Raw genomic sequence first — 141,514 nt, 5'->3', positions numbered from 1 at the left:
TAACCCCCCCATCAAATCAGGTCTCAGTAGGTTTTTATATCCCTCTGGTGACCATCACATCTTAGCAACTTCCAGTAGCCCTGCCCAGTAGCCTGGAGAAAAGAAGGCTCTGGAAGATCTCATTGCAGCTTTCCAGTGCCTTAAGGGGTTTATGAAAAGGAGGAAGAGAGATTTTTGATAGTGATAGAGACAGGACAAGGGGTAATGATTTCAAACTGAAAAAGGAGTAGGTTAAGATTGGATATTAGGAATAAATTCTTCACTGTGAGAGGTGTCCTCAGCACTAGCACATGTCTGCAAGGACATGACCAACTGGAGCTTTCTGCCTTCCTCACTGGAGTGTCCACTGGTGGTAGGCACAGCCCATTCTTTTGGAATTAAAGTTGCCCAGACTTAATGGAAAAGATCACAAATCAAAGGCTTTTCATGGTATTTTAAAGGCAATGAAAATTTTACTAGACAAACATTTTTCTAGAACAACAAGTCTTCAACTCCTCTGTGGAGACCTAAAGATAGTGGCTCTCCCATTTCCCTGTGTGTTTCCATAGCAGCTTTCAGAAAAGACTGGTGTGTCTTCCCTGGAGAGGAGTCACCTCTCACCCCGTGTGCCTGTAAGTGACAGACTCACATGCAGCAACACGAGGGATTTAGGTTTCTTTGGGATCAAGCTGTCCATATCATGCTGAATCTTCAGCAGGGACTGCAGCACATGCACCAATGGGGGCTTTACTCTAGGGACTGGAGAAGTGTGGGTAACCTGGATAATTCCAGTTCGATTCCCTGATTACAAGAAGGCTGATGAATAAAATGATCTGACTTCTCCAAAATTCCTCCAGAACTCCTCCTAAGATGCCCTGCAGCAAAGATTCATAAAAAGTAAGATGCAGTTTTATTTTTAAATTATTTTATATTATTCATATTTATATACCCTGAAGTTTACCAGTCCTGAATTTACTCTTTTCCTCACAGGTCTTTCGGGGAAGAAGCCTTCAATACCCAGCACAGAAAATAAGGGATGGATCATGTCATTGCCCGTGTGAAGTCTGAACGTGGCCTTTTTCAGTTCACCTTGGGTGATCAAAGGCTCAGTTATGCAGTCTGTATTTAGACAGTGTTGCTTTCTAGCTGCCAATTCTTCTGAAGAAGACATAAAAATTAAATCTTGTAAGGCACAAGAGCTACAATTCTCCTCAAGGTGTATGTAAAGGAAAATGTACTTTACCCTAGCAGTTCAAAGGAGATACAGAAGTGATTGCGAAAGTAGAAGTACTCCTTCATGTGGATGATATTGTGAGTATCATCTTTGTCTTTCTTCAGCAGAGCATCAAGGATCTTCACTTCTACCAAAGCCTGGCTGTGAAATCTGAAATATCACATGACATGGGAATGGTGACATCAGCTCAGGGTAGCATTTGTATTTCTGCAAATGCTACAAACACCATGAGCTCAGCAGGTGGGACAATTATTAAAATGTTTCGTTCAACCCTGTTAACCACTGTAATTTTGATTTCTTACTCTTGATTCCTAGTCTAAATACACTGGCCTTACATAACATTTCAGGGTACCTATTTTTACTTGTCTGAAAAAACCTTTAAATGAAAAGGTTTCCAGTGAGCATCCAGACTAAAATCCTGGTGCTCTCAAGTCTATAGGAATGCTTCACTTTCCTTGAACATGTTTCACACCTACCACAGTCAGACAGGGGATTTTGAAAAGCATCTTTACACTTAGTGTTCAGTGAGGGGGAAAACGGAACAGCTGAACATCTGTTTCACTGACTTTGCTTCAAGCTCACAAATTTGTAACCAGCCACTTAACAGGAACAGGTTGCTTAGGACCACAGTGTAGAATTTTTCATGTTCAAGCAAGTGATGGGCGCCTTCCAGCATATTCCTGTGGTTTTGGAACTTTGTGGGGATGCTCCCTGCTCTCAGTTCCGCACAGCTGGTTACCTGGGTTGTGTATTCACTGTGTAACAATAAGAGAGACCTTGTGAGCCTGGAGAAACTGTGCTTGCTTTCCTAGGCTGTCTCTCCTCCAGGTCCAGGCCAGTTCCTGACATCCTCTTTCCTCACTCTGCCCTCACTGTGTTTAATGAATGTACAGGAGGTTTGATTTTGATTTGTTCACATTGTCACAGTTTGCCTGCATATAAGAGGGGTGATTTTACTGGTTTAAAGTCAGCAGGTATCTCACCTTTTCTTATTCCTTATTATTTTCAATGCCACTAACTCATTGGTTTTGTGATCCAGGCATTTGGCCACCTGCCCAAATGACCCTTTCCCAATGACCTCCAAGACTTCATAGCGGTAGGCAATGTGGTCATGTAAAACCTTCAAAAGAACACAAAGGGTTCAGATTCAAGGAGTACAGCAAAGACCAGGCATCCCAGTAGCTCCTGTGTGTTTGAGTCTGCTCTCCATGACAGATGGTGGGCTAGCTGCAGGTGAAGTCTACATCAAATAAGGTAACACGGAAAATCCCAAATGATACTTCCATAGCCCAGCTACCCTGCATCCACCCTGCATGACATGCAAAGTGAATTCTCCCCTGAGCTTTAAAAGGCATTTTTTCACTATGTGAACATTTATCTTCTAGAAACAATATTTATCTCACAGACAACACTTAAGAGTTGGCATAAAATCACTACAAACTTACTGAGCTCAAAATGAACACCGTAATTTTTCCACTTACCTTTAAGTAGGAACCATGCTCATCATCATAACAATTATTATTCTGGGTTTCAGGCAAACCTTCAATCTTTTTAGCTTCCAGGCCAAGAAACCAGAGCTCTGTATAATTGAAAATTTCTTTTTGCTCATAGACTGTTAACTGGTTTCTAAAATTTTTCAAGGCTTCTAAATCAGAAAACAAGAACGTAAAACCAAAAATCAATAAAATGTCAGAAACCTGATGGCAAAGTGCTTTTACAATGGAACATTTCACAGTAGAGCCCACCACTTTGAGCAGGATGCTGAGAAAAGCTGTTAGAGTTCCCTTCCAACTGAAATTTCTCTTTTTCTACAAATTTCTATTTATTTTTTTTTATTTTTTCTGGCTTGCAGTATTAAGTTCAATAAAGCACTCATCATCTGTCGGCAAGACTTTTAAGAGAGTTTAGGTAAAAATTATTTAATTGTGAGGGATGTATATAGATTTTATGAAAATCCCATCTGGTGTCTATCTGCTCCCTCAGGCTCCATAACTTACATGAAAAGTTACATTTTTATTGGTTTGATTGCTATATTTATAAAATGTCAGTAATGTCTAGTTAACCAAAGCTTTCAAGTACTTGTTTTTCTGATAAATATCATCAGTCAGATGCTTGAGGTTAGGAATTAAATGGAGTCCAAATCTGCTTTTCTCCTAGTTCTGATTCTTCCTGCATAGAATTTCAGCTGCCCTAACACCTCCACTCCCATCATTTAAATGTGGATATATATTCAGACAGGAGCATTATAAATCTATGTGTTGCATGCATGTGTGGGTGTTTTGTTAAACAGTGGCAGATCTTCATCCAGCAATGCAGGGATGCTAAATCATTTCAAAGCAAAAGGCCACTACTTTTTTTTCCTAGACTCCTTCTAGAAATAGATTAACTCTGTCAGAAACTTTCTAGATCCGAGAACTCCCAAAATGCAATTTAGCCCACATCAATAAAATAGGACACAGCCACAAGGAATTGAGAAACGGTTTTATCCCTGTAATGGAATATTACTCTCACCTATCCCACCTAAGATAGATAAATACATCTTAGATAAATACACATTCTTTTTGATACTGCATGTTTCTTTTCTGTATTTGTGTTAGTCAAATCATTCCCCTACTGGGTACTTCCCCAAGCTGGATAATCAGAAATCACTTAGTCCCATCCATATTGCTGCGCTCTAAATTGTTACATATTTCAGCAGCCATTTAACATGGCACCTCTGGTCCCCGATTGTCCTGACTGTATACACTCCTCATCTGTGCAGGCAGCCTATCACTCCAGTCCTTTCAGTTTATCCAGGGATATTCTACCTGAAGCTGTCATAGGCAGTTTGACCCTGATGCTGGTGCTCTCCAGTTCGGATGGTTTTGTATGGACTCTGGTATCACTCTCAGGAAGACTGTCTGGAAGGTTAAATTGAAGAAAATTGCCTTGAGTTCCATTTTCCTGCCAAGCAGAAAAAAAAATTAAAAATTAAGAACTGCTATATTCACAAAGCTGCAATATATTTATTTTGGATTAGTTGAGTAATCTCTGTGTCAATTTTGTGCTGAGTTAGAACAAGCAAGCTTGAGCACTAGAACACCCTACTTATTCAGACTGCAAATTCTGCCAAAAGCACTAAAGGCTGTTGGACCATGGAAAGATAAATCTCTATAAATGAGAGATTTCTTCATCTTCCAGATTCATCCAGTATATGGACACTCTAGAATTGCTATCTGTACCACAGCCTTGGAAGGCTGTGGAACAATCCCTCTTGGAAACCAAGCCAAACCAAGTCAAAGACAGGAAGTTGATTTGGAATAACCAGTATGGATATGCCAACAAATGGTGTCTGAATGACTTTGTTGTCTTCTCTGATGGAGTGATTGGCTTGGCCAGTGGGAGAAAAGCAGTGAGCATCATGGACTTTGCCTTGAGCAGGGCCTGTGACACTGGAGCTCAGTGAGTGGGAGATGAACTGGATAGATGGATCATAATGTGAGCAGCCTGCTCCAAGTCTGCTCTGCTTGTAGTGAGAGGTTGGGCCAGAAGTCCTTCAGAGGACTTTTCCAAGCTAAATGATTCCTTTATTTATTCCTCATCCTTTGAGAAAGTCCTCATAGAAGTGGGGCTGGATGGAGACAAAAAACAGCTTAGTGTGTGTCCGTGTCAGAAGGGTACCAAAGCCATATTCCAAAACCAGCACATGGTTGCCAAGACAAGGAGAACCCAGGGGATGGGATATGGACTAACAAGTGGGCAAGCTTGGTCCACCACATCCTTGCAAGAAGTCCTGACTGGTACCACTTCAATAAATGCATCTTGGTGCTTGTGGGGTTTGAGTTAAGGATGTGTGCAAGTAAAAATGGGTTCTTTTCAAAATGAAGCATTTTTCCATACTTGTCTCTAATTCTGACCCTTCTTCTCTCTTCCCCCACACTTATACACTTGTGACACTTTGCCACTGACACTCTCTCAGTGGTACTTGGAGAGAGGCTGGTTCATCAGGCATGCGAGATTCCCAGGAGCTTTATAACTCACCTGAAAAGAGGGGAGGACACTCTGCAAGCTCTTATTTGCTATTTGAGGCAGGCTGCTCTCAAAGGCGAGAGGGTTTGCAGCATCTGCAGCCAGACTATGCTTGACTTGACCTTCCAGATGTGGGAGGGAAAGGACACCACGACTGACTCTCTAAATAGAAAGCACAAGGAAATGTCACTTAACGACCTAGCAAGCAGTTCTGTGCCACGCCTATGAACAGCAGAGGGATGCAACTCCTTGGAAAATGTGTCTGGTTCACTTCTGACACCTAAAGGCAAAGGGGAAATGACCAGATGCTAAGGCAGCTTCAGCTGTACTAACAGGCAGCATGAGGTTGTCCAGGCAATCCAGCACAATTTAGGGAATGAGACTCCTCACAAGAACACTTCCATCCAGCATCAGAGCAGTGACTGCTTCAGCTGCAAAGGGTGGCTGGGTTTGGAAGCCAGCAGCCATTCCAGGCAGCAGGACTCCCGTGAGTGGGGAAAATAAAACCCACACAGGGTAATAAGTAGGCATGAAGTGTCAATGGCAGAAAATACCATTAACTATTCCCAGTGGCAGAAGAGAAACTGGGACTGGACTGCTGCCAAACACCAGGGGTGCACACAGTGGGAAGTCTTCCCTGCACTGGATTCTCCATATTTCCTTCCCCCTCATTTCCTATGGAGATCCATTTGACTGGGCCCCTTTGTTGCACTCCTTACTGGTGAGGAAAAGACAAGCTCTCAGCAAACTTTGCTGAAAAATAAATGCTAATGGTCATTTAAATAATCCAGAATTACTAGTCCTTCCTGACTTCCTCCATTTATTATTTGCAAAGCACGGCTATATTATTTTTAATTGCAGTCAGTCATTAAAGGGCACAGTTTTATGAATGTCTTGTATGTCTTACCAATGTCTTGAGTATCTCAAGTCAGAGAGTCAAACTCTTAGCAGCAAAGAAAACTCTTTCAGGTAGACTATTTCTTTGGTAAATAATAAAACAATTATTTGAAATAGATCTGAAATAGATCAACTATGCACGGTGAAATGCAGAATAAGGTCTAGAGAGCTAAAGCTACAGCCCACATAAACCTGTGAAATTTTTATCCTCAGAGAAGCATAGAAACATATTTGGCAAGCTTTTGACAACAAAGGTGAGGTTTGATATTTTCTTAAAAAGCAAAGGAGCAATGCTCTCAGCCAATCAACTTTAATGAGTAAATTTTTTATTCCAATAAATAATGGAATAGCCTTTAAAAACTTAGAACTGGCATTCCAGTGGACTTTTCCCAAAAGCTTCAAACAAAGGTGATGTGGTAGAAGAAATTCCTCAAATGCTACTGAACACAGCAAAACCAAAGTACTTGCAGGCATCTGGGACAGTCATACAGCCACAGAGAAAATGGAAGAGGACAAGGAATAGAAGACTTGCCTCTGCCCATATTCATTTATTATAAGAGATCACTTAAAAAACAAGCATTCAGGTATTTTTGAAGTCAGCTGAACAGTCACATACCTGATGGAAGACTCTGTTAGAACCCAGATGATCCCTCTCTTGAACAGTCAGCTGAGACTGAGAAAAAGCATCCACATGGGAAGACTGCAAACATAAAGTGAGGCTTTAATAAAAAATATTCTGGAGGAAAAAATTATGAAACCTCTGCCTGATTTCTGTATTTCCCTCCTTTGTGGCAATGCCTGTGCCAACACAAAGTGTGAGAGAGGGCCACAAAAGCTGCTGAAAACATGTTACACTCTGGCAATGCCTTTCTCAATTGAGCAGCTGTTTTGCGGGCTGGGGCAGAGACAGTTTATTTTGTTATTATGCCTCTCAGATGCTTGGTGTGCCCCTGTGCTCAGCCAAGGGAAAGGGGCCTCTGCAATCCATAATTATGTACTTGGAAGCTGGTGGTGAGTCTGCTTGGAAGAACAACTTTAAATTGCCTTATGAGGTAGATTGTGAGCCCATACATTGCTAAAAGCAGCATTAAACTGATTCAGCTTCTGGTACAGATTTTGTAAAAATAAAATCAGGGTTTAAGTTTACTGAAATATAGAAAAGCCCCATTGGCTCCAATGGGCAGACAGCATTAGCAATAAATACAAAAAAATACCCATGGGGAAAGTGCTAAGCAGCTCACCATTTTAGAGTTTGCTGGTGCTTTCAGCAGTTTTTCAATAAACATGCTAAGTAGCATTGTACACTTCTGCCCAATAACAAACTGCATTGAAATGAAGAAATCTTTAGGATAATTTAGACCGAGAAAACTTCAAGGCAAAAGCAGATTGGAGCTCTGCTCTATAGGCTGGAGTGAAACCCACTGGGTTTGGTCAAAAGGGCTCCTGAAGGAGTCTGTCTGAGCCTGGAAGAGGCAGGGATAACTCAGATTAGATGCTGCACCTGTGCCAATACACTGCAGATATCCATATATAGACATAGATAAACATAAGTATATATATATTTATATATAAAATCTGTAGTGGGTGAGGGATGCTTGCATGCAAATTGATCCACACACACACACTGTGACCTTGATATATGCAGGGCACATTAGCATTGCTGCAAACAGGGAGATCAAACTGAACACACCTTGATAATGGCTCTGGCACATCCTGCCCTGAACAGAATCACAGACTGGTTTGGGCTGGAAGGGACATTAAAAACCAAGCAGTTCTAACCCCTGCCATGGGCAGGGACACCTTCCACCAGACCAGGCTGCTCAGAGCCCCAGGCTCCAGGAATCCACAGCTTCTCTTGGACAACCTGTGCCAGGGTCTCACCACCCTCACAGGGAACAATTTCTTCCTCCATTTTCTTTCTCCTTTCCCATGGGAAGATATCCCATCTAAACATGCTCTCTGTCACTGTGAAGCCACTGCCCCTTGTCCTGTCACTCCAGGCCCTTGTCAAGAGTCTCTGCCATCTTTCCTCTGGGTTCCCTTCAGGCACTGCAAGGCCCCAGTGAGGTCACTCCAAAGCCTTCTCTTGTTCAGGCTGATCAATCCCAATTCCCTCAGCCTTTCCTCCCAGCAGAGCTGCTCCACCCTTCTGATGATCTCGATGGCTTCCTCTTGACTGACTCCAGAGCCTGTAGCATATCCACCCTTGCATATGCACTTAGATTAGAGACTCTAAAAGACTTTTCCAAACTAAATATGGAGCTAAATCTCTGTGTACAGATCTACATGACCACATGGAGGAAATGCTGCCTTTTGACAGGTTCAGCTGTCTCACCATCAGCCAGGAAGACACCACTCAAACTGAGCAGACCAGCTGGAAACTGCCCCTGAGATAACTGCTCTGTGTGTGTCTTCCTGTTCACAAATGAATAAACAAACCCTTTAGCAAGGGCAAACCTCAGATCTAGAACAAACTGAGAACAGCTCTGGCATGAGATGAAGGGTGGCTGTGAAACACAGGAGAATGGCAGGACTAAAACCTGGACACAGTAATTCCCATCTTTGGAACTGGAGATCACTCAGACAGGAATAAGGGATGACATGCTGTAAATCCAAAATATTACCAGTGCCAACACAGCAAATGCCACAGAAGAGGGTCACCAGACTACTGCATCCTCAACAGGAGTGTCCTAGAGCATGACACAGTTTGCCAGAGCACCAAAAATCCTTGTATGAATTTCTTTAGATGATGATTCCATGGAAAACTCAGTGCCAGAGTATTTTCCCAATCTACAGACAATCTTATGCAATCTACATATCTTGCATTTCAAGGGACAATCACATTTGTTATGAAGGTGAGTCTGGGATACACACTCAAAACAAACTCTACTAATTAAATCAGCCCAGCTCTTAGTAAGACTATTAATTTTAGTGCATGTTATGCTTTTTCCTCTCACTTCATCCATACTTCATTCCCAGCAAGCTATGATTTTCAGTTTCTGGAGCTGATGAAAAGATTACATTTCATTTCAAGGTAGTTTCTTAACTGCTTCATGCCTTTCTAGTTACAAGTCAATACAAAGCCAGGATTTTATAGAGAAAAAGCTATCACTGAAAACCAAAGAAACAATGACTTCACATACCTGTGCAGACTGCAGAATCTTCACTACAAAATGGCATTTTATTTCTTACCAATTCTTTTAAAAAGCTAGGCAGCTATGTCTATATTCCTAAATTTTTTAAAGTAGATTTACTAACAACAGAGCATGAAAAATTTAAAAAACATATTTAAAACTAAGCTAAGGAAGAATGTGAGTGGGCTCCAAGATGGGCTGCCAGAATTTGGATTTGGAATCCTTTTAATTTCCATTCAGTGGGGAAAGATTACCAAGATTTTGAGGTGGACATTTCTCTTTTTACAGTGTAAAAGCAAAATCAGTCCAAGCCTTTTTTTAAACCATGGAAATCTGTGATCCTCTTTGTCCCCCTTTCTCAAAACCTACTTACTAAGGCTTTATTGCTCTTTAGGCAATTTATTCAATAAAATGAGTAAGTGACCAACCTTCATACAATTCCCCCAAGTGGGTAAATAACAAACTTCTATTTGTAGAAAACCTGATCTGTGCCTACACCAGTCCTGCTGGTGGCTGAATGGGGAGCAGGTGGATTTATTGGACAGTCCACACAGTGGTTTTATTTGATGGTCTTGATCCAAGTGACCCAGTAGAACTGCTCCAGCAAAACCCTGGAGTTGCCCTATGGGCTCCGCAGCTGAGCTGTTGTGGCTGTGTTCATTCTGGCAGAAGCACTCCAAAGAAAAACTGCAGCACCTGTTACTATTCCACTCCATTTCACTCCTGTTTTCCCTGCTCCTGTGGCACTCAGCCTTGTCCTACAGCTCCAATGCTGCAATCCCAGACTATCATCTCCTGCTATTCCAGTCTTGCAAATCCTGGACCACCTTGCTCATTCCAGTTACCACCAAAGAAACAGAACAAGGTCCTCATCCACCACCGAGCCCACAGTCACAAAGTTTCAGCTTTACAGCATTCTGTAAAATCAGGCATCATGACACACTTCCATAATTCTCAAAATATCAGAGTATTTTTTTCAGTACATGTTAACCATAGAAATCAGAAATGCATTAAAATTTTGGAATTTTTTTAATACACAACTGCATGAAATAAAGACCCCCCTCATTCACATAGGCTCATAAAGACCCCCTCATTCACTCTTCCCCCTGTTCTCAAAACTGAAGGAAGCCTGTGGAATACATGGAGAGAATACAACACAGGTGCTAAATCATGCAATACATTTAAAAGCCGTAGCAAATACACTCTCACTCAAAACACAGTAGGAACACAAACATTTTCCCCACCTTGTCAACTATTTCTGTCAGCATTACTGCGAGAGCTGTTAAGTGCAGGACAGGAGATGTTTATTCCATGCAGGGAAGGCATTTCAGGAAGCCCACCTTCATCTAGTCAGAGCATAGCAGGAGCAGTTCCATGCACAGTGCCCTGAGCAGAAAAAAATGGATAATGCTTCTGCTTGGCTTCAGATTTAAATTTTTCTCCCGGAAATATGCCAGTGACTATTAGCTGCTCTAGTATTCTTTTGGTGGCCATCTGTTCCCTTTCTCAGCCTCCTTCTAGCCAAATATAATTTTCCATATTTATCATGGCAAGTCAGTAATAAGAAAGACAAATATAACAGGATTGGCTGTTCTCCTTGTCATCTCAGTCTGTTCTTTCTCACTGAGCTCATGTGCTTGCGAAACCAAAAAACACTTGAACTTGGATTTTGTCAGAATTTGTCACAGCGACCTTGCTATACACTGAGCAAAATCTCTTCAACAAGACTGACAGACTGGAAAATGAAAATTAATTAATTCCTTAAGGGTTGGTTTCTCATTGGGCATTATGTGTCAAAGTGTGGCACCTTGGTCTGAGGTTCTTGAAGGCATTGGTGCAGAGCTGCTCTGCCCTGTGGGATAATGAGTGTGTGGATTATTTTGGTGTGGATAATGAGACAGAACTTAGCTGCCCTCCTGTCCTTCCTCTTTCTCCTTTGGATGCTGTGCATGTGTGATGGGGCACTGATGGAGGCGTCCCTATTCCCCAGCTGTCTCAAGGGAATATCTAAAGCAAAAATACAGTGTGGTCTCCTCCTTCATACAGCCAAAGAATGAATGTTCCCTGATGGTCTGAAATCTGTCAACAACCCAGAATAGTTCTACTTTCACTCAGAAACCAGGGTTTTCAAGGAGGAAATACATGCTCACCCACTGAAGGCTGCTGCTTTTACAGATGCTGCTGAAATGGCCAAAGGACAAACAGTTATTCCCCTGCACCCATGGTTGTCTCTGCAAAGCCTCTCCTGATGTAATTGCTGGGCTGCGCCTTCCTAAAAGGCACATTGCTCCCACTTCCATCACTCCCACTTTTCCATTCATCCAAACCTGGCAACCCTCTAAGCAACAAATCCTCCCCAGTATTATAAACCTCATGTGCAAGAGAAACTTCTTATTCTCCCACCAAATAACCACTCAGGCTGTCATGCCAGGAGGGGAGGCATGCAGATGTCCTAGAATGGCTGGGGTTGGAAGGGATCTTAAAGATCATCCAGTTCCACCCTCCTGTCATGGGCAGGGACACCTGCCACTATCCCAGGTTGCTAAGAGTCCCATCCGGCCTGGCCTTGGACACTGCCAGGGATGGGGCAGCCACAGCTGCTCTGGGCAACCTGTGCCAGGGCCTCAGCACCCTCACAGCAAAGAATTGCTTCCCAAAATCCCAACTAAACTCTCAGTGGGAATCCATTTCCCCTGTCCTTTCACTCCAGGCCCTTGTCAATAGTCTCTCTCCATTAGCAGTCCCAGGATAGCCTCCATAGAAAGGAGTGAAATACAGATCTGCCCGTGTTTTAGCCATCCCTCATTTAGAAGAACATCCTCTATTTTATTTTCCTTATTTCCTTTCTTTGCAATGTTTTCTCTCCTCTTCATTTTATTACATTCTTGTAACCATATTCAAATTTGCTGTGATAAGTCATGCAGGAATAAAAACAACCTTCAGGATCATTCTTTTATATTATGTGAAGAGGACCAACTAAATTTTGATGACATAAGGCATTGAATACAGTTTTCCCCTCCATTTCTCAACAATAGTCTCAAAACAAGAGAAACTCGCCAGGATTCTTACTAATTTTCAGTCATGCTACAATGAAGTAAAAAGCAGTACATAAAATGTTTCAGCTATAAATTTAAAGCAGATTTTTTTTTAAGTTTGAAGGAAAGATTTATCTTTGTAACTAATTTTTTTTTAATTACCCACTTCACAAAGACTTTTAATTAAAGGAGCTATGTGCAATAGTACATAAATTCCTTATGGATGTGATCAGTGCCCATGATCATCACACAGACAATATCTCTACCAAATTTCTAAATTTGGCAACATCTCTGTGAAGTAGAATAGTATTAGTGGTAAAGGAAATTAAAGAGCTTTCCCTGCAAAGAAAATCCCCTGCATCATGGAGTAGAAAGAGGATTCATTCCATCTTAGCTAAACATTCAAGGTTAACAAATTTCCCTGTGGAAGTACCCCTGTCTTTTTTTGGCTTTTCTTGAGAAGGAGCCTGTTCCAATAATGTAGACTAGATATCCCAAACTTTTACATCCCTAGAATTAGATTAGATTAATTTACTCTTTATAGCATTTACTCTACTACTCCTGCACTTCACTCTTCCTGATCTGAGTGAGGGCAAAAAGCACAGAGGAGCAATGAACTGAGCTGCCTCAGTGCTGTGCTGTGGCACCAATCCAGGCTTGAGCAGTGCCACAGGGAACATCCAATGCTGCCACTGCAGGCTGAATCAGGGAAGATAAATACCAAATTCCCAAAGTGAGTGGTGTTGACAGAAAACTTCTTAAACCACTCCTGCTCTATTTGCCCTAATAAAGCATAGGAAGAATGCTTTTTGCCTTTTGCAAAATCATTGCAAAGGGAACGGGTGATTTAAGGTTTTGCATACATTTACTTGGGCAAAGATGAACCAATCAGTCCAAGGCTGATAGAAATAGAAAAGTCAGTCATGGGGTCTGGCTGCTTTAGAATGTTTCTTCCGCAGAAGAGTGCAAAAGCATGAGATATGATAACATCAAGATTCTAACATTTAAGTTAGTTGCTAGTAAAATGGCTCTTTAAAGTTTATTAACAATTCCTATCACACTTAAGATCTGCTCTTTCTCCTAGCAAACAAGAAAAAAAAGTTACAACACTGTTTGTTCTAAATGTGCTCAAAAGCTGGGTAAGAATCATGAATGCAATTTTACATAGGAGGGAATTAAGGCACTGTGTTGCTAAGGATGTAATTGCCAGAACCTTTTGAGATAATTCCTAACATCTGAGTAAGTGTCCTTGACTGAATTCAAATAGAATTTGGGGACATGGGGATTTTCCAAACAGCTCTCTGACTGTATAAAGCCAAAAGGACCCCAGCGACATCATCATTTCTAGAAAACAGACTGGGCAAAGAAATGACAGTCCAGAAATCAGTGCTCCAACTGATTTTCCTAATGCATCAATCTGTTCTCAGGACTATTCCAAGAACAGAAAATATGGTTATTCCTGGACTCACAAACTGAAGAGGAATCACATGAGAAGCAGGAATTGGAGATGAACCAGATAAACTGATTTAAATTGAGTGGGGTGCACAGATGAAATGTAGGTCTAGATATGTTGAAAAGTCATAGGCAGGGAAAAAAACCCCCAAATTTGTTAGGCCAACATATAATAGAATCATAGAATATCCTGAGTTGGAAGGGACCCACAAGGATCATCCAGTCCAACTCCTGGCCCTGCACAGACCCCCCAACAATCCCACCCTGTGCCTGAGAGCATTGTCCAAACCCTCCTGGAGCTCTGGCAGCCTTGGGACCATGACCATTCCTGGGGAGCCTGTTCAGTGCCCCAGCACCCTCTGGGGGAAGAACCTTTCCCTGATACCCACCCTGACCCTGCCCTGACACAGCTCCAGCCATTCCCCAGGTCCTGTCCCTGGTCACAGATCAGGGCCTGCCCCTCCTCTTCCCCTCGTGAGGAAGCTGCAGAACTGCTGTGAGCTCTGACCTCAGCCTGCTCTTCTCCAGCTGAACAGACCTAGTGCCCTCAGCTGCTCCTTGTGTGGCTTTATCTTCAAGCCCTTTACCATCTTCCTGTCCCTCCTTTGGACACTCTCCAACAGCTTTAGATCTTTCTTATATTGTGGCACCCAAAACCACACACAATATTCAAGGCGAGGCCAACCCAGCCCAGAGAAGAGTGGGACAATCCCCTCACTGGCTCTGCCAGCGATTCTGGGCCTGGTAAGATCATGATCATGATGGAAAAAGATTTTTGGCTTGCTTGTCAAGCTCTGAAAGCTTTGCAAGAACTTTCCTTCAAGAAAGAGCTCCATCTGTTTCTACCCATTTGCAGGTGAAATGTGGGGAGCACCTGTGTTATCCCTGTGCTGCCTCAAGTGGAAGCTGGAGGCCAATCCAGGAGAACCAAGGCCTCTCAGAACCTGTGTAGTTCATAATTACAGTTACTAAATACCTCCCCAAATCCTACTGATATCACACATTCACCTGTGTACTCAGATATGTTTCCTAAATAATGCCCTCTGAGGAGGAAAACCAGGGAAATCATTCCCAACCTCATCACTTCAGAGGGGTTACACTGTATGAAATCAGAACCTCAGCAATGAGTGACCTCTCACAGTAATTTTTCTCCAGAAAGTCACTTTAAACAAAAGCATAATGTGTCAGTTTTAAGCTAGAAACTTATTTTTTAAAATAAAATTAAAATATTATTTTAAAAAATAATGTAGGACTTTTGATTTCAGAGTAATGCACCTCACTGTATTTCTATAGAGCATTTTTTCCCTCTAAAATAAAAAATAGACCAGCTGTCTACAATAGACATATACTTTTAAGATACCACAGAGCCTTTTACTTAAACCTAAAGGTCAATCTGAAGTCTTTTGCAGAACCCTAGGTACTCTGAGATTCTATAAATTAATTATTTGCTTATTATTTATGCAGAAACCTGTAAGATCCCCCTGTAATTTAAAAATGTTAATTTCTTATCTTTGCACCAATACTAATGATACTGCTTTCATTAAAAATTGCCATCAAAAAATCATAGATTTATAGAGTATCCTGAGCTGGAAGGGACCCACAAGGATCACTGAAGCTCTGCACAGGACAGTCTCAAGAATCACACATCTTAATTCTGCTTCTCCAAAGAAATTTAAATAATGGTTAATGCAATAAAAATATCTTATGGAATTGATGGCAGATGGTACAACGGACTGAACTATCTTCTTTCTGTTTATTTTCAGTTCCTCACAACAGGCATGTCACAACCTAATACAAACATTTGTACATCAAACAATAAAAAAATGCCAACCATGATTACCTTAGGCTGGACTCTTTTATTTCTTCTCACTTGTAAACAAGAGTTACTGAAGAAGCTGAAATCACAGCAGCTCTCACTGCTCCTTTCTTGCTTTTCCCATAATGACAAAGCTCCGTGTTTTAAATCAGTCTCCATTAAATTGTTCTCTTTGTGATTTAAACCTGACACTGAAGATAATCTGATCCAACCTGTGCCCCTCTGTGAATAAAAGCTTGGGCTGACTGATGATTTTTAGGGTGAGCTGGCTGGACTTGAGTCCCAGGTTGTTTTACCATGTTCCCCAGCAATGACACAAACCAAACTGAGCTGAACTGGGAAGCTGATGCTCTATGAAATCTTTGAGGACTTTACAACAGCACAACATGTTTGTCAATTAGGCTCAGCAGCATTGCAAACCCATCCCTTGGGGTGCCTCATTTGCTTTGCTTTCCTTCCTTCTGTTTTTTTAATTCTTTTTCAAAGACAGAGCTGCAGCTTTAGCTCACCTGCTCTAAACATGAACTATCTCATGAGGGTAAATCCAAGGTAATTCCCAGTGTTATTGAGAATCCCAGCAGTGCCCCTGGGCACCACACTCACAGCTCCCCCTTAGCATTCAGAACTCTGGACAATCTTGGAATGAGAGTTTCTATGTAGTCTTGTCTCTGTTTACACCCCAATCCTCTATGGACCCCTTAGATATTCCATCAGCAAAATGCCTGCAGCTGGAGCAGCCTCAGCTTGGAATATTAAAGGAACGGACCTCAGTGGTCTTTTATTCAAGTATTCCTGACAGACTCCATGGGGAAATATCTATTGCTTAGTCTCAATTCCTTATTTTCTTTATTTTTCTTGTGAAAATAATAAGCCAATTCATATTTTTTAAAAATGTAGAAAAAATGCAGACACAAATTTTATTAAAGTGAAAGAAAAATGTTTTAAAAGCAGAGGAGCAATGCCAGCCTTAAAACAATAAAGCCACAGTGGGTTTGGAATTTAAAAAATATAAAAGATATATTTAAATCAGCTTTTCTTTTTAATTATGGCATCACAGATTGGCCTGGGTTGGGAGGGATCTAAAAGATCATCTTGTTCCACCCCCCTGCCATGGGCAGGGACACCTTCCACTATCCCAGGTTGCTCAGAACCCCATCTAACCTGGCCTTGGATACTTCCAGGGATGGGGCAGTCACAACTGCTCTGGGTAACCTCAGCACTCTCACAGGGAACAATTTTTTCCCAATATCCAATCTAAACGTGCTCTCTGTCAGTGTGAAGCCATTCCCCCCTGTCCTATCACTCCAGGCCCTTGTCAAGAGTCTCTCTCCATCTTTCCTGTCGAAAAGCACTTGAAGGCCACAATGAGGTCACTCCAAAACCTTCTCTTGTGCAGGCTGAACAATCCCAATTCCCTCAGCCTTTCCCCACAGGAGGAAAACCAGAGGAAAACTTTCTATTGACATGAAAGTGCCAGTGAACCATTTAATAGAAAAGGCATATGACAAATGCAATCAGAACGAGTGGATAAATACAGGAATGAACTTTGGCTCTCTAAGTGAACTGCCTAATTGTTATCAGAAAAAGGAAAAAAATCAACCAAACAGCACAAACAATAACAACAACTAAAAAAAAAAGAAGTAAGTCTGTGGCTTCCCAACATTTTGAATTTGGCTTATGAAAGAAATCACTTCTCTCTCCAAACCTCATTTCACTTATAACCTCAATCATCATAACTGCAATTACATGGCTCCTACCAAAAAAAAAAAAAAAAAAAAAAAGTAAGGACCATACTATCCATAGGTTTTTAAACAAAATTAAAAACAGATCTATTGATTGCATGGAAATATGTAAAAGCAGGATGCAACTTCCCAGGACATCCCTGTGCCTACATTTTCGTCTAGACCAGCTCTGAGTGTTTTGGATGGCTCTGTCTTCTTGCAAGGGCTGAATGTGAAGCCCAGGGTTCTTGTTTAGGGAGGCTGGACAGCCTTCTGCTGTAATCTACTTTTAGCTCTTGCAAGATGTCTACATTTAGCTGCACAGACCAAAAACTAGTTTTCAGGAGTGCTGCAGGCACTTGGGCATATCAGGAATGCAGGTGCATGCCTGGTGCAGTGGCTCACTGCTGTTCACTTCTTCCCACCCCCCAGGCAGTGGAGAGCACTGGAAACCCCTGGGATTCAGGCTGCTGTCTGCATTTCACATGCTGTGTACTCAGATATGTCTTGAACAATATGCTTGGCCTCCTTTCCTCCAGGCTGAACATCCCCAGTCACTCCTCACAGGATTCACTCTTTAGGTATCTATCTCAGTATCTACATGCACTGAATTTTAGTACAGTAATCTCAATATATTGACAAAAATGGGCCAAAAAGTCCATGTCTGGCACATGTGTATTGCTGTCCTTAATTAAACAGTAGATTTCAAGTATATCTTTTGCCTCACTTTCTCTTTGGGGAGGAGGAATTTGTCAGAAATCATCCCCCAGTGGTGTTTCAGGAGAAATATGTATTTATTAAAAGAGCTTTCCTATTATTTGTAGAAAATATTTTAATAGTGCTCTGCTAATGTGCATTATAAATTCGCAGCATATTAGGGAGATTTGAAAGGAGAACTGTTTCGTACACATTACTGTACAAAGAATAATTAGAATTAAAGTAGAGGATCTCAAGCAGTGCCTTCAAATCTAAACAATTCTGTGACAGTGATATTGCAGTGTCACTCTCACCACACCAGCCATGTTTTGAGGAGTGCTACCCCAGCCTTGTCTCACTCTTTGCACAACACTCACTTTACACCCTTTGTAAGACCTCCCTGCATGTTCAGCTACAGAGTGCAAATAATGTCATCATCAGGACAGTAATAAATCATATCACATGTTAACAAATGCAGAATTTGCTCATAAATCCATTTTTTCCTTTGCACAGAAGAAATGAAGAGTGTACAGAGGAGCTACTGGCAGTATGTGCTGGGTAACATGTTTCAGGAATGATATGGATAAAAATTTGGGAGTTAGGCAGTGTTCCCACTTAGGAACAGGCTGTGATGTGTGGAGGACAGAATGCTTCCCATCAACTTCAATAACACGCTTTCCCACTCTTTTGGGAGCAGCTGGAAAAATCTGCCTCCAAATTTCTTTGGCAAGAAAGATGAATCAAAGCAAATGAGGAAAGGGGAAGGAGGAGCTGATCTCAGACAAGCTCCAAAGGGGATATAGCTCAGCAGGGAATGTGTTCTCCATTATCACTTATTATTGCAACCTCACTGGGGCTAGTGAAGGTACAGAGCACAAAGGTGATGGATGAGGAGAATCAGACTTTATTCCATACACAACCCCCCACCTAAATCAGAGGTGGGACATAAATCTCCTACCATTATTCTTCTTAAAATGATCACTTCCAAACTATTCAGTGCTACATATCTCTCTTGCTGATTTGAATGTTCCCAGGATCTTTGGCAGCTCTCCACATTTGCAGTTCCTCTGCAGGTAGCCTAACTGCAGCCAATTCTGGGTAAATATATATCATCTGTCTTTGATTTATGGGCAAGATTCAGCCTTCCTAGAACAGGCTCTGTGCAGGTGGAAGTGCAGGTGGAATGGGTGGGAGCACCAGAACCCATCCCATCCACGTGGCAGGAAAATGAGCTTAAAAGAGTTTCAGTTAATGATCTTTCTCTCCAGCAAAACAGCTGGGCTGCCTTCCCAAAAACCTGGCAGTAACTTCATTGTTACATCTCCACAGCCACGTGAATACAGCCAAAGGGAACATTTTTTACAAGGGAATTGAGTTCTACCTAAAATCACTGCAGGACTTCTAGATGTTATCAGAGATTATTTGCAAGGGTATGGAGTGACAGGACATGGGGGAAAGGCTTAAAATTGAAATAGAGCAGGTATAGATTGCATATTATGAAGAAATTCTTCCCTGTGAGGATGGTGATGTGTATTAAAACCCTGTATCCCTGTGTGTGAGGATACAGCAGGTTCATCATAATACTCACAGAATCATAGAATCTGATTGATGGCTGGGGTTGGAAGGGTCCTTAAAGCCCATCCAGTTCCACTCCCCAGCCATGGGCAGGGACACCTGCCACTGTCCCAGGTTGCTCAGAGCCCCATCCAACCTGGCCTTGGACACTGCCAGGGATCCAGGGGCAGCCACAGCTTCTCTGGGCACCCTGTGCCTCACCACCCTCACAGGGATAGTGACTCCATCACCTTCCTGTGCAGCCCATTCCAATGTCCAATCACCCTTTCTGTGAAGAAATTCTTCCTGAAAACTGGCCAGCTGCTGCCTATTTTCAACACAGGGAAGCATCTTAACATTCTAAGTTCCTGGAGAGTTCCATTTCTGCCTCTATCTCCTGGGGTCTTTGGAGCTCTCCTAACTTTTTTGTCCTGAATGCTTCCCTTTGCCTGACTTAGATATGCTGGGGAAGATCAAGGAATCCCAGAAAAAAGCATAAGGCTGGAAGGGACTAGTGAGTCATCTAGTCTGACCTCCCTGCTCCAGCAGGGCCATCCCAGAGCACAGGGCACAGGATTGTGTCCAGATGGTTCTGGAATATCCCCAGTGAGGAGACTCCACGCCCTCTCTGTTCAATCTGTTCAGTGCTCAGTCGCTGCCCAGGACAGAAGTTCTGCCTCCTGCCCAGGGGGAACCTCCTGGGCTCAGTCCCTGCCTGTTCCTCTGGTGCCATTGCTGGGCCCCTGGAGCAGAGCCTGGGCCCTGCTCGGAGCCCTCCCTGCAGGCAGGGACACCCAGGGCTGAGGGCCCCTCTCAGCTGGGGCTCCTCTCCAGGCTGGACAGCCCCAGCTCCCTCAGCCTTTCCCTGCCAGAGATGCTCCAGGCCCTAAATCATCTCTGCAGCCTCTGCTGGCCCCAATCCAGGAGCTCCCTGTCCCTCCTGTGCTGAGGAGCCCAGAGCTGGACACAGCACTGCAGATGTGCCTCCCAGGGCTGAGTAAGATTTGCCCATTCTTACACTTTTGACTTACAGGCAACTCTGTTCCTTATGAAATCATGACAGAGACTCAGAAGCAGCTGTGAACCCCACGCACAAATTGCATCAACACGACTTTTACCCAGGGAGGGGCTAACTTATGCTCAAGAAAAATTATAGCAAATACCTGAAGAACTTTATGTTAAAGCTTATAACTGAATTAAATAATGCAAGAAATACCTACTAACATTATAAGTCATTGATCTGTGAAAATGTATTAGAGTGAGGCTGTGTTGTTGATAATACTTGACAAAAGTTAAGATGGTTAAGGCTTATTAAACTCCTACATTTGTTTTTCTGTTCTTGGTATTTTGCTCTCACTTGTCATCTGACCCTCTGACATGCAAACACTGCAAATACAAGTGATAGCCAGATAGCTCCACTGCACTGCAATGATAACTTGATGTTATTATGCCCTCTAATGTTGACTTCCTACATAGTTACAGACTTTTAACATTCTAAAAAATATGCACCTATCTACTAACCTTTATGCAAGGATGGGGTTCACAAGGTATTTCTGAAAGAACTGCCTGATTATAACTCTTTAGAATCTTCAGCTTTATGAATCCTGCAAAGATAATAAAATGAAAGCAAGACTTACACAGATTTACTGGAAGTAAAAAAAATGTGTAACAAATCTCTCATCTGTTCAAGGAGGCAAACAGAAAGAGAATCTGTCATCTTTGGCTCTACAAGATTGTCTATCACCAAGCAGATAAATATCATCTGGGTTTCAATCAGTTCTGTTTCTCATGATTTCTCTGTACATTGGAGTATTGTAAATGTCCCCAAAGGTTGTCAGTATGAAAAAGAATTTGGTGAGGGAATTGAGATGCCTAAGCATTAAACACAGCTTTAATACACTAAGGACCATGTAGATTCTTTTACACTCGAGGCCAGTTAAGTACTTCCATGCTCTTATTCAGCTGAGGCTAGAAAAAATTAACCTTTAAATTCTGAGTTACATTCAAAAACAATTTTAAAAAACCAAACAATGGGGAAAAATACAAAAGGCAAGAAAAAGAAATTTCAGGTTTTTTATATCCCAATGTACAGGAAAAACTCATGGTCCAAGTGTTCATTTAAATGTATACAAGTGTAATAAATATTGGGGGTGTGAAGACAGATTCAGCAGAGCAGAAACAGCCTTGACCCAAAAAAGTTATTTTTTTTCATCACAGCTTTTTGGCTTCTCCTCAAGAGAACAATGTCACACCTGAGTGGAGACAGAACAGAAATTCTTTGCAAGCAGCAGGATAAAGTGTTTTAAATGCAAAGAGCAGGGTTTTGTTCAGAGGGTCACCAGAAGTGGTAACATCCTGTTTTCATCTTTGTGGTTTGCACTGATACGCTTCGAGTCTGTTTGGTTAACGAAAGTTGGAACAACAAAAGTGATCTGACATGAAAGGCAGAATAAATTTATCTGCTCAGAGCAAATTACACCCAACCCCTCTGCTAAAAATTAAAGAGCAGTTTATGGAATCCCTGATGCACTTGATCTCAGGAAATAGCATTTGGGCAATTTTGTTTCAATAAGGAAAATAATGGGAAAAGATTTGTTTCCGTTATTAAATCCCATGTCTCTAAATAAGCATTAAGATACATCTCTATTATTTAACCACTTTAAAGATACAGATTTTCATATTAACAGTTAATATTTCATATTATCTGAGAATAACCAATATAGACCTGGGAAATTAAGGTTTTGGATCTTTTGAATTACAGAAGGTAATAGTCACACACTTAAGAGGTTCTGAATCAAAACGAAATTCTGTTTTCTTCAGAAATAATGAAAGCTGGAACAGTGATCTTTGCCTTATAATAACCTGATTGATAATGCATCAGGAGCAAACAGACAACCAATCTGCAAGGAATCAGTGAAACCATTAACAGAAGGCTTTGCAAAGGCATGGATTACACCTGAAGGATGAGACGTCATCCAGAGGTACCTGGACACTGCAGAAGTGGCCATGGGAATCTGATGGGGCTAAACAGGACCAAGTGCTGGTGCTGTACTGGGGATTAATGCAGGCTGGGGATGAGCAGAGGCAACAGCCCTGGCAGGACTTGGGGATGCTGTGGGTAAGAGCTGGCCCTGCCCTGGCTTTGTGTGCTGGGACCCAGAGCCCCCCTGTGCTGGGCTGCACCCAGAGCCCCAGGGCAGCAGGGCAGGGGGGATTCTGCCCCTCTGCCCCTCTCTGCTGAGCCCCCCCTGCAGGGCTGCATCCAGCCCTGGGCCCAACACAGGAAGGACAGGGAGCACAAGGAGCCAGGCCAGAGCAGGGACACCAAGGGGATCAGAGGGATGGAGCAGCTCTGCTGGGAGGAAAGGCTGAGGGAATTGGGGTTGTGCAGCCTGGAGAAGAGAAGGCTTTGGGGTGACCTCACTGTGGCCTTCCAGTGCCTGAAGGGAGCCCACAGGAAAGATGGAGAGAGACTCTTGGCAAGGGCCTGGAGTGACAGGACAAGGGGCAATGGCTTCACACTGACAGAGAGGAGATTTAGATTAGGTATTGCGAAAAAATTGTTCCCTGTGAGGGTGGTGAGGCTCTGGCACATGTTGCCCAGAGAACCTGTGGCTGCCCATCTCTGGAAGTGTCCAAGGCCAGGCTGGATGAGGCTTGGAGCAACCTGGGATAGTGGAAGATGCCCCTGTCCATGGTGGGGTTTGGAACTGGATGATCTTTAAGGTCCCTTCCAACCCCAGCCATTCCATGATTCTATTATATTCCTTTGTTAATGCAATTCCCTGAGTCACGAGTAATATATGGAGAAATGGATCTGCTGCCATCCACTGTAATCAATAGGCTTAGATAAGAAATTACTGACACTGTGGAATAGTAAAAACTCAGTTTCATTTATCAGTAGCAATCACTTTACTGCTTTACAAAACCCCTACCTTAGCATGGTATCATGATCCTCAATGAAACCCTAGGAGCTCCAAGGAAATTCCTCATTGTCTGAGCCTGACTAATGCTGCTGACTTCCAGTAAGAGCATACACAGGCAAAAATATCTGCCAGACTGCAACCAACATTTAAAGTGACCTTCAAAATTAATACATTCAAGGAATACAGTTAGACATTATAAAATATTTTATTTTAGTTTTTTTTAAAAATACAACACCCTAAAAAACATTTCCCTATCATCATACTGCTGTAGTGCTGTCTAGACTACATTAATGCCAAGACTTTAGGTACTAAAGAATTAAAATTATCACAAACCAAAATCTCTGAATATAATATAGCAAAAAGCTGGTGGCCAGATGTCACTCTGATTAAACAACATTAGTATTCAGTAGCACTTAAAAGATGCCTAGCAATCTGCAGAATAAAAACTCATCCTAACATCAGACAGATTTGATAATAAGAGTCCTCCAAAATGGATGATTCCAGGATGCTGCCCACCCTCTGTTTATCAGCAAAACCCTTTCCACAGTCTTTTCCTCTGTGTGGCACTTTGTCACTGACCATTAACTGCTGGTAGCACTGGGATGGAGAGGTTTGACTCTTGCCAGTCTGGAGAGCCCAAGCCTTAGGCAGTGAGTAGGTGACTTAACAGGAACACATTTCACAGAGGCATTACTGCTTCCTGAGGGAGCTGGAGATGATTTTGAAACAAAAAGAAGGTATTAGAGGTTTAAAGGGGGAAAAAAGTATCATATGATTGCTGTCTTCTAATCGTTTTCCTAGCAGGACAAAAGAAGCATTCTGAAGAGAGTGCAAAAAGGTCCAAACTACAGAGGCACATGGAAATCACTCACCAGGGATTCCTCCCTCTGGGAGCCAGTGCAGCAGGAATGGTGCACGGGTTAATTACCTAGCCACACACTGCAGCAACACTGGGCAACTGTTCCCTGTGTCCTGGGCATTTTCAGGCACTCCACAGAGAAATACTGAACACAGCTCCAATGGGGAAATGAGGACTTGAGAGAAAGGAGCCAAACAGAAAGAACCATGTACAGAAAAGAAGAGCAAATATCAAAGAAAAATCAAAGAATCAGGACTCAGCAGCAGCATTCTCAAATACCTTGAGAAAAAAAAAGCTGTTAAGCATTTGCTTTATTAGTGCAGCTAAAATATTCCAGCATTTTTTAAATATTTTTTGTTTAGAACAGATAATAATTTAGCACATGCCAGAAATAAAGAAAGCTCTAAATAAGAGAGAAATGGACATGAAAGGATCTTTTGATTAAGGTCTGATCCACAGTTTGGAAAACATTTTGTAAGCCCCATGCAGATAAAGCAGTTAAGGATAATGCTGTCAATGAAACATAGATATAGCTTTTCTTCCTTTCTCTCTTTTTTGTTTTAAAGAAAATCTCAATAAAATGTATACAGAGGGCAGGCATTTTCCTGGAATAGCTTTTTTTGGTTTATTTTTTTTAGGAGAGATTGCTAAACGCTGAAGTCAACTCATGTATGTGTCTAGAGCTGCAGCCTCACCCATACCTGGCGGTGTCCATTTAGGCTTTTTGTCTGTGACAGGACTTGATGCATGTAGAGGCCTTCCAGCTCCTTCCAAGGGACTGGACATCACCTTCTGCCTTGGCTCAGAGTTGTGCTCCATTATCCAGGAAGGAGAAACTATAGGTGATGCTGGCATGGAAAAAAATTACTTTAGAAAGATGCTTTTTAGCAGAGAAATCATCATTTAAGATGACAGACCACTGCACAGCAGAAATAATGAGGATGGTACTAGACTGTCCCATCCTGAAGCAGTAAATATTTACAGACACCTTGCCTGTTAGGGAATGACACAGACATGGATGCAGCTTGCTCTTCCAAATGATGAGAGTCACAGGAAGGAAAGAAGGGAGGCTACCTGCTTTTTAAAATAAGCTTAAACAAAGCCAAAAGTGAAAGCTCCAACACCTGATACTACTCCAGAGTCACTGTTTTGACACAAATCCCAGAAAACAACTGCAAAAATGATCGGAGGATCTTTAAAGAGATAAAACTTTCCTGGACAAGGAGGGCAGAAGGAATTTCTCCTGACATACAAATGCAGAGAAGCAGTGACATTTTGCTGGTTTGGGAGAGAATAAGCTCCAGTGAGTAAATTAAGTGTCAAAGTGCAAATGAGATGTCATGAGTATGAGGGGATAATGCTTCAGTAAGGGGGGAGGTAAGGGAAAATGCAGTCAAAGCAGCACGAATTTCACTAAAAATCCAAACTAAACACACATCACATCCAAAGCACATCTAAGGAGAGGGTTTTGGTGGAGAAGAACTTACTGGGTACAGACTCTGGGTCAGAATCAGGACTATGGGCTCTGTCATCACTGTCAACCACCAGTGACCTGTGATGTGCTGCAACTTCGGTTGCTGCTGTCCTTTGCCTCCCATCACCCTCAGGTGCATCATCATCCATAACCTGATTGAGACCTACAAAACAGAAAGTGATTCAATCCGCTCAAATTCACAGTAAATCTATTTTCTTCCTCTAAAATAATTTGGTATTTGAGTGCCCAGAATTCATTTTAGTGATATGAAGTTATACTGTTCAGAAACATATCATTGACACCTGTTTTCATGTGCTTCTCATTTTGTTTTCTCATTGTCAAATTTATCAACATTTACCTGTAATCAGGCAAACAAAACAAAGACCAAAAATTCACCAATCCACAGCTTTCCTCATTTTAAGACCGGGGCCAAATTCTTAACGAAAGAATTGACACATCCTTCAACCTTTATTTAAGATAAAGACCCTTTTTTCCACATCAACAACAACAACAAAAAAAAAGAAACCAATGGAAACAAAGAAGAGATAAGGTACTTAAATGTTTTTTGTAAAAAGAGTGTGAGAAGAACTTACCTAAAAGTTCACTGTCTACACTGCAGTTGGAAAAAGGGGGTCTCCTCTGTGTATTTTCTGATTCAATATTCTTACCTGTTTTAAGATCCAGGGAAAAAAATTAAAAATACTATACAAAAACATATTATAAAAAGTAAAAATAGCAAGAAATTAAAATAGCTGAAGTTTTTATCTGTCTCTAATCCAAGTATATATTTGGAAAATCTTATAGAAGAGTTACTTCTCTCACAGAAAAAAAAACTCAAGAACATAAGAAAATAGGCAATACCTAGAAACTCTCTCTTGCCATGACATCTTGAAATAAAGTATAGTTTTCAATCTATTTCAGTGTAAAATAAATTCCCATGTTCAAATTCACTGCATATAAATAAAGAGTGTTGCATGGAACTGTAAAGTAACCTTGTTCTTCTGAATTTTGCACTTCTTGGGGATCTGCAGATTTTTCTTTGACAGATAAGGCTAAGGCAACTTCCAAATCTCTTTTATAAAGTTTCTCATCCAAGGATAACCTAGGGAAAAAATGACAACATGTTAAATAATAAAACAATTACATGAGTGTTATAGAACTATTTCTTGCTCAGTGAACTCTTTAAATTCAGGTACTTGTGAAGAGATTAATATTTCAATACATATTTATAGCATATTTTGTTACAAATATTACATTTTGAAATTATTTAGACAAAGCACACACTAACTTTTAAAGCACTTTATACTTTAAAGCATTTTGATTGTAAAACAGTGTATGTGTGCATATATATACATATATATATACATATATATATATATACATATCTATATATATATATATAGATTTATAAATATATGAAACTATTAACTGGCATTACTTCAGGGAAAAAAAGAGATTGCATTTGCTTGAAATGCCACACCAAAATGTAATATTTAAACACAACTCTACTCATAAAAATTAGATTTCTCTTTTTCATTGACATTGATTTTATATCTTCCTTTAAATACATTCTTTTAGAAGAAATCAAATTTGTCTTTATATTTCTCTGGTTTAGGAGTTGCTAGTAAACTCAGAATTTTTAGAGTTATCTGAAGGTGCATTAATACAGCTCAAAATCTTTATTACACTCATGTATTACTTGTATGTTCTCAGCTGCTTAAAACTCCTGGGGAAAAGAAACCAAACCCAAGTATTCTTATTGAAATCCAGTTTTACACAGTTTACAACATTTCTTACCTCTTATTAAGTGTCTGTGTCTGTGATGGAGTCACTTCTTTGGCCTTTTTTGACTTCTCTTTTTTCTCCTTCTTTGATTCCTTGAGCTGTGTTCTGGATTTTTTGCTTGAAGGTGCAAAGTCTTCATCTGTTGGAAAACAGCAACAAGCTCTCATGAGTTTTCCTATATTCTTAAATTTCATCATTTTCATTGCACACTGAAAATATATCAAGGTAACTTTTTCTGGAAATTAATCCTATTTTAAAAGAACACAACAACTATAACTGCACTATCCTTACATGCATTTAAAATGAAAATTCAACAGACCCTCTCTTACATGTTTTTTATGTAAGAGGCAATGACTTCAAATTCATGATGTACAAGAACATCCCACTTACCATCATCTTCCAAATCCCCAAACTGAGAATAATCAACAACTTTCTTGTTCCTGTGGCAAAAAAAAAAAAAATGTTATCAATCCTTTCGGACTGAGCATCTTGATTGGGTAACACTTTTGGGTAGATCATGTTTTACAAGGAGAAAAAGCAATACATGTTCAGGCGGATGGAATCACAGAATCATGGATTATCCATGAGTTGGAAGGGACTCACAAGGATCATCCAGTCCAGCTCCTGGCCCTGCTCAGCTCAGAACTCCCCAACAGTTCTACCCTGTACATCCCTGAGAGTGCTGTCCCAGCACTCCTGGAGCTCTGGCAGCCTTGGGGCCGTGACCATTCCCTGTTCCAGTGCTCCACCACCACCCTCTGGGGGAAGAAACTTTTCCTGATATCCACCCAAACCCACCCCTGGCAAAGCTCCAGCTGTTCCCTGGGCACAGAGAGCAGAGATAAATCTACAACCAATGGAACTGTACACAATTGCTCATTAGGAATAGCTTGTAGATTTTTTTAAAAGACTCCACACCTTTTCTGGACAATCTGTTCAGTGCTCCGTCACTGCCCAGGACAGTTCTGCCTCCTGCCCAGGTGGAACCTCCTGGGCTCAGTCCCTGCCCGTTCCTCTGGTGCCATTGCTGGGCCCCTGGAGCAGAGCCTGGGCCCTGCTCAGAGCCCTCCCTGCAGGCAGGGACACCCAGGGCTGAGGGCCCCTCTCAGCTGGGGCTCCTCTCCAGGCTGGACAGCCCCAGCTCCCTCAGCCTTTCCCTGCCAGAGATGCTCCAGGCCCTAAATCATCTCTGCAGCCTCTGCTGGCCCCAATCCAGGAGCTCCCTGTCCCTCCTGTGCTGAGGAGCCCAGAGCTGCACACAGCACTGCAGATGTGCCTCCCAGGGCTGGGCAGAAGGGCAGGATCACTCCCTGACCTGCTGGCACTGCTCTTCCCAGTGCACCCCAGGATTCCATTGGCCTTCTTGTCCCCCAGGGCACTGCTGGCTCATGGACAGCCTGTTGTCCACCAGGACCCCCAGGTCCTTCTCAGCAGAGCTGCTGGCCAGCAGGTCACCCCCAGCCTGTGCTGGGGCATGGAGCTATTCCTTCCCATGTGCAGAAAACTGCACTTGCCTTTGTTGAATTTTAGACACTTCTCTACCTATCTCTGCAACCTGACCAGGTCCCTCTGAAGGGCTGCAGAGCACTCTGGGGTATCAGCCACTCCTGCCAGCTTTGTGTCATCTGTGAATTGCTGAGGGGACATCAAACCCTTCTTCCAAATCATGGATGAGTAATTTAAACAATAATGAGCCCAGTATTACCCCACCTACAGAGTTGCATCCAGCCCTGGGCCCAACACAGGAGGCACAGGGAGCTGCTGGAGCCAGGCCAGAGCAGGGACACCAAGGGGATCAGAGGGATGGAGCAGCTCTGCTGGGAGGAAAGGCTGAGGGAATTGGGATTGTTCAGCCTGGAGAAGAGAAGGCTTTGGGGTGACCTCACTGTGGCCTTCCAGTGCCTGAAGGGAGCCCACAGGAAAGATGGAGACTCTTGACAAGGGCCTGGAGTGACAGGACAAGGGGCAATGGCTTCACACTGACAGAGAGGAGATTTAGATTGACTATATGGAAAAATTTTTTCCTGTGAGGGCTGGTGAGGCCCTGGCACAGGTTGCCCAGAGAAGCTGTGGCTGCCCCATCCCTGGCAGTGTCCAAGGCCATGCTGGATGAGGTTTGGAGGAATCTGGGATAGTGGAGGCTGTCCCTGCCATGGCAGGGGGTTAGAACTGGATGGTTAAGGTCCCTTCCAACCCAAACCATTTACGACAGAACCCCGGCGGACACCACTTATTGTTGGCCAGGCCTCCAACACGGCCCTGTGCCACTGATCCTGACCGCTCCGCTGGAAGGGAAAGGGGCCACCCTGGAATCCCGCATTGGCCCCGAGGGGATCGGGCGAGCCCCCGGTCCCTCAGCCCGGCACACGCACCTCCTGACCGGCCGCGCCATCCCCGCCGCCGCCGGCGCCGCTTGGCGCGCTCGCCACAGGCGCAGCGCCGAAAGTGCAGCTGCGGACGCGCAGCTGCGATGACGGGAGCGGGGAGGCGGAACATCCCGGCTCCCCCTTCCCTGCGGCCCGGTTAACCCGCGGCTGCCCGCCCGGAGCCAGGTGAGCCGGGACGGAGCGGGCCGGGCACGGCCGGGAGGCTCCCGGTGCCCGCGGGCGCTGCCGCTTCCAGCGGAGGGAATGCGGGCACCGGGAGCCGCCCGCGGCGGGGAGGGGGCGGATGGGCTCCCGCAGGCCATGTCCTGCCGGCTTTGAGCCTGCCATTCCAGGTCCTCTTTGGAACACGGGGCTTGTCCCCAGCTCCCTCTCTATCAGCTTCCTCCCCACCTCCTCGCTGCATCGGGGAGCAGCAGAAAGAGCGTGGTCGGGTTTGTGTTTCCCAGGATTTCCCTTTGCATCCCACTCACAGACAGGCCGGGACACCGCCTCGCGTCAATATTGGTTGTCCTGTGATGTTTTTGAAACTGACTTGTTTCGTCTGTGTCTAACACATAGGTTTGTTCGCTGAAAAACCCACGCCCCAAAAAAAACCAAAACCAAAACAAACCCACCGAACCCTAAACCCGTGAATTCTGCTGTAGAATTTTTTATTTTTATTGTTTTTTCTTTTCCTCGGGGTGTGGTTTTTAGCACTGGGGAGGGTTCAGCTGAATCAATGTGTCCAGCTTTGTAGGGGATGTTAAAAACAGAGGCATGTTAATGAGCAGAAGAACCCTGTGGAGGGTAAAAAATACCAGCAGAGTTATCTCAGCCTGTATTTTCACTCTACACAGTCCCCTTGCATCTCCTTTGGCTTATTTTTACTGCAGGTTACAAAAAGACAAAATCAGCTCTTTCTAAAAATGGTTGCAAACATCTGCTCCCCCACTCCCCAGGCCTTGCACCTGCAGAAAGGAGGAAATAAAATTTCTGTGCACTCTGCACGATTTCAGCTTTTGAGGCATCCATGACAGAAGTCAAGGTGTTTTGTTTAATTTTCTATTTATCAGGATTCCCATCTGCCTTGCTTCTTCTTTTAAGTCAGGAGATTTTGCACTGTAATTTTTAAGAGCAATTACCCAAGTTTATACATTGACACACTCAAATACATTTTAGAAGCATTTGATATTTTGTAAGCTGGTATTTATGCTTCAGTTCCAGATGCATGTATTTGGAAGTCAAAACTGAGTATCTATGAAAATTTGGGGGGTTAAGTATTTTTGACTGTTAATTATTAACAAAGCCATGGCTTTTCATTACCATTTTTTACTTATGAGTTTACAAAAATGTAATTCTTGTTACTTTCATTTCTGTTGCAGGAAACAAACTAAAAAGGATGAAGCCTAATAAAGGAAAGACTTTAACTAGAGAGAGAGACTATGTGTACAAATTCAGTGCTGGGAATGAACATTTTGTGCTTACAGTGCCTCTCAAATTCCCTGTGCAAGAGAATATCAGTCATTTACATGGACGTCTGATGGTTCTGCACAACCTGCCATGCTTTATAGAAAATGGTATGATTTGGTTTCTTAAATTAATCTCATGTGTCCTTGTCCATAAGTATCTTAGAGCTTGCTCTAAGAAGCCAAAAGAACAGTATTTTACTTGAACAGTATTTACAAAATTGGTTTTTAAACAGCAAAACATCAGAGAAAATTATTGTCAGTGCTAGCAAGGAAAAGGTTTTCAGGTGAAAAACTGTACTTACAGGTTTCCTGGGTTATTGTTCATGTGTTCTGTTGATGGATCATTTCTTCTTGTTGTAATAGACCTGAAGCAATCTCTTAGTAAATTTGTAGAAGAGGAAACTATAAAAGATTATGACAGAGAAGCTGAAGTGGCTCTGGAAGCAGTGAAATCAGGAAAAGTAGACATCAACCAGCTGGCAGATACTTGGGCTAAAGCTTATAAAGAGGTAAGATTAAGGCTGAAGAGTAAATATTCAAGGCTTGCTTTGTGAGAATATGTGTATGTGTGCAATCACAACTGTGAGGATGAAATATTACACTAAAATTCACTGCCATTCTTGCAGGTTTTTCTTTTTATCTGAAAGTGAGCATCAAGTCTTCATTCTACAAGTTCTTAGTCAAGTTTTTCTTAAATTTAATAGAGCTGAAAGATAGAAAATGGAGAGGCAAAACATGGTGGTTTGTTCATTCAACAGTTGAAACTCAAACAAAACATAGGCATAAGGCTCATAGTGGCTTAGAAATAAAGCAAGAGGTAATGAAGTGACACTCCTATCCTAAAACTCAGTAACAGTAATTAAGGCTAGAAGGAGAAAGCATATAGTTGAGAGAGACTTTTCAGTTCATTTTTTGGGTTCATATTATTTAGGAAGGATTATTTAGGAGGCTTTAGTTGGAATAATGTCTCCAGTTTCACATGGGATCTTAAAAATAGTGGAGTACAGAAGAACTGGAGGACTCCTAGTGAAAAGAAAAAATTAATGACAAACCTGCAGTATTTGAAGAAAAGTTTATAGGAATTGAATTTGCTTCTCATGAAATATAGAAAAATGTGAAAAATTCTATTAAAAGTTTGCAAAACTGGCATTCTTGGGCTGTTCTCTGTTCAATAAAAATAGCCTTTCTTAGATCAGTTTTGTTGATGGAATTCTTAGTGACATCAGCAGTTAGTCATCCTCACTAGCAAAGCATTTTTGTTTGCACAGCTGGTGTTCTGGGCTTATCTAAAATTCATCAGGTGCAAGTATTATTGTGGATATTGCTGTTCTTTCCCAGCTGGTGTTGTGTGAAAATTGGTAATTCCTTACTGTAGTCCAAGCCTTAATGATTCTGACTTTAGTTGCTTTGAAAGAGAAAGAATGGGAGAGGAGAAAATTAAAAGCTAAAGTAGAATGACAGGAAGCTAAAATTAGGGAAGATAAGTTATGTATGGTACAGGCTGTGTGTGGGCCCCCATGGTTTTACCCACCATTTATTAGGGATCTTTATATGTCCTAAGAGGAATCTTATCCTTTAAAATCTCCTACCTTTTCTTTAGACAACATTAGAACATGCCAAACCTGAAGAAACCAGCTGGGATGAAGATTTTGCAGATGTTTATCATGATCTGATCCATTCTCCAGCTTCTGAAATGCTGTTAAACCTGGAACACAATTATTTTGTTAGCATTTCAGAATTAATAAGTGAAAGGGACGTGGAGCTGAAAAAGCTACGTGAAAGGTATTACTTTTTTTATTATCTAGGTTCTCCTTTCTTTTATTAGATAGGGTTACATGCCACTGGGTGTGTAAACTCATAGGACAACGTGTGTCGCTTGTATTTGTCTGTGTAAACCCCAAGTCAGACAACACTTGGCTGGCACAAGAGTATTTAGAGCAAGGGGGAATGGCTTCAAACTGAAAGAGTGAAAATTTAGATTGGATATTAGGAAAAAATTCTTTACTCAGGGTGTGATGAGGCCCTGGTACAGGTTGCCCAGAGAAGCTGTGGCTGCCTCATCCCTAGAGGTGTCCAAGGCCAGGTTGGATGGGGCTCTAAGCAACCTGGTCAGGTGGAAGGTGTCCCTGCCTATGGCAGGGGTTGGAATGAAATGGACATTCATGTCCTTTCCAGCCCAAACCATTCCATGATTCTATGATGTCATTAGGGTCAGCTACCTTATATTACCTTGGTAGCCTTCTATTATTTTCATTGACTGAGGAGAATGTAAGTTTTGATTTCCAGAAAGCATTGAGTTTGTGTAGGCACAGTTTGTGGTAGTTGGGAGTGGAGCTGTGGAGCCTCATCCCCAGTGGCTACAGCTGTGAAAAGCAGGTGAACAGCATTGAAGGCAATGAGCCATGGAGTGCCCAGGTGTGCTGATCACCAAAGGGAACAGAGGGCACACATGTGCAATTCATGTAAGGTGAGGGGTGTCAAAGGTTGGGCTGAAGGACAAGATGAGCAGATGTTTGTAATTTTCTGAAATGATGTTACTCTGTATGGGTTGAAGCTTTCTGAAATGGTATGGTGGCACTCTGTGTATCATGGTCGTCTTGACTGCGACATATGCTGTGACAAGTTTGAGTCCAGAGTTCTGGAATAAGCTTGCATAGCTGCAGGTGACTCCTTTATCCACAAGAGGGAACACGTTGAGTGTGGATTTTTCTTTTTGTGTCAATGTAATTCCAGTAGGTCTGGTTTAGCATTCTGAGTAGCAATATTCCTCTTGAGCTGTGTGTGTTTAAGCTTGTATTAGACAGTGCATTATCTCTTCATGCTATGGTTTCTAATGGACTAAATTGTATGTATTTCTGGTTTGAGGGTCAATGTTGCCAGTAAGGTGTTAGCAAATCTTTTTGCTGCTATTGCCTCTTCTCAAGAGTGCATACAGAAGAAAGAGCAGTATTGTTGTAGAGCACAGGTGTAATGGAGCTGTGTATCGATTTGCTTGGAATTTATCACATCCCTATGTTGGTGGCAGCTGAGCCTGTCCCAGATGAGGGCAAATGATGTTCTGTTTACAGAGGGGCTGACTGACCTGGCCCTTAAGGCCAGTTTGTTTTGTGGATTTTCATTGCTAAATCTGTGATTGTTCATTCTGTCAGTAACAAACAACCAAGTTTGTTGTTGTATCACAGCAAAGGGTGTTCTGCTGCCAGTCTTCTGAAATCTGTTTGCTTCTCTTTCAGGCAAGGAGCTGAAATGGATAAGGTGATGCAGGAGCTTGGGAAGTCACTGACTGACCAGGATGTGAATTCCTTAGCAGCTCAGCATTTTGAGTCACAGCAGGTAACTAGAATATGCCATGCACATAATCACCTTAAAAAGAACACCCACACCACTCAAATTATCACTGCTCTCCTGTCAGGATTTGGAGAACAAATGGACCAATGAATTAAAACAGACCACTGCTATCCAGAAGCAGGAATATCAGGAGTGGGTGATAAAGCTTCATCAGGACCTAAAGAATCCCAACAACAGCTCAGTCAGGTATTTAATTCCTCTGTGATGCTGAATTTCAGCTGAAATAGTTCAAAGTATTTGCATTTACATAATCTCCTAAATAGGGTACTATAGTCCTATTTATTATGATATGATAATATCTATAAATAATTTGCTTAGGATAATCAAAGGCAAATAGACCATCATAAAGAAATATGTATAATTTCAGGAATTTCTTCATTGTGTGATGTTACAACATCTCTGTACCAGGAAGTGTTGTAATGCACTAAAGTACAGCTTGACATGAGTGGAATTCCCTCCTGTTTTGCCTTCCTCTCCTATATCTGTCTTTAACACTGTTTCACAAACCTTTCTGTTACCACCCAAGCATGTTCTGGAGAATAATGGTACTTTAAAAAAATGGTAACAGTGGTTTGAATAAACAAGCCTCTTTTTCTCTTTCTGTATGTATGTCACTGGACAGCTAAAAAATGGAATTTTTTAGCATGAGTGCTTGTGGAGAGAATTGAATGAGAAGCTTTCCCCTGTTTGAGGGAATGGCAGGGAAATTAGAATTTGTAAATTGGGTGGGATCCTTATTCTCTATCACTAGGACATTGCTGCTTGGCAGTTGAAATCAGTAGAATTGCTTGCAAGTTTATAAGAGATTTTTGGAGGTGAGGCACTTTGAAAACAGAAACTTCTCACTAGTGCCAAAACAAATTGGATGCTGTTCTTTCATGTATTAGGAACAGTATTTGTTGTATCACTACCAGACAGTTGAATTTAGGGAAAATATTAAAACTGATATCTGAAATGTTTCCTGGGAGTTTGAACACTGTGGAACATTTGATAAGGTGGTTTTTAATCTCCCATTTTGTGTGGGAAGAAGAAAAGAAATGCTTTCGTTAATAACTTCCTTAATAAGATTTTGGCTGCTGTAAATAGGTTGAAGAGAATTCTTTTTGTTTTCCTTTTATTCCTACATTCTTACTATGTTATAACTAGGTATTGTGACTTATTTTTAATTCTCAGTCTTGGAATGCTTTACTAATGGGCCGAGTAATGTAAATCTAACAGTGAAGTTTCCTCTTCCTGCTTCCAAGAAGGCAAAGGTGAAACCTCATGAATGGAGCTCATGCTCATAGGTTTGGTCTCCTGGTTTCCACAGACCAGCTGAGAAAACTTGGGATAACTTTCCCAAAGTTGTTGGTCTTGAATAAAAATTAGGATTAACTTTTTGGTACTTTTCTTATTATTTTAGTGATGAAATTAAAGTTCAGCCCAGCCAGCTGAGGGAATCTGTGGAAGGAAATGGGAGAATCTATGAAGAACAAAGGCTTTTAGAAGAAAGCTTTACTATTCATTTAGGTAAGTGGAGTAAACCAAATAACAGCTGGTAATAAATAATGTACCCAAGGCACATATTATTTACACTACTTAACTCTCAATGTGTATAATCCATAGTTTGGAGTTGTTTTGTGTTTGTTCTTTACATGTGTAAGAGAACAGCATAAACTGTATTAAGCAATGTCTGAAATAGGTGGAAACCTTAATGGAAAACATTCTAGAAGTAAATTTTTATCCATTTTCTTTGGGTGACTCATGTGAAAAAGCACAGCAACAACAAAGTATATTGCCCAAAAATGATGCTTTGACTTTTCTTACATTTGGTAGAAAAATGTGTTTATGAAATTCACTTCCTGTGATCAGTTGACAGCAGAATAGATACTTGCAATTTGTATTTTTGTTTGTGCAGTAGAGTCTTCTTGTGCTGTTTTCACCATGTTATGTTGTGCAGGAGTACTTTAGGTCACTTAAAAAATCGTCAGCAAAGGTGTCAGCCAGAGGAGGTTTGATACAAATTTGCAAAAGAGCAGAAAAGTTCAAAGGCAAGGTTCACTCTATTACTATATAGATAAAACACAGAGAGGAAAATTGGATTATAACGAAATATAAAATGATTTAGCCAGAGATGGGCACCAACAATCCTTCCCAGTATCACAAACTTGGGAATTTGCAAGCTCTGAGGGGCATCTCTGTCAGAGGGAGATGCTGGTGCAGCCTGCTGTGGTGCAGGAAAGCTCCAAGGACATCCCTTAGGACCCATGTTCCATAGGGTCATGAGATGATTGCCTTGAGTCATTTGGAAAATGTTCATCCTCAGGTTGAATTGCTGGAGTTTCCAAAACTCCAGCAGCAATGGTGCTGTTTCCCTTGAACCATGGGTTGGGTAGGGGATGTTTCCAGGCTGTCAGGGGCTGACTGATGATCTCTTCCTCTCCATGCAGCTCCCGCTTCAGCCATGCAGCAGTTCCTGGGATGGCCCAGGGAAGCCTCAGTGCCCAGCTGATTGCACAAATGCTAAGGCCTAGCAGGAGTTCCTGAGCTTGTGCACTGGTTCTGGGGAGGGTGGGGAAGGATACACCAGCACACATCAGTAGTTCATCCCTAGCCCTGCAGTATTCCTTCAGGAAGAATTGCTTCACAGAAAGGGTTGGAAGGGTCTGCCCAGGGAGGTTTGGTGTCCAAGGAATGCCTGGACATGGTACTCAGTGGGCTGGTGACAGGGTGGGGATTGGGCACAGGTTGGTCTTGTTTTTGAAAGGCGGTTCCAAGCTTAATAATTCTGTGATTCTGCAGTGGGAACAAGGCTCATTTCAGGCACGGGCAAGCCTCACTTAGTGAAAACACTGTGTTTTTATTGCTACTTTGTGAATTGCTGATGTGTCTGTAAAACTGAATGAGTGGCTGAGAACATCCTCTGGGTCTTACTGGTTACAGCTCCCTTCCAGATCTTTAGGGAAGCAGTTTTGTGCCCTTGCATTTCAATCTGAGTCTTGAGCTTAGACTTCCACTGGGATTGAGCCATGTGTGCTCTGTGCAGGGGCTCAGCTGAAGACCATGCACAACCTGAGGCTGCTGAGAGCTGATATGTTGGATTTCTGCAAACACAAGCGCAATCAGCGCAGTGGGGTGAAGCTGCACAGGCTTCAGACTGCCATGTCCCTCTACTCAACTTCCCTCTGTGGCCTGGTGTTACTGGTGGATAACAGGATCAGCTCATATAGCGGAATCAAAAGAGGTGAGCCTTCTAATGGGAGGTATCATGTCAGGGAAAATGAATAAAATAATAAATTAGAATAAAATTTGGCTGTTTTCTCTCATGGAAAAATATTCTTTGTAAAATTAAAATTCAGTGGAGGCACTCATGTTTTGCACGTGTATTGCAAAAGGGTTACAAATGAAAAAAGAGATATGGATGAGGATGGGGGATAGTGTTGTGCTGTTCTCTCTCATCTCTTCCCTACATTTTGTGTCAAAGTAACAAACAATATTGAAGAGGACCCTTCAATATTGATTTAGACAAATTTATTATAGGAGTTTCTAACTCTTTAATACCAGATTATCACACTGAAACATATTTGCAAAAATGAAAAAGAAATATGCCCAGATTTTAAAGGCATAGGTAAATATATAAAAATGCCATGTCCTTTTGATACTGTGAATTCTGTTAAAAGTAAACAATAGGAATATGACTTCCCTACTCCTGGAAAGTTTGATTAATAGCCATTTTAAGTGCATGTCTTTTGAGTAAGTGAGCATTATGATGGTGTTTTCTATCAAGGTTAACCAAAGAAACTTCTCTTTATTCCTGGTTGACTCTCCCACTTCTGTCTTGAAGTTTAATACCAAAAGATTTGCAGACACACTGGTTTTGGTAATTGGGAGTGGGGCTGTGGCTGAGCCTCATCCCCGGTGGCTACAGCTGTGCAGGACAGGGGACCAGCACAGAAGGTGATGAACCATGGAGTGCCCAGGTGTGCTGATCAATCACCAGAGGGAACAGAGGGCACACAGGTGCAGTGCATGGGCATGAGTGGTATAGAAGGTTGGGCTAAAGAACAAGAAGGGTGGATGCTTGCACCCTTCTGAAGGGATCAGGTGTTACTCTGTTATGGGCTGATGCTTAAAGCCTTTGGAAATTCTAGGGTGGTATTCTGTGTATCCTGGCTGCCTCGACTGTGACATATGCTGCTACAAATACACTTGGAATGTCTTTTTTTTACTATTACTTGCCATTATTCTTGCATGCCATTAAAAAAAATGCACAGTGGTGCTTGATATTTCCTGGAAACTGTTGGAGTTGCTAGGAAGAAGGAGAGGGAAGTGAACCAGGAAAAACTGCAATTGCATTTGTTGATTGCTGTTCATGGTTTCCAAGTAGTTTAATTGTAACAGTATTTTGTACTTGTACTTATTTTGCAGGTACTTTTTAAACTGTTTAAGTATTTAAATGAATAACAAAAGGAGAGTATCTGGTTTACGCTAAATTTTAGGCAATGAGAGAAGACAGAAATTTAAATAATGCCATTAAACACAAAATTGCATCTTGTAGCCACCAACTTTATCCTGTAGCCACAGTAGAGGGGAAAGTACTGGGACCATGTCGCAATCTGTCAAATATAATCCTCAATGAATTTTGGAAGAGGAGTTCAGTAGGGCTTTATTTGGAGAGTTTGCCTTTATAGCTGGATTTACTTGATCAGTAGAGTAGAATTACATAAGGTTACTGAGCACAACCTCAGGACATGCATTTCAATCTTATTTTTTTCCTAGATTTCGCAACTGTTTGCCAAGAATGCACGGATTTCCATTTTCCTGGAATCCAAGAACAACTTGAAATTGTCCAGAAGGTTGTACTTAAGGCCAGAGCACAGCATAGCAGCAAGACAAAAAGATACCACGGTCAGTGACAACCAAAATTACCCTCCTTGAAATAGAACAGTGGTCAGAGGGATGTTTGTGGGCAGGGCAGAGTCGATGCCACTCTTCTGCAGTTATTTCATCTGTAAAATGGAATGTTTGGGCTCATCAAGAAACTGTGTGAAATTCACAGAGAATGTGATGTTCAGGTGGCGTCTTTGCTGCTCCTTTAAAATGAATCAACATATAAAAGTCACATTTTAACAGCATGGGAAGTATATCAGGCCATTCTGCTTTCCTGAACTGCCGGTAGCAGCACAAACTTTATCTGTCTTTACCTTTTTATTGCCATTTACATTTAAATCTTTAAAAATTGCAGAAAAAGGAGTTTACTACTTTTTCCCCCTTCCTTTAAAGTGAATGCTGAAAACCAGATAAGAAATTGACTAAATGTGTATTTAGCTTTCTTGTGCTGGCCAAAGCTTTGGGAATGGTTTTCCTTACATTTGTGTTTGCAAATGGCTGGGAAATGCTCTGACCACATGGTGTTTAGGCAGTGCAGTTGTACATCATGTAACTTTGTTTTCCCTCCAGAGAGCTACTTATGTGATTTAAATGCATCCAGAACATGAACAAATATGAGTACACAATAAAAACAAGTTCCCTTGAGAATCTGCATATTGCTGCATCTCAAGGGAAATGGTAAAAGCTGGTTTTATGCTGCTGATTTATGTAAATCTCTTATGAATAAAATAGTTTTAATTTATTACATTATTGAAAGAGTAATAGCAAGATACTATGTGGTCGTGGGGGCAACTTCCAAAGTTTCATGTTATGTCTGAGAATATTGTTTGCTTTTGTCCAACTGAAGAAATATCATGGGATGGTAAGTAAGAAGGGCTGGAATTTGAGGTAGGATTCAGTTTGGGATGTGTTGAAGACAGTGAAAACTCTTCTACCCATCCCCCTTGCATTTTGGGGACTTTATGGTAACTTCATGGTCAAAATTCAAGCCAGATATCAGTACATGAACCTTGTCATGCCCAAGTGTAATTAATAGAGGATATGATTAATATTTGTTCCATGTGTTCATACACAGAAAACAAAATCAGTGGGAATGAAGATAAATTAAAGAATGTCGAACGAAACCAGTCAAACATTTTGCCGGGTGAGTTGTGTGGCCCCCTCTTCCTCAAGCAAACTGTGTTTTATACATCCACATTTTTAGCTCTAAAGTCAGAACATAAATTTTAAACTGAACCCAAGCTGACCTCAATCAGAGGAGAAGGATGATCCTGTGGCTGAGGCAGAGAACTGGGTGTCAGGACATCTGGTTTCTATTCCCAGCTTTGCCACTGCATCACATGGCATGGGGCAAATCACTCCTCTTTGCCTAAAATTTCCTTTTGGAATTTGAGGGTGAAAAAAAAAGAACTCTCAGAATCTTGGGGGAAAGGTGAAACTTCAATACTAGCTGCTAATTTTATTTTTAAAAATGGCTATATGTATATTACTGCTGTGGTACAGAAAAGCAGTTTTGAGTGGATTTTTTAAGTTTCAGAAATCCCTCTCTTAGGGGAAGTATCTTCTGTGTATATTGTGTTGTTTAGTAAGGAAAGCTGCTGTTGAATTTGAAGATAAATATGCAGTTAGGGGAGGAGTTAAGTCCATACAACCCATGGTTGAGTGAGGGTTTATTAAAATTGATTTCATGACTGTCTTAAATATTTTTAGTGGGAGTGGATTGTAAATCAACTTGGACCAGATAAATCCAGGTGTCTTGTAGCAGTGACTTGTGTTACTGCTTGTAGATGGTCACAGCTGGGGATTCCTGCCTCCTTTGCAGTCATCCAGAAGGAGTACAGACCCATTTTGCAGCTGTTCCAGTTCAAAGAAAGGATCTTAACTTCGGTGGCCAGTGGGAATAGGTTTGAAGGAAGATGTTTATTTGTTGACTGAAACAGTGGGGGCATTGCACACCTGCTTTTCCCTTGACTACTGTAGGCTTTAGATCTCCAGTGCAAAGGAGCAAGGGAGAGACCTGGATTTCACTGCCTCTCACCTTTGATAAATGAATACTAAATCTAAAAATATTCCCAACGAGATGTCTTGGTTCCTTTTTTCAAACAACTCTGTAACTCACCTTCCCACTACTCTGACTTATTTTAAATTCTAATGGTCACTGATCCCTTTGTGTTCCAGTGCCATATCTCAGTTGTTACATAACCCACTATCTTTTTCCGCAGGCTCTGTGCATCCTTTATTTGAACCCATCCTTTTTTGGCCTTTCCGCCTCCCACATCTGTCTGCAATTCCGTGCTTGCATTGTGTATTTTGAGTATTGCACCTCCTCTGGGTTTGTTTTTCTGTTTTGTGCTATATAGAGATCATATCCTGTACTGGCACTGTTATGGTTCATTACACCATGTGGCCATGATGCCAGTGGAACCCATCAAAGCAGTAGAGAGAGTGTGGGATGGATGTAAAACAGTGACAGTCCAAGAGATTTTAGATCTCCTGTGTATGTCCTCATCTCTGCTGTATATTTGTATTGGCCTTTTATCTTTGTTACACTTCCAAACAATTGGATTTCAGTACAGATCACTACCATGATTTCTTCCCTTCCTGCTTTGCCTTATTGTGCAGGAGAGTTCTACATCACAAGGCACTCAAACCTCTCAGAAATCCATGTTGCCTTTCACCTGTGCGTGGATGACAACGTCAGGTCTGTGAACGTGACCGCCCGGGACCCGGCCATCATGGGGCTCAGGAACATCCTCAAGGTCTGCTGCACACATGACATCACCACCATCAGCATTCCCCTCCTGCTGGTGCATGAAATGTCAGAAGTAAGTAAATGCAAACATTTGGGCTGGTTTTATATCCTTGGATTTTTGCAGATGGTGTGTTTCATGCTGATATAGGCCAAATGGGATGGTTTTTCTCACTCACAGGCCTCTGCCATACCACGTGGTAGTTGTATCTACATGGTGACCCAAATTAAGGAGCCATGTTTTTAATAGACCAATTAAAAACATCTCAGCCAGCTGAATCACTCAAACGTTTTTATTCCCACCCCTCCTTTTGGACAATCCACTTCCTAGATCCATCTCACTGCAGTGTAGTCCCATCTTTTATTAATACTTGTACCACAACTGGAAGCTCTTGCTCAGAAATTCTACCTTCAGAGTTGCTGATGCAGTAGTGATACCAGATCCCCTCTTTTAATTATCATTAGCTGTAAACATTAAAACTAACTTTTGGGAGCAGCTGAACTGGCAAAGCTTGACTTAGAGTTCTGTAAATCTAAACACTACCTTCTGTAAATCTTCTACCACCTCAGCCCTACACAGGAGCAACTAAATTTCACCTTCACTTTGACCTGTCTCCTCCTTCACTGCCTAATTTCTGTCCCTGTTTCCTCTCTAAGTCCCCTCAAATACTGGCTGGGCAAGAGGCAGCATATTGCTGATGCTCTGTGTTCTTACTTACTGTACTGAGTTTTGTATTTTCTTCTCTAGTGGGACTCTGCTGTAGGGCTTGTCTCTCAATCAGCTGTAACATTTCTCAGTGCACAGCAATTTAAAACTATTGACAGCTTCTTTTCTCTGTCACACCTGGCTCACAGAGAAGAAAAGAGGTGGGAAGGCAGGGGAAGAAGGACAGGGAGTACAGCCATATGCCTCCTATCCTGAAGAGCTGGAAAGTCTATAAACCTAAAGAAATGAGAAAAGGAAGATAATTCTGTCATCCATGCAAGGGTATCAGTAATAATTACAGTCTGTTGGAGAGGTTTCTTTTTTACATAACCCTTTGATTTTTCACTTTTAGATTCAATGTTGCCTTTCCTTTGTGGAAAGTGGCTGACTCACAGCAAGATAAATGCTCACCAGTGGATTACCTTTAACAATGACAGGTTTTATAATAGAATTTACTGGAACATGGAGTAGAAGTCATCCTTTTTTGCAGGATCAGGGTCTATTATAATGAAAAGCAAGCAGTGAAAAAGATAAAAAGACACAATAATGAAGCTTCTAAAGGATGTGTTTCCATGCATAAAAGTAGACTTTTAGGAACAGATTAGATTATTTATGAAATTTTTCATCTATTGTACTGAGACCTTTCTTTGGGCACAAATTAACATGGGAAAGTAATCAACATGCAGGACAGCAGCCTGGGTCTCTCATGGGAGCCAGTTGCTGTGTTTCAGAAATTTATTAAATATATCGATCTTTTTCTTAATCAAGGTGCCACCTGATTATGGTCTTCTGGTTTTTGTTTCCTTTAAACCTGCTTAGTTTTAGCTTCCGTTTGCATATATGTATTTTAAACTACAGATCACATGACCAAGTGTTCAATGCACCTTGAAATGTGTGAAACTGAAGAATTATCTTCTTGCCTAGTGCTGGATTCTTAAAAGGTCCCAGTGAAACAATTTACCTTTGTATTAAGCTGTTAAGTCTTAGCAGAGTAAGCAGAAGGTGAGCTGGATGGTAACTGTGTGTTTAGGCACAAGTGCTTTGTATGACTTGCATTAGCAGCTTCCTTATTACAGTGCTTGGCAGCTGGCTGACCTGCTTTGAAACACACAAATCTGTAACTCCTTGTTGAGGGAAAAGTGAGTAATGACAGATTTCTGAAAGTTACCCTGAACTCAGTGCCTTTGGCAGCCGCAGTTCTGACTCTGCATTTACCACCCACAGAAGAACATTTTTGTGAGGTGGTTAACCAGGAGCCCAGCTGCAGAGATGTTTCCATGCTTCCCTGGGACAGGCATTCATTAGCAGTGTTCTCTGTGCTTTTTCCAAAGGTTTTCTCCTAATGTAGATGGAAGAGTGGTGTTTATAGCCTCACAAAAGTAATTACAGTATCACAGACTGCTTTGGGTTGGAAGAGACCTTAAGCTCGTCCTGTCCCGTCACCTGCCAAGCGTAGGGACACCTTCCACTCTCCCAGGTTGCTCCAAACTCCATCCAACATTTCCTGGAATACTTCCAAGGATGGAGAAGCCACAGCTTCTCCAGGCAACCTGTGCCAGGGCCTCACCACCATCCAATCAAAACCTGCTCTTTGTCAGTTTGACTGTATTGATCTCAAAGAAGCCATTAGATTTTATTGTTATTTCTATGAAAAAAAAAATCAAGAGTTCTGTTTTCCTTTGTTTATCTTATGGCAAGAACAACCAAAACACATCTCTCTGGTCTGATGATTAAATTCAATAAAGGAAGGAAACTGGATTTGATACCTGAGAAAGGCAAAAGCAGGCAAGTTTGATTTCAGGCCAAGTGAGGTGTTACTGATCACTGGAATCTGCCATAAACTGGGGAATGAAATGGCTCTAACAGGAAGGCATTGCTAAAAATGCCTGAGCTGGCACCCTCCCTTGGTAGCTTCAATGTTGCTGTTGTCCACACAGCAACAGTGACAAAAATGTAACTCTTCAGTGATCTCAGTCCAGTTGTCTCTATTACCATAAATTAAGACAAAATTGTTTTTTAAAAAAGTGGAAATGAAAGGAGTGTAAGCTGTGTAACAAATATTTATGAACATGGTTTATGTCCATAGAGAGGTTATGATGGGTGATTGACCTCAAATGTTTCTCATCTGAGTTTCCTGCCTTTCAATTTTTATCTCCTCATCCAGTCTTTAGGATTTGCACAGATGCACTGTGAGTTAAACACCTTGCTAATTCTTACTGAAATTACCCACTGAAGTTTAGTTTGAAATATTTTTCCACATGATGTGTGTAGACTTCACTGTTTTACTTACTTGATTATGACATGGCTCTGCAAAGGCCCAAGCCCTAAGCAGCCCTGTGTAGTGAGCTGTCATAAATTAAATGAAAATAAAATCTAAAGGATTGCAGCATATCTTTCTCACTGTGAAAAATATCTGAAAGACCAATGAAGCTGGTCTCTCCTCCACTCCCTTTTTTTCTAAATGAGTCAAAGAAATCTTAATTTGACAAAATGGTTGCATCTTAAAAAGAGTTGAAGTGTCTCTGCTAGTGAAAAATACCCAAAGTTCCAGGTGTTGTTTTTTTTTTTAACTTTCTTGAATGCTGTTATACAAAACTCGCTCTAAGAGGCTGGCTGTTTGCTTTTTTGCTTTCTGATGTCCTTCTCTGTATTTTGCATTGTTGCTTAGCTGATCCTCCATTTCCACACCAGAGAAAACTCCTGGTGATGTGGTGAATTCATGAGAACTTTGGTGTGTGAAGATGGATTAGAATTGAATCACTGCTATGTCATTCAGTTCCTGTGACTTGCAAGGAGCAACATTCTGTTATCTCCTTGGATGCCCACAAAATTTAATCTCTCTGTTCCTCTAAAATAGTCCAAGGAATGGTGTCATATCCTGCTGTGTTGATCAGTCTGTTTAAGGCTCAGTTCCCATCACTGATTGCTCAAGGTGCTCCTGAGAGAGAATGTTCTTCTTAGTTACTTGTTTTTTACTAAGCCAAAGCTGTGATCAAAACCAGCTATAAACCTTACTTGTGACACAAAGCACACATGAGCAGATGAGTTGTAATAAACACCAAGTGTTGCTTCCAGAATGCTTAAAAATTTAAAAAGTCAAAAGGCAACCACAACAAAAGTAAAAACCCAAACTTGTCCATCACTGTTCTGTCTGATTAATGTGGTGTATACCCTAAAAGCAGCATGTGATTTATATAATGAAAGATTTATGAAAAGATACTTCAAACTTACCCAGTTTTTAACATACAGTGTATTTTGGGGGATTGCAGATCCTCCCACCTGAGGAGGAACTTTGGCTTTCAGTAGTTTTTTAATGAAGCCATACATCCAGTTTATCAGTTGTGTTATCAGTAAGCGTTCTTAGATAAGCTTGCCTCTCAAATAACTTTCTTTAATCCTGAAATTAAGCTTTCTGATAACAGATTGCACTGTGTTTGACATTGCAAAATAGAGACTGGCTTTAGTGAATAGAAAAATATGTAAAGCTTAAGTTTGAAAAGGTACTTGGAATGATAAATCAGTTTCCACATCTATATTCCTGTATTCAGAGTAGGAAGTGCTCATCTTCATGTTGAAGATTACAGCAGAAACAAACAGATATTGTTTTCTTCTTCCTGAGAAGTGTTTGCAGTGAGTCATTCTGTCTCTGATGGAGTTACATCATCATGGTGTAATTGGCTTTCTAGCATACAGCCAAAAAAATGTTTCATGAACTTTAATCTTAAATTATTTAGCCCAGTGCTTGTAGCCATATCTTAAACCACTGTGGTTTTCATATCATGTTTTGCTATTTAAGTTTAGGTAAGGATTTGCTGGCTGTTGCTATCTGAAACTCCTTCATCAGATGCAGATGATTTGTTTGTTCTCACTCTTACCATAAATGCATCTAAAGGAGGAAGGGCTTCTTCCAGTTCTAGTATTAGAGGGAAGGTTTTACTGAAGATTGTGGGTATAGAAATATTAAACAAAAGAAATATTAAACAAAATCAAGAACAGTTAGAAGTCATCATTGTGCTTTTAAGATGTAGTCAGGAGCCTGCCTTTGATTTGCTGAAGCATGAACCTGATAATTATCAGTTCAATTTTTGACTTTTTCTGGAGCTCCACAGGGGAATTGAACAGCCCAGTTTCCAGTGGGTTTGACAGCATTTTTATTCAACACATCAGTTTAAAAATGTTTAATATTGTTCTGACACTGGCTCTCCTAGCAATAAGGAGTAGTGGTGCTTTTATGGTCTCCTGAAAGGTGTGTACACCTGCCTAGAATGTTCGGAAGGCAAGGTCCCAAATCCTGCTTGAAAATTATGTTCTAGGGCAAAAAATGTATTGCTTTTAATAACTTCCCTGCTATTCTTGCTGTTTAGATTTGTGGGGCATTGAGGCTTTTTATTTCTTCATTTAGGAGATGACCATTCCATGGTGCCTGAAGAGGGCAGAGCTCGTGTTCAAGTGTGTCAAAGGTAGGGGAGTGGAGCCCCAGTGGGATCTGGGGAGCCAGTCCAGAGCAGGGACATGAATTCATTAAAGGGATGGAGCAGCTCTGCTGGGAGGAAAGGCTGAGGGAATTGGGATTGTTCAGCCTGGAAAAGAGAAGGTTTTGGGGTGACCTCATTGTGGCCTTGCAGTGCCTGAAGGGAGCCCACAGCAAAGATGGAGAGAGACTCTTGACAAGGGCCTGGAGTGACAGGACAAGAGGGAATGGCTTCACACTGACAGCAGGTTTAGGTGGGATATTAGGAAAAAATAGTCCTCACAACTCAGCATGGTTTTCTGTCTTTCCATGTGGTGTTTTTACTTTCTGCATTTTTTGTGCTGCACTTAAATAGTTGAACCAGTCACTTTCTTTCAACCACCTGCTTCAGGAACCTCTTCCTGTAGTAATTGACCTTTAGTAGTTCACAATGGATATATCATCTATATCATCCACTTCTATTAAACAAGTATTTTTCTGAGTGTCCTTATTTGCCACAAGAGGATTCCTGTGGCCTTTGGTAGTTCATTACTTGAGCAATAAATGAGTGCTGAGCTTTATCCCTATAGAATCATGGAATTGTTTGGGTTGGAAGGCATCTTAAAGATTTCAACCCCCTGCCATGGGCAAGGACACCTTCCACTATCCCAGGGTGCTCAGAGCCCCATCCAGCCTGGCCTTGGACACTGCCAGGGATACAGGGGAAGCCACATCTTCTCTGGGCACCCTGTGCCAGGGCCTCAGCACCCTCACAGGGAACAATTTCTTCCTCTTATTCAATCTAAACCTACTCTCTGTCAGTGTGAAGCCATTGCCCCTTGTCCTGTCACTCCAGGCCCTTGTCAAGAGTCTCTCTCCATCTTTCCTGTGGGCTCCCTTCAGGCACTGGGAGGCCACAGTGAGGTCACCCCCCTTTTACAGTGAAAGGAAGCCACGGAAAGAACTCCTGACACACTGTTTGGAGAAACCCTCACTTCTGCTGTGCATCACTGTGCTGCACAGGAGGACTGATAATTCTGTCCTCAGTGTAGGTATTCTGCAGAACTCATCATTAGATTTTTCTACATTTCATTCAGATTGCCCAGGTCTGATTTAAAGGCAGTTGAGGGCATCCCTAATTAAGGCAGATCACACTCTACTTGTGTGTGAAAGCTCCCTCACTGCCTGCTCATGCTGTAACTGCTGGGGAGTGTTGCACAGGTAATCCAGACTGTGCCTATGCTGTTTTTTTAGGTTTCATGATGGAAATGGCCTCGTGGGATGGAGGAATTTCTCGGACTGTACAATTCCTGGTACCACAGGTAGGTGAAATCGAAGTCATATCCAACCTAGGAGCCTGCTGGTAAAAAGTCACATAACAGCAGATCTAGTTGTGAATTTTTTGCTCTTGCCTGCCCCTTTTGAGTGAGTTTAAATTAATCTATCTGGTTTTGTTTCCTTGCCTCTAAAAGAGGACTAAGGGTGGGTTTATATTTTTGAATACCCAGTAGTATTTTCTCAGATGATACTAAAATTTTAATCTGGGAAATTCACCTTTACAAGTAGTAAATGCATCACCTTTGAAAAAGGTGCTTTTTTTTCTGTTAATTACTTAATTACATTTTTCTGTTAATTACTCCAGTGGTCTGACCTTGTGTTACAAGACTTGCATTGTTTATTAGTCATACTGTCTAACAGCATGGAAAGCTGAAATGCAGAAAGTTCAGTCATGCTTTCACAAAAAAAAAAAAACTACTCCAGGTATTTGAAGTTAGTTCTGATTTAGATTCTGAAATTATTTAATTTGGAGTTCTAGCTGATCTTCAGAAACAGGAAGATATCCAAAGATAGCCAGCATGAAGTTTGTTCTAAAAAGCAGTGAAAATAGAGTTAATGTTAGGAAAGGAGTAACATGTACTTCTTGACAAATTAAAAGCTGCTGAGCAAAGAGGAAGCCACAAATAAATTCCAAATTTGAAGCTAGTCTTGAAATGCAGAGAGCAGGAGTCCTGTAGATAACAAGCAGCACTGTCCTGCTTCTGCTTGGCAGAAGTAATCAATCCCTGGAACAAGAAATCTGCGGGAAATGGTTATGTGGGCATGTCACATAAATATACAGAAAATATTTTTAGGTCAGTCTTTTAATTGAATTCAGTCAGATTATAACACAGTTTGAAAATTATTTTTGTTGGCTTCTGAACAGCAGCAATTCTCTTAAATACCAAGAAACAAAGTTGAGAGAGACTTAATCCTTCCTAACTACAAAAAGACAAAGCTTACCTGTGTGTTGTTTTTTTTTTTTTCCCAGACAATTTCAGAGGAAATGTTCTACCAGCTGAGTAACATGCTGCCACAGATCTTCAGAGTGTCCTCCACACTGACTCTGACCTCCAAGCACTGATTTCTGTGGGACACTAACCTGTATCCTATTGGCAGAGGATGAGATTTAGGAGATTCAGGACTAGGATGTCTCTTTCCTGTGGACTCATGACTCCAAAGTGACATTTGTTGCAATTTCAAGAATTGTGTTGTAATAAAAGATAAATGTTGTCTGTTCTTGGCTGGTAGCAGCTGATTTTGGCCTCTTGTTTTGTTTCAGCACAGGATTGATGATGAATGCCTCACCTTTACCTGAAAAACATTCATTATAACTTGTAAGAAATCTACAGAAATATATAGCTGATTCTCATACACAGGTAGTAGCAATAAGAGCATATGCTAGGAATGGGGTCCTCTGCCTTCTACAAACATTTGCTGAATTGTCTTAGTGACTTAGAAGAATATGGAGCACATCAGAATAACCCATGGAATTTGTCATAGTGACCATGGAATAAAATTACTGCCTCATTTTACTGCTGCAAAATGAAAGACTTGAATCAAACATTTATCCTGTTGCATTTTGTAGATTGTGGAGGTGCTTAAAAAAATTAATATATACTTGTGACAATAATTAGGAATTTTGAAGTATAGACCTTCCTTTTTTTTAATACTTTTGGCTTTATTTTCAGTCTTCACATTGAGAAGTTTATCATATGAACAACTTTATAGAATAAACACTGAAGTCTTCTGGACACTGCTATACAGATAAAATTTGCTGCTTATTAACATTTTATGACTAATCAAAAATTCCAGGGAGACAGCTCAAGATGCAGCTATGAAATTTCTTGGGACAAATTTAAATCCACTCAAAAAACCCGAACTGAACAACTCCTGCATCCCAGTGATGGGGGATAAGGGGGACCCTGGGAACTGCTTTTCGCCTATCACGGACAATCTTGGAACTCAGCTGTGGACTCAGGAGCTGGAAGCAGCTTTTCCATGGACACAGGGAAAGTCCTGTCAGGAACTGGGATTCTTGGGATTGCTGGAAGCGCTGGGCTCACAGCAAAGCAGCTGTGGGGGTGAAGGTTCCAGGTAGTGGGATTTCCAACTCCACAGTCCTGCTCTGTGGGAATCATGGGGATCCTGGCAGACCTGGCTTTGAATCAGAAACTTCTTCCTATGTACTGCTGAAATTCTGCCCTGGAAACTAGAGAACCTGGAAGCCAATTAAAACTCAAATTATTTTCTGTCTTCACAGTGATTTTTTAAAATGTTATTTAGCTTAATAAAGGGAAAGATTGAAAAGCTCTGATTTGGGGAAGCTGCATAATTTAGAATTCTCACAGAGTACCAAAGGAATATTCACCATTTCATGATTGTAAAGTCACTGTGTAATTAACAGACTCAGCTTAGTATTTTTATCAAGTCTTGCATGCTGCAGGAAGCCATGTAAGTGACCCAGCAAACATCTCTTGCTGAACTGTCAAATACTTTCTTTTCATCTGCCAGCAGCTTCTAAAGAAGAGTCATGCAAGTAACGTGACCTAATTTGGTGTTCTAGAAAAGAAGGATGTAAATTCCTCCAGAAGGAGCTGGATTAATCCTGTTACAGCTCATTTTACATTGCTGGCCTTAAACTGAAATCAAACTCTGGTCCCAGAAAAGCAAGTGCTCTAACACTATTCTATCTGGGAAAGGTGTGGTGGCAGAGCTATTCCTTTTTAGAAGTTGTAATGCTTATCTGTGTGTGAAAAAATCTGTGTTACCTACCTATACTAATTTTATATTTTCCTTCAGTCAGTAAATCTACCACCAAGGAGCACCAACAGTTCTTAAGCAAGCATCTTGCATATACTTTGAGACTTTTTGGTGATAAAAATTATGCCATGTATTTTTGCCAAAGCATGAAGACTCCATTTAATTTAGTAGCACTTGGGTGAAACTGCCACTAATTTCTAGGAAAATAACTCAGCTTTTTGCCTTTTATTTTTGAAATATTTGTTTTCAGTGGATTGCATCTAAACTTGTCATCAGAAGAACCAGTTGGTCTTTGATACTGAAATGAACCAACAAGCTCTAGTGATGAGATTTTGGAAAGCCAAAATGGAAGGAATGGTATGGGAAAACTATTAATTCTGCTTCCTGAAGCGTGAGCCTTGTAAATGCTGAATAAGCCTGCCAAAGACAATCTTTGTCTGGAGGATCTGTGACAGAGCATTTAATATTCCCGTTTTTCATACCTGTTCTCAAAGAAGTGGTGCTAACAGCAGAATTTTAGCTGTCTTTGGAGAAAAGCAGAATATAGAGATGGGCTGACCTAAGCTGTATCTTCTCTTTGGTCTGTGCCTGACAGCTGTAGAATACAGGCTGCAGTTTATGGTGTAAAGCCACCTTAGAAATTCTGTTTCAGTCATGAAAAGCTATTCAAGATTAAGAGGAAAATGACTTAATGGGCATGAGGTTTTCTATTTGTATATGCAGTGCAGATTCCTTGGAAGGGTGACAATATTTAATGCCTTGAAAATGTTGTGTAAAATTATACGCGTGGCTTGAATTGAATAAATTATTCTTGCTGTGGGGAGAGGTGAGGAGCAAATGCCATTGTTTAGCTTCTTTAACTTGCTCATGGTGACCGCTGTAAACTGCAGGTGCCCTTTACAGAGTCTGAACTGAGGTTATTGCAAGGGAATAAATGCCAAGAGTCTGGAATTGTCAAGGATATCACTTAGTGCCCTTCACCTCTTGTCACCAGCTCTGCGACCCGCGTCTGTTTGCTTCTGTGGGAGCTGGTGACAAACAGGAGGAGAAGAATGCAGGCAATCAAACACATGCACAGACCTTGCCCTGGCCAGGTGCTTCTCCTCTACTGCAATGCCAGAAGTGTCCCTGTTAGAAGCTGGCACTGCCCAGACAGGTGGGAGTCGTACCCGAGGTCTTTTCTTCTGCAATAATTCATTCTGGACAGTGAAATCTTAATGATGAAAGAGTTATTTTATAACTTTTCCTGTTGTATGAGAGGTGAATGAAGCCACAGAAGGGGATTATGCAGAGGGGATATAATGTAAGGGAGGAAATTATCATGGAATGGTTTGGGCTGAAAGTGGCTTTAAAGAACAACCAGTTCCATCTGAGAGGACTGAGATTGTGCATTCTAACCCCGTTCTGGTTATTTCTGTGAGCTTAAAAGTTGATTGGTTTATTGTATCTGTACCTCATTTCCCCCTCATTAGAGGAAAGTTTAATTTATACTTGTGTAGTATTTTGAGCATTAGTCTTTCATGCCTCATTTACTGGTTTTTTTTTTGCCAGTGCTCTACCCAAAAATACAGAGCTATCCCCTGGTATTCACACCAGGTCAGCTGAGTAAAGAGATGCCTGTCCTCTTCTTGTATCTTTGCCTCATGGAGCTCTCAGGACACACCATCAGTGCTGCATAAAAATAAATTTATTACTTCATGCTATATACTGGATGTGATAGAAGTCAGTAGCAACTACAGGACTGTTGTCCTATGGGACCACAGAATTAGAAGAATATGTTGTTATTATTATGTATAAGGACAAACAGTTTTATTTCAGGTTGCATAAGTTGAAGAGCTTGATTTTATGATATAATAGCATTTAAACACTAAGGTGTAATCTTACCCCAACATTTAGAAGCAAGTTCTTTTGAAGATTATTCCTTGGAGGTTAGGCCAGATTCTGGGTAAGGAATGGTGTTTCATAGTTTTCTATTTCCTTTCCCACTTCTGTCAGAACAACCTGCAAAGGGAGAAAAACAACATTTGCCCTTTATAATAAAGGCTTCGAAAGAGAAAAGCCATGGAAATGAGTCAACTTAGGATGTGAAGTCAGTGTTGCAAGCTCTGCCAAGTACAGCTTGGAGAAGATGAGACATCTTAAGCAAGCACTTCCTCTGGGCAAGCACTTTCCATATGACATATTTTTTTAATTGGGAAATGGACTGTGGACTTCAGTTTGTGATGCTCAGTTCTGGTCTCATTGGCCAGTTTCTCTGCTTTCAGAACAGACATAGAGCAGTATTTTCAACCAGCCCTATGAAGGGCTGAGAAAAGCTGGAGAAATGTTCTCTGCTGGAGTAATTATCAATACCCATAGGAAAAAAAAGGTCACTGAACAAAACAAGGCTATTGTGTCATGTTTGTAACACACACAGAAATATGAAGTATCTAGTATCAAATATTCTATGTAACATAGAAAACCTCTTATAAAATCAGTGTTAAATCACTCAAGCACTCTGCATGGACCAGCACACAATGATGTGCTGTGTCTCACTTCTCAGAGGAGCCATGATAGGTACTGGCATCTTCCTGATGGCTGTTGCAGTTCACAACTTCTTCTAAATCTTTACTCTAGTCACTGAGAATGCAGCAAAAAATACCATGATAGAAAAAGCACCAACCTTGTGCAGTCTGTGGCCCACAGGATGTGATGTTAGTTTTGATTGACATCCTGTTTTATCTTTTGGCATTCACCTTCTGCTCTGTGTGTTGCTTGTGTCAATTCAATGTCTATCAAGTTTGCTGAGTTACTCCAAAATTACAGAGATGTAACTGGGAGCAGAATTTGGCCTTGTGTGCCCTTCCCAGGGTGCTAAGTTTGAAGAGATACACACAGAGCAACACTGGCTAAATAGCAACTGAAGGGGAATATGAAAACCATCTGTAAATATTTAAAGGATGCAAAGACTAAAGAGGAGGCGGGTTTGGACTGCATGTTCCAGTAAGAGTTTCAACTTAACTAACTGTGATAAAACTAATAAAGGAAAATAGGAAAGTTTTAGAGAAGCAATATATCTGGAAACTTAGAAATCAATGTCATACTGTACACATATTTCTCTTAGAGTGGAATCATAGCCACTGTGTCATTTCCAAGAAAACAGGAGGATACAGCTGTACCTTTGTGGTATAAAGTGCTCTTAAGTTGCCTGGGAGATGGCAAGACAGGACTGCATGTCTGTCTTTCTGTTTGTTCAGCAGAAATGGATTGATTTCTCCCTCCCTCTGTTCCATCTTTAGGAAGCACATGGGATTGGGGTCCAGACAGATGTGCTTCATCTCCAGCTGGCTTAATAAGGTGATTGATTTTAAATCTGCAGAAAGGAGAATCCCATGGAGAAAAACTCTACATTCCTACAAGAGGTACCTTCCATGAAAGACAAAGCCCTGGGGGGAGAAATCCTTAAGTTAAATTAATTCAGGTTTAGATGAAGGGTAAAGAGAATCATATGCTCCAAGGCACTATCAGCTCTTTCCTAATGGGCATTGGCTCACTCTTATCAGTGCCAAATATCATCAGAGCATCTTTGAGATTCAGTGGTTTCAACAAGAGTTCAAGGCTCTTGAACCCCCAGGCAGGAACAGACCCTGTACATATCAATTTAGGAGTATCTTGAACTGAGGAGTTACCAGAGTTGAAGCTGGTTTGGTTGTCTCCCAAAAGTCTTATTTTAAGCTCCTTAAACTGAACCATAACAGCTTCTGCCTGGCATAAATTATAATCCTCCAAAATGCTCTGTACTCTTTCATGCAAGTCATTTATAGTGACTGTTTCAACTCTGTTCCAAAGAGCAGTTTTATATCCCAGCAGAAATAGCTTGACCCCACAAACAGGGGCTGCTTCCTTCCGCCCCTCCTGGTGTGTGCAGCACCCAAGTTATCAGCGTGCTCCGTGCCTATTCCCACAGCGGAAATCCCACCAGCACAGGCCAGCCAAGCCTCCCTTTCTGAGAAATGAATCTCTCTCCCTGCTCACCAAACAAAGATGGAAATTGCAGCAGGGCATTGGCAGGAGCTTGGCCCCAAGCTTGACCAGCTACACAAGAGGATGTGAGTGCTTCTGTCGAGTAGTTGTTTGGAAACCACTGCCTGACCACCAGTTGTTATCTTGGATGTGTTTTTAGCCATTTTGGGCACTTCTCCCTGCCCATTGGAAGTGGTTCTTCCTTTCAAGCAGTTCGTCAATTTTGAGCAAGTCATGCCAACTGATGTTGCTACATGCAAAATGGCACACACCACATTTATATGTTACTTTTGTTTGCAATGGGAAATCTTTTGCTGCAAGAGGACAACAGCATTTTCTAGTTTTTCTTCTCTTGATGATTATTTTACAGCATGTAGGTATTTATGGATGAGGACAGTCAGCCCCTTTGCCTGGGTGTGAGACCCAGCAGGTGAGTCAGCCCCTCCTGATGGCTCAGAAGTGGTGTCCCCCAGGGGCCGGTAATGGGATCAAGTCATTTTTGATGTCTTCATTTATGACATGGACATTGGGATTGATTGCACACTCAGCAAGTTTGCAGAGGGCACCAAGCTGAGGGTGCAGTGACACATCTGAAGGACAGGGTGCCATCCAGAGGGACCTGGACAAGCTTGAGTAGTGGCCCAGCTCTGGGGGCCCAGCACAGGAAGGACATGGAGCTGCTGGAGGCAGTGCAGAGGAGGGACACCAAGGTGATCAGAGGTTGCCCAGAGAGGCACAGGTTGCCCAGAGAGGTGGAGGATGCCCCATCTCTGGAGACAGTCAAGGTCAGGCTGAACAGGGCTCTGAGCAACCTGATCTGTTGAAGCTCTCCCTGCTCATTGCAGGGGGGTTGGGCTATGTGGCCTTTAAAGGTCACTTCTAGCCCAAATGATTTTATGATTCCATGAAAAAGGCATCAAATATTTGGAAGGGCAGTCTCCGTACAATACATGGTGCAGCCATGTATTTTTTGTATTTTCTTTTTACTCATGATGCTGTCATGAGTAGCTCTTTAGAGAAACATTGTGCCCACTAATAACTGGCCTGCTGGATCACCTACTTCTGCCTAATCCATCTTCATTTTTATTGTGGAGTCATACACAGCCAGACCTGCCCAGACACTTAGAGAAACAAAGGATGGAAAACATAAAGCAGTCAAAGAGAAGTAAGGATGAGCCAAGCTGGAGTGGTGTAAGAGCCTTTAACTTCCTGTTTGTGTCAGGAAGACTTTAATATAAAGTACAGCAACCCAGGAACTATTAATGTGCACTTCTGTGGCCAGTCCTTAAACTGGCTCCTCAAGGTGGAGATTATTGTGTCACGAGCACCATTAATTTTCACAACATTATTATTATGAGAGGTTATTACACATTAAATTACAACATTCCCATGCATCCATGCTTCTTGTAACAGTAGGAGAAATGGTGGGCTGGAGAAGACAGCTGGGTTTGCACGTGGTCCATGTCAGTTTACTTAAGCAGAACCATTTTACTGCTGCTGGAGGAATGCAGCAAAAGGTCAGTGCTGAAACTCCACTAAAGTAAGCTGAGCACACATTCCATCTGCCAACATATGCTCACTCCTTGCTTGATCAAAAAGGAAATTTCAGAGCTCTGCTGCATGCTTGCCTTGACCCTGCTCCACACCGCCTGTCCAGTGGGCATCAGACAAACCATTCTCTAATCCTGCATGGAATACACATTCTGCTGGAAGGATGCTTGGAATTGCTGCACAGCAGCAGCAGCATCATCATCCTAAACTGGGCCTGTGCACAGAATAGCCTGGAGAGGGATGTCAGGAGAAGAGTTACATGAATGCATGAAATGTATGGGTTTATTTCCTAGTTCTGTGCACCCATCACAACCTGACCTTGTCCAAATGAGACTCATGTTTGCAGGGGAAAAATAAACTCAACATTGTCATTCAGCTCTTGCATTTTCTTTGCCTATCTTCTTCAAATATTTCATCTTCTGGAGTCTGCCTGATCTGGTCAGTGTCAGAGGAGGAATTCTGTACTAACAACATGCACAATGAGCTGCACCAACTTAACTGGGCTGTTAAAAATTGCAAAAGTGAAGCTCTTGTAACTACAAGAGCTTTTGGCTGATTTAGAACATGCCCTCATAACATCACTTGATAAAAATAAGACTTGGGCTTTTTAATAGAACAAATTACTTAGGCTTTATATTTAACCATGGTCACTGTTAAAGCTATAACTGGTTTTCAGAATATTTTAGGAATCTGATCTTGATCTTCCATATGTTAAAAACCATCACAACAAATACCTTACACTGTGGTTCCTGATGAAGAAATGACAAGGTGGCTGCAGCCTTAAACATAAAAGTTTTCTTTGGACTCACATTTGCTACTGTTTAGAGTGACTACTGGAAATTATCATTTCAAAGCAAAGAAGAAGACAGCCTTGAGCCAGATGAACTCACAAACCTGCATGATTTTTGTAGAGAGGGTAGTGATGTCCTGGTTACTCACAGCCAGCTCTTCAACAGATCCTAGACTCCAGTGGGAAATATGGCACTAATATTGAGGTCTCCTTGATGCACTGAAAGCAGAGCATATTTTGACACAGAGAGACAGGCTCCCTTCTGAAAACAGGACTTGCAGTCTTTAAAAATAATATTGAATGACCACTGTAATCAACCAGATTAGAACTGCATTTACTCATCTCACATTGTCTTTAGGCTGTGCCTTGGGGATTCAAGTCCATTTAAGTGTATTGTATAGTCATGGATTATGAGGAGAACATCTAAAATCACACACAGAAAAACATGAATGTAAAAAAATGAAGCTAAAGAATGAGGTCTTTGCTGGCAGAAACCAAATTAATTTTTTTAATATTGTATTTTACTATTGTATTTTACTATGTGTGATGACCACATAGAACCAAATCACAATGAACAATAATTTGGAGAGTGGAAAAAACATCCTGCACAAATGTGGCAGGCATTTGAGGAAGAATCCATCACTACTCCCAGATTAGTTTATTTCCCTAACCTGCAAGTCTGCAGTTGGCAACAATAAATTGTAGGAAAAGAATATATAATGAGGGTAGGGCTGGCATCCAGCTGGCCCCTGAAAAGCTGGAACAATGGATTGACAGGATTCTTGTGCAGCCTGGCATTAAGAAATGCAGAGCCTTGACCCTGGGAATACATTCTTCCTGGCAATAGCCCAGGCTGGGCACTGATTGACTGGGGAGCAGCTTTGCTTTGAGAAGAGGCTGGGGATCCTGGTGCAGAGAGCTGAACCCAAATTCATAGTTGTGGTGAGGCAGGACAGCCACAGACTGGGCTGTATTAGCCCAAAGGTGGCCAGGAGTTCAAGGGGTGAGGGAAGGGATTATTTTCCATCCCTGGCACATCTGGTGTGCTATGGTCAGAGTTTAGGGCATCCTAACACAGGAGCGAAGTCAACAGATTGGAGGAAGTCCAGTAGACAGCCCCAGGGATGCACAGGGAGTGTGTTGAAGGTGTTCAAAGGAGAGGCTGAAGGTGTTCTCAGCAGCTTCTGAGGGATCAAGAGACTGCTAAACTGTTTGGAGCATTTTTGACCAAAGGGAAAAAAGCTTTTGTTTGCCTTGGAAAGATGCCTTATGAATAAGGTTCTGGCTGTCATCAGGGATGTAATTCTGTCATCCTTCTGCAGAGAATTCAGAACATTGTGCCATAAATGCATCCCTTCTTCAAGCACAGAAGATACCAACAGGGTGCAACCCTAACAGCTCTTTGCAGGAACTGTGCAGGTGGAATGAGCAGAGTGCAGTGGGAATGGGAACAGGGTGGCAGAAGAGGATAGGAGGAGATGTCAAAACCAGGATCCTTTCTGTGGAAATAAAACAATGAATCACAACTGCTTGAATGATGCATTACAAGGTTTAGACCTTCAGGTGTTGCTGCTCATGCAGGGAAAAAAAAACCAACCCAAACACTTGAAAACCCCAGGAAAAAGTTCAGATGACTACACAAAAGGTTTTGGAATTTTCCTTTGAAATATTAGAGAGGATCCAGACCAATGGATGAAGAACAGGCATGCAAGAGAAAGTCCTCAACTGAGCTAATGGTGCACAACACAAGGAAGACACAATAACCTGGCAAATGACAGAAATTGCCTTTAACCTTCTATGATCATTACATAATTTAATCTGAATAGTTCTATGGTCAGGAATCACACAGAGGTTATCTGGGCCACTAGACAGAATCTCATCACCAACAACAATAAAAACCATGGGGGTTTTTGCTTTCCTACTCAAAATGTTACTTAAATGTGGCACTTAGCATCCCTGTTCCTGCAGCGTCCCTGTTCCTGCTGTAATGAGCAAACTGTGCACGAAACAAACAAACCAAATTAAACATGTCCCTTGTCATTCACCTCTTCTAATAAATAACTCCAGGCTGATCCCTGTGGGGGTGGTGGCTGTCACTTCTGTTTTCTTCAGCTCGGCCTTTTACCCTTGGACTGCCTGTCCTTGTGGAATGGGAACAGCTGAGAGGTGATGAGAGAAGCAGTGTGGGCTGGTGGGCACAGCACCAGGTGGGAAGACACAGGTCCACTGTAGAGTCACTGCTCTCTTTTCTCACAGTCGTTCCCATTTCTGTGGGACATGGAGAGGGACACCTGGCCAGCTCAGGAGAACAAAGATGAGCAGATTTGACTGTCTCTGTGCTTGACATACCCTCTGCAGAGAATGAATTCAGCATGAATAAACCAAGATCCTTTTCCAAGCAAGCTAGCATCCACCTAGTCCTAAATCCTCCAGAGTTTTTTGTGAGAGTAGATAATTTTTCCCATTTCCCTCCAAAAAGAAAACAGCAGGAAGCTGGTTTGTGATTTGGGTTTGCCTGTAAGAAATTGGCATGTGAAATTTCAGTGAGAGATTTCCCTGTAGAGAAAAGGGAAGATAATTATTTGAGATGACTCAAAGTTGTTAAATTTACACACTTTCCTGCCCAGGTGTGTCTGAGTGTCCTCACCAGGACCTCTGTGTGTGTGAAAAAGTGGAGGTTTCTTGTTAATATCTTGGCTTCCTCATGACTGGTGATGACAAACCATATTTGAGAAGGTCTTGTACATGCTTTAGAAGTCAGCAGCTGCAATGAGGGGATAGGTTTGGGTCAGAAGTTTGCTCGCTTCAGCCTCCAAGAGCTCATCAGCTGCCAAGGCTCTTAGGCAAGGTTGCTGTCTGTTGTCCTGCTTTATTCACTTTGGGGATCAGTGTGACAACAAATCTGCCTCTCTGTTGGGTAGTGGGAAGAGAAATAACAAACACAGTGTGCTACAACCCTTTCTGTCATGCTCCTGCTACGAGAGCTCAGCTCTTCTGCTGATTAATCATCTATTTCAGTGTTTCCTGATGTTGTTGGCATCAAGGGAACAACACCCTTTTCAGTGTTACCAGTTTTACAGTTTGGTGGAGTCCTTGGGTGTCAATACAGCTCTGCAATCCTTGCTCTCTTATTTTTTTATGCTGCTTTCAGATTGTGATTAATATTTAATTTGGAACAGTCCTGGTATGTGTGTTACAAATCTGTCCACACTGGTCAGCAAACCCCATTAACCTGAAGATGATCAGATGGGGCTCCATGTCATACTTGGGCTTACAGATTTTTATGCAACTTGTCCAGAGTCTGCAACACCTGCTCTGCCACAACAGGCGATTTATCACCTGGAAATCTCCCTTCTCCACTGTCCACCGTCAGCTTGGGTCTTCGCAGGCAAGGTGAACAATTTTAGTCCATCCTTCTGTGCTTGAATGAGGGATTGCTCTTTCCAGGCCTTAAAATAGGGAGAGAACTTTAACAGATTTGAAAATGGAACTTAGGACCCTAAGTCATCACACATTTTTTGAAAGACGTGCTCTGCATCCATATCATGTTACTGCTCAGCTGCAGGACTTTTCTTAGACTATCTGAAAGTGGATCTGAACTGCTGTGCTCCAAAGAGGGGTTATTTTAATGTTGTGCTGAAATACTGACAATGAAAACTTGTTGCTTTAGTTAGGCAGTGAGCACTGTCACCCTGGGTCTTAAGAGTTCAAGTAAGCAGAGTTTGATTGCTGAAGTAAATTTTTACTATTTTGGAGTTCACAGGGTTTATTTTACTGCAAATGATATTGGTGTCTCCCTTCCAAATTTCACTGGGCACATGAAGCCAGAACAACATGCTACCTGTAATCAGAAGGTTACAGTGTGTTTTCTGGAAACAGTCACTTCATGGGCCAAGAGGACAAGTTTGAGTAGAATGAGACATCTTTTAGAGCAAACAAGGCTTGCCTAATTGAATCAGAAGCTCAAGAATTTACATGGCAGTTCAAATGCTAATACAGAAACTCAGCCACCTGCTGGCCACAGATCCAGCTGGAGAATGGTTCAAGACTCATTTCAGCTCTGATGCAGAATTGCTGAGCAGTACAAGACTGTAGAATGCACTTCATCTCCCAGCTGCACACACTTGGTCTGGGGCCAGACACCAGGACTCCTGGTCTTAAGAGGACCAGGTGTCGCAGTGAAATCACAAATTTTAGCTATTTGGTTGGTTTACAGATCAGGCAAGAAAAGTCCTGATTTTTTGCAAGCAAGTAGTCTGTGCACCCTTTCCATACAGAATGCTGTCAGATGGACTTGCTCAGCAGGACACTGCTGGAGCAAGGCTGTCTCCTGGGTCACCACAGCCCTCAGCAGCCACTTTCCAACTGGACTGACTAAAATACAAACCAATGCATCCCATAGACGTGTCAGAAATTGTCTTTGTTTGTTTTGTGTCTGACAATTTGGTTTTAATTCCGGGGTCAAGGGTACTGGGATGAGACATGGTTCATCCTACAAAGCGTTCCTTTAACTTGGGCCATCAGGACACCTTATGGGGAATCCACAGTGGCAGATGTGCTAGCAAAAGTTAGAGGAGCTCAATTAGCCCATGGTTTGTCTTTGCTCTGATGAATGAGACATAAAGATGCGAAGGTGATTAAAGCTGAGGATGGAAATACAGCTCTGTACCCATTACACTAGAAAAGTTCTCTAGGGGGAAAAATAAACAGGAAAGAAAATATTACAATGCATGTTTTTACAGACAGTGATGGCTCTGAGACCAGGCAGTGTTGCCAGGAGTCACATGCATTGGGAATGGGCAGGTTTCAAACTGCAGCACAGGAAAAACTGGAAAATCAGTGCTCCATGCTTGTAACAGGGACCCTGGGCTTTGTTTCCCAGTGATGATGGCCTCTCATGTAGACTGCGGCTATGATAAGAGGGTGCAAAATACTAGTATTATTCCTTCCTAAAAATGATATATGTACTTTATATAGATGAAAAAATCATCAGATAAAGTAGAAAGTAGGAGAGAAAAGGATCTGAAGATATTCTTTGTCAGCAAAAGATATCCTTCCTTTGGCCACCACCCCAAGCCTGCCAGAGATCAGGGAGTTTTTGAACAAGGCTCTCAGGTACAGGAGGGGATTGCTGGGGTGTCCTGTGCAGAGCCAGGCGTTGGACTTGCATGATCCTAGTGGGTCCATTCTAGCTCAGGTTATTCTGTGATTCTGTGATAGTCAAGTTCAGCTTCAGCAAAGGCACAGAGACCTTGAAATGTCACCTGGCACAAGCCAGGGCCGAGCCCTGTGGTTCCCAATTATTCCATAGCTGAGCCTGTCTCCTGAGAGCAATCAGTATTCACATACACCACTGACAATGACTGATCTCCTGCTCAAGGCTGCCAGGGGCTCCCCTTCACCTCATGGGGCTCCTGTTGGGGAGTCTGCAGTGTCCCAGGCCTCGTATTGCACCTCTACTGGTGTGCTCAGTTTAATTATGCTTCCAGGTACTCCCCTCATTAGCAGGCTTCTCAAATGACACAGAAGATGCAAGGCCTATGCTATGAGAAGCTGACAGACATATTGACAAAAGTATTTGTATAAATTTCAGCTGTTTTCCTCTGTCTTATGTCTTGATAAGTTCTGTGAAACTAATTAAGATAAAAGTCTAATCTATCTAACTCCAAAGGAGCTGAAACAGCTTCAGTGGAAAATGAGGGGAAATAATTAAGACAGTCTGAGCAAATGGAAGGGGAGGCAAATTAAGATGGTAATAAGTTTTAAAAATAGTGAGTATTTGGGCTTGAGGAAAGGAGACAGTGAAACACTGGGAAACTGTGGCCATCTCACTTTTTCCTCAGCTTTTACACATCACCTAAGTCCTTGTCTTGCTCCTACAAATACTACTGCCCCCCTGCAGGAGGAACACACCTTCCCCAGGTAAATGTGATCACCTGGAAGTAAATGTGATCATCTGGAAGTCACCTCAGTGAACAACAGGAAGACCTAATGTTCCCATCTATGTGTCACTGCAAGATCAATGCTCCAGCCTGTGTGCCCTGCTTAGCAGAATTCCCACTGGGATAAAACCTGCAGGAGCTGGGGCTTCTGTCCCTGCTGCATGGCTTACCTCTCCTTTAGCCAGCCAGGAGCACTCCTTGCAGAGGTACAGACAGAGGTTAGCACGTGGGTCGCTCAGTAAGAGGTGCCTTGGCTTTGCAGGGTGTGCACAAAAAGAGCTGTGGCCACCTCAAGCCGATTGTCCCCGAGTATCGAGGTGCCCCGACAAGCACCCGCCGATCGTGCCACCAAGGAAGTGGCTGCAAACCTCTCATTGCTCACTGATGAGGTCCAGAACTGTTTTTACACCTTCTTCTCTAAATAAGGAAGCTGCCTGTGAGGCCTCTGATTCCCTGACCAATTTGACTCCTTTGCTTCCCACAGCCAATGAAATCCCACTCCTGCCTCCAGTCTTGGCTGACAGCACTCCAACCTCAGCAGGCAGGGAGGACGCAGGTTTGTGTTACAGCCTGGCAGCCTCACCTTGGGCAGGCTGTTGATGTCAGAGTGATGATGTGGGCACTATAAAGATGGCTCAATCAAATATAACGGAGGCTGCCCAGCGGGAAGCAGGATCTACAAACCATGGTCCCCACCAGTTGCAGTCCTGCTGGCCTGTCTCTGCTCCCAACCCAACTGCTATTGGGCTTTAGTTTCAGGTCAGCAAGCTCTATTTGCTTTCCAAAAATAAGCCTCTGCCACCATGCTGAAGGGAGAAAAACAAGAAGGGCGGTATTTTTAGGGCCATTAATTCTGACCACGTGCCCAAGAGGTGAACGGGATGGCCACGGCACAAAGACTTCTCATCACTATGTCCTGCGACACCGGCGCTCACCGGACGCTTCCTGCCTTCCTTCTCCTGGGTCTGCTAGCCAGGATTGCTGCCACACACCCAGCTGTAAGCAGAACTAATGGCACATTGCTGGAGAGAGGATGGCAATCTCTGCTGTCCAGGTCCATGGCTGGGATGTCAGGGGAGAAGGCAGATGTGAACTGGGAGAGTGACTATTTGCTAGGAATCAAGAGGCAGCGGAGGCTTTACTGCAACGTGGGCATCGGGTTTCACCTTCAAATCCTCCCAGACGGAAGGATAAGCGGAGTTCACAATGAAAACCAATACAGTGAGTTGCATCCAGAAATGAAATAGAATAGATGTCACTTAATTGCTGTGAACTCTAGTAATTACCCTTCACAGAGTGCAAATGTTGTGACTTGATATTATTAACCTGTGCTACATCTGTTGCCTTTTAAAGTCCCTGGGATCAATAAATATGAGAACCCTTTGGGCTGAAACGTGGCACAAAATGCTTAGACAAATTTAGATAGAATTTATTTTTACCTGCTTTGCTGCACAGATGAGAAAAGACAAAGCAGGTCGAAAACTGACTCTCTGCTGCATTTTCTTGCTCCTCACCTTCTCATTTCCCTTTTGAATCTGGGAGGTTTTTGCTGAGTCCAGAGTGCCAAAGCATGATTCTTGAATCCCAGCTGACCAGTATTTTTGGGATACTCAGTGTGTCCCATGGAAGGGGTTTGCTGGTCCTGGTTCATTCATTCTTGTGGGTGCTGTTCTGTTACCCTAAGAATTAAGGAAAGCATTAGTCATGTGGATTTGAATTTCCTGTAGAGGGCAGTTGCTAAAATCTTTTGCATCAATGTCATGTGAGACTTCAAAATGCAAGCCACACTTCTTTAAGGCTCAGTAAAAAAACTTCTGTAAGTATAGCATATTACATAAAAATTATTTTCTTATTGAAAAGGTCCAGAGTTTGACAGATCAAAACAGTTTGATAGAACAAAAGGCTTATACAGAATGTGACTACAATTCTAGAATAATTATTTTCAAATCCTGTGACATTTAGAAAAACCCAAGATCTTCTCTGTGTATATTTATTTTGCTGCATTAGGGAGTTAATTCTTATAAAGAATACATTACAAGTTTGTTAGGGTTAAAAATAAAAGATATCTGAATTGTCTTTCATTAGCTCTAGATTCTGTGATAACACTTCTATTAAACTTCATGTTTTTCAGGTCTCTTTGAAATATCCACTGTAGAAAGAGGTGTTGTAAGTCTGCTTGGTGTGAAAAGTGCTCTCTTCATTGCAATGAACAGCAAAGGCAGGTTGTATGGGACGGTAAGTACAAGTGCAAGTAGTGTTTCACAGTTTATACAAAAAGGTTTTGAAGTGGTTTGGTTTGGTTTAGTGTTTTGCATTGTTTGTTTGGGTTCAGTTTGTTTTGGTTTTGTTTGTTTCAATCTTTTCCTTATGGAAATCTCTGATTACAAGCAGAGAAAATAGCCCTCCTGTTACAGGGAGCCTGCCCAGCCTGCTCTCATCAGTGCTATTTAATGCAACAAGCAGCATGGCTGTTACAGGGCTGGGATTTTAAAGCTTTCCTGTAAGATTGTACAGGGGACACCTTAGGAAAATGAACATATTCTGCAAATAGTACAGATTAATTAGATGGCTTCTTCTAAGGTCACAGGGCTGCAAACACATTGTAGCAAAGCTGAGCCCCATTGATTCCATCCTGCATCGCATTGTGTGTAGGAGAGGCACAATTATAGCTATTTCCAACTGCTACCCTTAGTAAAGTAATGACCACATGCTCCTTCCTACCAAAAACAGCCACACCATCAAGAATAAATAGGAAGTCTACCCTACAAGGTCAACATGTGTGGCTGGGGTTATTTTAATGATCAGTTTTGTGAGATCAGTTGCAAAGGGTGAGAAAATAATAATAACTATTAACAATGGTATGCAAATCATACTGAAACACCATCATCCTCATCTAGATGATTTGCTTTCTAAATGCAGTTTAACTTCAGAGTTGTGAGCAGCACATCTCCAGCGTCAATATCCAGCAGAAAAAGTGCTTGTTAGGAGGTGCATTTGAAAGAGGCTGGGTCTGGGCAATAGGCAAAATCAGCCCATCTTAAAGTAATGAGTGGCACTGGTTGTAGCAATCTCTTTTGTCAAGGAGCAGCAGAGTCCTTTCCTTTAGAAGAGCTGTAATTTCAACAAAGCATTGCAGTGGTTTAAAATAATGCCAAATGTTATGAGGGACCTGTGGCATTACTAACCTGATTCCTTCTCGCACTCATAATGACAGTAGGACACTTTAAGATCGCACTTCAGGAATATTCTTTCAATCACAAGTGATCACAAGCACCTAAAAAGTGCCACAAGTCCAACTGCTTTACTTAGCTGGGTCTTTCTAAAGAAGTACAGAAATCCCTTTGATTTTTTCCCCCACTTTCAATACAGTTTTGTTTATTTTCAAAGACACTTTCAAAAACTGTAAGAGATGCGCATTTTCCCTGCACAGCGCAATGCCTTAAGTCAAACTCTTACAGGCTTTGCATGGTGTTATCACACAGATGCCCAAGTAAAACTGCATTGGTGGCATCTCATTTGAAGTCAGAGAATTATTCTGCTTTATCTTTTAATTTCTTCTGCATTTGTCTCCTGCTTGTCCTTGCACCTCCTCTCCCAGATAACTCCCCCTCCTTAGATTTTTATGTTTTGACATGGAGGACATTAAAACTGTTTTCCCAGATTAGAACCAGCTGCATAGTTAAATATTACTAATGGTTTAATAAAGAAATTATTTCTTGTTAATCAAATCTCTTATTAAAGCAAGCAGTTGTCCCTGGGCACTGATGTTTGGAAAAGCTCTGAAGGTTTCAACAGCCAGCATCAATTTTTTTTTATAAATGATGGAACGTCTGGCAGAGGGGAGGTCTTAAATAAAGCTGTTGTTTGGGCAAGAGGGTGCAATTATTATTACTTGCAAATAAAATGAAGAAATCCATGATTTATAATGAATTAACTTGATCTGCCACAGGAAATACACAGTCCATTATCTGGACAGGTGGCATCTGAGTTCATCTGACACCAAATTAGCACCGAGGAGGGAGATTTATTGTTGGCCGCAGTGGCCGCGGCACCACCTGTCGCACACTGCAACGAGCCCTGGTGTAAAAACGCGAGGAAGAAAAATGACCTGGGCCTTGGTGGAAAATTGATTGTACCTGATTTGAATCCCTACCCCCTCCCCTTGCTGTTCCTTAGGCTGTTTTCCAAGATGAGTGCAAGTTCAAGGAAACCTTACTGCCTAATAACTACAATGCATATGAATCCAAGGTTCACCGCGGCGCTTACATAGCCCTGAGCAAACACGGCAGGGTGAAGAGAGGGAACAAGGTTTCTCCTGCCATGACAGTGACCCACTTCTTACCAAGAATATGAGCACCAGCAAAACAGAAGATTAAATCCCAGGACAAACAGTTTCGTTTTGCACATGGGGAATAACCTCCCAGGTAAAGTATTTATACTGGCCATTGGAAAACAAAAAAAAAGAAATCTCTATATGTATGTGTATATTTGGATAAAAGTATTTGTACTAGATTCATCACATAGCATATGTAATGCAATGCTGCTTCTCTCCTACTCTGTACAAATTTTACATGGCTGTGTGCCTCCTTTGGTGTTGTACAGAGAAAAATGCAAGCTGGAGTGCAAAGGAAGTTTTTGGAAGATGCAGAATGGCTGTGGGCAACCATCTAATCAATCATAGGTGATTTACTAGATATTAATTACCTCAGATAATAACCTCTTGTACTGAACTGTTTACATATCATGGGCCAAATCACCAGATGATTTTGCTTCACCAGAGCTTCAGGCAGTTCACTCCATCTGAATATCTGCCTGCACCCCCCTCTACAGACTGTGTCCTGTCCTGTAAAGTCCTCAACCTGTTTTGATCACAAAGGTGCCAATTCCACAAGTGTTTCTGCACAAGCAAACTGTCTGTTCCCAGAGCCCCTCTGCCTCTGAAGGGATTGTCCAGGGTCTCCTCACATGGACTGGTTGGCAAAATGAAGACCTACAATCAATTTCCCATGGGAAGGGCCACAGGATAAATCACAGATGGGTCCCAAATGCAAAACTGATTTGGAGCTGAGGATTCTGAATGGCATTTAGTGAGCTTAGTTTAGATTTACCTCCAATATAGATGTGTACATCTTTAATATTAATATTTGTATATATATAGACATGGGATGGATGAGTGTGCATCTAGGTAACTACATACTTTTAATGAATCAGTCATGCCAGTCTCCTGATGCCCATGAGCCTCTATATAAAAGAAAAGAAATATTTAAAGGCACTGAATTTCATTTAGCCTGAATGTTGTTGATCTCTAAGAACTAGAACTGGTGTGTGGGATGCATTTTATAAAAGATAAAAAATTCATGGAAGCTTCCAGCAAAGGGTTATTTTAGAAAACTCTGTTGAATTTTCACTGTCTTAAGTATATTTGTTCTTCTCTATCATACCTCCCTGAGGTATGAAGGACAGAGAAAGGAAGCTACACAAGCATACCTTCCCATGTTGGGACAGAGGAACTCATGCCATAATTCCAGTTTCTGTCACTTGCAAAGCATCAGTTTCAAAGACAACACAGCAAGCTGTATGAAACACTCTTCAAAGCTCTCCTAGAAGCTGTACAAATGACACATAACCTTGCCTTGCTATTTTGACAACCCTTTCCCAGATCACCAATGAAGCTGCATTCTCTGTGCCTTTGAAAGAGTATTTTAAGAGGCCCTAAGTCAATGGTCACTATAAATGTCAGTTACCAGAAGCCTTGGGATTCCTGCATTGGTGGCGTGCTCCTAAATTTGAAACTAGATTCAATGTAATGTCAGAGCATGAGCATTTTCAGCATAGATGGACCATGCTGCTGCAGAAGTGAATATCTGAGTGCAAGATTATCTCCCACGTCCAGCCAAAAGGGGGCTATGTCCAGCCTTGACATGCCATTCTATTTGCAGGGGCTGTCTATTCGTGATGAATTTGAGCCTTCTGACATGCATGAGAGACACTGTCAGGGCCAGATCCTCAGCTGGAGTAAATCAGCCTAGGAAAACTGGAAAACTATCAGTTTATAGCTGCAGAAGATTTGGCCCAATGGACATACCCACAAGGATGTACCCCCCACCACCATTCCCAAGAAACTGTCAAGCCAATTGTTTTGTGAACAAGATACAGTTTTCCAGCATCTCTAGTGTGACTTATATTTGGATTTATCAGGTTCAAATGTAAGTGATGATTACAGTGTAAATGAAGAAAAAAAAGAGTGGAATGCTGCTCACAATAGAGGAATAGGATACTTTGAAGGATGCTTTGGAAGGAAAGGAGTTGAAAGGAATTGCTCTTCATTTTCTGGTCTTGCAGTATTTCAGAAAGAAGCCAAGATGACACACTTTGTTCACCCACAACGTGTGCAGCAGTTTGCTTTGGAAAAATGTGCATTTGAAGTGAAAAATCAGGATGTTTTGAGTGGGGAGAGAATGGATCAAAGAAAAGTTTGGAGGGTATCAGGCAGTACATTGGCCTAGAGTCTCCAGAGGTACAGAGAGCTGTGCTGAAATACATTAGCTGGCAACCTGTATCCTGGGGTTATATTCCTAAATGTCTTTGAAATGAAGTTTGAAGAAGTATGGAAGAGTCCAGGGATGTAGAAGGAAAGAGACTGCTGGCACATAAATTTGCTTCTGATCACAGCTTAATCCAGCATCCTTATGACAGGATTGAGTCTGTTCCCTCTTAAACCAGGGCAGCCTAGAGAAAGTGATTGTTGCCAGGACTGGTAAGCATTGGGACAGATGGCACAAAAGGTGGGAATCAGACTCACTGGCTCCATTTTGCACACACTGGTCAAGCGAGGACAACCTGTAGACCAGGTCACAAGAACTCAGAGGGAAATGGCCTCAAGCTGTGCCAGGGGAGGTTCAGGCTGGACATCAGGAAGAATTTCTTCACTGAAGGGGTGGTCAGGCATTGAAACAGGCTGCCCAGAGAGGTAGTAGAGTCACCATCCCTGGAAGTGTTCAGGAAATGACTGGATGTGGCTCTGGTCTGGTTGACAAGGTAGGGATTTGTCAAAGGTTGGACTTGATGATCTTGGAGGTGTTTTCCAACCTCAGTCATTCTGTGTATCTATAAATCTGTTATTCACAGCCTGAGACTGTTCTTAGGAACTGCAGACCCTTTTGGATGCAGTTTTGGTGGGCATTTGGAGGGCCCCATCAGTTACTCTGCTGAGTTACTCTTTACATCACTGTTTTTTTTACTCATTACACCGCAATGCCAGCCAGATCAACATGGAAATCACAGCTGAAATCAAAGAAGGGTATGTGACTATATAAAGAAAACTCATGAAACTAAAGGAATTTCCCAAATCAGGGCCAAATTAGGAACTTCAAAACATATCTCAAATGTGCATTAACAGGGGTCATGCCATGGGCTGAGCTTTGAAAGCATCGCTGTGAATGCTCTACACCAGCCTGGCATGCCCACATTTTGCACATGAGATTCTCCTGTGGAGTTAATGCCTATTTTCACAGTTTCTCCTTCCTCAGGCAAACCCCATAACATTCTAAGACTTAATTCACCCTGTTAGAAAGCAGATTTGGCTGGAACTGAATCATGTTCTTGAATAAATTTTTCCCAGACATGCAGAGACACAGACACACACACAGTGGAAAAGCAGAGTAATATTTGTATACCTCACTATCTCAATTCCAAGATTTTATTTTGCACAGTAAAATGGTGCCAAAGTTCTCAGATTACCTTTTTTCACTAAAATATACCTCATGTTCTGACTCAATATGGACTCACAATTGAGACTGTAAATTTGCAAGAAACATAAAACTGTCCAATCAATTGTTTGTGAAATTGCTTCTATTTTTATATGTATGTGCTGCGCACAATAGTTTAATGTATTCATAAAATAAAATTTTATACATTTTTGGTAGTGTTTTGACTCTAAATCCCTCTTAACATTTGGTTTTTTCCTTGATTCAGAAATGCTGTGTTAACTCTTCCTCCAAACCTAGTTTTTATTCACCTCTAGAACCAGAGTATGCATTGCTACACTTCAAATTTCTTGTAGAACTTTGTGTAATTCAGATTTCTTGCCTGGGAAGTGCCCAGGTGTCCTGGGAGGCATGGGCACTTCTTATGCTCCCTTCCCACTCTGTGCTCTCAGTTTGGGGGATGAAAAATCTCCCAGGAATTTTGGGGACAAGAGATGGTGGATAAGCCTCACACCCCTATGAAGAATAGGAAACATTTTGCTAAGTCTACCTCATTTTCTGCTTCCTCACAGGTAATTTGAAACTTAGTAATATCTCTGTTTCTATGGAGACATTTAGAAGGGAAAGGACTGTTGGAAGGCTTGAATCCAACATCTTAGATGAGTTCAGGACCAACTTCAAAGCTAGGGGAAGATGTATCAGGAAGAATCCCATCTACCCATCTCCTGCAACAGCCCCTGCAACAGCTTCATGATTCATTAAGCTCTGGTTGAAACTCTGGCTAGCAACTCAAAGGGCATCAAACAGACAAATATCTCAAAAGGGTCACCAGAGCACCCATGCTTTGCTGAGAGTCTGAAGGGTTGGCATCATCTTTAGGGTCTTGACACAAGACACATTAGTCCCATGCATTGACGGAAAGCGTCCCTCCTGCTGGAGCTAACTCTTACCAACAAATGGCTGCAGAAATCATCTGAAGGACTCAGTACCATGAAGGGAAAGGGAAGAAAAGGAAAAAAGAATGCTTTCTGATAATTCACACGTACAGGATAAGCTCAGCTGCAGGTACACAAAGCTCAGGTTCATGAACTGTGTGGCTTCAGCTGAGACCACATTCAGAGCAAGGGCCAGCAGCAGGGCCAGTGCTGGGATCCAGAACCCCACCCTGTGCTGGGCTGAGCCCCCAGTGTGGGCAGCAGGGCAGGGGGGATTCTGCCCCTCTGCCCCTCTCTGCTGAGCCCCCCCTGCAGGGCTGCATCCAGCCCTGGGCCCAGCCCAGGAAGCACAGGGAGCTGCTGGAGCCAGGCCAGAGCAGGGACACCAAGGGGATCAGAGGGATGGAGCAGCTCTGCTGGGAGGAAAGGCTGAGGGAATTGGGATTGTTCAGCCTGGAGAAGAGAAGGCTTTGGGGTGACCTCATTGTGGCCTTGCAGTGCCTGAAGGGAGCCTACAGGAAAGATGGAGAGAGACTCTTGACAAGGGCCTGGAGTGACAGGACAAGGGGCAATGGCTACACACTGACAGAGAGGAGATTTAGATTGGGTATTGAGAAGAAATTGTTCCCTGTGAGGGTGGTTGAGGCCCTGGCACAGGGTGTCCAGAGAAGCTGTGGCTGCCCCTGGATCCCAGAAAGTGCCCAAGATCAGGTTGGATGGGGCTCTGAGCAAGCTGGGATAAGTATTGGCATTCTAATTAAAGACATGCTTTTAAAAGGAAACAAACAGCCCCACATCTCTTTTGCATTGGTCTTTTGGGGTGGGTTTTTTTTGTTTGTTTTTTCTTTTGGCTTTTGCTGAAGCCACCCTGCTCTGCATCAATTTGAGCAGTGGAGGAGACAATTAGGTCCCAGGTATTTAACTACACGTGACTTTGTTCCTTCAAAAAATTGTCCAACTGCAAACTCTTGTGCTTCATGTTAGGAATCACAATGATTTGAGAAGCCAAGAGGACATTTGGTTTCCTTGTCAGAACCCAAGATTAAAAGAGGAAGTAAGAATCTCTTCCAGCTGCTGGACAGCTAAGGAGGAGAGACAGGGTAAGATAAACCACTGTGAATCTCTAGGTTTAATACATGTAATGCAAACTGGAATTGCAATGAACTGCAGTGAGCAATCCTGGCTAAGGAAATCGCTGTCATTGCAGAAAAAAATTATAAAAACAAACAACCAAGTATGCAGCCACAAGCAGAGATTTCTTTTTTCTCTCCAGCCAAGCTCTGCATCCTGCTCAGTCCAAAAGCATGTTTGTTTTGGAACCCTACACTGCTGAAAAGTGTTTGGCCAAAATCCAAGGGGCCAATAAGTCCAGATGAGCTCAACGAGCTGTGTCCTTGGATCATGAGATTTGAACATATTATTCAATCCTGGATCTCATAAGCACATATAATTGTTGGTTATTTTTTGTCACAGGGTGTGGACCAAAATGCCTTGATTAGGACTAATTTTTTTCCTCTCACAATTAATTGTTTACAACTCACAATTTTATTGTATGCTTTCATGAACCATGGCTGACATCTCTGGAATAGCTTCTCCAAGGACAATGAAATGACACCAACTTACGTCAAACAAGGAATCATTAGGAATAATATCTAAAACAACACAGTTTATAATTATATTTGTTTCAGGGCACTCTGGAGAAGAGCTTCCTTTCCTTTTTTTTTTCAATGAAAAATGATCCATTCTGACTCATTCCAGGTGGCTGGAGCCTTGCTTTTTTCCTGGAGTTACTTTGCCTATGACCTGAGCCCAGGACTCACTGGTCCAACATAAATCTTCTAGCCTATTGAAGAGGCAATAAAACAAAATTATGCAAAAACCCAAAGAAGGGAACTATGCTAATCAGCATAGGTGTCACTCAGTGAGATCAGGAGAACTTTAACTACCTCAGTGATCCAGTGAGGGACAAAGCAGTTTACATTTACCAGGGTCAAAACACAGGTGGAATGGCTTCAAAGTCACAGAGAGTAGGTATAGACTGGATATTGGGAAGAAATTATTCACTGTGAGAGTGGTGAGGCCCTGGCACAGGCTGCCCAGAGCAGCTGTGGCTGCCCCTGGATCCCTGGCAGTGTCCAAGGCCAGGTTGGGTGGGGCTCTGAGCAACCTGGGACAGTGGCAGGTGTCTCTGCCCATATCCATTGGAATGAGATGGGCTGTGAGGTCCCTTCCAACCCAAACCACTCCACGATTCTGTGATAATGATGATTTTTCAAAGGCAGGAACTACAGAAATAGAAACTGTAGGAAAGTAGATATGTATGGGGTATGTCTGTGTGTCACTTTCCGTAAATCTTGAGCAAATCTGCAGATGTGTTTGCACTTTTTAAAGAGAAACTTTCAGATTTCAAAATAAAAAGCTAATCTCCAATGGAATTTTTTTCCCTGCACCCCTACAGCAATCAACATGCAGGTCCAAAGCCACCTGGGTGATTGGAATTTCTTGTGTATGACATTTCTTATGTATGTTTGAATTCTGCACAACTTCAGTTCATGCTGAGATGGTCATCAGCTGGTCATGAAGGTGGTACCTTGAATTCATTTCCATTCTTCCACCAGAAGTGGAGACTGTGAGAGGAATGGAGCAAAGGGTCAAGAAGTGACACCAGGGTCAAAGAGACATAGTCATGTTCAGGGTCTGCAGATGGGCTAACCAGCCTCTGGCATGTAAGAAAGTTCCTTTGGCATAATGGAAAGGATAATAAAGAAGATTTAAAAAAAAAGTATTAAGTTGCATTTTTAAGTTTTGAAAGAATTATCAGTGAAGAAATCTCTCTGCTTTTGGAGAACTGAGCAGGTTGATTAGAGTCCAGAACGTCAATAAAGATGACAAAAACCAGTCTCAAATAAGGTTTACTTATTTGAAAGAGAATGCATTTCCCAACCAGCCCTGGCATGGCACCAGCTTGTGACAGCTGTGAAAATGGCCAAAGATCAAAAGGGCCCAGGTGCAGGATCAGTGTCCCAGCAGCTGATGAACCTTTGCACAATGTGACTCTCAAGTTCCTCCTCACCAGCAATGTGGCAGGCTGAGAAAGCAACATGAAGAACTATTGTGTCTACACTGAAAAAAAAATATAGCTGCACATCTACCTGAAAAGACATTTTGTGAAGGAAAACCTGAATCAGGGGCAGAGTTCAAGACATATTTTTGTCAGATTTCTGTTCAATCTCATAAATTCTCCTCAATGTGCTCCCTGTCATGGAAATACCTCAGAAAACAGAACCCAGCTTTTGAGCAAAGATGAGACAACAGAGTTTAGTTGAAAAAATGAAGCCACTGTTACTTGTCTTGCCCTGACCCTTACAAACTTTCATCTCCATGTTTCTTTAAAAGACTCCAGTATCATAGACTGGTCTTGCAGTGGCTTAGGGAATCTTTCTATTTTCCTTGTATTAGAAACCCTGACTACAAGGACAATGTTCAGTCATTACTGTTTTCATTTATTATTTAGGCTTTTGTGTTAAAAAAATTACTCTTAAAACTTATAGAGAGCAAAGATTTCTCCAGTGAAGTTTTCATTTCAAAGAGATCCCACATAAAAAGAAGTCCCAGAGGTAAAGAGCAACACCTGCAATTGCACTGAGGCAGCTCTTCCCATATCAGTCACATGCTGTGTTATTACTGTCCCACAGTAAAAGTGCCCTTGGCTGATGATGACGTCTGCATATTTTGTCTCCTTGTTTCGCTGCATTCCCCTCTCCCTCTTTTCATTTTCCATTCCTAATTTCTTTAACCTAAGCCTTTTTTATCTCTTCTTAAAGAAGACAGATCTGAGTGAAACATGTGAAACCAAGAGACTGGAGTAAGTTTAAAATTAGGTTACAACAAAGTTTATTATCGATCCTTATCTTCTGCCTAACAAGGAGAAAATGTCCATTTAGTTTATTGGAAATTGTCAATGAATGTAGTGGCAGATGTTGTTGAATCCTAGAAATACTTAGATCAGAAGGGGCTCCTAGATCTTCCTAGTCCAAGCCTATTTCCCAATATTGGGAAATAAGAAACTTTACATAAACCAAAGAGTTTTCCCAAAATAAAACAACCAGCCTGCTTTTAGGCAGTGTATTACCATAGGAGATGGATGACTGAAGTGACTTTCTTGTTGAGGCTGTGTATCTGTGTCCCCAGGATTCCTTTGCACCTGGAAGCAAGCACACCAGGAGAAAGGAGACACTTTCTCAGACAAGACACACTGCCTGGGCAGGTAGGTCAGCAGGACTGGGTGTGCACAGGGCAGATTTCAGAATCCAGACAAACTTCAGGCCTTCCAAGCCTCAACACCAAACCAGAACATTTTTCAGCCTTCCAGACCTGAGGAGAGCTGACAGGAAAAGTGGAGAGAGACTCTTGACAAGGGCCTGGAGTGATAGGACAAGGGGGAATGGCTTCACACTGACAGAAGTGCAGGCTTATATGGGATATGAGGAAGAAATTGTTTCCTGTGAGGGTGCTGAGGCCCTGGCACAGGTTGCCCAGAGAAGATGTGGCAGTGTCCAAGGCCAGGCTGGACGGGGCTCTGAGCAACCTGGGATAGTGGCAGGTGTCCCTGCCCATGGCAGAGGGTTGGAATGAAATTACCTTTAAGATCCCTTCCAAACAGGCTATTCTGTGATTCTATGATTGTTTTTGAAATTGAAGGTATCAGCAGCTGTCACCACAAATTGCACCCATTCTCTCTCCCACAACACCTAAGAAAACTCAGACCCCTTAAAATGACAGAAACACTCTCTGTTCAGAAAACAAAACCTTTTAGGGACTGGTTCTGCTTTGCCTGGGAGCTGTGCCAAGGATTTCAGCTGGAGGAGGAATGAGGCCCTTCATTTCAGTTCCTTAGAGCAGGCACACTGCAGAAACTGCTGGTACACGCTGCGGTCCCAAACCCAGTGGGCTGTGCTTACCTCATCTTGTTCACGTAGGTGAGCTGGGCCAGGATGTTTTCTTTAGTCGTGGGCAGTGTGACAAGAATGGGGCCTCCAAATAAGGTCACTCAGGATGTGTTTAACAACACTGGGTGAAGTCTGTGGCAAAGGCAACTGCTCACACACACACACACACACACACACATACACAGCATCCACGGTACATTCCCTTGGCCCAGTGCGTCAGTATTCCTAGAATAACTGCTGGAGAGGCACTCCACCCTTGAGCTTCCAGCGCTGGGGGTGTGATCATCTCAGAGCCACTTGTAACAGTGATTTTAAGGAAGCAGAGGCAGAGAGACAGGCCTCTGATTTCTGTGACCTCTTTTGAAGAGATGCAGCGCAAAGGAAATTATTAAGAGCAGAGGTAGTTTCGAATATATCAACCCAAACTCCTGTGTGAGCTGAGCAGCAGAGAGCAAGAGGCTTCCTGAGGCCAGCACAGGCACTCAGATGGCACAGAATGCTGCAAAAGGGCAAGCCACCCACCTGTTTACATATAAGTCAATATGCTTTATTAGGCAAGAGTGCTACAGGTGCTCCTACGTGATGAGAGGAACTCCAGCACTGTGAAGGGACGTGTAGTTTCACTCGTAGGAGAATCCTGGAAGGCAAATCCATTAGATTGAGTAGAAAACTTTTTTTTTTTCTGATGGTCCACAAAGTCCTTCCAAAAGATAACTGCAAGTCTCTTCTAGTAACTTCAATCTGTTGTAAAAAAAGCTTGCCTTTGCCTTGTGAGTTCCCTCTAGAACTGAGGGGATAAACAGCACAAGGAATGACATTTAGCTGCTGAGGGTTTTACAGAGTTGAGGTGGTAAGTTTGGACTGCAAAATGACCTAAAGCTGAAACTCAAAGCAGTCAAAATGGGGGAAAGTCAGAGCTCCTGTGACCCTCAGTTCCTTCTCTGTACCATTTGCAGTTAAATGATGATACCAGGGAGGTCTGAGTGTCATCCATGATCCAGCTGAGGCACCTGGCCCAGGTGAGTGCCCAGAATACCTGGCTAAACCTGAGCTGAGCTGCCTCTGGAGCAAGGAGCAGGCAGCAGGAGCAGGCCTGGGACAAAGGCATGGCAGGGAGGGAGGGGAGTGAGACTCACTAAGGGCTGGAGCATCAATCACAGAATCACAGAATGATTTGGGTTGAAAGGGACCACAAAAATCATCTTGTTTCAACCCCCTGCTATGGTCAGGGACACTTTCCCCCTAGACCAGGTTGCTCAATGATTATATCGAATAAATTTCATCCTGAAAACTGGGGTCTGTCTTATCCATATTTTCCTTTCATCTTTTGCTCTGGAGTGAGGATTTCCTCACTTTACCTTGGTTCCTGACATTGACAATAGGTGGTAGCTCCTCCAGGCTGTCTCCCAGCTCCCTTTCCAGGATACATCTATGGAGTATCCTACATCACTGTGGCACCTGACGCTGGCAGTGTAGCACCCCTGCAGTGGGAAGTGGAAAATGTGACAATGTGAAATGATCTTTAAATTCAGTCCTATTTTTTCCCTTTTATTTCTCCCTACAACAAACAATTTCTGTTAATTATCAGCAATTTTTTAGCTGAGAACTGAGAAAAGCCATCTCAATTCCTCAAACACCATAGAGCAATATAAAAATCTGAAAAATCTATACCAGCTTCTGTGGTAAAATTTGCAGAAATATTGTTAGTGCTGATGCATCAGCAAAACATGCAAGACAAGAAAGGTTGTCATCACTTCTATTATAACAGACTTGGCTGAAGGAGTAAAGCAGCTTTCATACACCTGGCTACCCCATCAACAGCTGAATGGGTAGAGGACAAGAGAAATAGCCACAGAAGGAATAAATGGATCAGCCTGAAATAAAAGAGACATGGACTGTAAAAAAAACCAAAAACCCACAACAAACCACATGTAGTGGGTATTTATAGGTTTAAAGCGAAAAAGTCTATGAAAAAGCAGAATTTGTATTATCATTCTCACAAGAAGGGACTAAATAAATTCACTTTAGCCCAGCAGATTAAACAGAACTTAGTAAAGTCTGGAGTTTTCTTAATGCTGTGGGAAACTTTATAAAATGCTAAACAATTTAACCTTGTAAAAGTAATCTTTGCTTGTCTGATTATTATAAAAATATAAACAGATGCTCACAACTGGCATGTGCTTAAATGAGGTTGAATAAATTTTTCAAACATCTGAGAATGTTTTCTGTGCCACCAAGGCACTGGAGAAAGATCAGATCAGTGCATGCTGGCAAGCACAGCAAAATGTCATAATGAATATGAAACATCAAACCAGAAAAACTGCAGTCACAAAAGAATGACAGAATATTCCAAGAGGGTACAGTGCCTCTGTGAGACACTTCTGCAACTGAGGTATCAATATTCACATTTCCATAGGAGTCTAGTCAAGGGGGCAAAGAAAAAAAAACAGAACAACCAACTAACCAACCAACCAACCAACCAACCAACCAACCAACCAACCAACCAACCAAAAAACCCAAACATTTGTTCTAAGATCAGAGTGAAAAATATGAGTGGATAATTTCAACAGTAAATAGAGATATTTTTTAAAAAATATAAGAAAAATTAACTCTCCTTTCCTTCTAAGCTACCTTTTCATTTAAAGCATTTCAGATGTTGTAACCAGTAAAACATCTGAGGCCTGGACTGTCTTTCAGTGCAGCCAGCTTTGTCAGCCTGCTCAGTTTAAGATCTGACCCTTATACAGGTTGGCTAAAAAGTGCTGTCATTTACACAGGTGAATATACTCTGACGCAAGTCTCTGGATTTACACAGGTGTGGCAGTAGAATTTGGCAGGGTTTTACTCATTTTAAACAATAAAAAAACCAAAATCAGATCCACTTTTGCAGTGGGTTACAGCTGTACCAATCCATTAATGTTATCTATCCATTATATGCTGATGGTACAGCTCCAGAGCTTGTTAATGAAACTAAGAACTTTTCATGCTGTCTCCAGCTAGAGACTGAAACTGAACCTAACACTGCTACAGTTAAAATCCTCAGGTTTCATTAAGGAAATATTAATTTATTGTTTGGTACTTTTGTCAAGTTTATATTAAATTTTGAAAGGAACCTTAACACAGTCGAGTTTTGGAACCTGTCACTCCTATCATTGATTCACCCATATACAGTGTCCCATTAGTGCAGCATTTCCATGTAATAAATGGAACCATCTTTTTTGATATCAGAAAATTTGTTTGTAAAGACCCACAACACTGGCAGGACACCTGAGAAGCAGGTCTTGTATCTTGGAACATTTTTTACAAACTCCAGCCAGATGTGCAATGCAGAAACAAACATCCAGCTTTTAAGAGTTGTACACATTATTTTCAGCTGGTTTTGACCAACTTTAGATTATTTGTGTGACTCAGAAGGAAACAGGAGAAAGAAAAGGGACAGTTTATTTGAAGTAGGCTCTGCTCATATCAAGTTCCCTTCACTTGAATGGAGTCACACAAATAGCACCCCAACAGGCTTGGTGCGGAACTTAGACCATAATGAAGGGGGAATCAGGCTCAGGACAACTTAATACTAACATTTGGTACATTTGCAACAAAATTTTAGCTGTATTTGATGTTTCCACTAAATCAGAATGCAGCTTGGAAACGGTGAGAGGAGGTGGGAGTCTGAATAAACACATCTGGCAAAAAAGAAAGATAATTCAGGTCCAAAGGGTCATTCCCTTCAGTTCAAGTGCAGTGGATTGCCCTTCCTGGATCCAACAGTAGAGGCGTGGGAAGCTTTCAGATGTCACAGGGTTGTAGATAACATTTGAACATATGATTAGCTTTCGTGAGCTGTCTTTAGAAACCTTACATTTTTCCCCCACACACCTTAGCCAGAGATCCTTCCCTTGAGGTTTCGGGACACTTAAAATGTTGCTTTGCCAAAAATCAAGGATGTGGAGAAGGTTTTCCTGTGTGATGTCATGTTGCTGCCCTTTATAAGCCTCTGCAGAGAAGAAGGGATCCTGTCTGAGGATTCACACTCCAGGCACGAGGGGAGGTGAGGAGCAGACGCTGACCCACCATGGAGCGGCGAGCCATTCCCCAGGGCATTCCCTGCAGCTCCCTGCTCCTCTTACTCTGCAGCCTGAAGGCTTCCCTTGCCTTTCCCAACTCCTCTCCACTGCTGAGTCCCAGCTGGGGCAATGGAGACCGCCTGATGCACCTCTACACCGACACCGAGAGGAGCAGCTTCCACCTCCAAATCAACGCTGATGGCTACATCGACGGCGCTCCTCACCAAACCATCTACAGTAAGTGCCTTCCTACAGACCTCCATGGGAGCAGGGGAGGGACAAGGAGATTGTTTCACTTCCTCACCACCTATAGAAAATCCCCTCTACTCATTAGGCAGGCAGGCAGAGGAGCACAGCCATGGAATGGAAAATACACATCATCATAATTCTTCTTTTGTTTAACAAATAAAATCACTCCAAAAAAATCTAGTGGATAGGGAATTTCATTCCTTGACTAGGACAACTAAAGTCCTATGGTTCCTGTAATACCCGGCAAGGAAAAACCACCTGAATTATCCTTCACTTCATGATTTTACCCCCAGTTTCTGGAGGAAGCTCCTATTAGAGGCTGGTAATGATATACCGTAAATAGCTGCTTCCCACTGATGGTGCTTACCAAAGGAACTGCACTGAGGGAACTCTCCAGAGCAATGCTGGAAAACTGATGGCATCCATAAAATCTGTATTTTGGGGTGGAGGGCTGAGAACTACTAAAAGTTAAGTTTTAATGTGCACAGAACATGGGCATGCAAAGATCAGTGAAAAAGGGGGAAACTATGGAAGACCAGACTGGCATAAAAGAAGTGTTGAGCCTTTGGGGTTCATGAGAAGGTTCTTTCATGAGGTTCTTTCATGAGAAGAAACTATACCCTAGTATAACTAAAAGGTTCTCAAATTGTGTCTTCAGAGTTTATTTAATTATATATTTTATTATTCTATTTCAACACAGAATAGTTTATTCTTCTTCCTTTGCTAAATACTTGGACCAAACTCTTTAGTTAGTAGACAAATGTGGAAGGGGTTTAAGACTTCGGGTTCTTTTACAGCATTTAAAAGATACTTCTCTCTTAGCAGCATTCGAATCACAAGCAGCTATGCATCATAAAATCATGTTGTTAATATTATTATTACTATTATTATTATTACATCTATTTTATACACTCAGTTAAAAATCTACGTCTAGGTAATGAAGCTTTTACATAAGTAAATAAGGATGGTTTTTAAAGTTATAATTTAATTAATGAGGAAAAAGGATCACATTCTGCTATTTTTTAAGGAATTGATAATCAACACTCACAGAAATGCTGGCACTGTCTTGTTATTCTTGCTACATATTAAAAGATTTTATGAAACTCATTTTAGGTATGTTGGTCAAGAACCAGTGTGGGATTTTAGAGAACAACATACAGCAAAATATCACATTTTCCCATATATGCCATGAAACAAGCATAGCAGGATTTGGAATGGTGGAGCAGGAAAGATCAAAATCAGACATCAGAAGGGATATTGAGAGGGAGGGTGAATGATTTGCTGCCACCAGACAATGGGAAGTGCCAAGTTCTGCACCAGGGAAGTGGTGGCACGGCCTGGATGTGCACTGATCTCCTGGGTGGGACAAGGGAACAGGCACTGAGTCAGGTGCAAGGAGCAGATCAAGGAAAGTTGTTATTCCCACTTACCTGGTACCAGTGACATTGCTCTTGGAGCACTACAGCAACCCTAGGTCATGTTGGATGAGTAGAAGGTGGAGTTGGTCTGGCACAGGGTTTTCAGGGTGCCTTGATCATGATCTGTTGTGGTTTTAGTCCAGTAAAAATGATGTTAAGGGCAATGTAATGACAAAATCAGAGAGTGGTTGAGGTTGGAAGGCACCACAGGGGTTTACCTGGTTCCACCTCCCTGCTCCAGCAGGGCCATCCCAGAGCGCAGGGCACAGGATTGTGTCCAGATGGTTCTGGAATATCCCCAGTGAGGAGACTCCACACCCTCTCTGGACAATCTGTCCAGTGCTCAGTCAATGCCCAGGACAGAAGTTCTGCCTCCTGCCCAGGTGGAACTACCACCTGAGTATCTGTTTCTGCCCATTCCACTGGTGCCACTGCTGGGCACCACTGAAAAAATACCATGGGGCAGTCACAAAGATGAGTGGGACAAACTCCCCCTGGATGTGGGCAATGGCAGAACTGAAGGCAATATCCTCAGACCACAATTTGAGACTTCAGAGGGAAAAAAAGTTGTCTTTGGGAGGTTAGTGCCACATTGGAACAGGACACCCTGAGGCACCAGAGAGGTGCCTTCCATCCTGGGAGTTTTCCAAAGCCACAGCAAACCTGATTTAGGGTGGGCAACAGTCCCAGGTCATGTGGGAGGTTGGTTTGAACTCCCAGAGGTCACTTCCAGCCAGAGCATCTGTGGATCTGAAAATGCATTGTTGAAATGGATTTGATCTTTTTGTTGTTCTGAACAGGTGCCCTAATGATCAAGTCTGAGGGTGCTGGCTCAGTCATAATCACAGGTGTGAAGAGTGGGCGCTACCTGTGTATGGACACGAAAGGAAACATATTTGGCTCGGTGAGTGACCTTTCCTAAGCCTTGAGGCTGAATGGCCAGTGCATTCTGCTTCTGTGGTGCCCATTTCCCCAGCCAGGGCAAGCCTGGGTAGCTGCAGGTGGAGGGGGAAGTGTTAGAGAAGATCTGACACTTAGGTCAAACTTTGCTCTCTCCTTTGATTGTATTAAGTTGTAGAGCTGACAAAAATCATCTAAGTTCCTGCCTGGGGAAATGAGGCCAAAAATACCCCAAAAAACAAAACCACAAAACCAACCAACCAACCAAACAAAAAACCACCATCACCAACAACAAAACCCCTACTTTCCCATATTACAGAAATTAGATCCAGTGAGGGACCAATCTGTAGCACAGAGCCATGGGTGGGGACCCTCTGGAAGAAAACAGGGTTTTTCATTAAAATTCCTTTGCTGAAAGCACGGACATGCAACTCTGATCTGCATTTGGGTCAGACACAGACCTGGGAGATTAGAAAAACACCTGCTGCAAGATCTCACCCTTCTTTCCCTCTTTAATCAGTGTTTGCAATTCACCAGACTCCTCTGCTCACAAGTGTCCTATTTCTTCCCCTCAGCATTACTTCAGCCAAGAGGACTGTGTGTTCAACCACAGGACGCTGGAAAACGGGTACGATGTGTACCAATCCCCCAAACACCACTTCTTGGTGAGCTTAGGCAGAGTTAAACAAGCCTTCTCCCCTGGTATGAATCCACCACCATACTCCCAGTTTTTGTCCAGGAAGAATGAGATCCCTCTGTTCCGATTCAACACCCCCGAGCCCCACAGACACACCAGGAGCGCAGACGTTGATCCCGTAGATCCTCACCAGATCCTGGTCCCACAGAGGAAGACCCCAGTGTTTGGCTCCCTGCAGCAGCAGCCAGCAGACTTCCCCCACATGCCCAGGGAGCCCATGAGGATCAACCAGAACGACGTGGTGAACCCCGATGATCCCCACGCTATGATGGAGGCCAGGAGGTTCCCAAGCCCCCGCTTCTACATCACGAGATAACCGCAGCCCCTGCGCTCACCAGAGGCAAAAGGAACTGTCTGTCACACTCAGCCTGAATGCCAAAGTGGCTCTTAGAAACCTGGGAGACATTGGGAAAAGTTCCTTAGCTTCGAATCTTGTTTTGTCAGTAAACTGCTGTCTGTAAGTACAAGTCAGATTTTTCCAGTTTGGGCTCTACTGGAAAGAAGATCCATTTTATAAAACAATGACACAAACCAAATCTTTTGGGGTCTGAATCACCTTAAATTTACATCAAAACAAACAAACAAAAAAAGGAATCTCTTGTACGAAATGGGAAACGGATGTTATGTTACTGATGTAGAGACCTGGAGCATCCAAGATTCCAGCAGAAACAGGGAATCTCTTACTAGCACCATCCTGCCCAAGCACAGCAGACAAACTGCCAGGTGGTGTGTTATTTTATTATTTAAAAATTGTCATGTCATGTATCCAATGTCTGAAGGGGCTACAAGGAAGCTGGAGAGGGGCTCTTCATCAGAAATTGCAGGGACAGGACAAGGGGCAATGGCTTCACACTGACAGGAGTAGGTTTAGATTGGATATCAGGAAAAAATTGTTCCCTGTGAGGGTGGTGAGGCCCTGGCACAGGTTGCTCAGAGAAGCTGTGGCTGCCCCATCCCTGCAAGTGTCCAAGACCAGGCTGAATGGGGCTCTGAGCAACCTGGGATAGTAGCAGGTGTCCCTGTCCATGGCAGGGGAGTGGAGTGGATGAGCCTTAAGGTCCCTTTCAACCTGTGATTCTTTGTTTTTAGCTTTTAAGTTGGAGCTTCATTCTCTTTTCACCCATATGAGTCAAAAAAAGGCATTCTGCTGTTATAAGAGCAGCAAACATGGAAAACTGGAGGAACTGACGGGACAACAGGACAGGATTAAAGGGTCCTGGGGAAAAAGAGCAATTTCTGACTGAATCTAAACTGAGGTTTTGAAAAAAAGAGGAGAGTCTCACTCTCTCTCAAGTGGTTCTCTATCACAGTTCTACATTTACTAAATTCCAGAATCCCAATATGGAAATAAAGATCATTAGTTTTTCATATTTCCAACTAAGAGAGAAGTACCAGGATTAATAATAATCAGTAGTGTGTTTAATAGGACAGTTTGTTTTGCATAATACTGAAATCTACAGGGGAAAAATTAAAAAAATATGTTTTATAAGGATCAAAGGATTAATATTTAGACTATAATGAAGATTCTCATCTAATGAGTGAAAATTAGGTTTGTATTTAGAGAAGGAATGTCCAGTTAGCATCCATGTTTTTATTCAGTTCTGAGCAGGTATCAGATGCTTTATACTTGTAGGAGTGAAATTACTATTAATCAGGAGATCTCTAATGGTGACAAAACCTTCTCCCTAGTTTGGTTTATGCTTTGGGTAAGTTCACTTTGAAAAAGCTGTTCTTGATGAACTCTGCAGAAGTCAGGTGCAAGGCACCGATGAGCAGCACAAAACCCAGTATGGCAGAGATTTGAGGGTTTTATTTTGCAGGGATTTTTTGTATGTCAAAACACAGATTCTTCTGCTCTGTTTATTTAAAGTATTTATCAGCCTGAGAACAATTTGAAGTGATACACTGCTCCTCAGTGTGCTCATAGCAACATACAAAAAAAATTAGGTTGGATGCTGTTCTTTTTTTCTTTCTCATGAAGTAGTTCACTGAAGCCACTGGAGTTACATCAGTGAAACAAAATCAAAATAAGAACCCCCTGGGCTTCTTGATTTCATTTAATTTTTTCTGGATTTAGCACAGCAGCAGGACTGCTGACGGCTTTTAAAATAATCTCTTTTCCCCCCATATTTGTATATGTACACAATATCTCTTTATCTACCACATCCAACCCATTATGTTGGAAAAGTCATAGGTCCCCTGATTCTGCTCTTAGAATAGTTTTCCTAGATGGAGAGATTCCTAATTAATATAAATACTTAGGAGCACAGGAAAACCAAATGATCGGAATTAGTCCAAGAGTTGCATCTCCTGGAATTTGTTTTTCTAAACTTACTGTGGTTTTGAATTAACTTCTAAATGAAAAGAGTGATTCTAAGGAATTAAGGGAATTGCAGGCAGGCAGACAGTTGTGCTTTTTCTTGCTTATTCAAAATACAGCAAGGCTTTTTAACTTGCTGTCTATACAGTGGAGAGGTGGGATTTTATTTATGTTCTATTTTGATCTTTTTACTTGATTCCTATACCATTATTCTTGGCTTTTGCTCCTTGAGAGCTCTGGACTTCAAGTATACCAGCAAAGTTTGCATTTTGCATTAATTGTTGGAAGCTCCTCTCGAGGACTGAGGCAACTCGCCTACAACAACTGGAACCATTAAAAGCTCTGTCCACATTAAATTTTGATGGGAAATATTGGTGGGGTTAAATCTGTAGACCATCTCTAAATTCCTACACTAGAACAGAGTAAGAAGGCTTGCTCACTCTATCAGTAGCCAGGGGGAAAGTAAGCTAAGAGTGAATACAGGGTGGATTTTCCATCAAAAAACCATAAATGTAACTATAGGCAACTGCATCAAAACTTAAAAGAATTTATTCTTCAATGGAGATGCTGGCAAACACCAGCTAGTAAGAAAACATTACTTATTTATGTCACAGTATTTATTTATTTATTTGAGTGGGTCTTAAATCCTGCAGAATATTTATAAGTATTTATAATAATGTATTATAGAGACTATTTCCTTTTTAAAAAGTACCAATAAACTTTTCCATTATCTCCAAATGGTGGATTCTGCATTGTCTGTTCAAGCTCCTCCTTCCAAAAGTACTTGAGTGAACAAATAAATGGTAGCAGCAGTGTCTGAAAATTTTTGTGTGCTGCTGTCCCCTGTGACTTCCAGCCTCACAGGTTTCAGCTTCCTAAATGTTTCATGCACCCCAAATATAAAAGTTCTGTGAAAGATGATGAGAAAAACAGTGTCTTAGTAGGTCTAGATTGACCATGAAGGGATTTTAACTTCAATTGGGAAATGTCTTGTACAAGCAATGGGAAACCACAGGTCTGTCAGTTCAGTCCTGCTGGGAATTATTTGTGATCCTGGCTCAAAGATCTTGGGCTAAAACATATTTGGCAAATTAAAAGCCTCTGCAGGGAGGGCTCCGAGCAGGGCCCAGCTCTGCTCCAGGGGTCCCAGCAATGGCACCAGAGGAACGGGCAGAGACTGAGCCCAGGAGGTTCCACCTGGGCAGGAGGCAGAACTTCTGTCCTGGGCAGTGACTGAGCACTGAACAGATTGAACAGAGAGGGTGTGGAGTCTCCTCACTGGGGATATTCCAGAACCATCTGGACACAATCCTGTGCCCTGTGCTCTGGGATGGCCCTGCTGGAGCAGGGAAGTGGCACCACATGAGCCACTCTCAGGGTCCAGCCTGAGCCATTCTGTGAAGACTCAAGCAGTTTTAAGATTGGAAGTTCCTAATTTCCTCCTCTGCATGCTATTCTGCCCCACATAGTTATCGATGATGCCTTCTCGCTAATATTTCATATTCCTGTATTTTTATTCAAAGTAATTACAAAAAAAATTGCCCCCTAAGGGCCCTAAATAGCAGCTTTACTCCAGCTCAGTGCTTGACCTTAGACATTACTACTTCTATGCCCACTAATTCCTTGCATACCTTCTTCACCATGTTTTTTCTCCTGAGCAACATTTATCTTTACCAGCTGAGCTGATGGTTTCCACTGTGGCATTTCCATTGTGGCATTCCATTAAGATTCACCTAGATCATATTTAATTTGTCCCTTGCCTATACATTAGTTACTTCATCAAAGAACTACACATTTAGTAGGGTGTGAACTACTTATGGTATAAACTCATTTAATTAGATTCCAGGTTTCATTTACCTCTCATGTCTGTAATTACTTTCTCCTTCAGAATTTGTTCCATTAACCATTATTTAAATGCTTTTTTCACCTCAGCTTTTAAATTCAGTAAATTCACTTTTCAATGGCCAGCTGTTCCAAAACACATTCAGGACTTATTACAGTCAAGCGTGCTGCACCACCCTGCTCCCATTCAGCTCTGGCTGGATGACCCAACTGGGCACCAGAAAGAAAGAGTTCTGCCTGGAGCATTCCTTTGGTGACCAGTACCAGCCTGCTCAAGATTCCTGCGTTTTATCCCAGCATTCTCCTGTGCCTTATGCTCAGTGCCCTCAGAGCCCCCCTGCTAGGCTCTGGCACTCAGGCAAGTGGTGCACTGCCACATGAGGTCCCTGCACCCCAGGAACCCCAGAGCTGTTTGCAGGTGACAGCAGAGCTGTCACATGAGACCCTCCTGAATGGCACTGGAGTCACCACACACACACAGATGCCCCACAGTGGTTCTGCCATATCCATGGATACCAGAGAAGCAGCTCACAGATCACTGTGAAGTTCATTTGTGCCATGCAGCTGCCATTTGCCTGGGATTACCAAGATCTAAAAACCTCCAACTCATGGCCAAAGCCCTCAAAAGCAGGACACATCTGGGTGAAATCTGATATATTTTAAGTCTAGGCATATGGGTTGTGGATCTGAGGCAGCCAAAAGCTTGGGTATAGAATGCATCTATTTAAATTATGTTCTAAATTTTTCTAAAAAGGAAAAACCCTCCTCCTTTTGCAAAGGCAGGACTATGTCTGCACAACAGTCTTCAACAGAGAACTGTGGGAATAGAGAAAATATCTTTGCTTTAGAGGAAGGAAACTGTGGTACTACCAGAGCCCTCTGCCTGATAGCTGCTCAAGGAGAGGCAGACCTGTGAGGAGATGGAGCCAGCATCCATTGCCACTACTGAGTAGTCCCTCAAATATTTATGTTCCGTTACTATTCCTAACAGACCCATCTATTGCTGCAGCTCTCCTTTCCCATGATCCCAATAAACTGTACAGATTTACTGTACACATGCACAAGAGTCACTTGACCAAAAAAGATTTAGTCTCAGTGTTGATGTAAAAACTTAAAAAGAGCAGTACTATACACATACCTAAAGAAAACAGCTTTTAGAATTAGCTTCAGAAGCTTCCAAAATGAGTGACTTTTTAATGCAGAGAGAACCTGACATGTGACATAACAAAGGAGAAATAACAGATGCAACTATTTTAGGGCAGGCTATAAGCCTACCTAGGCTGGCATCCTGTCTCCAGCAAAGTCAACAGCAGATACTGAGGGGAAAAGCACATCTGGGCAACTGTTGACACTCTTGATTACTTGTACTCCCTTGGCCACTGGCAGATGTGTTTGCAGCATTTTAGTGTGTTTTACAAAGTCTGATTGCAGAGATTCTGATGCATTTTCACTGAAAAATGTGACTTCATTTAAGATAGGAGCTGTTCAGAAAACCTGAGTGGTTTCACCCTTTGGTATTTTTCCTTGTTAGACACCACAGTACCATCTACTTGCCAGAGGAAAGAATTTGGTAACAGCAAGTTAGAGAAAACAATCACAGGTTCCTTAGGCTGGATTTAAATTTTAATGACCTATAAATACAAAAAAGAAGGTAAAGCTTATTATAGAGGAAGAGTCAAAAATCCCTCTGGGAATAGTGTGACCCAAGCAGTGGCAAAGCACTTAACAAAGTAGATGTTCTCCTAAGTAATGGGATCATCAACAAGAACGAAATATTAATTACCTGCTTGAGAGCAGGCAAGAAAGATAAAGAAACCTTTTAAAGTGAGAAGCACCCCAATCACAAGTGTGTTTTGAAACATTTGATGAAATGACAGACTTAGGGAGAAAAATGAGTCACATCTCCACTCATCCTCTCATATTTTCAACCCTATTAAGAATAAATGATTGGTTCCAAGAAGAATTGATGGAATGACTGGCAAAATTCAGGATGTGGCAGTTCCAGGGAAGTTTCAGCAGTTTAAAGCACTGGCAGGAGAATTTCCTGCTGTGTAAGTGGCATGCCTGAAATAAACTGGCACTACCAGGGACAGGCAAATTCAGAATGAACTCCTGCCCCATACTCCTACCATTAACTCTGTTAGAAGTCATAATTAAAGCTTTGCTCTCTTCATTGGCTGTGACCATCAATTTAGTACTGAGGAGCCTTCCAGGAAGATGCATTTCACAAAGAGCTTGAGGCGTCCATGCAAAAGTCATATTCTCATTTTAGCCACGAAGGAAAAAAGTTATGGGATCTGAGCAAAGCTTCACAGGGCAATATTAAGAACGATTTTTACCTCAAAAGAAATACAGATGAAATGGGAGTTCTATTCAAGAGTCTTTAATTTTTTTTAACAGGCCAAAAATATGCAAATGAAGAAAAAAATACGTGAATCTTATAAATAACATAAACCAGATAAGCTCACACTGTAACACCACAAACACCCCAGTGGGGAAAGAATGCAGTATTCACACCAACAGTCACCAAACAATCAAACTTGCCTCATTCTAGGCAAAAATATTCATAGATCAAGTGCATGACTGCAGCTAACAGAAGGATTCCAGTCAAATACAACTCACCCCAGAGAGAAAGTCCCTTTTCCAGAAAAGAGACCACTACTATGTGCACACAAGGTTCCTCATCCTGATCACAGCTAAAAATAAATACTCTGTGTTTGTGTACAGTGCTCTTCAACAGAGATCTCGACAACCTGAACAATTTCTTAGGAAAATACTCCTGGCGAGGTAGGTTTATCATCATTCCCACATTACAAATGGAAAGGAGACTTGCCCAGAGTCTCACAGATATTCAGTGTCAGAGTCACATCCCTTGGCTCTGCACCAAGTCTGTCCCACTGGGCAATGCTCCTTCTTGGGTTCTACTATTGCATTCAAAAATTTATTTTAAGACAACATGTACGTTTCATATTACAATACAGCATTTTGTAATAAAACAAGAATACAGTATAGCTCAGCTTTGAGGTACCACTCCTCTCTTCTCCCCAACCCTTTCACTTGGAGGTAACCAAAATAATTATGGAGTAATGCAAAGGAGTTGTTTGAAATATGTGCTGTAGGAGCAGATATGCAAGTGACTGCAAGTATTATGCTTCTGAGAACAGAGAATATTTGTTTTATTTTGCTACTGCCAACTTATTCTGGGCACTAGGACCATGCAAATTGTAGTTTTTAGGATGACAAGCAGTTGCATGTCTCCCTTTTTGCAGTTTAATGTCAGCAATTCCAGTCAATCCCAGTAATTACTACAGATACTTTTCCCTAGTTTAGCAAAATTGTGATCTAATCCCACTTTCCCCCCACAGAGACTCTTAAAACACTTTTGAAGCTACACATTCAGCTCCCACATCCACTAAGTGAGAGTCTTGGTTCAGACAGACACATGTGATATTGGGCTTCAACAAATTCCCGTTTTCAAGTTTTATAATGAAATGACTGACTCCGGTATTGGGACTGACAGAAGACAGCTGGGACTTGGTTAAATTTGCTGGTAAGGTACAGTTGAGATCTGAAACCATATAGCCAATCCAGTTCCTCATGTAGGCTCCATGACTCACCACCAAAATATTGGCATCTAATACCGTGGAAGATCCGTTGCCCGCAGAGCTGGGCTCCGCCTCACTGCAGTGGTTTGTCCAAGGGAAAACAAACTGTTCTCCAGATGTTCCTGAGCTCCTGCCTGGGGCACCAGGCTTGCCTTGCTCCTTCTGCTCCAACTCAACAGCCAGCTGGCAGAGAAATTCAAAAAAATCCCTCGCACGCTCTCTCACCTGCAGGGAAAGGCCGGAAGGGAATGTTGTGAAGAACGAAGAGATTGTTGTGAAGCAAGCACAGATTTGGCCTTTCAGAAATCAGACACAAAACTACTTCAGCTACAAGATAAAGATTTCTCACAGACAAGGCTCAGAAGACAGTGTAAGTTACTGACTGCTGTGCAAACTCCTCTGCCCTCCAGAGAACAATTGCTATCATCCTCCTGTGAGCCAGAGCTTCATGAGGAGTCAGTTTCAAAATCAGTATTTTAGTTATAAAGAGATTCCCCACTTGGCAGCCACTGTTATCAGACCAAGCAGTATTTTTTAGCTTAGAGAGTATCTCTGGTTGGGCTGAGCTCTCAGTGGGAAGCTCCCAATAGCTGCAATTGCACTGCTAAAAAAGCCTAGAAAGCAGGGCATAAATAGATAAATAAATAAATAAATAAATAAATACCATACTTCATCCAGTGTTTCTCCTCCAGAAGGTGTGAATGAAGGACATTGCTCTCCAGCATCCTTTGCCATAGCCTTGAGGTCAGCCAAAGGCCTTCCTTCTGCAACACCGTATTTCTGTAAGGGAAAAACGGGGTTTGGCAGGATGTGTCAGGTCTCCTGTACCCCTTCCAGAGGCTGCAAACAGCTCTTCCCTTTGTGAAGCTTCAGCTTTGTTTTCTTGGATTCCCAAGGCACAGCTACCTTTTACATTTTATCCCAAATTTGGGTGAGGAAATATCTTTATAGGTACCCATTTAAACAGCAGATATGTATATAAATATATATATATATAGATATCGATATATATGCTCAGTAGACAAATACACTAAGAGCAGCATCTCATTTAAAGCATGGACATTCAAAACATGACGCTCAGCCTGATCTTTGTGTGGAGATTTTTTTCTTCCACTGACACTCATCCCCAGCATACAAAATTCAAGTGTCTTTGTGACTGAGGTCACAGTGCAAATGCTTCTGTACGAAGCCCTGCACATGAGGATAAACTCCATTTTCCTTTTGCTTGCAAAAAGGCTACAGGGAATTATTTTTCACATGTTAGAAACCAGTATTTTCTCTGAAGACCTGTGAAGTCTTCACAACAGAGGATGGATCCATCTTCAATTCAGAATTTTTGAAAAAGACATTAAAAAAAGGAAACAAATCCACACAAGTACCCTCACAATTAAAAGTAAATAATAAGGCCTTGCTGATTTCAAGTGAAGAACTGGAATGTCTCAGAGAAAAAAAAATTCAAACAGGAAATGCTACAATCACTTTCTGCTCCTTAAACACTAAACCTTATCTTATTGAAACCATTAAAGCATCATAGTTACAACATTCATCACTTAGTTTTGGCTCTGCTTCACCCTTCTGCAAACAATTTATTGTCCCTGATGTGAATTGTTCAGTTTCCAGTGATTAAAAACACATCAAATAGTGCTCTCCACTGCTAAATCTACCATTCAATAAGCCAAGATATCCATCAGCAAGAAACTACATTTTCAAATAGTTCAATATTTGATAACAAATTCTTTTGCACTTACTCTCTCTCGCAGTCTTGCATCGTACTTGATTTCCAAATCTTTGCAAAACCTGTTTTTCCCTAGAATGGCAGCAGCAGTCTAAAAAGTGAATATACAGTCACATCAACTGGACAGAACATAGACACACCACCCTACACCACCAGAGCCAAGGTGAATCCCATCAGCAGCATCCAACAACCCAAATCAACAAAACGGAAAGTTTTTCAGCTACCAGTCTGGCAGAATTGGATAGATGGCCCAGGCCAGGCCATAAAAATAGAAAAGCTGCAATCTTCTGGCAGTTCCTTCCCAATTCAAAGTCCAGAACAGCTGAAGAAACAGCACCCATGAGAGGTGGCCAGCAGGGTTTACTGGGATAAGAGCCACATCTTCTGTTGAATACAACACAGAGCAGTCATGTGGACATTCTTTACACGGACTACATGGGCCAGACTCACAGCTGTGTTCCCTGAAACTGCTCAGTTAATCCAACTGAAAAAACATCTGACACTGTCTGGCTGCCACAGCCAGTCCTTAGGGCGGGAAGGGACCTCTGGAGATCACCCTGCCCAGGCAGGGTCACCTGGAGCAGGTGACACAGGAGCATGTCCAGGTGGGATTGGAATGTCTCCAAAGCGGGAGACTCCAGGCCCTCCCTGGGCAGCTGTTCCAGGGCTCTGCCAGCCTCGATTTACAGAAATTCTTCCTCATGTTGGAAGGTGGAACTTTCTGTGTTTTGGTTTGTGTCCGTTGCTCCTCATCCTGTCACTGGACACCACTGGAAAGAGCCTGGCACCATCCTCTGACACTCCTTGGAGATATTTCTATGCATTAATGAGATCCCATCTTCTCCAGACTAACCAGGCCCAGCTCCCTCAGTCTTCCCTCATAAAAGAGATGCTCCAGACCCCTCATCATCTCTGTGGCCTCCACTGGGTCTTCTCCTTGTCCTTCTTGGGAACCAGAGGACAGCTGCTCCTGGTTCTTACATGCACCCAAGTGGGAAGGCTGCACTGGCTTCAAGGCAGTTTGAGCTGTGCAAACATCCACACCCAATCAATCTGACATTTAAAGAACTCATTTTGAAAATGCTCCTTGGATTCTGGCACAAATAAGCAGCCTTGTTGTACTACTGGCACATTTAACATATTGCTTAGGACAAATTTGGTCTTGGAACTTTAACCTTCTTTTAAAGAATAAGGCAGAAATAAAGACAGGGTTGAATCCACTTCCTTGTGTATATGCATAGCACAGTAACAGGCCCTTCACAGAACTGCAGCTGCCAAGGAAGCTGCACATGGACCACATGGAAACCTCAGTTTTACACATCTTTGGGAAAGCTTTCCCAACATCTGGACAGCTTGTCAAACAAATGGCAAAATACATTTCCTGTATGCAAAAGAAAATTCAGGTCTTTCACATTAGCAGAGTGCAATTCTGAAAGGGCTCTTCTTGGAAAAGGCTGTCTCTAATAAAAGAAAAAATATCCCAAACCAATTCCCATAAAGCAGGCACACAGCACAGACAGCTTTATGAAAGTTAGAAAGCACTCTTAATGTTTTAAAATATCATCACTGCCATTCACATACATAAAAGGAAGTGACTCAGGCAGCTATTCTGCATATTTAAAATATCCAACTATTGCACTCTCCCCTCCTTGTCTCTTGTTTTCTGCTTAAGTTGTGCTGCTACAGCAGTTTCTGGAATTGTGCTGCAAAACTGATGAGCAATGTTGATGGTGTATGTTTTGAGGGAAAAAAAAAGGAGATTTATACTACATTTGGTTGATCTGGTTTACAACACAGCTTCACAGACTTCTAGCAGGACAACACAGCAAAAAGCAAGCAAACAAGAATGGCTTAGGAGTTTCAACCCCCTACAGGTCTCTTGAAAACACAGAATCAGTAACAGAAGAGAGAATTAAAGATAGGGCCTCCACAGGAGACATGACCTTCCTAGAACAGCCAACCTCTAACTTTAAAAGTTTTGGTTCCCTAATTTTGAGTATTTCATAATTCTGCACACAAGGTCACATATAATCCCATGTAGTAACTTTTCCTCTTTATTTAATCTGTATTGTATATTTACTGCATCAAGGCAAGAGGTGTAAGATGCCTGACAAAATCCAACATCTCTGCCCATTTAATGATCCTTGTACTGATTTCACAGCAAAACTCGACCTTGCCTGCATTGGTCTGCACTCCTCAAAAGAACACAGCACACAGCCACAGTGCCTGGGACACCACAACCATGTCACAGCCAGTCTGGTTTGCTTCTTAGAGAAAGACTCAGTTCTGTCTGTGATGATGGGGACCACCAAGTCCCCATTACTCCTTTAGCAAGAACAATGTCCATATAAAATAACAGCAAATCATGGAACCATGGACTGGTTTGTGTTGGAAGGGACCTTTCAGATCACCCAGTTCCAACCCCCAGCGACAGGCAGGAACACCTTCCACTATCCCAGGCTGCTCAGAGCCCCATCCAACCTGGCCTTGGACACTTCCAGGGATCCAGAGGCAGCTTTTGGCTCTGTCACTGCAATATTTTTGCATCACCAACAGCAAATAAACACTAGATTTGGGAGTCAGCTGTTGCCTCAAGAAGCACTTACCTGCTTTGCTCGAAGGAGGTCACTTGAAAAGACATGGGTAAACTTCACATTACTGAGAAATAAACCAGCAGCATCTGCTTGCCTGAAACCAGTTGCAGAGAGTGGCTCATCCACTCCTTGACCTACAAAACAAAAACCCCACAGCATTAAAACATGCAAATTTTAGACTATTTAGCAGCTGACTAGGCATGTCAGCAATAAAGAAACTGCTCAGTCATAAGAAAATCTTTCTTCTTTAGCAAAGCCAATCATTACGAAAAGTCACTGCTCTTCTGGTGTTCCTTAAATTCAGTCACACATATTTAATGATAAAAAAGAGTAAAGTCTAGGAAGACAGAAGGATCATTATCAATGATAATTACATTAATCTATACCTTTGACAAATTTAAACATAAGACAGAGACCTACATTTAATATATGTGACCATTTTTAGAAGGGTCACTAGTTCCTGCAAGAGGTATCTCACAGCTGAAACTCCATAAACAGATTTGTTAAATGAAAATAAGACCACAATACTGCTGAGAGAATGAGATGCAAACACAATCCACTGTGGTCTCTTTCTCTCCATCTCACATGCTGACAGTAATGCTCACACAAGCTGGAGCAAACCCAGCTGCAAAGCAGCAAACCTCCCAAAAATTGTTTCCAGCCAGGAAGTCTGTGAGAATAACTGGTCACAGAGCTCTAGGACAGTGCTGAGAGAAGCAGCACTTTGGAAATCCAGCCTGAGTTGGACAGCTGTGCTCCTGCCACAGCTCAGAGTCTGCAGGAGAACCCAGAACTGTGGCGGAGGGACAAACGTGTAACAGATTGCTACATCCACACCTTTTACCCATTCTAGTTCTGCAGGAAGCCAGAGCAGACAGAGTGAAATTCCCAACAGATTCAGAACAAAGAAAACAAACTACTTTCACCCAGAAAATGCACAATCCAACAGCAAAAAACAGGACACCAGAAGTCCAGAACCTGAGTTCTGAGCACCTCATCTGTAATTCAGACATGTGAGACGTCTGACCCCAGTGTGCTGCTGAAGGCTTACACCTCTCTGTTCAGAAGAGGCTTGCTCAAAAACAGAAGCTATGTTCTCTCCACACTGGAGAGGAGCCCTATACACATCATTTGACCCAAGGAGCTAGGAAATCAAAAGACATCATCAACATTTTTAAGCAAGTAAAGCAGGGGAATATTCTTTACTCATTTTATTATGAGCACAAATCCATGTTGCAAGAATTGTAAATGGCAATGCCAGAGAGAGGAAAATCTGGAAGCACAATTCTCCTTCACAACATGAAGTATTGTAGAAAGCTCATTTATTCAGAGTACAACCCCAACCATGATTTTCCTACAGCAGACATCCAGGCAGCTCAGTGTGCTCAGTTCTGGGTGTACAAGCCAGCAGCCACAAAGGTGAAATCCAGTTTTAAATGTGTCTAATCAAGACTGCCTTCCTAGAAAGAGCTGGGATTGAACAATTCAAGCATTTAAACAACCTTTACATTTTATTCTCGCTTGCCCTACTGCAGGTTTTTACTGCAAGTAACAGATTCCTTTCTTGAGAGAACAGCTCCCTTCACATCAGGATCTTTACCCATCCTTCTGCAGCTCCTTTTCCCAGAAGCCCTTTTCCCAAACTTCCTATTACTGGGATTTAACACAGTGCTATGGAGTCCTTAGTAAAAGGTGCTGCTACCATTTTATTTGATCACATGCAACATGCAACATATTTTTTCTCTGTGTAGAAAAAGGAACTCTTCTAATACTCCTGTTAAAACACAATGTGCATCAGCATCTGTTGATATTCTGTGGAGGGTGACTTAAAATCTTCTGTAACATTATGAAAGCCATGTCCTGGCTTACACATAAAGTCTCTAAAGGTTTACAGTATTTTTGCTTAATGATATTTGAGCAGTTGGTGACAGGATTTCACCATGATTCTCCATCTCTAACCAGGTAACAGAATAACTCATACTAACCTTGCAGTATCTTGTCTTTGTTGTATCTCGTTTCTCCACTGAAAGAGAATGTAAACAACAACAAAAAATTAACTTGTCATAATTTAAGTGGATTTTCAAAAACATTGTTGTATTAAATACCAACAAGAAACAGCAGCACCTGAATGTAAAAAAATGAGCCACAATGCAGCACAAACCATTTTCAAAACAATGCACATGAAGATTTTATAACAAAAAAAAAAATTTTTCAAATCAATTCCAATCATGCTCTCAGCTTTTAATGAGACAAAGCCATCTGGAGTAAAAGGAAGAGAAGTGATTTCTTAAATTTATCAGAAATGCAGCACAATTTATCTCTAACAAATAGACCTCCATGCTGGAGAGAACAAAGCTGCAGGAAGACTCTGGAGCCTTCTTTTGACAAGCATGTGCTGCAGCTGGTTCTCTGAACTTTACAGGGAAGCAGTTCCAGAGATTATCAAGGGTAGCAGCAGAGCTGCACACCTGGAAGAAAGAGAGCCTAGGAAGCCAAAGCAGAAGAAATCACAGACTCATGGAATGAACTGGGTTGGAAAACACGTTAAAGATCATCCAGTTCCAGCCCCCTACCATGGGCAGGGACACCTGCCACTATCCCAGCTTGCTCAGAGCCCCAGCCAGCCTGGCCTTGGACACTGCCAGGGATGGGGCAGCCACAGCTTCTCTGGGCACCCTGTGCCAGGGCCTCAGAACCCTCACAGGGAACTTTTTGTACCTGACAGCCAATCTAAGCCTCCCTCTGTCAGTGTGAAGCCATTCCCCCTTGTTCTGTCACTCCGGGCCCCTTGTCACGTGTCTCTCTCCATCTTTGAGGTCATCCCAAAGCCTTCTCTTCTCCAGGCTGATCAATCCCAGTTCCCTCAGCCTTTCCTCACAGCAGAGCTGCTCCATCCCTCTGATCCCCTTGGTGTCCCTGCTCTGGCCTGGCTCCAGCAGCTCCTTGTGCTTCCTGTGCTGGGCCCAGGGCTGGATGCAGCCCTGCAGGGGGGGCTCAGCAGAGCAGGGCAGAGGAGTAGAATCCCCCCTGCCCTGCTGCCTCCGGGGCTTATAGTAAAGGAGAAAAAAAGCTCAGCCTTCCTACAAATTAAAGAGTTTTCTCCTGACAGCTGCAGGGAGCTGGAGCTACTTGGTTCAGTCAGGTACAAACCTCTGCCAACAGAGCGGGAGAAAAAGTCACCTTAGGAATTCCACCCGAGTCACAACCACTTTAACGTTTCACGGGAAAAAGGTTCACACCACCCTTGCCCCGCCTGAGAGCTTTTGCTCAGCTCCCCCCTCCCGCTGCCCGTGACCGAGGAGGGGACGCGGCCGCCGGGGCACGGCCAGCGCCGGGGGTGCGCGGGCGGTACTCACTGCCGCACGACCGTCAGCCCGAACCGAACCATGGCGCACGGCAGCGCAGGGGAGCCCAGGTGAGCACAGATGTGCCCAGATGTGCGCAGGTGGACGCCAGGTGAGCGCACGTCCCACCGCCCGCACTGCGGCGCCGCGCGCCGCGCCGTGACGTCATGCCCCCGCCCCGCGTGCTACTCTGACGTCACCGGAGGCGGCTCCCGGCAGAAAAGGAGGATCCGGGAAGGGTTTATGGATCCGTGATGGTCGGCGCCGGCTGGCACTGCTCCCACGCCACAAGCGACGGGACGAGAGGGAACGGCCTCACGGGAGGCTCGGGTTGGGCGTCGGGAAGAAAGCCTTCTCCCAGAGGGATAAGCAGCATCAGACAGGCTGCGGGGCAGTCACCGCCCCGGTGGCATTTGAGCGCCCGTGGATGTGGCGCCTGCGGACAGGGTCAGTGGTGAGCGTGGCAGGGCGAGGTTTACACCTGGACTGCTGCACCCTAAATGGTTCCGCATTCTCACTCTGCAATTGCAATCAGGAGGTTTTCGCCTTAAAATTCCGGGTTTCGCATCGTCTCATGACGCTGGTGTTAAGGAAGCTTCCTGGTCTAGGCATCCCGGAGCCGCTTGGAGTGACACTCGCAGCGCCTGAGCTGTGACTGAAGCCCCTTCCCAGCTGCATCCCCCGCACTCCCAGTCGGACCGGGTTTCCTTACTGGCTCCATTCCAGGTTTCCCTTACCAGAGTCTCAGATGTCCAGTTCCGTGACATCCTTCAGTCGCAGTGCAATTACTAAATGACAAAACAACAGCCCGAGCTGGTGGCCTTGCAGGAGGGACGCAGCTCAAGGGAACCCCTGCGCTTTTACAGCCTCACAGATTAAGGGTAGGAAAGTCTGGGTTTTCATCTCCTGCCGTGTCTCTGAGAGTCCATCCCCTGCCCGGTGCCACAGGGCGCTGTGCTGGGCGAGGGGCTGGCATTTCCCAGCCTCTTGTCTCAGCTGGGCTGCTCCGGAGCTCAGCCTGCAGCTCCACTGCAGCTGCACCCCGCGCTCCCTGCACCGAGTGTGTTCCTCCACACCGGCACCAGGGGATCGACCCAGTTTGCCCCTTTGCAGAACACACAGAATGCTTGGTGATGTTCACTCTGGTTACATCAGCTCAGTTAACACTGATTGGCAGCAGCACTTTGCTCAGAGTGGTATCAATACATTGATATTTATATATAGATGGATAAAAGGCATTACTCACAAGTCAGTTAGAAGCCTGGGCAGCCAAATCACACCCCGGAGTAACCATCACCAAAGGAGAGCTGGTTCCAAGGAATAGTTTAAAGCAGCAATTTCCAAGGCAGAGCAGTGTGAGATGTCAGCACCCACATCCAGCTGGGACCACACTGGTCTTGTCCTGCAGAACCCATAGAATCACAGAATGGCCTGGCTTGGAAGGGACCTTAAAGATCATCCAGTTCCAACCCCCTGCCATGGGCAGGGACATCTTCCACTGTACAAGGTTGCTCCAAGCCCTGTCCAACCTGGCATTGGGCACTGCCAGGGACCCAGGGGCAGCCCCAGCTTCTCTAGGCAGCCTAGAAATTCCTGCTGGTAAAATGGACAAAGTAAAGCAAGAAGTGACTGGAACTCATCCTTTTTCCCTCAGGAAGCTGAAGTTTTATGGCTTACATACAGTGTGATTAACCAAAATATTAGTTGGTCAGCTGAATGTATTTCCTTCAGGATTTCTCAACTGGATCGAATAAATGCTATCTAAAAATCCAAGAAATTCTTCTGGGTTGCCCAGAGGTCTGACCTCAGTTTGAAAGTGGTTTGTGCTTTAACACCAAATACATTCTAAATGGAGACTGAAACGTAATTTGTTTCAATAGCTGTTTAAAGCAGGTGCAAAATTTAAATATTTAATGCAAGAGTTGTGTCTGTTTAGTTTCCTTTTTATCTTCCTTTCGCAGCGTGGCATTAACCTCAATTTCTGCAGTGCCTCTCCTCCATAGATTTCGGAACTGACATTTTCAAGTGATGACACAAGTGACAGTCTTGCCTGTAAATGAGCCAGTGCAAACTGAATCAGCTCTGACCTGTTTCTATTGTATCACCATTAAAAACAATTGTGTTTTGCTGCGGTGGTAAAACTCCAGCTGTGTCTCACACGTGGTTTAGAGGATCAAACATGAGCCTACACTGTTAAGATCTCTTCTAAGTGCATACTGAAAGTATGAAAGTACACTTCTAAGTGCACACTAAAAGTGCAGGTCCTTTTGCAAAAGTGACAGCCCTTCAGGCAAAATTTGTGACAGACTTTGTCTGAAGTCACCCACTTTGGGTGACACACAAGCCACTTCGGCTTTGTGAGAAAACAGCTTGTAAAGCCTGTACCTTAGAGCCTCGTGGCTTAGCTCCTACATTAGGTTTCCCTTTTCAGTTGTCATTTGGGATCTGATTTTCTCCTTCAACTTACAAATTCAAAAAGAATAGAAACCTTTGCTGAATTTCTTCAGTTCTGTGCCATTGCACTTCTCTGCCTGCGTAATGCTCCTCTGAAGGATGTGCTGGCCTGAAGAGAGGCATAACCCTTGCAAATCCTACCCAGAGATTGTGCTGCAGACAGGCCTCAAATTGGCTCTGCTGGAGAACACAGGTCCTAGAATTTCATTCGTGGCAGAGTGACTTCGGGAATGTTTTCAATTGTTTTTAAGCTGGTTCTCAGTGCGGTATACGGGCTGCGAGCAGGGAGCAGGGGCAGCCCCTGGGCCGAACACCTTCCCTTCTGCCGGAGCTGTGGCTGCGGGCTGTGTGGCGGAGCCGTGGCAGCCCCGGGACGTTCCTTTCCCGGCGCGGGATTCCCGGAATTGTCCCAGGGCCCTGAGGGCGGTGCGCGCTACGCGGGCGCCCCCTGGCGGCTCCTCCCGCGCTCTGCAGCGCCCGCCGCGGCCCTTCCCCTTGCACGGGCCTCGCCGCGCCCGCGATCGCGGATCCCATTCTTGGCCGTGGCGCTGTCAGCGCACACCAGAAAGATCAGTACTTGGTTGTGTCTAAGAAGCAGATCCAAAGTAACCAGAATAAAAAGTTTGTCTGAGAAGCAAACAAGTTGAATTTGCAATCATGGAATCATAGAATATCTTGACTTGGAAGGGACTCCCAAGGATCATCCAGTCCAACTCCTGGCCCTGCACAGACCCCCCAGCAATCCCACCCTGTGCATCCCTGAGAGCATTGTCCAAACACTCCTGGAGCTCTGGCAGCCTTGGGGCCGTGACCATTCCTGGGGAGCCTGCTCAGTGCCCCAGCACCCTCTGGGGGAAGAACCTTTTCCTGATACCCACCCTGACCCTCCCCTGACACAGCTCCAGCCCTCAGGTCCTGTTCCTGGTCACACAGAGCAGAGAGCAAGGCCTGCCCCTCCTCTTTCCCTCATGAGGAGGCTGCAGAGTATGATGAGTTCTCCCCTCCTCGGACAACGTGAGGAAACTGGAAAAATTGAGATAAATTTTTGTTTGAGTGTGCTGGATGAAAATGCTGACTCCATCCCTCATCCTCCAGCTGGTTATGTCCCACTCACACCTTTGCTCAAGTTGTGAAAATCCTCATCAGAAAGGTCAATCGACCGCTCTTCAGGGATGCTTGCGAGTCCTCTGTCAGATGAACCAGAGCTTTTGCTCTAAGAAGGGTTCCTGAGTAACCTGAGGAGCCAAATACAGCCAGTCTGCTGACCTTTCCCTCTCTCCCTCACTGCTCTGGCCTAATTCTTCTTGCAGTTTCTGCATGTTGCATTTTGGAAGAGCTCAAATAACAACCCAGTTTATTTTTAGAGAAAACTCAATGGCAAGACCAAGCTAGCACCACATCATTTCAACAGAATGACAGGCATTTAAGGACATAGACATTTCCCTTTTTACTTGTTTTCTTCTTTGCATCAGCTCCTTTCTCTCTCTCTCTAGCAGGGTGCAGCAAAACTCAGTGTTTTTTCTTACCTCAGGGTAAATACCTCAGCTTTACTCACCTTTATTTGTAATCCTAACAGGTCTTGATTGAATGCCACTGCTGCTGAGGGATGCCCTTCCTCACAGTGCCCCTGGAGCCCAGCAGAGCACTGACCTGATGTTCTCCCTGGCCTGAGAGTCCCACAAGTTTCAGTGTTGTCTCCTGGCTGCATCAGCAGGAACATCAGCAGCCCAGCTGGAATGCAAATCACCTTTGAGAACCCTTTTAAATAGAACCACAATCACAGAAGCACAGGATGGGTCAGGTTGGAAAGGACCACAGTGGAGCATCTGGTACAGTCTCCCTGCTCCAGCAGGGCCATCCCAGAGCACAGGATTGTGTCCAGACAGCTCTGGAATATCCCCAGTGAGGGAGACTCCACATCCTCTCTGGGCAATCTGTTCAGTGCTTGGTCACTGCACAGTTCCAGTCCTTCACAGGCTCCAAGTTGAGCCTAGTAAATACCAGAAATTGCTGGTCATGTTGTTCAGTGGTCAGAGAAAACCCTGGACTTGTGATGTTTTAAAAACTCTGCTTCTTAGTGTAGATAAGCTGGGAAATGTGAGGCTCACAAGGCATTTGGCAGGGAAGTCTTCAGAGACTTTCCCTGAAACCACAGGTCCCAAGATTGTGTGAGTATGGCTAGAAAGATCTCTGTCTCCTGACTCTCAGCCTCCTGATTTAATCCCTATTTCCTATTAATTTTTAATGCATTCATATTCATTCCATAATTCAAAATTCATAATTATTTCATATTTCCATCCATTATTTTTCTATTTGTTTCTGTGTATTTTTTGCTTGTGTGTTTCTTCATTTTTGCAACATTTGGTTTTTTTGAGGGTTTTTTCCTTCTCCCTGTTCATTTTATCTTGAAGTTTGTCATTTGGAGTCTTTGCCTTTCATTTATCTTTGGATTTGGCAGTATAATTCACTTTATGATGATGTTTCCCCCAGTATGTCTGCCCAAATGCCTCTACTTCATTCTTCAGGGTCTCTTTGCTGTCCCCAGGGGTGAAAAAGGGCTGGAAATTCAGGAGAAAACTGCTACTGGATGGCAGTGGAGGAGAGGTCAGGCCAAACACATCCCACAGGAGTTTGGTAACTTCACAGCAGGCATCCACAAGCAGATGTGGGAGAGGGGAGAGGTTGAGCATCCTGCCCCCCTGGCCACAGACCGAGGAAGCAGACTCTGGACAATGGACTCATTTCTTCCCACTGGCCTCACCACAAATCCCACTCCTTTTACTCACGGTTTCCTCAGGTTTACCGAAAGAAAAACAATCTGATTTTTTCAGTAGCATTCCAGTGCAACAAACAATTGAGTGAAGATTTAAATCGTATTTCAATTCACTGCAAAAATGTGCACTCCATGTGGCTTTTCACCAGCTCAGTTTGATTCCCACAAAATATTTTGATCCTGCAATTTACCAATTTTTAGGACTTTGTTCTCCTTGAATCTCAGGGGGTTATGTCCAGAATTTGCCTATCCAGTGGGAAGGCAGCTACATTTTAGAGGCAGGCTCGTTCTGTGACTGCAGCCTTCATTTTATGTCTGCTAGCACCATCGATCCAGATCAGAGGCTTTAGAATTACATCCCACCAAGGAAACACCACAATGGAATGAGTGACAAAACCAAATTCACTAAAGGAATAAAAGCAAGGCAAGTAAATTTAGGTCAAGGTGAGTTTATTGTCCATACAGCATACCTAATCCCGCCAAAACACTTTTCTTAGAACCATCTTTAAACTAGTCAAAACAATAGGTTATTAATAAAAATGACAACACTGAACAAAGACCTTTTAAAAGGCAATCAAGACTACACCGTATCAGAGTCTTATCCATCAAAAACAACCTCATGTACTTTCTAAATACTTTTGTTTACACTGATGTCTACTACCACACTTTCTAGCATCCCCTGACCACATAAACATCCACACCTCTTAAAGAGCACATTTGTGAGAGAATAACGTTGACTTGATATGGCATCACACTCAATAAAGCAAAAAAAAAAAAAAAAAACAAACCAAAAAAAACTAAAACAAAACCCAAAAAAGTTTGAGAACAGAAACTGTGCAACCAAGAGTGATTTCTGAGGTACATGAGAACATGGTAATAAACATAGTGGAAAAAATCCAGTGGCCAGGTAGTTTGCTGAGTAATTAAGAGCTGTCCAATTACTCAAGCATAAATTATAGACATTGAATTAGTTGGACATGGGATTAATTGGTATTTTTCTCTTTCACAAGCATGTTGGAAATACAAATAAATACATTATGAGGTGCTCCTACACTACAGTAAGAGGAAGGAGGAGAAGACCATCAAAGTACCATCAATAGGAAGCTGAGAGAGAAACGCTTTTAGCAACTGTACCAATCCTTTGGCACTTGGGAAGGCAGAATCAGCAACACATCTTCTATTCTTTTTTAATCAATCAATTGGGAGGTTTACAATTTCTGCAGTTTAGGGGGGGGAAATCTCACACCTCATTTGCAGTAACAACACACTTCCTTTTACATCTGTTAAAAGAGAGTACTAGGCAGTCATTTTATTCTGAAAGCTACTGTGAAAGCACTCAAGTTGTAGGGTTTGCAGCTTTCAAACATACAGTATGGTGTAACCAGAGGGTTGGCACTTGCTGAGCATGTCACTGCAGCCAAGGACACTCCTCACCCTGGTGGGGACACACACAGACCCACCAGGACCCCGTGGAGACTGGGAATGCTGAATGGTGCTGCCCCTTCCAGCACAGCTCTTCCCCCATCCTGCTGTAAAGCAGCTGACCATGGAGGTGGCCCTCAGCCCCTGTTCTTACAGTCCTGCAGAGGGGTGACACTGTGGGATCAGCCCTGTGATCCACAGCAGGGATGATCCCTGTGTTCCACGGCAGGAATCACCCCTGTGATCCACAGCAGGGATCAGCCCTGTGATCCATGGCTGCTGTGGGAGTGGGGTGTGCAGGAGGCTGGATGAAGAGCAGGGGCAGGCACCCTAAACACAGATCCTGCCTACACCTGGCCTGTGGCACGGAGCAAATCACGCCAACATGAGGGACACGGTGCCAGCGCTCGGAGAGGTCACCCCACCATCAGGACCCTCTGGCACAGCTCCCTGTGAAGCCACGGGCAGGGCTGCCAAGGAATGATCTGACCTGATCTGATCTGATCTGATCTGCATGTGACTCCGCAGTCTTGCTTCCAACAACATCAGCTACTTTTTTCCTCCAGGACAGAGACACCGCCGCAGAATTCCGGGTGCTCCCAACGCAGAATGTCGAGGCGGGAGGTGAGGCCAAGGCTGTGCCCAGCAGCAGCTTTGGGGAGAACAGATCTGCTCACCAGTGGAGAGTCAATGCATTTTTTCCACTATGAAAAGGATACCAGAGACCAAAAAGGAGCCAGTGCCCCGCCTCGGCTGCTTGCAACCTCTCCCGGGCGGGCCCCGGGGCAACCAAACTGTCACTGTGTGAGGTATTGTGAAAATGGGAACCATTTCTTGTCCAGCAAACCTGAGGTAAGTATACCATCTTTGCAGGATGTGATCAGGAAGGAAGGAGATTAAAAAAAAAGGAAGAAGAAAGAAGGAAAAAATAAAATAAAAAAAATAATCATGAACACGCTATTAGGGAAAAAAAAAAACCTGTACAGGGCATTTCCAGTAAATCAAAGAACTCATCATATCTCCACTTAACCATCTACTTCAGGATTTGAAATTTAAGCAGTAAAATAATATATTATAAAAATGTTTATAAAATAGCAGCACACTCAGTGAAACAATACAGCTAAGTACTGTTAATGTGAATAAGAATGAAACAAATCATAGCTTCTTAGCAGCGCAAAAAAAAAAAAAAACCAAAACCAAAAACCCCCCAAAACCAAAAAAACAACAAAACCTTAGAACCTTACTCCATTTTCTACCCTCATCTAGCCAAATAGGCTGAGTCCATACATATAATATTCTTCGAAGTAGCATGTTCTTTCTGGATTTTTGTGTTAAAAATGCGAACATTAACATTTCAACCAACAGCTTCATATTGGATATCTGCAAACTGTTAATACAATTGTGCAAAAAAAAAAAAAAAAAAAAAAACCAAAAAAATAGAACCAAAAAAACCAAAAGTTGCTCCAACTCCTTTGCTATCTAAATGCCTCTTCGTTACAGGTGGAGCAGGAAAATAAATTCAAGTACACTGAATACACCTTTGTAATAAAACTCCAAGTCACGCACCTCGATGTTTACCACCATGGCTGTTGCACCAGCCATTTTCTTTCCTTGTCCATAGATAAACATGCAGGTGGTATTAAGATCCTTCTGTGACACTGAACAATACAGATGGTCAGGCTTTTATCCGGAATGTCATGACAGGAATGTCATCTGAAGCGGGTGTTGGTATTTCCAGCAACACCACAGCTAACCGAGTACACCAGATACTGGAAAATATTGACTATAAAAAGCTATACAAAGCCTTGCTTTTGTGACTTCTTTTTTTTTTTTTTTTTTTTCCTCTTTTTTTTTCTTTTTTTTTTTTGTTTTTCTTTCCTCGGCAAAATTGTCATAAACCATCTCATTTAATCCCTTAGGAACAATTTTCAAAGTGCTTTTCGAATGAAATGGTTTACAAAAACGCTCACTGTGGATCAATAAAATTAATGAAATGCTGAAAAAGTGTGAAAAAGTGTGCGGGGGGAGTGGGGGGAAAGAGAGACGAGGGAGCAAACCAAACCTCATCTTCTTTAACACAGTGAGGGGCTATTACGAGGGAAGATGGACAGAGCATCATTTAAAAGCCTTTGTGGCCAAGCTAAGAAGCTGCCAGACGTTAACATGGACGTGAAGCATTAGCACTGTAAAGGAATATAATGCTTTTCCTAGATGATCCACCACATCTTGCAATCCAAAGGTTGGAGGTTGCCTGCCCAGCCAACAGGTTGGGATTAATGCGTGCATTCCCCCCACTGACTGTGAACACTTGGGAACTTTGGCTCGGCCCACAGCTGGGTAAAAGGAATTGCCCTCATGCCAAAGATGCTGCTGTGTTTAGAATGAACCATTTCGGAAGGAAAAGTAGATAAAAAGTCAAGAGGGGCAGAGGGGAAGTTGGGGGAAAAAAAAAAAAAAAAGAAAAATAAATCAACTAAAAAAAAAGCCCAAAAGACACCTGCTCTTCTGGCTGGTAAAATAAAGCATCTTCTTTCTTAGGTAGCAGCTACCACAGACAGCAAGAGTAAACAAAACTAACATACAGAGATCCAACAAACACTTCTGACTAATAACAGAGGTGACAGATCAGCAAATCTCTTCTGCATTCAAAATGGTTCAATTGCTTCAGGGATCTTTTCCCACTTTGCCCTAAACCCCTTATTCTATTGCTTTGCAATCTAGTCAAGCCATAAAATCGCACACACGATTCCTTTCTTAAATCTAAAAAAGGGGTGTATGCACTAGTTCATAATACACAGACAAGTATACTCTACTTTGTTCCCACAAATGCAGGCTTACATTGATCTAGCTACTTTGTATGCTTTTATAAGCATTTAATATCACTGATACATAATCAAATAGCAATTACCAAATATATCGTGGGATTCCCTTCTGTAGAACATCACAGGCACCAAACGCTTTTTTTTTTCATTATTCAGTTTTTGTACTTTTTTTTTTGTTTTTCTTTATACCTAAAAGAGCTTTAAATATGTTCTATGTGGGAGCAGATTAAAAAAGTTTCACTCTAAAAATAATAACAAAAATAAAGGGTCTGGGAGAGCAAGCGTGACTTGGTGTGCCGATGTCCTCACAGGTTGATGTCTCTCACATCTGTGGGAGTGCTGGCCTGGTCCAGTTCATCCACTGTCTTGGAGGGGTTGCTCTGCTGCTGCTGCTGCCGGACTTGCTGCAGGCTGTTCACGAGCACCGCCTCGATCTGTTCCTGACAAGCTTTAAGGCAGTCCTAGAGAAAAGAAAGCAAATTATTCTATTAGTAAAGATAAAGGTGGTTATTTTTTTCCTTACTGAGCTAGCAGAAGTTGGAAGAGCATCAGTCAGGGGTTTCCAAGAAAAAACTGCTCTGACACGAATCAATCTTGAATTCTGAGAGGTAATAACTCTGTACAAACTCCCTGGGTCAAACACTGTTCATGCTGTATTTATTAGGCTCTAAATCTTAATATTTTACTAGTCTTTGATTGTAGAATCATTTAGGTTGGAAAAGACCTCTGAGATCATCTAGTCCAACCTTGGAGCAAATACCACCTTGACAACCAGAGCACTGAGTGCCATGTCCCATAATTTTCTGAACATAAAACCAGTTCTCAGAGACCACTGCATTAAAAACTACAGAACATTCAGGGAAACAGCAGGGTACAGTACATCAACATAAATATGGGAGCCTGTCCATCAGGAATCCCACAATAAACATGAAGTATAAATACAGAAATAAATGTGAAGGATTTCCCCCATTTAAACCAGACACAGTGATGAAGAAAACTATTAAAATATTTACAGGATGTTCCACACTCTTGATAATACACTGGAAGACCACATAATGTGGTCAATTAACCAGAAAGAAAATTGTGAGAAAACCTTGACAAACCCTGAGTTATAGGAGAAACTTAAAACTCAAGCTGTGACTGCATGAACACAATGCCAACCACGTTCAGTGTGCTGGCACTGGGAGTATCAGTCCGACACTGTGCAGGGGGACACATGGTGCTTCAAGAAATGGCATTTTCTAAAGGCAGCCCTGAGGAGTCCTTCTGGAAAAGGCACTAATACTGTAAACTTCCTGTGGCCTCAGCCTGCCTAAGAGCTGGGTGTCTCCAGAAGTCTTCAGGGAATAGAGCATCACAGGGTTTGATAGGAGGCTTTTCACAGCACAGTGCTTTAACCAGAGCCCCCAGAGCATCTGGCTGGGGTGGTGAGACTGAGCATCACCATTCCCACTGCCAGGCAGGGTAGCTGAAGAACAGAAAGGGGCACTGACCTCCACAGGGCTCCACAGGCACTTGTCAACCCACTACGGGATGTGACTGCAACACCGAGGAGTTGGGCCCTGACCAACACACCCCTTTTTCTACACAGTACCTAGTTTTTGGGGAGAGTTTGAAATATTCATATGTGGAGGACTGATTTGTCATTCCAGCTGGACAGGGAAAAACACATCCAGTGAAGAGGATCTGTTCCGCTGGCCACGCTTGACGTTTGTGATGGGCGCAATTAGCTCCGGTGGGTAATGAACACCCATTTTTCTTGGCTACCAGCCAGCAGCTGCTGGCTGCAAAATCCTGTCCTCAGATAAAGAAAATCCCCCATTATCAGCTAGGGAGAGCTTTAGGTCCATTGTAAGCATTCACCTGTGTGTAAGAGGGCAATGACAACAAATCACTGTGTGGGTCAAGGCATTTTCAAGTGTGGGGGCACCAGTTTGGAGACTCTTGTAACAGACAACACTCGTAATGTGCTTTTTTGGGGTATAAGAACCTCTTCTTTTAAAGCAGTTTCAAAGTACTGTGTCCTTCTGAAAACAAGCCAGATTTTTTTTAAGCAGCTTCAGTCTGAAAAGCTTAATGAGGCAATTTCCTTGCAGGCAGGCTTGGGGAAGGAAGGGTGGTGACATGCGGAACATGTGGCTCGAGCATTTGGAGTCAGCTTTGTCTGTTCCTAAACACCCTCATGTATGGTCATTTACACCATCACTGTACAAATTTCTGATGGGTAGTGTGATGATTCATTTCAGGTATGAAGAGGCTGAAATCTCCAGGTAACCCTATAGAGAAATGGGTCATTTCTGGTGTCTTCATTTTGTACATAAAATCCATAAAAGTGGCCTTGACTGGAATTGTCACATGGATTTTATTTCATATGGGAATCCACAGGCCACTGTGTATTATTTCTCTGGTCTACACATATTGAGCTTAAAACCACCGAATTCTTTAAAACAAAGAAACCTACAGTAAAAATGACCAGCACACTGCATTCAGCATGATACAATTTTCAAAAAAAGCATTGTTATTTGCATACTAAAGCTCCTTGGATGTTAAATCTCTCAGGTGAAAGGAAAAAAACCCTAATTTAGAGTATCTTATCAGCCCAGCTGTCACAGCATGATTAGGCAAGTAAGTGGCTTTATTGTACAGATGATGGCATTGCTGGAACTTTCTGTCAATCCAATGTTAAGGGACACAATATAAAAAAACCCTACTAAAAACCCATCAGGACAAACAGCCTGGCCTTCCCATGACACAGTATTTTTAACCCCTCCAAGTTTCATGGGGATTTGCTGCATGTGTGCATATTTTTACTGGTGGATTTTCATTTTGCAAGTTCTAGACGGCTCTGACAACAGAGAATTAAGTTTTAAGAACATATCAAAGAAAAAAACTCATGAATTACATTATTTTCAACAAATCTTCCTTGAAAGAACACTATAATGCACTGCAATATGACCCCAGATTTTGCAATACAAGGACGAGACCATTCCTTCAGAATACTGCAGGGTTTGCCTTTGTTGTTTTTATAAAAAACTTTTTAAAGTGTGTGTCACATGGATTAACTTCCCCATTCTTCTATATGGTCTAGTAGTTTTAATGATTAAAATAGTTCTGGTACTTTCCATTCCATAGTTTTATTTATACTTCAGCATGTACAGAACTAAAAATGCAATTAACTTTGGGGTTTCTTTTTTTTTTTTTCATTCTGAAACTCTTTCATCCCTAGGTGATTTTACTAGCACATTTGAAAAGTATTTGAAGGAGAAGAAAAGCTCTCCTGTGTCTGGTGAGGGGCAGCCTCATGGCTGTGATGGAAATGGTGGCAGTGAAAATAACTGGAAGGAGGAATGAGCAGCCCTATGGCATGAGCTAGTTATTCAAGTCAATATTCATTAAAGATTTCAATTTCCATTCATGACAATCTTGAAAGAAAGCACAAGCCCTAGGGAAGATTCTGCAGAATATTACACATAATTCACTTTCTTGAACTTTTCAACACTTCTGTGGTACATGTATGTCTTATACTGGCCCCCAGCTTCCAGTTTTAAACTGGCATTTATGGTTCATTGGCAAGCTATGAGGGAAGGCTTCCCACTCAACCCAACTCAACTCAACTCAACCAACAGGCTCTTGCTTGGCACTGCCCAAAATCCCAAAGCTGGGAATACTGAAAAAGCCTTCTGGCATTTTTGTGTTGAAGGGTGGTTAGTTTTCCAAATACATATTAATTACTTCACAATTAAGTGTTAAGGCCCCCAATCTCTTCTTCTTTCTTAAAACTAACTGCAAAAAGAAAATCAGAAAAGGACATTTTTAGGTGCAGGATCTGGTTTGATAAATGGAAAGGATGGTGGAGATACCCAAAATGACAGTACTGTTCATTGGTCATGTACGCATTGCTTGGATAATCTAAGAAAGCAGCAATCAGACATGCATTAAAGAGCTGGATTTACATAAATTCCAGTGTGGAACATGTCATCTGTACTCCTACACACAAAAGCTGGCTGGATTCCGCCACTGGTTCACATTTAAGCCCCAATTCAGACCTCTCCAAAGCACATGCTTCACTGTTGACATAAACAGGGATTCCTTCCCAAAGTGGGGCCTTTGTGTGCTGAGCACTGGCCTTTACCTCACTGACCTTATCCAAAGCAAGAGCCTGGAAAGCTGATGTGAGAATATCTTATCCATTTACTGTATTTCCAGTGATCTCACATCTAATGGATGCAGTTGAAAAACAGAACTATTTTCCCTCCTGAATGTATGTTTTTGCTACTGTAACAAAGAGATCAATTACAGGTAAGTGTCTATATTTCTTTTTCCAACTGGAAGTAAAGAAAATAGTATTTTCCTGTTCCAAAGGACACCTCATGCGGACTAACAAGGACATCTCATTCAAAAAACAAACCAAAAAAAAACCACAAAAAACTAATTCATGCCAGAGCTTCTCCACTTATTGTTGCCACATTATTGCAATAATGCAATAAATAAGGTGGCTAACATTAAGAATCTGAAATATAGGGCATTTTTCTCTGCAATTTTTTGGTCTTTTCAGCAGTTTCAACAGTGTCCTTTCTAGATTCAGTTCCACTGTTTGCTTCACCACTCAGTTTGCTGGTTTCCTGTTGCTGCTGTGGGTATTTCTCATTGCAAACATGAGAGAACAATGTTTTCAGAACTGGGAAAAGAGAGAGTAAAGACAACATTTTACCAGCAGGGTGATGCAGGGGCAGATGCCATGACACTCCTTGCTCAGTGTGACTTGGGGTTCCTGGCAATCTCTACCAGGTAATACTTTGAAGACATGAAAAGGTGGAAAGGTGCGGGATTTATGCTGTTGTAACAAACACTCTGAGTGTTTAGTGAAAAAGGGGATTTTCAAAAAGCTGGGAGGACCTGCCTGCATTACAGAGAGCTGCAGGAGCCAAGCAAGGATTGATTCCCTGCCGGAGTGGCTGATCCATGGGAGCTGTTCCTCGGGGGCCTGGCTCCCCTCAGCCGCGGCTGCCAAGGGACCCGACGGAACTCCGCCATGAGCCCGCGGTGTCACTGCATCACCCCATTGTTGCTACACACGCACAGCACTCACTGGGGAACAAAAAGCTGAATGAAACGGAGCAGCTGCCAACTCAGGCAAAGACAACTTAGGAAACTATCTCATTCTTCCTTTCTCTGGGAGGCTATTTCGCCTGTTGTTTCCTTGCATACAAAATGCGGTCTGCAACAAATAAGGCAGGATAAGATACAGTGAGTCCTGTTTCTTGCTTCCAAAACCACAGGCCCTAGACACTACAAAAGAGAGGATAAATGGTGTATGTGCTCTAGGGACAACGTTCAAATGAGATCCATTCAAGATAGATTTCCATGATTTTTTTACTGCAGCTCTGAATTCTGGAGCATGGTGGTTCTTCACTTCCGTTTCTGTGCAGAAATCTGCAGATCTTTATGAGGGGATGTCTCTGATCTTGGGAATAAAAAAAAAATCCCGGCACTGACATATGCGGCACGTGTAAGTGGAGATATTTTAAATACCATTTATTATGGATCCAGTCTTCAAACCAGCCCCACTCCACATTTTTAAGGGCTCACGGCCAGCTGCTTTGACAAGCCTTTAAAAAATGCTTGGTTCCTTGCTTTTTTTCTACTTCAGGCCCTTAAATATGCTTTAGATTTTCCAAACCACTCAGTATACACCAGTTACCATCTGGGAACAGACTTTTAGAGATGACTTCTGCCCACATACAGGCATTGGCTCTGCCTGAAAACCTCTCCCTGGCTGCTGATGCTGGAGAGTCCAACTCCGTGTGTCATCCAGATGCAACCTGGATGGCTGCTCTTCCAGGAGGTGAGGGAATAGATTTACCCAAGAAAGGTCTCAAGCAAAGCACAATACTGATTGCAAGGTCTTGAAATGTGCCCTACCCATTCAGCTATCCTTCCTCACATCCCGTAATTGTGCACAGCAGGGATGCTCGTATCCTCCTCCAAAGCATCTGGCTCCACCAGGGACAGGATACTGCTCACACTGGAGTGCTGGTCTGGGATGCTATGGGAATTCCTGACTTCCTGAGTTGTTTATTTTTCCTTTGCAATGACCCACCAAGAGATGCACAGGGAGCTCTGAGGCTTCCTGCTAGTAAGTCTGTTAACTCTTTGCTCACCAGCCTCTCCTCTGCAAGCAACCACAAAGGAAATGTTCCCAGCTCCTGGCAGGACAACAGACTGGAACATGCAATCCCCATCCTTCAGAGCTGTGCGAAGCTAGAGTCAGAAGCACAGAACAGTTTGGGTTCAAAGAGACCTCAAAGCTGATCTTGTTCCAGCCCCCTGCCATGGGCAGGGGCACCTTGCTCTAGACCAGGTTGCTCAGAGTCTCATCCAACCTGGCTTTGAACACTTCCAAGGATGCATAGGACACAGTTTCTCTGGGAAACCTGTGCCAGGGCCTCAACACCCTCTCTAATTCTTATTCTAATTTTCTAATTATAATTCTAATTTTAATTCTAATTCCTTCCTAATATCCTATCTAAACCTACTCCCTTTCTGTAGGGAATCCATTTCCCCTTGTCCTGTTAGTGCAGTTCCTGATGAGAAGTCCCTCTCCAGCTTTCCTGTAGCCCATTCAGATGCTGGAAGGTGCTCTGAGGTCTCCACACAACTTTCTCTTTTCCAAGCTGAACAGCCCAAACTCTCCCATCCTGTCTCCACAGGGGAGCTGCTCCAGTTCCTTTTATCAATTCTGTGGCCTGCTCTGAACTTGCTCCAACAGTTCCATATGTTGGGGGCACCAGGACTGCATGCAATATTTCAGGTGGAGCCTCACAAGAAGAGAGAAGAGGGGAGAAACCTCTCCCTCAGTTGTGTGGGATTAGCTCTTAGTGGCTCTGAGGGACAGTAGCAATCAGAGAAGGCAGCTCAGATGCACCACCCAGAGCTACTTTCACTACCCTTCAGGCTGCTGAGCTTCTCCAAGAGCAGCTCCCTGCTCTTTATTCTGGTCGGTGGAAGGAGTAATGAAACCAGGGTTTGCCTGGTCCTGCTGTCACACTTTCTCCAGCCTGTGATTCAACCCTCACCAAAGAGCCCAGGGCAGCTATTTACCAGAAATAACTGTTATCCCTAAAATAACAGTCCAGGATGCCTTGAGCCCCATCTCAAGTCTAGAGCACTGCTCTGGATTCATGCAAGGATATCCAACACCAATGTGTTTTTGAAAGAAACACTCGTGCTGGTTGTCTGCTTACCCAACAGCTCTAAATTACATGCTGCTTATTAATAAACTATTTTTAGTATAATTCTTAATGAAACATCCATTAAAAACATTCATTTTAGTTGTACATGCCAAACTCCAGACTCAGTTACCTAATGTAAAGGTAAATAACACCACTGATTTCAGCCTCCTGGTTAATGCTGCTATTTCCCAGCAAATAAACTGCACCCTTAAATTATCACTATAAAACAGTGAAAGTTCAGAAAAGCTCACTGCACTTAAGTTGCATCAGGGTTTCATTACCATTCTTCCTTTTCATCTGCTTGCAGCTTTGAAGCTGAGATTTTTCATGCTTCACCTCAGACAGTGACATTTTTTGAAAAGCCAGTGGGAAAGTCCTATCATCTGTTTCCATGCTAAGCAATCACACGCTCCAATACAAAAATGAAGCAGAAGCCCTGGCACCCTCTGGCTGGGAAGGACTCTTCCCCAGCTGCCTCATGGTTCCTGTGGGCTACCATGAGACACAGGGGGCCAGGAGGTTTTCCTCTGCAGAACTGTTCATTTCTGTGACTTCCCCACTTTCCTCCCGCATGATGGTCCTAAAGACCAGGAACTCTCATTTCTCCTTCTTCCCTAAGCCCCCACTGGAAAACAAAATCATTCACACAGTGACAATGAATTAATTGTGCCATTGCAGGAACAGCTCTCAGGCACCAGAAATTCGGAAGTGAGAGAACTGAAGCTCTTCATTCAACTTTAATTAAGTCCCAGTGTAAAATGTATTACAATAGTCTTTACTCTTTATTAACACAGCCTTGGGCCAACTCTTACACAATCCAGACAGTAGGTGTTTTCCAACAATACATTTTACACATGAGGCTGGTATTACTACCTATTGCTAAGCCTGCCCCATGCTTCTCTGACACCCCATTTTCAGTTGCTTTTCTCTCTCTCAAGCTCTATCATGTGGGAGGAAATTTTCCAGTCCTGGCCCCTTTTGTATTTTTTCAATGCAAAACTCACAGAGAAAATACCTAGCAAAATATTTCTCCCAAATTGAAACAGCAGGCTAATGAAAAATACACTATTTTGCCCAAACTCAAATATTTTGGCAACCTTAGGTTAGGCTGAGGCTTCAAAGCTTGCAGGGAATTAAGAGTACCTCTGCCTCACAAAGGAAAACACCTTCAAAAAAACAACAGCTCCTCTAATTTCTGCAAACGCTTATATAGCAATTAAATAATCCAGAAGCTCATTTTGTCACGAGTTTGTTCTGATTTGGGGGATGCGTGAGACCCTTCTCTTTAGTTTGTCCTGCTTGGGCTGAGACCAGGAGCAAAGAGAAGGAAGCTGATCTCTACCCAATGCTGACAGACTTGAAGAGAAGACGGGAACAGTAAAATGTTAGGAGTTCTTTGTTATTTGGGGGGACTATTAATTTTTTCTTCTGAAGGAACGTAGGCACAGTCAGATTTGGGAAGATTTTCACCAGGATGGCAAAAAGCACACTTTTGACAAAAAAATCCAGCTAAATGTAAAAGAAAAGGTGTGAAGGCGTTTTCATTGCAAAATTAAAACCCATCTTCTAACCACTTAAGAACTACTAACATTTTTTGTAGGTCTTTTCTTTCAGACTTAAACAATTGGGATAGAAAAGCACAGTAGATAAAATCTTTCCAAATTGCAAGATGCAGCAAAAGGGCCTTATAGGGCTTACACGCAATTCCTTCAGGCATAGGTGTCCCTCCTCTCAGAGGGACAAAGGGGATCAGAGGGATGGAGCAGCTCTGCTGGGAGGGAAGGCTGAGGGAATTGGGATTGTTCAGCCTGGAGAAGAGAAGGCTTTGGGATGACCTCACTGGGGCCTTGCAGTGCCTGAAGGGAGCCCACAGGAAAGATGGAGAGAGACTCTTGACAAGGGCCTGGAGTGACAGGACAAGGGGAAATGGTTGTACACTGACAGAGAGAAGGTTTAGATTGGATATGAGGAAGAAATTCTTTCCTGCGAGGGTGCTGAGGCCCTGGCACAGGGTGCCCAGAGAAGCTGTGGCTGCCCCTGGATCCCTGGCAGTGCCCAAGGCCAGGCTGGACGGGGCTCTGAGCACCCTGGGATAGTGGGAGGTGTCCCTGCCCATGTCAGGGGGGTTGGAATGAGAGAATGAGATGATCTTTAAGGTCCCTTCCAACCCAGGCCATTCTGTGATTCTATGGTTTAGACTTCAAACACTCTGAATTGGCAATATTCCCTTTTCTGTGCAAATCCATTTCAAATTAAATTAAACGGGAAACCCCAGAATTGCATTTGAAAATTAGGATCAATATGATTGTAAGAAAAAAAAAGAAATATCAAAATTCTCCCATTTTAAGTAACCTGGACTAATGACTCCTTTTTAACCAAATCACAAACCCAAATCTTCATTTAACAGTGCTATCACAGATGTAATAATGTCACATATTTACTCTGTGAATTAAAAACAATAAATTAGCACATGTTAAGGACAGCTTGAATTGTGCCTGTCTCACCTCCTGCTTTGAAATTAGCTCATTATTCACTTCTTCCAAGCCAAGAAATTTTAGGTGATACCTGAAGAAGGGCCAGAAGAGCCGTTTCAAGGTTGCAGGCACAGGACCAACAGCAGCACAACACCTCCTGGTTTGCTTTATGCTCCAGGGAATGCTGCCTGCTCACCCCATCACCCAGGGCTCCTGAGGAGGCTCAGCCTGCTGGACCATCAGCCTGGGCAGGCAAAGCATGAATAAAAACTGAATTCCAGGAAATCAATGAGCTTTGGAGACTCTTAACTCCCTGCAGAAGCAACCCCCTCCTTTGCTCCACTCAGTCTTCAGGATCAGGCCCAGTTCTCCAGTACACCCTGGGAAGTGAAAGAAGAAGAGGAATGTGGAACACTCACCACATCTGTGTTTGTGATCTTGGCCAGGAGGTCCGTGAGGCTGTCCCCATCATCGAGCTGAAGGCCACAGATGGCTGCTCCCACACTTCCAGTTGCTATCATTGATGGTGGGTACATGGCAAAGTTAAAATCTGCAAGAACAGATCTGGGAATTAGTCCAAGCCCAGACCAGAAAAGCTGCAAAACATCAGAGGCAAGCAACATAAAAAAACCACACCCAAGAATAAAACCCGGGGAAGTAGAAGAAAGGGAAAAGTGCCACTCTTTTTGGTCCCATGGAGCTCATTAGTCACACTGCTCATCACAAGCAGTCAAAGGAGGGGGAACAGACCTGCAAATTAAAATGGAAATGCGGTTCAGTCTTTTATTCTCACTGATGCATAAAGTAAACCTGGACAATTTTTAATAGTCTTTCCTTAGTTTTAAAGAAAAGGAAAGAGAAGAAGGAGGCTTTCTGTAATTTATGTCAGAAATTTGGGTCTTGGTCACATTAGATCTCTCTGTATAACTAGAAAACTAACTGGAATAAGGTATCACAAAGGACCAAAATGAGATTTTTAGTCACGTCAATTTTTAAAGAGTTAATTAATTCCAGCATTTAAAGACCTGTCCGGGAAAGAGATTTTAATTAACGGTTCATCTTTACTACCTTAGCAATTAGGAAGTGAGAACACTTACAGCCCATAGCTATGAAATCAAAGAACAAAGATTGCATTTGTCATTACTACTATTTTTTAATAAACAAGCTGAAAATACACTTCAGAACTTCCTCTCACACATCTGTTAAATCAGAAGAGAAATTAAAATAAAATCCTGTGATCTTTATAGGACAATTTTATGGTTTATGATACTGCCACAGACATTGGTTTATCAGCACTAGTTTATCTTGCTAAATACCAGCTCTCCCACATCTTGATATATTCCTAAAATAAAACTTGATTTGCAAGTTCTTTGGTTTAACAATAACTCATTGACAAACCTTTCTCTACCAATTTTCAGTATTAGCAAACCTTTCTCTACCAGTTTTCAGCTGGGGGAACTGGAGCAGAAGGAAGAGTAAACCAATGTAATACATAAAAAGAAATAAATTACAAGGAATACATTCCATCAATAGAAACAGATTACAGAAAAGTGTCCTGCTGCAGACCCCAAACCCCCTCTGTTCACAAATTCTGTAACCCTGCTGATGTCTGTGTAACCACTGAGGTTTTAGACACATGGAGAGCTGTTCTCAGCCTCCCAAACTCAGAGCTGGCACATACTTCAATAGCTGTGGAGACAGCATGTTCTTCTCCAGGCTGGAATAAATCCCTGGGATTGAAGCAGTCCAGTAAGAATGGCACTTGGGACATAACATTCCCCCAGATGGACCAGAACGGGGTGTTAGAAGTGGGGAGACAAAAGGAGGAGTTGAAACCCTGACATGGATTTCTCTGTCTCACAAAGCCACCAGGAGGTTCCCACCTGCAAGCCCAACACTGTATGCTGCTTCCTACCAGACATCACACTCTGACAGACACTTTTGAAGAGCAAATTCCCACTGGTTGAAGTAAGGAATATGGAATGCCATTATTATAAAAATAATAATTTATGCAGTATTGTAATAGTAAGAACCCACTGTACATAGGAAAGCTGACTCTTGGAAATTAAATTATAGTGCCCCACACTAACAAGTGAGACAACAGGAGAACCTTGACTCCCAAATTCTCAGTGCAGGATACAGCCCTGAGTATGCTGATCTCAGCACATGGCAAAGGAATGGGGATTACACTTCCAGGATTGCACTTTCTGCCAGTCACCAGTAGTGTCCCCCAGGGCTTAGGGTTGGGGCCAGTTCTCTTTGATAAATGACCTGGATGAGGGGATCGAGTGCACCCTCAGTCAGTTCTCAGGTGACACCAAGTTGGGAAGGACTGTTGATTTCCTTAAGGACAGGAAGGCTCTGCAGAGGGATCTGGACAGGCTGGATTGATGAGCCCAGGCCAGAGAGATGAGGTTCAACAAGGCCAAGTGCCAGGTACTGCCTCTGGGTCACAACCCCCAGCAGCTCCAGGCTGGGAAGAGAGGCTGGGAAGAGCCCAGCAGGGAAGGAAGGGCCTGGGCCTGCTGGCCCACAGTGCATGCCCAGGTGGGCGAGAAGGCCAATGGCTGCTGGGCTGGGCCAGCAATGGTGTGGCCAGCAGGAGCAGGGCAGTGACTGTCCCCCTGCTGTGGGCACTGGGGAGGCCTCACCCCAAGGGCTGTGTCCAGTTCTGGGCCTGGCACTGCAAGATGGACACTGAGGGGCCAGAGCGTGTCCAGAGGGGGGAATGGAGCTGGGCAAGGGGCTGGAGCACAAGTCTGATGAGGAGCGGCTGAGGGAGCTGGGGGTGTTTAACCTGGAGGAAAAGGAGGCTCAGGGGAGCTCTACTGCTCTCCACACCTCCCTGACAGGAGGGTGCAGCCAGCTGGGGGTCAGGCTCTGCTCCCTGGGAACAAGGGACAGGACAAGATGAAGCAGCCTCAAGTTGTGCCAGGAGAGGTTTAGATTGGATATTAGGAAAAATCTCTTCAGGGTGATCAGGCATTGGACCAGCTGCCCAAGGAAGCGGTGGAGTCACCATCCCTGCAAATGTTCAAAAAACATGCAGATGTGACACTTGGAGTCATGGTTTAGTCGTGAACACGGCAGTGCTGGGTTAGGGTTGGAGTCCATGGTCTTAGAGGTCTTTTCCAAGCTTAATAATTCTATGATCAAAACTATGGATTTATACAAACACACGTAAGGAATAACCACACCCCTAAGTTGGGAAGCAACTTCCATGTTTGATCTTGGACATGCCAAACAGTCTCTCACTTATGCATAGGAACTACAGAGCAGTTGATTTTCCTTAATTTTCCCCTCCTTGTCCAGAGTTTCAGGCAGGATGTAGTAAAAAGATGGTGCAGGGAGGTGCCATGTCCAGGCAGAATGGGCTGAGCAAAGGACACAGCTCCACCTGCCCTCTGAAATTCCTTGCCTCGCATCATGACCTCCACGCTATCCGAACGCCGGTGTTCTCGTGGCTGATTTTAGATCCACTCTCAGAAACTGTCTTCCTAGGAAGCTGAATAAAGAGGCACAGTGTCCCTGCCAACTAGCACTGCTGTAGGTCTGCTTCCACGTGGGGTCACATGCGAACATTTCTATGCCCAATAACCTTGTTAGCTCCCTTAATGTCATTCATAATGCAAATGAGACAGCGAGCGAATGGCCAGAGGCCCAGAGTGACTAAAGCTCAGCATCCAGAAAGTCTTACATTGCCTCTAGCTCTAAACTAACTTCCCTCCATAACAAGCACCATAAACTTGGCTATCAAAGCTACACATGCCCAGTCTTTGTTGTACAACAGGCAGCGATTTGTATCACTGGCTTCTATTTTTAGCATATTAATTAACTACTGCAACTGGTGAGGCAAGTGTCTCCAACTGGAGAGTGTGGCACCATTGTCTGAAGTCATCACCTCATCTCGAGCTATTGAAAATCATGGCAGTGACCCTCCTGCTGATATGAATTTAACCTGACATGCCCACAAAGGAATGGGGGGTGGTGCACCAATTTTGTGCACATGGTTCTCCACATCACCCTGGACCCTATTAGTGTGGAAAGAGCTCATTGAAAGAAAAGAAGCCACATTGTGCTGGGCCACCTAGAGGGTTGAATAGAAAAGGCTGAGGAAAAGAGCAGGCAGCGCAATAAAGGCCATAATTAACATATTTCCATATTCAAGCAAAGCAATAACTACGTGAAATGTTTGTCAAGGTGCAATGAAAGCATAAATATTAAGTACCGTATCTGAGGGGATGCAGAACCGCCCCCCCAGTCTCTTAGATTCCATTGAGAAATTCAAAACAAGCTTTTTACATGTTATTTTCAATTATAAACCTCTATCTCTGCTTCTACCATGACAAGACAAGCCTCGCCATCCTCACTCGGTTTTCACCCAGGTAAAACTGTCCTCCCTCCAAATTAGGTCAAAAATTTGCCCTGAGATTAAAGAAAAATTAAAAACAACAAAAAAAAAAAGTGGGGCACACAGAGAGAGAACCTAAAAATGTGAGCTGAAACATATGCATTTACTGCAAATTCTTGTAGGAGATGATGAAACCTGAACTACAGGGGAAATTTTATAAAAAGCACTTCTTACTGGGCACATGGAATTTTATAAATAGCACTTCTCCCTGGCCATCTGAAGCAAGGCTATGGGAGAAGCAAGGCAATGCTAAATCCTTCTGTGTGCAAACTTGACTAACACACACCCAGAGTCTGCATCTAAAGCATGGCTCTGACTCTAACTCTGTTGTGATTTATAGGTTTATAGTTGGGCTCGATGATCTCAGAGGTCTTTTCCAACCTAATTGATTCTGTGATTATGCCATTCCATGGGAAAAGTACAAAGGAGTCTCATTATAAGTTAGAGAAGCAGTGCCACAGCGCGTGTCTATGAGAATCTGAGCACATGAACACTTCAAGGGAACACACTGGGTTGTTAGAAAGCAAAACTTGTTTTACTTTCTATTCCCAGGCAATATACACAACAAACCATCCCATCCCCATTTTAATATCACCTATTTCCCAAACGACCTCAAAAACAAGTGACCAGCCCTGCACAACCCCACTGACTTCAGCGCTGGAATTAAAAAAAGGCAATGCAAGAAACAGCACCCTTTGAAACACAGCTACCTGTGGACCAGCCAGCCAGAGTCATCAAGCAAATTCAGGGTACCCTGAAGCTGCCCCCCACTTTCAGCCTGGAGCTGACACAGGCAGGGAACGAGGAGGTTTTTCTGCCCGTGGAGCACACGTAATCCACACTGAGGTTCCAGGGCTGTGAGCACCGCGGCTGAGCTGTTTTGCTGGCTCTCTCCCAATCCAGTGGTCTTCACTGCCTTCAAGCCAGGAAAATGCAAGGCTGACAGTCAGTCCAAAGCAGAAGGGAACTGGAGGAAGGAACCCAGAGAGGTCCTGCAAGGGGAAGCCTTAACTTGCAGCCAACAAATAAAACCATCGGAAGGAGAAGAGCACTGACAAATACGCAGGCTGAACATGCTCAGTGTGTCAAAGTCAGGTGGGGGAACTCTACCTACTTAAAACAACCTGTTTTACTGATCTGGCTCCTGGTTGGGCTTTTTTTCAGCAGGCAGTTTTCATCTCTGTCTTTTGATAGATATTTATTTACAGAGTTGGAAACTGATGTCATAAGGAAGGTAATTCTTCCCATGGTGGGGGAAAAAAGGGAGGAAAAAAAGGTATGTTACCTCCATCAGAAAAGCAGGTATTGATACATTAAAATTGTGTAGATAATGGTCACAGCCAGCCTCAGACTTCACCCAGCCAATCCCTGTACTATGAAGACAAGCATGGATCTATATTTAACCATCTAAGTTTAAAAGAAAAGTCTAAGATAAACAATGGAAGTAGTGAATTTAATTCTTGTCTGCTTTGATCCAAATGCAATTCCAGGGTCAGTGTGGTACTATTTTTTTCCTAATACATTTGGTTGTATCTGCAGTGACCATTTTTTTTTTTCTCTTCCTCTTACATTTCTCCAAGACACTGCAAATTTTCCTCACGTTAACTATTTTTACTTTTAAAGGCAAAACCAGATGACTTCAGCCCTTCAAAGCAAACATAAAACTTTCAAGTAAACCAGGATGCAGAAATGCTTCCATCCTTTGAGTAGGTGGGAGGGCAGGCATCTAATTCTGTTCCTCTCATAAAGCAAACAGCATTTGGCCTTTATACAAATGGGTCTGAAGTATCCTAAATGTTAATGCTTCATCACAACCATCCAAGGGAGGTAAAGACAGGGAAATACACTGAACAACCTATGCAAAGTAGAGGAGCACTCAAAACAATATGCTCATTAGTTGATGGTAGATACTATTTCTGAACAACTGTTTGCACTGGATTTTATTTGCACTTATTTTACACCCTCCTAACCAAGGATTATGATGATGTTAGTGCTTGAAGCACCAAAACATCAGACCTGCAGCTGGTAGAAAGGAGGGCAGCTCCTCTGGCAGCTGCAGGGTGATGCCAGCTTGTATCAGCACATGCTCTCTTTACTTCTTTCCACCTCCTCTTGCCATGCTTGACTGGTCATGAAATATTCCCGAGGCCCTGACTACTTGCTGATGGCACTTCCTTGGTTCTTGTGGCTCCATTGGCTGGAAAGTTCAGTATACTGATATGAGCTGGAACAAGCAAGAGCTTCTTCTTTTCTCTAGCAATAAATTAGCGCAAATTATTCTTTCTTCTGCTACGCAGGAATATCCTGCAAGCACTGCCACTTTGCAACATGTACTTTTATTTCTTAAGACATTTACATAATGAAGCCTCCACAGGCTTCATTCTTCCCCTCTGCAAAGAACAGGTCCCAAATAGAACTTGTATCACACTTTTCAGGCTCCAGTAACTTACACTGGATGAAAAGGGGATGCAGAGTAGAATTGCCCAGCAGGAATGCTGAGGAGCAAACAGGCCTCATTCTGTGTGGTCACCCCGTAGACCTCTACCAGGCTTGCAGACCTCATCTAGCAGTCTTCGTTCAGACAACACTCCCATTGACTTCCACAGAACTTCTGTCTGAAGAAGGATGCAGGATTTGGCCCAGAAGTTAAAAAAAGCCTTCTCAGCTTTCAAGTGTAGATGATTAATGTCCCAGAAACAGGGGGCAGAGGTTTGGCACACTGTATGAAACTGACTTAAAGCTGACATTTTGCCGCTCTTTCTCAGCCTCTGTGCTGACACAAGCCCGAGGCCTGAGATGCTGGATCCACCATGGGCACATCCCACCTGCCAAAGGACTCAGCTGAGGCATAGAAATGACCTTGCAAAGGACTGAGTCCAGGGTTTTACACAAGCTGCCTTCTATCTCTACAAGTCTGCAAAGGCTTCTTCTTCCAAGTTTTGGTCGCCACTCAAGTAAAATCCTGTGAAACTCCTCACAGAGATGAGTGTCTCTATTACAGCTCCTCTTTCTGAAAGCCTGTCATGCACAGGCCGCCCTCCCTCAAAAACCATTCCCTTACAGGCTCTCACATAAAAAGGGGTATCCTGTACCAAAACTGTGGCATGTACAGGCTCTGAGAGGAGTACGCAACACAAGGAAGCAGTTGTGCATCTGAGACTCTGAACAGGATGCAAGAGAAGAAATGATGAGCACACCCAAGTGTAAGGAAATAATGCCCAGTTCTCTTTCCAGCAGCAGCGTGGCAGGCTCTGCACACACCTCTGTAACCACTGCCCTCTCCCACTCCTTCCAGCAGTGATTCCCTGGCTTGGAGCTCATCACAGGCAACTGGCCAACCCCTGAGAGAACATTTCCAAGCTGTGCAGCGCTGTGCAAAGAGACAGAGGAACAAAGGATGCAGAGCAGTGAAGAGATGGAGGTGTGGCCAGGGTGGAAAAGCAACACAATCCCAGCGAGCAAAACAAGGATGATCTCCATTGGGCTCACAGCTGAACAAGAACATCCCATGTTGAAAAATCCCAGAATCATTAGGGCTGGAAGGGACCTCTGGAGATCACCCAGTCCACACCCCTGCCAAGGCAGGGTCCCGTGGAGCAGGTGACACAGGAGCGCGTCCAGGTGGGTTTGGAATCTCCCCAGAGAGGGAGGCTCCAGGCCCGCCCTGGGCAGCTGCCACCCTCAATGTACAGAAATTCTTCCTCACGCTGAGGTGGAACTTGGGTTTCAGTTTATGGGCACTGCTCCTTATCCTGTCGCTGAAAAAGAGCCTGGCACCATCCTCTGACAACCTCTTTGAGATATTTATACACATTAATGCGATCCCCTCTCAGCCTTCTCTTCTCCAGACTAACCAAGCCCAGCTCCCTCCGTCTCCCCTCATAAGAGAGAAGCCATAAGCACCACTTAGAGGCCCCAAATGCATTCTCTTGGTGCCTTGAAAATCCAGAAGCATTCTGAAGGAAATTTTGCTTGCACAGGGAGCCACCAGTGGGATGAGAAAACAATGACATGGTGACAGATCAGGCCATGCCAGTGCATAGTGTCCATCTATGCACTCTTACTGCACAGTGAACAAGGCAGCTGGAGGAAAATGCCACTTCCATGCCCTCCTAATGGAGGAAGAGACTCCTGAAACCTTTGTGAGTGCAGAGCAATGAAAGAGAAAACTTTATTCAGGAGGACACACAAGCTTCTGTCCTGCTCAGCAGCTGTATGCTCTGATGGGACCAAGGGCAAAGAGGGAAACATTCCAGTTCCAGTCATGCTCATGTGAATCATTAATCACTGCAAGGACTGAGGAGAGGCCGTGGGTTTATATCCACGCAGCTTGGTTCAGGACCTGGGCTCAAAATAAAGGCAGAGAAACAGAGAGAGTGCCAAAGTGACCAAACATTACTGAAAGGAATATGCAGAAGAACGGAATATCACCTCCTTTTGAGGAACATTCAGATGGAAAGGAGAACAGTGATGAGTATCACTGTGATCCTACACATCCAGTAACTGTTCATGGCTGCTTCCCTCTTCATTTGCTGACACTAAGTGCTGCAGGACTGAGATCAAAATCAGCTCTGTACAGGCAGGGAACACCTGGAAACTTCTGGTAAAATGTTTTTGCTGGGGAATTAAATGGAGCAGTTGCTGAAGAAGATCTAAGGCTGGGGGAGAAAAGTTCAAAATATGCCAGATTTTGTATGACACTTTAAAGTAAAGCAGAGAAAGCTGTGCTGAGATGAATCAGGAAATAGAAAGAGATTCACTGCTGTGCTCCAGACCAGAGCTATTAGCCAGGCAGCCAGGTCAGCTTCAGCAACAGTAAAGAGTCAAACCCAGCCTAAAAACACACATGGGGAGCAAGGGAAGGGGGAGCCACATGTCAGAGGAGGTCCTATTGCTGAAAGAAGGCAAATGGGGAAATGAAACACCAGGCTTAGCCTGGGCTGGCAGAGAGCAGCAGCTCTGAGGGAAAAAAGAAAGAAGAAACAGAGTGGCTGATGAGAGCTCTGCAACAAACAGAACAAGGAAAGGAAATGACAACTGAATCTGGAAAGGAAGTCTGATGAGAAGGGGCTTTTCTTCAAGGAGTGGCAGTGAAAGGGAAATGCTGTAGTAAGAACAACATTTCCACAATGGAAATTGAGGTAGCAGTTCACAGGTAATGTAGGAATGTGGTATTGAGTGCTTGGGTAAGACCTCTGCTTTTAAAATGAGAAAGTGTTGTGGGTCCTCCTCAAAACTACAGTGGTCTGTGGACAATGGCATGAGAAGAAAAGGAAATCTCCAGCCAGCACTACAGTGCCCTCACTTTTGGCAAGCCCTGTACTCAAAAATTATGTCTTTCAAGGGAAGAAACTTTTATTTGTTGTCTCTTTAAACTCTACACAAAGGACCCCATTTCATGCATTGGAGACATACAACATGAGAGGCAGATCACATGGGGGACACACACGAGGGAACTGCATGACTGGGCTGAAGGCTGGAGAGGGGGCACTGCTCTGGATCTCAGTAAAAGGACTTCTAGAGCATGGAGCTAACCATCAAAGAATTCATGGAGTGGAAAGAAGCCATGGACTTTGGAGACTCTTTCAGGAACCACAGTCTTGCAACGGTTTGGTTATATGGAAAACTTTAAGGGCAAAGGATTAATGGACCAGAATTTGAGATGTTAAATCATAATGAAATTCTAGGGCTCTCAAGAAAATGATGTGCTGGATAAAAAAGCACATAAACCAAAACACTGTTGGAGGAAGTGAAAGCAACAAAAGAGTGGGAAGATTGTCTGGTTTGGAAGGCAACACGAAGCTGTATTGGAGTTTGATAGCTGAGGGCATGAAGATCCAGGGAAATGTCCATGGGAAAGACCATCTTTTTCATATCACACAAGGCAGAACAGTGAATGCATCCTAAGTAAGGGGAGAAGGCAAAGAAATCACCAAGAGTGATCCTGCAGAATTTGAGCAATATTTCTATTGAGTCCTGTGGTCTTTGGTCTGAAAAGGATCATGCAGCAGTGGGAAAAGAAAGGAAGGTCTGAGCATCATGGCAACCAAAAAGTCCATTACCCTAACACAGACCATATACAAATCTCTAAAACAGATCAACTGAGGAAGGAAGAATTGGCCAACATTGTAAAAGCAGTCACTACACCTTATATACAAAAAACAAGCATTCAAACCCAAAAGTTGCACCGGGTCTTCCCTTTCCCTCTGCAAACACACAGGCAGAACAGTTCCTATCGCAAAGGACTAGGTACATCAAACTGGTGAATTCAAACACTGAGCCATCCACTACTTGATAATGACTCTGGAAAACACTGCATGCTGTTTACCTAGTTCAGGTCCAGCTTCTAAAAAGTAGTCTTACCATTAACCCTTCGGACAAAAATTCAGAGTACACTAATTCTGTAAAAGTAACTGAGGGAAGAAAAACCCAAACAACAAAGTAACACACAAACAAAAACCAGTGTTTTGCAGACAGGTCAAAATTAAAAAGCCTCTCTTCCACAGAGGCAATTATTCTCACAGAAATATTCAGAAACTGTCCTCAGCTGCGTGGCAAAAAGGGAGTGCAATGGTTCCCTACAAAACATGGTAGTTTCACTGCTTTCTTGGGGTAAAGCTAGGAAAGAATCCAATTTTTTTTTTAAATGTAATTACCTTTTAAATTGTCATTCCCTTTGCTTCAGGGATGTGGCAGTACCACATAAATGCTAAAATACACAGTTTTGCCTTTTATCTGGACAGAGTCCAGTTAATGAAAAGTTTATGAACACATTCGTGCAATGCATTAGCTAAAGACATTTTGGGCTAATGTGCCATAACAGCTTCTGTATTTGGATCTGTCCTTACAAAGGATCTGTGGCCCTCTAAATGAAGCAATGAACGGGCAAGATAAAACCCAGGATGCTCTAATCCAGCCTTACAAGACTTCACTGCAAAAGCACCACACATGTCAGCTGCACTATGGGTCACTACTACAAGAATTCTGCCAATGCACAGTTTTGGGGCCTGATTCACAACACCCTTTGCAAACAATCCCATGGGATTTAGCTCCTCTTCCCACATCATGTAAGGATGGAGGGGATGAAGGACCACCAGGAACAAATCTGCCCTTACAACCACATTATGAGGAGCAGCAGCAGCAGCAGCCAGAGCAGCTGAGCCTACCTGTGGCACAAAGGGCGATGAAGGTTTGTGCATGCTTCCGGATCAAAAGCAACTTGTCTTGAGGGAGAGGCACCTTCCTTAGGATGTGTTCAATGAAATCGTGTGGGGTGACGGCTGCAAGGTTCCACTTCAACTTCCCCAGCACCACCAGCTCCCATTCCTGCAGAGGGTGGACAGGGAGAGCACAAGAGAAGAAAAGCCATAAGCAAGCCTGCGAAAAACTTCTGCTTATTTCTTATTATAACTTTATCACTGCTAAATTTGTTTTGCTCAAACCCTTTTTTCCATATGCCTCTACTGCTTTGAAGTTGTTGACTTTATATTCTTTTTTTTTTTTGAACACCAGAAATGTCAGGCTCTACTGAAAATAATGAGACCTGGCAGCTTCTGCCAAGGTTTTTTTTTTGTGTTGTTTTTTTTTTTTTTTTTTTTTTTTTTTTTTTTATCCAGTGCTGAATGCCCACCCAGAAAGTTTAGACTGCAATTAGATATTGCCAAGGTCACTGTGGTCCTTTCCTAGTAACTTCTTTTAAATGGCTATAGTCCTTACTTTATAGCCATTTAAAGCCCTAGGGACAGCCATGCACAAAAATAACCTAGATATACATTCCTTTTCTCAAAACTGGGGAAGTTGGCTTGATGGCATTGCCTCCCAAAACTGTACTCCAAAGGTCCTGCAGATAAATCTGATGGTGCTTAAACTACTCGAAGAGAGGCTCTGCAGAAAGGAAACACACACAACACAGCCAAGAAGTAGCCTGTGTAAATTATCTGCCAGTAAATCATGTAGGAGCCATTCCCAGATTCCTTGCACGCCCAAAACTCCCACTGCAATCAAAGGAAAGCTTGGGCGTGTACGTAACTACCGGCCATTCCCTGAAATGGGATTCCATGTGCAAACAGCACCCAGATCCAGCCATGGGGTGCATGACCTGCATGTTTAAATGTTTCAACATTTAAACTGAGTTCTGAACACCTCACAGTGCCCCACAGAGTGAGCAAAGCTCAGGCTTCCAGCTCACATTTGTCTCATCCGTCAACTATTAGCTATTAACTAAATTCCATGCACTGATTCCCGAGTCCTGATGATGCCTGATGGAGCCCAGCGTGGTGGGGAGCCCCAGCTGAGCTGACAGAGCTGGCAAGTCAGGAAAAAAAAAAGTCCTTTAATTTTGCAGCCGCGGAGACGTCAACCAGCGTTGCTGAGAAACCATAAACATGGACCCCACAATGCCATTTCTGCAGTCCTTTCCCTGAATAGATGCCCACTTTAACAGCAAGTTACTTTCCTACGGACATTCCTGCTCGATTATGACAGAGCCCTCCATGCTCTGAGAAATTTCACATATATGCAAAAGGCCGCAGAAACCAGACGGGATTTTTGAATTTCTCAAGAAAACCTGTAAAATGTTGGAACATAATGATGATTGTGTGAAATCAAGGCCTGCTCTTCCCAGCATTACTGATGTGACAGGTTTTGAGAGAGAACAGTCAACCCAGAGGACCAAATACAAGGAAGCACTTTAAGCACATGCTTAAATCCACGTGGCACAAGAAGGTAGGGAAATTGCTTTGATATTCGCATGTGGGGACCACAGTACTTCCCCTGCCCATCTGTGCCACCAAGGGGACAGACACCTCCTGGCCCTGATAGCCAGGCAGGGTTTGAGGGCAAGCCTCTTTAACTCTGTGGAAGCGCGAGCTATCAACCCCAGCCCCTCCCTAGGGGGAATTCCCAGTGATTCATAGGAAAAATTCTTCAACAACTCAGATGGCTACGGTCATTTCTCTGACCTAGCATCCATGTCACCAAGGGGCCCTGGTGCCCATCCAGTGCTCCACATCATGATGTATACGTCACTTATTTCCTTCAGTAATTATCAATTTGCTTCTGCTTCCACTGTGTCTGAACTGAGAGAAGCAGCAGATGTGAGGTGATTTAACTGAGCCTCATCACACAGGATGGGTCAGGCTGGAAAGGACCACAGTGGGGCACCTGGTCCCACCTCCCTGCTCCAGCAGGGCCATCCCAGAGCACAGGACACAGGATTGTGTCCAGACAATTCTGGAATATCCCCAGTGAGGGAGACTCCACACCTCTCGGGACAATCTGTTCAGGGCTCGGTCACTGCCCAGGGAAGAAGTTCTTCCTCGTGTTCAGGTGGAACTCCCTGGGCATCAGGGGGTGCCGCTGCCTCTTGGGCACGGCCGAGCATCCTGGGCCCCCCTCGAGCATCCCGGGGCCCCCGGCCCCAGCCCCGCACGGCCGCGTGTCTGCCGCCAGGTGGCGCCGCCGCGCCGCCCTCCCGCGCACGTGCGCCCGGCGAGGTCCCCCGTGGGGACACGGCCGGGACACGGCCGGGACACGGCGGGGACACGGAGGGGACGGACCCAGCCCCGGCACCGCCAGCCCCAGAACCGCCGGTAGCGGCCGCAGCGCCGCACGGCACTGCCAGGCGGCTTCGGAGGACAGGGATGTCCCCGCAGGTGTCCCCCGCCCTCAGCGTTGGCCCCCGAGAGTTTCTGGCCATTCAGACAGGCGGGAAAAGCGTGGGTTTTTCTAAAAGGCAGGGGCTGGGTGGAGAAGTGCTGAGTGCTGTGCCAGAGGGAGAAAGGTGCTGTGCCGGAGAGGAGGGAGGAATGGGGCTGCTTACCAGCAGCTCTTGGGGTTTGATGGAATTGTCCGTGTATATGCACAGCTTCTCGGCTGTGAGGGGGATTGTCTCTTTCAGCTTGGAGGCCAGGAACATGCACACCGCCCCCAGCAGCTGCAGATGGCACTTCCGAGTGGGCACCACAGCTAAGAATCTGTCCAAGTAATTCATGGCCAGAGGGAAAACTTCTTCTTCGCACTTCTGCTCTTCGCAGACCTGCAAGTGAGGAGCGTGGGGAGGGAACGATGGGGCAGTCCGGGGGGAAACGGGGGTGGGAAGCGAGAAAGAGACAAGAAGGAAAAAATAAATAAATGAGTGAACCCACCAAACAGACCCCACTACTTCCCCTGCTTTTGCTCCTATTTTTGTTTCCCGGGGAGCTAAATTTTGGGGGAGGGGGAGATCTGTGGAGAGGCTGGGAAGGCTGTCAATCGGCTTTCACATTCCTTTAGTTCATTCAGTAAGAAATGAATTCAAGACACTGTGTGGGAGAGCCGAAAAGCCCCATCCAGCAGCAAGAGAGCAGCCTCAGACTTTTTTTTTTTTTCCTTTGCGACCCAATTTTTCTTTTTTATTTCGTCATATTTTCAAAAAATCGATAAAAAATATCAAAACTTCCCCGGCGGTCCCGGTTTTGGGGCTGGTGGCATCCCGGGACGATCCCCTATCGTTTCCGACAATTGTAAAAATTCCCCCGCCGGGTGTTCCCCAGCCCTGCGCCCCCAATCCCGCGTTGTGGGGGAAGGACGGGAGACATAGCGAGGGCGAGGTGGGGTGGAGAGAGCCCGAGCCGCCTGGATCCTTTTAGCAGGCAGCGAGGAGCAAAATTCTTTTAAAAATTTACAAAAAATCGGAGCCGCGGAGAAAAAGCACAAATCGCACATGAAAACCAAGCGGGGAGTCTGGGCTTTCCAGTCCACGGAGTTTAACTCCGGAAAGGTCCCCCCCAAAGGAGATCCGAAGGGGCAAAGGATGGCTGGTGGGGCCAGCGCAAGGCAGGCGAGTCTGCGGGGCTGCGGGCCCGCTGCCGCTGCGCCTGAAGCCTCGGGGCGAACGGGGGGTTCAGCGCCGGCCCCACGGCCCCGACACACCGGGGGTCCCGTTCCGCGGGGCCGGGGGGCACCCCCGAGCCCCCCGGGAAGCAGCGGGGGCAGCCGCGCTCGGCGCCTGCGAGCAGAGTCCGCATGCAGCGCAACATGGCGAGAAGAAGGCACGTCCTCCCCACTGCATACGTGGGCACGGAACCCTCGCCGGGCAGAACGCGTGGCACACGGGGCACCCCCCGACCCTCGCCCTGCCCCGCGTGCTGCTCCTTTTTCCCGGGAATGCCTCAATCACAAGCGCTCCCGGAGGCGGATTTTCTTTGCTTTTAATTGCAAATGACTTTTCCAACTCTCCCCCCCCCCACCACCACCACGCCGCGCTTCCTCCCCTCCTGCACCCCGCTGCCGGAGCCCCCCGGAAGGGGCGACTTCCCCCGCGGGCTGTCGGTGTCCCCCGCGCCCCTTTCCGCACCGGCTGGGCTCCGGAGGGGGACAAGGAGGAGAGGGGATCGACAAGAAGAAGGCACCCGGTGATCAGAAGAGCGAGGGGGCTGCAGGGGGAGAGGGGCCGGGGTGCTGCCCGCGGCCGCTCTGCCTCCCCCCCTCCGAGGGGCCGGGGTGTACGAACCTCCAGCATCCAAGTGGCCACCATCCTCCTCATGAAGGGCTGGATGTCCTTCTGGACGCACTTGAAGTAGGAGCATTGGGGCAGATACCTTTCCTCTATGGTTAGTAAGTTGTGCAAAACGCGGTCATCGTAGAGCAAGTTCGGGTCAGGCAGAGCTCTCCTCATGGGATCCACCTCGCAGCACAGCAGCTCCATGTTTCCAAAGAGATCTCCCTCTTTCTCTGATGGGAAAGGTTTTTTCCTTTTTTTTTTTCTTTTTTTTTTTTTTTTTTGGAGGGGGGGAAGGGGGTGGGGATAGGAGAGGGGTAAAGGAGGAGGGGTAGGTGGGTGGGAGGAAGACGGCAGGGCTTTCCAGCTCGCTCCTGCCTCCCTTGAAACTTGTCTCTCCCTCTCTTGATTTCTAGCCTAAAGTTGAAGCGAAGTGACGCAACTCGCCAGGGCAGGCAGTTCTCTCTCTTGTTATTATGGAGAACAGCAGCTGGTCAGACGTAACATCAAACGCTTTTTTTTTTTTTTTCCCTCTCTATAAGCTAACAAGGAACCAGGAGGCCCTCGTATAGGGACACACAGACACAAATGACAGCTTCTCTTTTGCTTCCTTCCAGCAACCAAATTAAACCCGTTCCACAATTGCCTTCTGAGGGAGCCCGTCCCGATCAATTTCCCTCTCCTTATTGCAAGGAACTGTGGGCGCCCCTCGGTACCCACCCAGACGATGGGGGCGAAGTATGAAATGCCCTGGCATAGCAGAGTGCCAGATCCATGTCTCGCTCTCCCTGCTCCGGCACCTCCTTAAGCCTCCAGCCGGAGGGGGACAGAGCTCCCCGCTAACAGCAAACCCCCAAAAAGCCCTTGAGGGGTGGGGGTTCCGCGGCGTCTTCGGGGTGAAATCTGACAACCACCACGCTACTTCCTCCGGCACACATTCGTGGTTCGAGCAGGCGAACCGTCTTAGCGTTGCATGGCCACACTGATATAACTTTCTAGGAAACACAGCGGAGGGAGGGAGGAGGGAGGGAGGGAGGAGGGAGAAAGGTTGGCTGGGGAGGAGGGGGGAGGTGAGAGGAGTTATGTCCCACACAGGGTGACTTCCACCCGGCTCGCACTTCGCCGGTAGTCGCTCCCCGCCTGCAAAATGTGACAACTCTGCGAAGTCTCTGCCGCTGCGGCAGAGCGGAGGCTCCCGAAGGGGAAGGCGCTACTGGGGCGGGCGCGGAGCGGCCGCAGCGCCGCGGGGAGCGGGGTCCCGGCAGCGGCCGCCCCTCAGCCCCCCGGCGGCGGCCGGCGCGGAGGGTGGGCCGGGGGCGGCGGGCACGGAAATACCGCCTTAAAAGTGCGAGCGGGGACTTTGGGGCGCCGCTTCCCCTCCCGCTATTTGCATAGCCAATAGCTCTGGGGCTCTCGCCGCTGCGCGCTGATTGTTACCGGGCAGATTATATTTTAAGGGCGCATGGTGCCCGAGCATCGAGAGCAATCCGGGAGGGATGGGGCGAGAGGGAGCCCTCTCACCTGAGCGCACCGCCGGAGCCGGCAGCCGCACGGGCTCTGCCGGCCCCGGGGGCAAGGCGGGCGAGCGGCCGTCGTTGCCCGCGAGTGGGCACCGGCGCCCCCTCCCACGCCAGCGCTCGCCCTTCTGCATCAGAGCGGATGGGAGGGGTGGGAACAGCTGTGCCGACTCTCGCCGGAGTCCAGTGGCAAGGCTGCCCCGGCAAAAGCTGGTGGGACACGGCCCCGCAGCGAACCCGCCCGTCGGAGCAAAGGGTTACTTGGGCTGCAAAAGCCCGCGGGAGTGTCGCCCGCCCCCATCCCCCTGTAGCGGGGGCAGCCGAGAGCAGCATCTCCCCACAGACTCATCCCCGCGCACCCCTCGTCCCGTCCGCGGAGCGCGCAGCCTCCGGGCGCAGAGATTGTCTCTCCCTCCCGAGACGTGGGGAGCTGCCGGGCATCGTGTGTGGCCCCGGCGGCCGAGCCGCGGGGTACCGGGACCCGAGCAGAGCCGTGCCAGGCAAGGCTCGCGTTTGAGCGGCGGCGAGGAGGGGGCACCCCCCGGCGCACGGCGAGGGCGGCGAGCGGGACCCGCTGCGGCGCGCTCCGCAATGAAAAGCTCTTTAACTTCCACCATTCATTTCCCCTTCCTGGCTGCTCCTGCGAACAGGGAGCGTGTTGTGTCAGTGCACGTTTTCCTTCTCCAAACTTAAATTCATAAGCGCTCCCGTCTGGCTTTGTAGCCCGACAATGCAGCGATTGTGATTTATGTGGGTTTCGGGGGGGAGGACAACGGGTATCCCGATTGTCCGGCAGCGACTTTCCGAAGTGGGGTGATGTCTGGGGCACGGCGGAGAAGGGATGCGGGGCCCCCCGCGCCCCGCGATGGGGCGGCAGCCGGGAGAGCAGCCGAGGGCACCGCGGGCGGGCCAAGGTGCTGGGCGTGTGGTGGGGATGTCCCGTTAGGGGGAAAAAAAAACCTCCCTAAATCAATAATAAATGGAAGCGTGCCAGCTCTGCACGCGGAGGTGCGACTGATCTGCAACAACGTCGTGAAAAAAAAAAAAAAAAAAAAAAAAAAAAATAAAAAACCCTACCAAAACAACCAAAACACTTTCTCCCGGTGCGACGGTTTTTATGCGCTCGGTGCCCTTTCCAGCGGGAAACACCGTCCCTGGGAAGCTCGGCCGGCAGGGAGGGACGGTGCCAGGGGACCAGGGACATAGAGCCAGGGACCCGCGGCCGCGGAAGCCAGCGTGCCCGAGCTGCCCCTTCGCCTTGTCCCCGTGCCCACGGGCGCTGCCGCATGCGTTTGGAGGCAGCAGATGTTTTAACAGCCTCCTTGTAGAGATTACCGAGTGCCATATGTTAAATACCACCCTTCCTCCGGAAAAAAAAAAAAAACAAAACCAAAAACCAAAAACCAAAAAAAAACCCCACCAAAACAAAAAAAAACCCCAACCCCAAAACAAAAACAAAACCACCAAAAAACAACACCTCCCCCCCCAAAAAAGGGCAAAAAAAATAATAACAAAAAATAATGCAACAGTACAACAGCAAAACCCACCCTTTTCGCACTCGCTCCCCTTCTTTTGCTGATCTGCCTCACCCTTTTAAAAGCATAAATGATTAAATCAAACGTCGCGGGATGTGCGCCCTGCCCCGGACGGGCGCTCCCGCGGAGCCGCGGGGGAGCCGCGCTCCCGGGACAGCCGCTCCTCCTTCCCATCCCTGCAGCCCCGAGGGAAGGGGGCTGTGCTGCTCCCAAACCCACCGCAGCCGCCGGGTGGCAACACCGCCGGCATCATTTACGTCTTGGGACACTTGTGCGGGGCACCGAGTCCGGTGTCACGGCTCCTCATCACCAACCCGACGCGCGATTATCGTGTAATCGATAATATGTAATGATATTTTATTGGCCTCTGTAGGAGAGCGCTGCAGAGCTCTTGGGGCTTTTAAATAAATCCTAAATTCGTCATCATTCCTATTTATTTAATTTATTTTCCTCAGAGAACCATCAGGAAGATGCTTCAGGGGACAGGATGGGCTCAGGTTTGCAGAGCAGTAGACAACGGCTTGAGTGCGCCCGGCGGCCGCGGGGTTTTTGTTTGTTTAAATGGAATAAGTATTCCTTTGCAGTGCTTGAAACCTGAAGGCTGGAGTGTGAAACATGAGAATCTGAAAGTGAAACCGACTGGAAGCCAAAAAAGAAACAGATGAACGTGTTTCCCCTGTCCAAGCTGAGGAAAGCCCCAAAAGCAAACAAACATCATGAATAATAAAATGCGCAATAGATTTGAAATAAAGTTATTCCAACTTCAGTCACTGGAAGGAGTCTAGTTTGGTGGTTTGGGTTTGTTTGGGCTTTTTTGTTAATTTATCTGGGTTTTAGCCATTCAAATGTAAATCACATCATTTCAGGCTGTGCATTCAACAGGAAAAACATGATAAAAATTATCTTTTATTTCCTCTGGTTTTTGATGAAAGACTGGGAAAAGGATCTTCTGGGTATCATCCATGTATTTTCAAGGAGTTTTTTAATTATACAGGGTAGTTTTCAACTCTAAATAAATGTGTGGAGGCAACTTTATGATTAACAGCTGTATTAGACAACATAAGTATTGAGCAGGTGAAACATACCCTGTAATAAAACTATTCTCACCTTTACAGGGTGATTTTATGCAGGCTCAACAGTTAACAGCATTAACTAATTAATTCCGTGTGATTGGTTTATATATTTTTAATTAATTGCTCCTTTCTGTTTTGTGCAAAGTTTCTTCTTTAACCTTTCTCATTCCCCAGTTTAAACTTTTCAGAGCAGTAATTAGAAACTGTGTTTGTGCAAAGAGTGCACAACTCCAGTCAGATTTCTTTATTAGGTGAGATGGGAAAGGAGTCCAAAAAAAACCTACCAGGATGGCCATGTACCTGGGATTGATGTTTTATGCTGGAAGACTCGATAAATTCATCACATTTAGCCCAAAGAATTCCCAGGCTGACATTACTGCCTTATCCTTTGCAGCCGCCGCACTCCTCTCCAGGGGGGGCAGGGTGATAAGGCTGCGCTCGTTTACTCGGACAAGGAACAGGGAACAGGTGCCTCCCACGTGCCAGGAAGTCAATGGAAAGTGACATTTTTTACCCTGGCATGCAGAACTGTACAGAGACGCTGTGATTCTTTTCTTGGGTTTGGGTTTTTTGTTTTTCTGCTTTTGGTGTAGATATTTGAAAGAGCAAGCAAGGTGCTGGTAAATTACAGGTATGAACCACTGATATCTATTTCATCATTAATAATAAGATAGAATCTAAAGGTGACAATCCCCCCCCCCTTTTTTTTTTCTCTTCTCACTGCCTATGAATCAGCTTCCTTTTCTGCTTAAAATGGCTTTGCTGTTAACCTCTTGCATTCCCTACCTGCTGGCATGTTTGTATCAATCCTTAGTTTAAGAATGGCTTCAACATTAAATGTGCAAGATTTTTTTTCTTTTTAGACTGTTGAGATTTATCAATAAAAGACTTTCTGTCCCCAAACCTGCAGCTGATCTCCAATTTTTAGAGCATCTTGCTGTGACATAGCTTCCTTCCTTCCTTCCTTCCTTCCTTCCTTCCTTCCTTCCTTCCTTCCTTCCTTCCTTCCTTCCTTCCTTCCTTCCTTCCTTCCTTCCTTCCTTCCTTCCTTCCTTCCTTCCTTCCTTCCTTCCTTCCTTCCTTCCTTCCTTCCTTCCTTCCTTCCTTCCTTCCTTTGCAATGCTCAGTCTGTTCTCTGTGGTCTCTCAGGTGGTTCTGCTCTTACTGAAACAAATGTGGAGCTTCAATTCCATTTTATTTGCTTTCTGTCTACACTGAGGAAAAGATTTTATATTTCATACACATGTGTAGCATGCCCAGGTCTATAAAAACAAGGAATAGGAAAGCAAGGTGTTAAGAGAAAATTGCTCCTTTTATGGGGATTTGGAAAGGGCATATTTTAGTTGTTTTAACAGTGCTGTGGACTGCTATATAATCACAGTATTTACTCCCAGGAGAGCAGCTGTATTTGAAAGGTAAGTGTAATGATTCTGTTAATCTGCAGTGACAGAATTATCACGACACAGGGTCCCACATTGAATAGTTTGCTGAAACATATGAGGCATATATTGTCTGCTAAAGAGTGAGATATTTTATATGGACCTTCATCAGGGTGGGATTTTGGTTTGGAAGCCTTGTGAATGACTGTGGGGTGGAGATGAGCTGGACCTCTCATTGTGTGCAGATGTGTAGTGCACATCCATATTCTGAAAAAAAGGTGGATTTTTTAAAGGAAGAACAGCTTATTTTGTTACCTCTGTGAAAGTATCAAAAATTGTCCATGAAGAAATATAAGGCTCTCAACCAGTATTTTGGATGTCCTCTTTGCATTCCAAGGACAATGAAATACTTCATAGATCTGCTGATTTTTGCCTTCTTAACACGATCAGACAAACAGAATAAACTTTTATTGCCTGACAAAGAGACAAACACATAAACCCCTCAAAACAATTGTATCACAAAATAAAATGGTGTAAATAAATTCTCTCTGCTGAGGTAAACTATTTTATTTGTAATTTCCTCCTCCAAAACTGCTGGATTAAAAGCTATTCCCATGGATAAACAGTCAGGATATTTTACTACTCAGCTCTGTGTCAATTACATCTACACCTGGGAAAATGAATTGCTTTTAAAAT

General features: G+C 43.6%; 7 protein-coding genes across 10 annotated transcripts in view; 3 read left to right on the top strand and 4 right to left on the bottom strand.

The window, feature by feature from the left end:
- DYRK4 (dual specificity tyrosine phosphorylation regulated kinase 4) overlaps positions 1-10,631 on the bottom strand; it is a 17,427-nt gene extending 6,796 nt beyond the window's left edge. The window contains exons 1-7 of the mRNA XM_066549837.1: positions 10,497-10,631; positions 6,735-6,818; positions 5,234-5,383; positions 4,021-4,156; positions 2,695-2,858; positions 2,197-2,333; positions 1,223-1,363 (exon numbers count right to left, since the gene is read on the bottom strand). Coding sequence (XP_066405934.1) covers positions 1,223-1,363; positions 2,197-2,333; positions 2,695-2,858; positions 4,021-4,156; positions 5,234-5,383; positions 6,735-6,818; positions 10,497-10,520 — 836 coding nt within the window. The 5' untranslated portion in view covers positions 10,521-10,631. The remainder of the gene's footprint in view (positions 1-1,222; positions 1,364-2,196; positions 2,334-2,694; positions 2,859-4,020; positions 4,157-5,233; positions 5,384-6,734; positions 6,819-10,496) is intronic.
- Positions 10,632-23,638: 13,007 nt separating this feature from the next.
- On the bottom strand, positions 23,639-30,026 carry RAD51AP1 (RAD51 associated protein 1). Of its 3 annotated transcripts, XR_010783679.1 has the most exons (9): positions 29,943-30,026; positions 27,961-28,010; positions 27,583-27,709; positions 26,778-26,887; positions 26,379-26,453; positions 25,799-25,948; positions 25,013-25,159; positions 24,325-24,486; positions 24,049-24,161 (listed from the first exon to the last, which is right to left on the bottom strand). XR_010783679.1 is itself a non-coding variant. In XM_066549693.1 (8 exons), the coding sequence occupies exons 1-8, from the start codon at positions 29,960-29,962 to the stop codon at positions 24,034-24,036; spliced, it is 807 nt and encodes a 268-aa protein (XP_066405790.1). In that variant the 5' UTR covers positions 29,963-30,026; the 3' UTR covers positions 23,639-24,033. The 3 variants fall into 3 exon arrangements, 2 of the variants coding, with proteins under 2 accessions (XP_066405790.1, XP_066405791.1); XM_066549693.1 differs by lacking the exon at positions 24,325-24,486 and having other exon boundaries at positions 23,639-24,161; XM_066549694.1 differs by having other exon boundaries at positions 24,048-24,486.
- A 5-nt stretch (positions 30,027-30,031) lies between these two features.
- On the top strand, positions 30,032-50,094 carry FERRY3 (FERRY endosomal RAB5 effector complex subunit 3). The gene is made up of 14 exons (XM_066549692.1): positions 30,032-30,122; positions 31,319-31,513; positions 31,769-31,914; positions 33,006-33,187; positions 34,639-34,738; positions 34,818-34,939; positions 36,156-36,262; positions 37,779-37,976; positions 39,512-39,640; positions 40,698-40,766; positions 42,245-42,447; positions 47,480-47,537; positions 48,782-48,849; positions 49,836-50,094. The coding sequence occupies exons 2-14, from the start codon at positions 31,336-31,338 to the stop codon at positions 49,926-49,928; spliced, it is 1,653 nt and encodes a 550-aa protein (XP_066405789.1). The 5' UTR covers positions 30,032-30,122; positions 31,319-31,335; the 3' UTR covers positions 49,929-50,094.
- A 14,679-nt stretch (positions 50,095-64,773) lies between these two features.
- On the top strand, positions 64,774-68,245 carry FGF6 (fibroblast growth factor 6). Its single transcript, XM_066550641.1, has 3 exons — positions 64,774-65,113; positions 66,024-66,127; positions 68,069-68,245. Exons 1-3 carry the CDS (start codon positions 64,774-64,776, stop codon positions 68,243-68,245), a joined length of 621 nt encoding a protein of 206 aa, XP_066406738.1.
- A 13,306-nt stretch (positions 68,246-81,551) lies between these two features.
- On the top strand, positions 81,552-85,123 carry FGF23 (fibroblast growth factor 23). The gene is made up of 3 exons (XM_066550960.1): positions 81,552-81,780; positions 84,011-84,114; positions 84,686-85,123. The coding sequence occupies exons 1-3, from the start codon at positions 81,552-81,554 to the stop codon at positions 85,121-85,123; spliced, it is 771 nt and encodes a 256-aa protein (XP_066407057.1).
- Positions 85,124-91,336: 6,213 nt separating this feature from the next.
- On the bottom strand, positions 91,337-100,394 carry TIGAR (TP53 induced glycolysis regulatory phosphatase). Of its 2 annotated transcripts, none has more exons than XM_066549886.1 (6): positions 100,260-100,394; positions 98,889-98,926; positions 96,916-97,037; positions 94,323-94,400; positions 93,244-93,354; positions 91,337-92,799 (listed from the first exon to the last, which is right to left on the bottom strand). In XM_066549886.1, the coding sequence occupies exons 1-6, from the start codon at positions 100,289-100,291 to the stop codon at positions 92,341-92,343; spliced, it is 840 nt and encodes a 279-aa protein (XP_066405983.1). In that variant the 5' UTR covers positions 100,292-100,394; the 3' UTR covers positions 91,337-92,340. The 2 variants fall into 2 exon arrangements, with proteins under 2 accessions (XP_066405983.1, XP_066405984.1); XM_066549887.1 differs by having other exon boundaries at positions 92,686-92,799; positions 93,239-93,354.
- An 8,983-nt stretch (positions 100,395-109,377) lies between these two features.
- CCND2 (cyclin D2) lies at positions 109,378-135,589 on the bottom strand. The gene is made up of 5 exons (XM_066550747.1): positions 135,327-135,589; positions 133,656-133,871; positions 131,002-131,161; positions 119,844-119,974; positions 109,378-110,179 (listed from the first exon to the last, which is right to left on the bottom strand). The coding sequence occupies exons 1-5, from the start codon at positions 135,519-135,521 to the stop codon at positions 110,024-110,026; spliced, it is 858 nt and encodes a 285-aa protein (XP_066406844.1). The 5' UTR covers positions 135,522-135,589; the 3' UTR covers positions 109,378-110,023.
- Between the last annotated feature and the right edge of the window lie 5,925 nt (positions 135,590-141,514).

This window comes from Molothrus aeneus, chromosome 5 (genome assembly GCF_037042795.1).
Source record: "Molothrus aeneus isolate 106 chromosome 5, BPBGC_Maene_1.0, whole genome shotgun sequence".
Taxonomy (NCBI): Eukaryota; Metazoa; Chordata; class Aves; order Passeriformes; family Icteridae; genus Molothrus; species Molothrus aeneus.
Note: the sequence above shows the minus strand (reverse complement) of the source record. Positions and strands in the feature narration are given on the sequence as shown.

Excerpts from the sequence above, each read along its gene's own strand:
- FERRY3 (XM_066549692.1), top strand. The coding sequence starts at position 31,336 with ATGAAGCCTAATAAAGGAAAGACTTTAACTAGAGAGAGAGACTATGTG. Across the intron at positions 34,739-34,817 it reads AGCATTTTGAGTCACAGCAG|GATTTGGAGAACAAATGGAC; the intron begins GTAACTAGAATA and ends CTCTCCTGTCAG. Across the intron at positions 34,940-36,155 it reads CCCAACAACAGCTCAGTCAG|TGATGAAATTAAAGTTCAGC; the intron begins GTATTTAATTCC and ends TTATTATTTTAG.
- FGF23 (XM_066550960.1), top strand. The coding sequence starts at position 81,552 with ATGGAGCGGCGAGCCATTCCCCAGGGCATTCCCTGCAGCTCCCTGCTC. Across the intron at positions 81,781-84,010 it reads TCCTCACCAAACCATCTACA|GTGCCCTAATGATCAAGTCT; the intron begins GTAAGTGCCTTC and ends TGTTCTGAACAG. Across the intron at positions 84,115-84,685 it reads AAGGAAACATATTTGGCTCG|CATTACTTCAGCCAAGAGGA; the intron begins GTGAGTGACCTT and ends TCTTCCCCTCAG.
- RAD51AP1 (XM_066549693.1), bottom strand. The coding sequence starts at position 29,962 with ATGGCGCGGCCGGTCAGGAG. Across the intron at positions 25,949-26,378 it reads TGTAGACAGTGAACTTTTAG|GTCTCAATCAGGTTATGGAT; the intron begins GTAAGTTCTTCT and ends TCTGTTTTGTAG. Across the intron at positions 24,162-25,012 it reads GCCTAAATGGACACCGCCAG|CTCCCTCAGGAAGCAGTAAT; the intron begins GTATGGGTGAGG and ends AATCATCTCCAG.
- TIGAR (XM_066549886.1), bottom strand. The coding sequence starts at position 100,291 with ATGGTTCGGTTCGGGCTGACGGTCGTGCGGCA. Across the intron at positions 93,355-94,322 it reads ATGCAAGACTGCGAGAGAGA|AAATACGGTGTTGCAGAAGG; the intron begins GTAAGTGCAAAA and ends TTTCCCTTACAG. Across the intron at positions 92,800-93,243 it reads GAGGAGAAACACTGGATGAA|GTGAGAGAGCGTGCGAGGGA; the intron begins GTATGGTATTTA and ends CTTTCCCTGCAG.
- FGF6 (XM_066550641.1), top strand. The coding sequence starts at position 64,774 with ATGGCCACGGCACAAAGACTTCTCATCACTATGTCCTGCGACACCGGC. Across the intron at positions 65,114-66,023 it reads TCACAATGAAAACCAATACA|GTCTCTTTGAAATATCCACT; the intron begins GTGAGTTGCATC and ends CATGTTTTTCAG. Across the intron at positions 66,128-68,068 it reads AAGGCAGGTTGTATGGGACG|GCTGTTTTCCAAGATGAGTG; the intron begins GTAAGTACAAGT and ends GCTGTTCCTTAG.
- CCND2 (XM_066550747.1), bottom strand. The coding sequence starts at position 135,521 with ATGGAGCTGCTGTGCTGCGAGGTGGATCCCATGAGGAGAGCTCTGCCT. Across the intron at positions 119,975-131,001 it reads CATCGCCCTTTGTGCCACAG|ATTTTAACTTTGCCATGTAC; the intron begins GTAGGCTCAGCT and ends CTGTTCTTGCAG. Across the intron at positions 110,180-119,843 it reads AGATCACAAACACAGATGTG|GACTGCCTTAAAGCTTGTCA; the intron begins GTGAGTGTTCCA and ends TCTTTTCTCTAG.